Source organism: Mesoplodon densirostris, chromosome 19 (genome assembly GCF_025265405.1).
Source record: "Mesoplodon densirostris isolate mMesDen1 chromosome 19, mMesDen1 primary haplotype, whole genome shotgun sequence".
Classification (NCBI taxonomy): domain Eukaryota; kingdom Metazoa; phylum Chordata; class Mammalia; order Artiodactyla; family Ziphiidae; genus Mesoplodon; species Mesoplodon densirostris.
Genome location: NC_082679.1, coordinates 22231060 through 22351603, shown reverse-complemented (window position 1 = coordinate 22351603; position 120544 = coordinate 22231060). Strand labels below are relative to the sequence as shown.

General features: G+C 48.1%; 1 protein-coding gene and 1 pseudogene across 13 annotated transcripts; one reads left to right on the top strand and one right to left on the bottom strand.

Moving 5' to 3' along the window:
* The first annotated feature begins 8630 nt into the window (after positions 1-8630).
* On the top strand, positions 8631-11137 carry LOC132480253 (5-hydroxyisourate hydrolase-like; annotated as a pseudogene).
* On the bottom strand, positions 10139-63205 carry LOC132480251 (dynein regulatory complex subunit 4-like). 13 transcript variants are annotated; one of them, XM_060084287.1, is made up of 13 exons: positions 62951-63205; positions 41341-41461; positions 39432-39633; positions 24077-24163; positions 21884-22081; positions 21114-21320; positions 19512-19566; positions 18693-18898; positions 18038-18205; positions 17676-17762; positions 15692-15899; positions 14053-14120; positions 10139-11721 (listed from the first exon to the last, which is right to left on the bottom strand). In XM_060084287.1, exons 3-13 carry the CDS (start codon positions 39531-39533, stop codon positions 11572-11574), a joined length of 1536 nt encoding a protein of 511 aa, XP_059940270.1. In that variant the 5' UTR covers positions 39534-39633; positions 41341-41461; positions 62951-63205; the 3' UTR covers positions 10139-11571. The 13 variants fall into 13 exon arrangements, 12 of the variants coding, with proteins under 12 accessions (XP_059940270.1, XP_059940261.1, XP_059940262.1 ...); XM_060084278.1 differs by lacking the exon at positions 17676-17762 and having other exon boundaries at positions 14014-14118; positions 15750-15899; XM_060084279.1 differs by lacking the exon at positions 17676-17762 and having other exon boundaries at positions 14053-14118; positions 15750-15899; positions 62951-63204.
* Between the last annotated feature and the right edge of the window lie 57339 nt (positions 63206-120544).

Here is a 120544-nt window from a genome sequence, read left to right as displayed (position 1 = left end):
CTGCAGGGACGCGTGTGCCCAGCTGAAGTGCCTCCTGTGAGGACGCGAGCTCTCTGCCATGAGCACTGAAGCAGGACACCCTGAGGGCTCTTTCAGAGGCTGGAAGACTCCCCGGTCCTTGGGACGAGAGATAAAGCCAGAAAGTGGGTTCTCGCTGGGACAGGGCTTCTCTAGACCCAGCTTGGGGACAGCAAGAGTGGGACAAGGGGCCCCGTGGAGACTGTGCAGCCGAGTGACAAGCCCACGTTCACCTGGCGGGAGGCCTTTGAGGGGTCTGTGACGGAGAAAGCCCACCCCGTGAGACAACAGAGGGTTTCAGGGACACACGGCAGCAAAATCAGGGAAAATATGAAGACTCTGGGAAACTAAAGTACGAATATCAAAGAAACTCTTACTGCCCTGAAAGTTTCCCCTGACATGAGCAGGGGCATCTCCAGGACTGCAAAGGTTTTTGTGGTTTCAAGCAGCAGAGACCCTGCTCCACAGCAATGGGGCTGGGGAGCTCGGGGGGCCACAGGCAGAATCTCACAGAGATGGGTCGACAGGGGCCACAAAGCACGGGGGCCCTTCGGGGATCGTGGGGCTGCTGTTGTCCAGGGTCGCCCACTGTCCAGGGCTGCACCCCTGCCGTGTCCCTCCTGCTCATAGACCCTCCCCCGCGGCTGCTCTGGCCCCATTCCCTTCATGCCCCCAATTCGTGCCCCTGAAAGCAGCAACGTGACTGACTGCTCCTGATTCCGGGGCCAGCAGGACTCCCTCCGGCTCTCCCTCTCCAGGCACCAGCCTGCTCGCAGCCTCAGCAGCACCCCAGCAGCTGCTTGTCTGGAAGCTTCTGTTGGTCTCACGAGGCACCATGGGAAGCGCTGCCGTGTCCATATACCCATCGTTTCTGACTGACACCTGGGGATGGACACTGAGGTTCACGGGAGGTACCGGGCATTTCGTAGCAAAGGGAGCTGTGAGAGGATGTGCTCTGTCTCCTCCTCGCCTGCGACCTCCCCTGCCACTAACGCTTCCTCCTGGGCCTCCACGCCACTCACCAGGCAGCACAGGCTGTGTTTGGATCGCCCTCCTGAGGTGCAAAGCCATTTCGGGTCCTCTCCGTGGACCAGACACCAGAGGCTTGGTTCTAGCAACCAGGACACACTGCCCCCAACCCCTCGGCCCAGCCTCACCACTTCTCTCCCTCTGGTTTGTGTGCTCGGCCCCAGATCCCGCAGCGTGGCCAGGGTCCAGACAGAACTCCCCTGACAACGGCAGGGGAAAAGGGAGGACAGAAGGGACCCAAGAGCAGTGGGACAGATGGAAAGATGGGGTATGGAAGACCGCCCTCCCCTCACTCCCCTCAGCCACCTAACAGTTTCTCAGCCCCTGAAGTTAATGGTGCACAGCGTTCCTATAGTGACAGTCACATCAAAAGATGACGTGAAGATTTCTGAGAAAGTAAACAAATCATTTGGAAATAATTATAAGACTTTGGTGAAGTATTTGAGCTGGCACTTACATCACCTGATGCAGTTTTGTTATCTGCATAGTGAGGAGACTAAAAAGAGAAGACATTTAATTTTAGAGTTTTTTTTAAATACATTTATTTACTATTTATTTATTTATTTTTGGCTGCCCTGGGTCTTTGTTGCTGTGCGCGGCCTTTCCCTAGCTGCAGCGAGCGGGGGCTGCTCTTTGTTGCAGTGCGTGGGCTCTAGGTGCGCAAGCTTCAGTAGTTGTGGCTTGCGGGCTGTAGAGCACAGGCTCAGTAGTTGTGGCACACGGGCTTAGTTGCTCCGCGGCGTGTGGGATCTTCCCGGACCAGGGCTCGAACCCATGTCCCCTGCGCTGGCAGGCGGATTCTTAAGTACTGCACCACCAGGGAAGTCCTTAATTTTATTTTATTTATTTATTTATTTATTTATTTATTTATTTATTTATTGGCGGTATGCGGGCCTCTCACTGTTGTGGCCTCTCCCGTTGCGGAGCGCAGGCTCAGTGGCCATGGCTCACGGGCCCAGCCGCTCCGCGGCATGTGGGATCTTCCCGGACTGGGGCACGAACTCATGTCCCCTGCATCGGCAGGCAGACTCTCAACCACTGCGCCACCAGGGAAGCCCAAGTCCTTAATTTTAGATTTTATATTAATTTGTTTGGTCGTTCTGCTTGTTAGCTGTTGACACCATCAACTCTTCTCCCCTTTGTCCCCACAGGAACCTCTGCAGATGGCGATAAGGATACGAACAACATGGCCACTGCCTACACCCTCAGGCAAAGCCCTTCAGGGCCGCATCACAACACGTTCACCATCAACCAGCACAGGGGAACCATCGGTATGCCCACTGCTGGGCTGGAGTGACAGGTCAGGGGTCAGGAGGGGGGCCACCCAGTGATGCAATCAAATCTACATTTGTCCCAGCTGGTGAGGCACAGACACCACCCAATCATAACAGGCACCAGCGGTAAAGACGTAAACATAAGACATAACACCATAAAACTCCTAGAAGAGAACGTAGGCAAAACATTCTCTGACATAAATCGTACCAATGTTTTCTTAGGTCAGTCTCCCAAGGCAAAAGAAACACACATACAAAAAACCCAAATAGGACCTAATCAAACTCACAAGCTTTTGCACAGCAAAGGAAACCATAAACAAAATGAAAAGACAACCTACACAATGGGAGAAAATATTTGCAAACGATGCTACCTACAAGGGCTCAACTTCCAAAATATACCAACAGCTCATACAACTCAGCAACAAAAAAACAAAACAAATAACCCAATCAAAAAATGGGCAGAAGACCTAAACAGACATTCCTCCAAAGAAGACATACAGGGCACTTCCCTGGTGGTCCAATGGTTAAGACTCTGAGCTCCCAATGCATGGGGTCGGGGTTTGATCCCTGGTCAGGGAGCTAGATCTTGCATACCGTAACGTAAGATCCTGCACGCTGCAACAAAGATCCCACACGTGGCAACAAGGATCCCGCATGTGGCCAAATAAATAAATAAATATTTTTAAAAAAGAAAAGGAAGAAGAATAGATGAAAAGATGCTCAACATTGCTAATTATTAGAGAAATGCATATCAAAATTGCAATGAGGTACCACCTCACACCAGTCAGAATGGCCGTCCTTAAAAACTCTACAAATAATAAATGCTGGAGAGGGTGTGGAGAGAAGGGAACCCTCCTAAACTGTTGGTGGGAATGTAAATTGATGCAGCCCCTATGGAGAACAGTATGGAGGTTCCTCAGAAAACTAAAATAGAACTACCACATGATCCAGCAATCCCACTCCTGGGCATATGTCCAGACAAAACTATAATTCAAAAAGATACATGCAGCCCTATGTTCATAGCAGCACTACACACAATAGCCAACACATGGAAGCAACCTAAATGTCCACCAACAGATGAAGGGATAAAGAAGATGTGGTACTTATATACAATGGAATATTACTCAGCCATAAAAAAGAATGAAATAACACCATCTGCGGCAACATGGATGGACCTGGAGATGATCATACTAAGTGAAGTAAGTCATACAGAGAAACACAAATACTGCATGGCATCATTTATATGTGGAATCTATACATGACACAAATGAACCTATCTATGAAACAGAAACAGACTCACAGACATAGAGAACAGACTGGTGTTTGCCAAGGGGATGGGGGCTGGGGGAGGGATGGAGTGGGAGGTTGGGGTGAGCAGATGTAAGCTTTTATATACAGAACGGATAAACAACGTGGTCCTACTGTACAGCACAGAGAACTACATTCAATATCCTATGGTAAAACATAATGGAAAAGATTATTTTTTAAAAAGAATGTATACATATGTATAATTGAATCACTTTGCTGCGCAGCAGAAATTAACACAACATTGTAAATCAACTATATGTCAATAAAAAAAAAATATCGATTAAGTAAAGAAGACACCAGGGGCCTCCCTGGTGGCGCAGTGGTTAAGAGTCCGCCTGCCGATGCAGGGGATACGGGTTCGTGCCCCGGTCTGGGAGGATCCCATATGCCGCGGAGCGGCTGGGCCCGTGAGCCATGGCCGCTGGGCCTGCGCATCCGGAGCCTGTGCTCCGCAACGGGAGAGGCCACAACAGTGAGAGGCCCGCATACCGCAAAAAGAAAAAAAAAAAAAAAAAAAGAAGACACCAGCCACTCAGAACAGACACTCAACCCATGAGAACAGATCCCAGACCAACTGGCACATGGACCAACCAGTCAGAAGAGGTGGCTACTGCAGGCGGGGTCCTGCTGGCGCACACAGGCTGATGGTGAGCCCCGGGCACAGTGAGCCCTGAGGGATCCCTGGAGGAAATCAGAACTGTACCCCCAAGACCCCTCCTCTAACTGGCAAAACAAAGTGGCTCTGCCTGACACAAAATTAGACCACATCCCCTGGTGAAACCGGAAAACATTCCTGGCATCCTGACCCCGTAAGTGTTGACCACATAACTGAAGGGGTCCCAGGACCCCCCAGTTTAGTGCTGGGACTAGGAATACGTTGATCAGGTCTCAATCCAGGAGAAGTCTCCTCCTGGGTCAGTTTTGGAAGGGGGTGGTCTGAATTTATCCAAGTCTGCTTCTCTGCTGAGTGGTGGGCCAAGCTGAGTCCTGAGGTGTGCCTGCCAAGACAGCGCCCAGGAAGCCAGTCACTTAGTGGAGGGAAGACCCCCCACGTTTGGTGCATCTGCTCTCTGGCGGCACCTCTGGTCCCTGCGCTGACCACCACGTACCTGTGTGCCGGCAACCCCCAAGGTGAAGGCTTGTGACCGCAGCCGCATCACAGGCACCAGCAGCACCACCCCTCCCATCCTCGGCCCGACCTCGAAGTCCAGCTGAGGCCAGCGGATGTCTCGTGAACTATGTTCTACGGTGGCCCATGTGTCACTGCTGAGCAGCAGTGTCATGATGCAGGCCAGGGGTCCTCAGCCTGGTGGAACATTAGAACCCCCTGGGACACACTGACCCACAAATGCTCCCTGTCCCAGGGCAAGGGCAGCCAATCCTGGACCAGGCAGTGACCCGAATGGGCACACAGGTGCTGAAAGCAGAGTCCACGACACAGAGAAGGTGCTGTTATCCCAGGGCAGGGAAGGGGCCTCACCTCTGGCCAGAGCTCTCTGATGCCCCGGCTTAAGACTAAGGAGGCTTCGGGCACAGGTGGTGTGGTGGGAACAGACTCGGAGCTGCTCCAGAGACGTGCAGCGCAGGACACATGGGTGAGTGAAGGCCAGAGGGAGCTTCCCGTAAAGAAACAGAGTGCAGACAGGCTTGGGGTGCAGGAGAGCCCGATGTGGGCTGGGAAGCAGGGCCTGGAAACCATGCCTCTCTCTCTCCCACACTCTCTTCTTTCATCTCTGCCTTCTTCATCTACTTAACTCCTGCTCTGCAGCCTGACGTCTCTGCCCTTGCGTATCTGCACACTCACTGTCCCTCTGTGCACATCTGCACACTCCTTCTGTCCATTCATTCAAGGGATATTGATGTAGCACCTACCTCTGGCCAGGTCCTATCCAGGCATGGGAACAGCCTTGACGAAACAGACAATAACCCAGGTCCTTGGGGAGCTGAAATGCTACCGGGGGCCAAATGCGCCCCTCCTGTGACCCCCACCCCTGGCTTTGCCTTTCTCAGCCTGCCGGCAGGCCACCTAACCTCCAGCGCCTGTCACCCTCTGGCACTGCCCATCGTGTGGCCTTCTCAGCTCATAGCACCATGTGAAATGGCCTTCCCCTTGTCACCTGTCACCTCAGTGTACCTGGCGATGTTCAATATTTCCTCAGTGCAGGAAGGTCCCAGCTGCCCTCATGTCCCTTCCGTTGAGTTCTGACCACAAATTCCCACCACAGCGGCCTGGAAGGACTCCCGGGGTGGGGCGTGGAGTAGGGCCAGGGGCTCGGGCACCCTTGGTGTCATAGAGCAGCTGCAGTGCCTCAGGGGGGCCCCAGAGGCTGGTCCCACGTGGGCCTCTCCAGGGGCTCAGGGTAAGGCGGGGACCTCCCAGCGCCAGCACGGACCCAGACGGCAGCCCGACCAGCTGCCTTCTCACTGGGACAGGAGGACGGGCGACCCTCATCGCTGCTCAGCGACTCAGCCACCTGGGAAGAACGGTCAGTTCCAAGGTACTGAGCACCCTGTGTGTAGTTATACGTTTTACCTGCGTGATCTCAACTCCCTGAAGCAGAAACGCTTTGGGCTAACCACCTGGAAAAATCAACTGCGAGTGGTTTAAAATCACTGCACTTAACACAATCCAGACACGAAAGGCCCCACCCACCTGCCAGGAAGCCCAGCGGCAACACCAGGGATGCAGCTTCTTTCCTCCTCAGCGTGTGTCTTCCTTAGGGCCTGTGTCTGTCCTCCTGGTGCCGGGGAGGGGGCGGGGCGGGGGGTGTGGAACGCTGCAACTCCAGCATCACACTCACCTTGTCAGAAAGGAGTGGGGAGGAGGGAGGATTCAAGGCCTGTGTCTGGTCTCTTTTTACAAGAGGCCCAGCAGGTAGACGCGCACTTTGCTCCCCCGAGTGTGGTGTGTGGCCGCTCCTGGCTGGAGTGTGTAAGGCAACAGGGTCACAGCTCAGGGGTCACGCGGCGAGCACGGCATGGCTGGCACTGGGCCTATTAGGCTGGACCCCCATTCCTACTCTTAATCAACCCACTGCCCTCCCAGAGGCACAGGGAAGGTTCCAGGTGAACCTGCAGGCTGGGGAGGGGGCCCTAGCGAGGCCCCAGAAGGAGCTGTGACAACGCCCTGCCCTGCCCCGCACTCTCCCAGAACTAGGTTTTCTCTCAGGGCAGAGAAGGATGGAGGGGGTGAAAGGGCACCCTCCACAAAAGGTTTGATTGTTGTTTTTGTCAGCTTGCTTACGACATTTGAGACTTTAACTGTACAAAGAAAGGTTACAGAATGAAAATAATTAACGCTTGTCGACACTGCTTGTCCCAGAGGTGGACCTGGTATCATCAGTCTTTTGTGTACCACACTAGAAAATATTCCAGTATATGGCCCCTCTGTGCCTCAGTTTCCTCCTCTGTAAAAAGGGGATTCTAATAGCTGCACCCTGAGCTTGTGATGGTGATAAGTGAGCTTGCCCTTGTAACGTGCTGAAAGCTACTGTGGATTTAAAACCACGAAGCTATACACGCCTCCCGCCCCAAGACCATCCACCTTACACACAAATGGGCCTCGCTCTTTTCACTGGGCTGCACAGTTGCTGTGTGTGGCAGAGTTCATGTATTTAACTGTCCCCCGTGGGGACAGCCTGGTTGTTTCTGGTCCTGTCCCCATGGGCGTTTACCAAAACAGCTGTGTGTCTCTTTGGGGCCACCTCCTAAAAACGTGAGCCCTGCCAAATGTCACATGCATTTAACTCTCAGATAGACATTTCCTGATTGCCTGCAAAGCACTGTAACCAACACCCAAGTGTCGCTAGAAAGGTCCCCTTCCCCACCTCAGAGGGGTCTGATCCTTAACGTACAAATTGGCCACACTCACTATCCAAATAATTAGAAAAGCCTCTTTAGCGACAAGAAAAATGACTCCACATCCAGAGCAATCCAACCCGCCAGGCAACGTCACCCAGATTTTAAACACAGAATGCCCTTATCTTTATTTTTTATTTATTTATTTATTTTTCTTTTTGCGGTATGTGGGCCTCTCACTGTTGTGGCCTCTCCCGTTGCAGAGCACAGGCTCCGGATGCGCAGGCCCAGCGGCCATGGCTCACGGGCCCAGCCGCTCCGCGGCATATGGGATCCTCCCAGACCGGGGCACGAACCCGTATCCCCTGCATCGGCAGGCGGACTCTCAACCACTGCGCCACCAGGGAGGCCCCCTTATCTTTATTTATACATTAGATATACAGTCTGTTCCGTGTGTACATCACGGACTACTGCGAAACAATCATGGACTCGTGCCCGTCGGCTCAGCCTTGTCTCTTGTTTCCTCATTTCTGAATAGCCCAGACACTGCCCTGTCAGTGTGCAGGGCCCCTGCTCCTTGGGGGTCGAGGGCCAGAGGGGGTAGGAGGAGGGGCGGGCAGTGTGACCACACGAGCCATCGGTCCCGCCTGAGGCACCACCACGTGGCCTGTCGGGGGCTTCCATCAAATCCCGACCTTCCCAGGGAAGAAAACAAGCTACACCGGTTCAGGGACTTCCGGGGGTCGTCAGACTTGCCCTGCGCCGCCCAGCTGCCGAAGTGGACCTTGGCTGGACACACCCGCCCCGCCAGAGCCCCACCCCCTCCCCGCGCCCCTCCCCACGCCCCTCCCCGTGCGGTCCCGCCTAGCACTCCACCCCAACGCCCCCGAGCCCTGCCCCTCGGGCCCCCCCACCCCAACCCCTAGGGCCGCTCCACTTCCGGGCCAGGAGGAGCCTCCACGGCCCCGCAGGTCTGTGCACCGTGATCGCCCACCCCTCCCGACCCCCCCCATGAACCCCCCTGGGCTCCTCCAGGTGGGCACCGAGGTGAAGCCGCTGCGAATCAGACCAGCCTCACCCCTCCCTGTGGCTCGGCCCCGAGTTTGGTCAGACACGTGGCCCCGGGGCCTGGGAGGGGCCCGGGGAGGTTCTGGGGGTGGCGGCGTGGTGTCACCACCTCGCCAGCCCCCAGGCCGGCCTGGCATGAGCTCCGGGGTCGCCCTGCGGCTGCGGACACTCCAGCGACACCTGGGCTCCCCGGAGGTAGGGGGACAGGCCCGGACTCGGAACCCCTGAACTCTCCTTCACCTGGGGCTAAGGGGACAGAGCTGGGTGCCGGGAGAAGAACCCCGTGTGGCCACCCACAGCCGGCACTGACTGAGGGAGAGGCCCCTGGGTGTGGAGACCCCTTCAGTGCTGGGGCAGGGGGCTGCTGGGGGAGGAGGGGGACAGGTCAGCGACCTGCATGGCAGTGTGTCACCGCAGCCTGCTCGGGCTGCTCGGCAACTCCACCACCCAGGGCCCAGGGGCAGTTTGGGACTTTGTCCCCCGGGGCTGTTTACACCAACTCCGCTGCCTCATACCGGTGGGTGTGGACACAAGGCAGCTTCCCTGCCCCTCTCGTGGCCCAGGGCAGAGGCATGGAGCCGGGCAGCAGCCCGCTGACCACACACGTACTGGACACTGTCTCAGGGCTTCCGGCCGAGGTCCTCTGCCTCCATCTGTCCAGGCTCGAGGACCATGGCCAGCAGTGGACCGAGCTGAGGAAAAGGTAGGAGGGCGGTCTGGGGCAGGATTCGAGTCCAGACCACCTCCCCGCCCCACACCAGGGCAAGGGGTGCATGCCTGGAGGGCAGGGACCAGGGCTCACCACAGCCAGACGGTCCCCTGCAGACTCTCAGGGCCGCTCTTTCAACAGGCTGTGTAGGCCTGGTCAGGGCCACAGAACGTGCTGGGACAGCTCCCAGCCCAAGTGCCCGCTGCAGGGGGAAGAGGGGTCTGTCTCTTCCTGCAGGCTGGACCGGCCGAGGCCTGAGGTGGGACCTGAAAGCCCTGGTTGTCACTGCCGGACGGGTGGCCTGTGCAGGGCAGCAGACGAGCACTGGACGTTCTCTACATTCTCACTACACCTTTTGTGCAGACACCACAGGCACCCCTTTCCTAGGCTGGGGGGCGAGGGGGGACGGCTGGGACAGCAGGAGGTGTCCACTGCCTGGCAGCACTACCCCTGCCCCAGGCCCAGGCTCTGCTGGGGGACGCCCAGCCCAGACTGGCAGGTGTCATGGGTCAGCCTGTGAGCAGTTTCCCCCGACCCTCCCACTGGTGTGGGCTGGTAGGCTGGACCCCAAAGGTTCCAGGCCTGAGGGTATGGAGCCCTTCAGAAAACCGGGGGTCCAGGTCCCGTCTGAGCTTGGAGGAACACACAGAGTCCAGGGCGGGGGGCCGTACAGACCCACTCCCAACCACACCCCCTAAACTGCACTGGTAAATGCCACCCTTTCTGATCACAGCACAGACGCTTGCGAGCACGGCTGCAGGTGATGGGGGCGCCTAGCGAGCAGAGGCCCTCAGAGCCTCCACTGGTGAAGCTGCAAACAGGCCACCACGCGGACAACGATTTGGGTACAGTTACTGAACCAGAAAGCCACGTGCAGTATATTAAAAAGTACACGTTATAAAACAGTGTGACTAGTACAACCCATTTCTAAAGTTTGTAAATGAGCATATTTATGCATAGAGAAAATCTGAAAATTATACATGCCAGATATAAAGCGATGATTGCTCATGGGATAGATTGTGGGAATTTTCTGCCTTCTGCTTCTCTGTGATTTCTTAAACAGTGCGCAGTGTCCCTGGGCTGCCCCAGAGCCCCAGGTCCTGGAGGCTGTCCTGCTCCACAGCCGCCCAGGCCCGCTCACCCGAGTCCCAGTCAGGCTGCGGGGACATCGGAGGCCGGTGGGCATGCAGCCCCGGGAGGCCGAGGCTGGGGGCCCCTCAGCCCCCTCTGCAGTGCCCCCACTTCCTCTCCCCAGCTACACGGACCCTGACGGCCGCTGCCCTGGGCTCCTCTGCCAGGCCAGATGAAGGCGGGCACCTACAAGCTGGCCTTCGACACTGAGGGCTACTGGCAGAAGCGGGGCCAGGAGAGCTTCTACCCGTACGTGGAGGTGAGGGCCAGACAGGTGGAGGCCCATGACTCACTGTGACTGGCAGGCTGGCCCTGCGCCTCCACCACCTCACACCTGCTTTGGGCTCCCAGAAGAAAGGGGTGCCGGACTTGACCACATCACACCTGTCCCTGCCCTGCTCCGGGGTCAGGCTGACTCAGCCCCTGCAGACAGAGGCTCACCCGAGCCCCATCCAGCTCACTGTCTCCCTTCAGTTGACCTGTTCGGGCGGGACACCTTGGGAATCTGCAGACCCAGGGCCCCTCAGATCGAGTGCTTTCTTTGGGGAGGACCCAGCCACACCCACCGCCCCCCAGCTGGCCCTGGGGCTCCTGACCCCAACTGCAGCCCCAGGCCAGCCGTCTGGGCTGCTGAGTCCACGGCAGCACTGGGGCCAGGCTGAGTGCACTCCGTGCTGGCCCCTGGCTCTCCCGGTGTCCCCTCTGCCCACAGGTCGTTTTCACCATCACAAATGAGACCCACAAGTTGCATGTGCTGCTGCTGCTGAGCCCGTGGTCTTATACCATGTACCGAGGGAGCTAGCGGCTGACCGGCAGCCGGCCTGCGAGCCCGGACCCATCACCACGGCAGGCTGAGCCGCCCCCAACCAGCAGGGCAGGCTTGTTGCTCACGGGCACCAGGGTCACACTTCCCGGGGACGTTCTGGCCCCGATTTCCCAGTGGCAGCTGTCACTCGGGCTTCAGTAAAGCTGCTGGCATCTGCGAGGCGGCTGTGGTCACTAGGCACACTCGGCTGGAGCTGTCCAGCCCCAGGTGGGATGGGGGTGGATGTGCGCACAGAGCTGGTGGGCTTGGGGAAGGGGCCGGACGGCACCGTGGGCCCTGGGGGCCTCTCCACACAGCCACGCAACAGGACAGGCAGCACTTGTGAAAACCTTCATTTGCTGATGACGCACGTCTTCAGAACAAATACCTGCTGTCCTCGGTGTGTGAGGGGGTTGTCGTCCGGGCAGGGGCTACGTTGGGGTGCTCACGAGTCCTGCGGGGCCCTGGCCCAGCGTCTGCCCGATCACGGCCGTCTCCAGGGGCTTGAAGCCCACGTTGTCCAGGGGGACCCCAAAGGCCAGGAGCTTCGCCTCATAGGTACGCAGCAAGTCATTGTGGGTCTGTGGGGACACAGAGGCCTCAGGGTAGAGGCAGCCGGGGCTGACCCTCGCTCAGGCACACCCAGCCCCGTGGAGAGCTAGCCTTTACCAGGTGCTCACTACACCAGACCCAGACCCTCACACACTTATTTAAATTTGAGAATCTAATTGGCTTTACTCATGGCAGCATCCCATCTAGTAAGCGGAAGGGTGCTCCAAGGAGCTGTATAAAATGGAGGCTTTTATGGGCACAGGAGGGTGGAACAAGGAGGTTAAAAGGGTGGGCACCTTCCCTTAGGGGAGGCAGGGGGTCTTAGGCAGATCACCTCCCACTGCTGATGGGTTTAAATTTCCACTATAGGGAGAGGCTAAAACTTCAATTAGATTAGGTATTAAGTCTTGGTAGGGCTCACATAAGTGACTCCGTTTAGGGCCTGTTGTTTCTATTTAACAGTGTCCCCTTTTGATCAAACTCTTAGCCTGAGAGATATGATCAAAATTTTAAGGCATTAGTGCCGCTCACAGCTACCACCTGTATTATTTCAGCTTTTGCTGATTCTGTTTGGGTTTTTGTTTTTGTTTTCCTGAATCTCTGGGTGGGATTCACAGGTCAAGGCTTCGGGTTCACATTTTTTAAGTCCGTCATTCCCTACGTCTTTTTCAATATTCCAGTCTTAAGGAGATCATTTGCTTGGTGGTTAGTGGCTGCGAACATGCATTTAAAGCTTTTGGGAAAACATAATCCACCAGGGGTATGATTATGATTATTATAAGCAGGACAAACCCCAGTGTTTGGAGTCCTCAAGACCAAACCAAACAAAGGCCCCATGGAAGGGGCCACCCTTTTAAGCCAAGTGACTTGCCCAGGGATCTTATGTAGCTGAGTTTCCACCTCCCCAGAAGAGTGGTCCAGATGAGCAGGTGTTGATGGCCACGCACAGACACCTCCCGGCTCAGCTAGAAGACAACCAGAGGCTTTCCTTCTGTTGAGAACAACTCTGGCCCGAGCCTGAGGACTTTTATTGGGCACTACCCAACCACTTCATGTGTGGGACCTCGGGTAACCCACAATGGAAGATGCCCCCACCGTCCCCGTTTCACGGCTGGGGAGACTGAAGAGGGCGTGCACTCAGAGCAGGACTGTGGTTTGAGTTCCTGGTTCCCTGCAAGCATTTCTCACTCAGGCTCAGCATCCCTGCCTTCTCAGGGATGACCCTCCCTGCCTTGTCTACTGGCATCTATTCCCTTCCCTCATCCCAGAAATGCCGAGATCTGGGCAACAGCGCTGGCAGGGCCAATGCAGACAGGGTTTCCGTTCCCCCATCCTTTAAAAGCAGATGTTTTTAAAAGGGCACATTTCACCAGACGGTTGTAAGCGTTTGAAGAGCTGACGCGTGTTAAATGCTTAGAGCCTGGCCTGACGCAGAGCAAAAGCTCAAAGGGGCTCCTTGCCCTCAGCATCGCCAAGACAAGGTGCTGGGAGCTGAGAGTAAAGGGTGAGCCAGGGCCGGGCTCCAGGACAACTCAGGGGCTGGGCCCTGGCCCTCACCCATCTCTGGGGTTCAGCCCTCCCCACAATCAGATGTGGGTTACAGAAATTCCCCCAAGAATGCATATAAGTATCAGGGGTTCCCAGAGCACCTGGGGAGGGCCCTATGGGCAGGGAAGGCCCAGGGCATTTGGTCACCACGGAGCCCAGTGCCCGTGATGGGCACTGCCTTCATCCTGGGGCTCCACAGCCCAGGGCTCACATCTGAGTCATGCTCGCGGGGTGCTCGCTCTCGAGAAGCGCGTCTGCAGGCAGCACTGTGTCTGCGTCCCCACAGGCCAAGCACTGACAGAGCCGTGGGCTCAGCCACGGAGCTGGGGACGCTGGGTGCAGGGCACAGACGGCACCAGGGTCAGGGCACTGCACTCCCCAGCTGCAGGAGGCCTCTGTGTGTGGCTTCTGCCAGACTCATAAAGGCCTTGGAAGACGTGCTTGGAAGACGTGGAGGTTACTCTGAGGGTGCAGACACCCCCCGGCCCCAAACCGCCCCAAAGGCCAGGCTAGCGCCATGGCGCCAGAGCAAGGGCTGGACAGGGACACAGGGACAGCCTGCTGGACAGGACGCCACACATGCACTGGCCAGGCCCCATCAGGGACACCAGGACAGCGTCGGAGCCATGCGGATGTACTCCAGGCCACCTGCAGGTCAAGTGACCCTGGGCAGGCGCAGACGGCCTCAGACTGTGTCAGCACCCAAAGGTAAAGATCAGGTGGGGTCCTGGGTGAGGAAGGGGCCTGAGGGAGGGGTGTGGAGCCCCGGGCACCTGGCAGAACATGGGGGAGGGTTGGGGGTCTCCTCGCACCTTGCAGACCCGGGCCAGCTCGTACTGCAGGTCCTTGATGGTGCTGTTCTTCGATTCCAGAAAATCCTGAGGAAAGGAAGGTGTCAGGACGTCCACACGGGGAGCGGCTGGTGTGGAAAGGTCTCCAAGGGAGACAGATCTGCATCTCCATAAGGAAACTGCCCAGATGGTGAGAAGGGCCACCCCGGCTGCCAACGCCATCCCAGGGAAAACCTCCTCGATCCCCCACCTGCCCTGCCCTGGCCCCCAGGCGCAGCCATGGTGGCTGCCATGGATGGGCCGAGTTTTTATCCCCTCACCCTGGTCGCTGGCAGCACTGGGTTGCTGGCCCAGCTGCAAGACCGGCTGTCCTTCCCAAGAGGAGAGCAGGAAAGCCCTCCTCCCCTCTGTGATTCACACACAAAAAGGACAAGAACAGAGACGAGCCCCCAGACTCAGGACCATGGTGATGCCGGCCCAGACGAGGCCCCACCATGAGGCTGCACTACCCAAGCCCCGAGAGCCGAGCCTGGGTAACTTGGGTCCTCCAGGCAGTGCCACCCACTGAGCCAGGGCCATCGCTTCCCTCTGAGCAAACACCTGGTCTCAGCCAGAACCATGGGCACGACATCACCTCAGAACCCAGCCCCCTCCTCCACTGGTGACGAGTCATCCTCTGTCAGCCCTGCCCACCCTCTCCTGCCCTCCTGTTGCCATCTGAGGCCTGGAATCCAGAAGATCTGCTCCTGTGTGAATGAAGAGCAGGGACAGACAGGGCCCTCCAGCATGGAAGGACCTTCCCTGGAGTCATGGAGGCCAGCTGTGGTCTGTGTCCATCTCCTAGACCCCCAGGGAAACCATACCTGGGGCCACCTCAGGCCTGGCGGCTACAGGTCACCCAACTGGCCAGGATCCCAGAGCCAGGCCACGCTTCCCTAGCAACACCAAAGTCCCCTTGTCTGTCCTCACACGTTTTCTTCTGTGGCACGTCCCACCCAGGTCAGGGAGCAGAGGGACAAGGCCAGTTCCAGGTAAGGTCACCGCCAGGGGCATCAGGGCTTCTGCCTGCTGAGCCAGCGGCAGTGGCAACTGCCGTCCGAGTCCTCAGCTCTCCCTGCTGGCTTGTGGGCACTGAGGCCTCGTCTGTCTTTTTACTGCTGTGCCCCATGCCCGGGACAGTCCCAGCCCAGAGGAAAGCCACACACAACTGCAGATCCACGATTGAACAGATGCTCCAGCCTCTGCTCAGATGTGACTCCCTCTGGGAAGCCTTCCCAGTAGCCATCACAAAGGCCACCCACGGCCCTGCATTCCCCCTGCCACGGCCTCAACCAGCACACCTCAGTGTCCCAGGCGGACGGCGGCCGTGGCCTTGGCTGAGAGGCTAAGCTGGAGTGGGCAGTGGACTCGGGCTCGAAGGTGCCGGGAGGCTAAGGAGGGGCTGGGGAAGACCTCAGAGACACCAGGGCAGAGCCCGGGAACCTGGGGAGCCCGACGGCACACACAGGCCTGGGCGCTCGGGCCAGGAAACCACAACAGCCCCTCCCCGAGGTGAACTGAGACTCTCCACTGAGGGACGGAGGCTGGAGCACAAGACAGGAGCCCCAACCCGAGCCCAGGCCGCCAGAAGCCCCTCCCCGGGCACCCCCGGGACCGATCTCCAGCTTGCGGGACACGAGGGTCAGGGCCGCAGGGTCCAGGTTGGAGGCCGCCAGCACCTCGTTGAACTGCACCTCCTTCTTCTCCACAGCGGCGGCCAGTGCCTGTACCTTGCGCTCCAAGGCGAGGTTCTTGAGGCCCACCTTCTGCTGCACCTCCAGGATGGCTGCGGTTAACTTCTGGTACAGCTCGTCCCGCTCCTGCTGCACCTGCGGGATGGGCCCGGGCTTCTCACTGGCAAGAAGCCCCTCCCGGCTCTGCCCCGGGGCCACGGCACAGCGCCTTCACCAGCGCCCGGCCACGGGCAGGTGGGTCTGCATCGTCTACACTGCCTGAGCCCCACTCTGTGACCGAACTAGAGGTGTGCGGCTGTCCACACCATGGGCGGCAGGAGGAAACATCTCTGGGAAGGTGTCTCAGGAAGCCACAGGGACCCTAGTACGAGCTGCACAGACCCCCAGAGGGGCTGGGGCCAGCCCTGCCCTGGGTCTGGGCAGCAGGCTCAGGACATGATCATCCCCATGAGGTCCAGGGCCTCAGACTCAGCAGTGTTGGGGTGGGGGCCCCTTGGAGGTCCACTCCCTCTGCCAGCCCCAGACCCTGGAACACAGGTCTAGAGCGAGCACTGGAGCCACCCGCCTGTCCACCAAGGACAGTGTCCTTTTCATCTCCTTTAACTTTTAACTGTGCACCATTAAACAATCAAGACTGAGTCGGGGTGTAAAAAGGAAAAAGTAAACACTCCTCAACCCCACTTCCCAGAGGCCACCATCTGAGTATTTGCTGGGACTCCTTCCAGAATGTTCTGCACTGCCGTAGAAACACACATCACTGCTAGGAAGAGGAGAGGGCTGTGCTGAAACCCTGTAGCACTGTGTCTTTCTAACTACAGGATCGTATTCTCAAGATGTGCTTCAATCCAGTCCCCATCCCTCTGCTCTTTAAAACGTGAAGAGTCTGGTTTCTTAGGGGCGCTGCCTGCCTCCCCTGCCGCAGACGAAATGCAGACGGAAGAGAAGGTGGTAGAGTCTCCTCCCCACTCATGCCACCTTGCAGCGGGGAGCCGCGTCTCCCTGGTTGCCTACGGACCCTCCCCTCAGCTGCCCTCAGCCTCCGGGACCCTCGGAGGCTTCTTGACGGTGACTAGCTCTGACCGCTTACGGGATGCCCTTTCCACTGTCACAGTCTGCGGCGGTAGCTGTGCTAACGGCTCACACAGAGTGGGCGGCTCTGCCCTCGGCCAGGCCCGGGGCCAGACCCCGGGACCTGCAGGCAGGGAGGGCCAACTCTGCAGAAAAGCACGTGCAGTGAGATACCTGCCACCCAATCACATCAGTGAAGACCTGGTGCCGGCAGGTGGGGTCACAACTCTGAACATCCCTCCCGGCAGACTATCTGCACCCTGAACGTGAACCTTCTCGCCCAGCATTTCCCCTGCTAGGAATCAACTTCCCTGAAAGGGATACAGAGTTGCACAAAGACAACTTAAAAGGATGCTTGTAACAGCAAAGGACTGAAACAGATTTCAAGTGTGACCCGATCGGAGAGACGGCACACAGGCTGAGAAGAGAACACGGGCACTCCAGACGCCCTCACTTCTGGGAAGCAGTGTCCCTACGCCGGGACACACAAGAGTCTGGGAGGAGAGTCAGGAAGCTCTGACCACTTGTGAGGACCAGCGCACGGCCCCAAGGCCCTCATTTTGCACCCACAGGCTTCCTTACAACGCACACATGAAGGTTTGGGACTTAGAAACACACACACAGATGAAAAAAGCCCTTCCTTCAAGGGGCCAGGCCACCTCCACGCTTCAGAGGAGAGCCCCAGGGGACAGCCGTGGGCACCACCCACTCCCCACCAGGGACCGCCCTCTGAGACCCGGGCCGGCCACCCACTGAGAGCCGCGCGGCACGAGGAGGGCCATGGGACCTCCAGCGGCCGGAGCTGGGCGCGCAGCCCAGAACCCAGGCGTCCCGGGAGCTCGCCTGCATGAAGCGCTGCTCCAAAACCTCGTGCTCCCACTGCAGGCTCTTCAGCTCCTCCTCGGCGACTTTCAGACGGGCTTTCGTGCGCTGGAGAGAAAATGGGGGTGGGGGAGAAAGCCCTCCCGACTCGGGCACCCACACGATGCAGCTCCCAGACCTGAAGGGCTGAGCCACCCATCTCCCAGAACAGGTGCCAGCCTCACGTGCCCAAGGACCACCAGGCCCAGGAAGGAGGGGCTCAGCGCCCCTGCCCTTTCTGCCCCGAGGGCCAGGCTCCGCTCTGGTCCTCAGGAGACGCCTCCCTGCCCTTCCACGCCCAGGAGGAGGTGCCAGGGAGGGCCAGGAATCGGGCAGAAACCCACCAGCAGGATCTGCTTGTCCCTCTTGTAGCCCCTGAGCTGCTTCTGCATCTCGCTCATCTCATCCCGAGCCTTCTGTAGGGGGTCTGCCAGGCGCCTGTTCTGCGCGGACACCTCCATCATCTCCTTCTCCAGGTGCTTCTCCTTCTTCCGCGCGTCCTCCACCTGCTCCTGTGGGCATGAGGGGCGGGGGATTGGCAGGCAGGACCAGGGGCTGCGGTCTGCAGGACGAGGGCCGTGAGCCCTCCTGCCCGCAGACAATGGTCCTGCCGGCACGGTGAGGACCTACATCTGTTTTGTGTGTAAACACACAGTATTTTTTCACAGTTTTAACTTATTCTGAATTTTTTAGTACTTCAGTCTCTGTGCAAATTGAGATTACACTTTGCTCATGACCCCCAGAGGACATCCTCCACGGCTGCCAGCACTTGGGTGACGATGACGCCCCTGTGGTTCCACCTGACCTTCGACATATCCCAGTGCACACAGGTGTATCACTTCCCTGCCACGTGAGGGTCAGGGCAACAGCCGGACCGCAGCCACAGCTGTAGCGGGCAACACAACTTGTGAGCTTCGATCAAGGGCAGCTGAAGGGCAGGGTCAAATGTTTCTACAAGCAGGGGGGTCGGCCCAAGGGGGCTGGGCACCCCGGCCGCACCTTGAGGGAGTTGATGAGAGCCAGGTTGTTGCGGGTGATTCCGTCGTAATAGTTCCTGATGTCCGTGAAGGCCTTCTTGTGGCGCTGCACAAGCACGCTGATCTGGCTGTTCTTCCTCTCCTCCACCTCGTGGATCTCTGTCTTCCTGCGCAGGTCAAGCTCTTCCCCGAGCATCCTGACCTTCTTTTCGTACTTGGCCTCGATTTCTGAAAGGCAGCAGCACACAGAGCAGCTGAGCAGAATGCTGGCCCTGTGGCTACGAGAAGGGATGGCAGCCCAGGGCCGAGAACACCCACCAGGACGAAGGCCTCACCAACAAGCTCTGCGGACAGCAGGACGGGGTGGGGAGTTTCCCCTGCTCTGTGGCACCAGCACACACACCAGCCTGCCCTCCTTGCCCGTCGCAGGCATTGCTAATCTATCCCTGCCTCAGGGATCCCAACAGCCGAACGTCACCCAGTCCCAGTGGGCTCTAACCACGGCCAGCCAGCCAGACTACGGGCTCTATTAGTAAACCAAACATACTTCTGAGGTTGGAGCCTCCGCAGGCCAGGAGACCTGGGCGCTGCCCACGAGGCTGGATGATTACTGCCTGCTTCTAGGTGCCGCTTCGTGCCTGAGGGTGTGGGCGGTCCTCACAGCCTCCCATCTCTCATGGAATAGGGTGTTCTGGGATCCTGAATAGTCCACCAGCCTCGCTTTGCACGTCTGAGCTGTTTTAACTGGTTTATGTGCTCGGTTAGCAAGAGCTGTTGGACAGTCCCTTCCTGACGGGAGGGGCTCTGGGGCCGTCTTACACGGAGCGTGGGAGATGCTGACCTCGCACCTGCCGCTCAAAGTCCTTGCGTATCTTGGTGATCTCCTCGGCGTGTTTCTGCAGAGGGGGAAGTGGTCAGTCACTGGAGGTCAGAGGGGACGGGACAGACGCCGGCCCCTCAGCCCGGCCCCTCGCCTCACTGGCAAGGAAAGCCCGGCTCAGTAAACCTGTGCTGCTTCTGCTGGGCCCCTCACCTCCGAGCTCATGGACCCAACCCGGACTAATAAGGTTTGGTAAATTCCACATTTGATAATGGACGTCCCTCAGCGCAGGTCACCTCGGAGCTGCAGAGAATGCTGACAGACATCCCGGCCCCTGGCCGTGCCCAGCCCTTCCCGCCCTACCCAGAGGCTGGACAGCAGGGGCCAGACCCACACAGAGCTCCCGGCTCCCCGCTCTCGGCTAACCTGCTTTGGCTTAGAATACTGTTACAAATTATTTTAATAGACAGTTATAAATTCTGAATAAAAAGTTTAAATTAGACTCCAGAGCAGTGTTTTCACTCAGAGCAGCATTCTGACCGTGTACCTACTCCACGCCCAAGGCCTCGCGTAAGCAGAGAGCCCGCCCGCTGTACTTGTTGGAAGGCAGCCCACTCTGTGCTTCTGTCAGAAAGGCCAGACCGCCCTCAAGCGTCCAAGACTTCAGCACCCTCAAGCTTCACGGCAAAGTCTGCAGTGTTACTGATTTATTTCTAGATTCAGTTGAGGCTGGGCTGCCTCCAGACATACACAGAAGCAAGTGCACTGACAAAGTCTTTCAACCCACAGCCAGGAACAACCTTTGAAAACCAAAGTTGGACACATCCTCCCTTTGCCCACGCCCTCCAGAGGTCCCCGACTCAGTCCTATCCCCCAGACCCCTCATTCCTCACTCCTGGGGGCCGTGGCACTGGTCCATCCCCAGCCCTTCTCAAGGCCTGGTCTCCCCCAGCCCTGCCTTCCCCCGGCCCTTGCCCAGGTATCACCTTCTCAATGAATTCCCAGAATGCGTAGAAAAATGCAACCACCCTTGTTCCCAGGACCTTCCTGTAGCACTAATGCCCACAGACCTGCGACACAGGTTTGACAGTTTATTTTGTCTTCTGTCTCAGGGGCAGCCTCTCCATTCTAGACCATCAGCCGTGCGTGGGCAGGCATTTTGTCAGCCCCATCCTCTGTGTCCCCAGAGATCAGAACCGGGCCCGGCACTTAAGAAGGAATTCCAACCTCCAACTGGAACCCCGCTGCCTCCCTCAGAAAGGACCAAAGAGTCTCAAAGGTCAGCGAGGCACTTGAGAGCACAGCTCACAGGACAAACTGCTGTGGCTGCCAAAGGGCTGGAGGGCTGGTCACTTCAGGGGCCACGTGCACGTCTCTGGGGTCAGGGGTCAGCAGTATGCGGAGAGGGACCCTGAGCTGGCTTTCTCTCTTGGGAAGCCAACCTGTTGCTCAAGCCTGAGACAGAATTCTGTGCCTGGACCCCAAACAGGGCTTGTTTGGCTGCATAATGCTGCTGCTGCTGTTGTTTAATATTTAATTGCCAAAATGCAGGAGTTAATATACAGAAATATGAATTCCCAGTTGGAGTGCATCCCGAGGTGCTCATGGCACGCTGGCACCTACCAGCCTCAGCTTCTTCTCCACCAGCTCACTGGCCAGCTCCTGTTCCTTCAGCTCCACCTGCAGCGCCCGCGTCTTCCTGCACAGGGCACTCTCCTGCGCGCTGCGCTCCTCCTGCGCCAGCTTCATGACCACGGTGCCCTCCGCCTTCATCTCCATCAAGCTGTTCTGATGCTCGTATAGCAAGTGCCTCACCTTCTGCTTATAGACCTGTGGGCGGGGGGAGTACCGCCGCTCACCTGCTCTGCCCGCTCACCTGCATGCACATGCCCACCTGCACACACCTCACCTGCACAGGCTCACCTGCACGCACATGCTCACCTGCACACACATGCCCACCTGCACACACCTCACCTGCACAGGCTCACCTGTACACACCTGCCCACCTGCACACACATGCCCACCTGCACAGGCTCACCTTCACACACCTGCCCACCTACATACACGTGCCCACCTGCACACACATGCCCACCTGCACACACCTTACCTGCACAGGCTCACCTGCACGCACATGCTCACCTGCACACACATGCCCACCTGCACACACATGCCCACGTGCACACACCTTACCTGCACAGGCTCACCTGCGTGCACATGCTCACCTACACACACATGCCCACCTGCACACACATAAAAAATACCCTCAGGTTCCCCACGTCAAGGACACAAAGGGCTGTGACTCCCAGAAGCAAGGCGAGACAACGCCCCTGGCCCCCGGTCCGGCTCCTCTGCCCACATGGCAGCTCCTGTGGGGACAGGCCAGCCCCACTCACCTTGATCTCCACCTGGTGCCTCTCCGCAGCCTCCTCCATCTCCCGGTCTTTGTTCCTCAGCTCAGCCTTCTTCTCCTCCAGCTGCCTCCGCGTGATCTCCCAGAAAGTGTGCATCTTGTCCCGCTCCAGCTGGAAGAAGTTGCGCTCGGCCCGCTCGCGGTCCAGCTCCTCCCGGATGCGGCCAATGTGTTCCTCCACCTGGTGGGCAGAACAGGGCCCGTGAGGCAGCCCAGTCGGGCGTGGGGCGGGGCGGGCCACCTGCCGCCAGGGGAGGGTGGATGGAGAAAGGCCAGGAAGGAAGAGGGAGGGGCTGCTCTCACCTCAGAGTAAGTCAGAGCTAAAAGTGAGAAGTTAAAGCAGGGAGCTGGGAAGGCTCGGGGACAGGGAACGTGCAACAAACAGCAGAAATCTCTTGTATTTGGCCAAGAGTCATAAAATGATTATATGCTTTTATTCCTTCCTGGGGATTTACACTAAAGAAATTTCTCAAAAGAACACAGGAGCTTTCCGCTTAAAGATATTAGCTACACCATTATTACAACAGCAAAAGAATTAAAAAGGAAATGATCTAAGATGCTTTTCAGTAGGAGGATGGTTGGGAACTCCCTGGCGGTCCCGTGATGAGGACTCCACGCTCTCACTGCTGGGGCCCGGGTTCAATCCCCGGTCGGGGAACTAAGATCCCGCTAGCCACACAGCGCGGCCAATAAATAAATAAATAAATAGGAGAATGGTTGAGAAATTAGAGTATATCAGCTAGAGGGTTATATGGCCCAACAACACAAAGATATGAGAATGATGTAAATATGTTCACAAAACAATGCAAAATGTAAAAAAACCTTTCACCTTTAAAGATATAGGTTAAACAAAAAATATACAAAACCAGTAGACCCGAAACAGTCAAGATGGTTTGGTCCAGAGCCAAATGCAAATCTGCAAATAGGTTAAAGGAAGAAAAACCAAAAAACATACAGGGCCACCAGGCCGGGGCGGGGCTGGGCTCCCCAGGAGGGAGGTCTACAGTGGGGTCTACTGTGTCAATCAGACAAAGGATCTAAGCCAGACTTCTCCCAACTCTGACTGGCTCACGCTGGACGTTCCACCACTCGATATCTAGATCTCTTATAAATATCTAGATTTCAAGCTTCTCTTCAAACCTCAGCAAACAGACAGCTCTGAAGCCCAGGGCCCACAGGTTAATATGCAGCGAACTGGCCACAGCTGCCCTGAGTCTCTCACTCCTGCCTGGGCCCTGGAAGCTTCCCAGGTGTCCACGCCTGGAACACCGGACAGCAAGGCTCTGCTCTGCAAGACTGGCCACTGCCATGTCACAGTTCTGTCCCCACCGGACAGGAGGAAATGGGGAGCCAAGGAACAGCCTGACGGCTGGGGCAGCGCGGTGGGTAAGCCGTTCACGTGGCAGCCTGGGGACCTTTCCAAAGTGCAACCTGACCCACCACCCTTTGCGAACATTGCCGACAGGCTCCCTGCCTGTGACACAAAGCCTCTCCACTGCTGTTCAAGGGCCTCGGCCCAGCTCTCCAGCTTCAGGTCTTATGCCTGTTTCAGTCACCTTTCATTTCCTTATCTTAAAACCACCAAAAGTAAGTAAGGGTCATTAAGGCTCACAGGAGTGCATGTCAGACGCTCCCAGGCCACACTTGCTCCCACAGTTTGCACATGTTACAGGTCTCAGGAGCCTTGTAATTGAAATTGTAATTATATAACCATGTTCTCTAGCCCTTAAGTTCATCAAAATGAACAAGTGGCCAAAAATAATTCACAGTGTTTAATGGTAAATGAAACAAATGAGAATGCTCTAGGTGTATGTACTATGATAACAGCTCTGTAAACATCTGGTGCCTACAAAAGACAAGAATGAAAGAAAACTCAGAAAACTTAAAACAGCTTTTATATCAGACAGACATTTCCTTCCAAACTCCTACTACCCTATAAAAAAGTTCACCCATGTGCCTGTACCGCGTTGTTTTACAACACGTGCTGTGCTTGGGTGTGCAGGCGTGGAAGGGGCATATCCTCGTGTGGGCAGGGCAGCAGGAGCCAGGCTGAGGAGAGGTGCACGTGGAAGCGGGGGCAGCGGTCTGAAAGAGGCTCCTAGGAGAAGCCCGGAGTAGCAAACCCATCCCACACCCCGACCCAGCGCTGGTCTGAGGCTCAGGCCAGCCCACTCACCTGTTCCTTGCTCATGTCCTCTGGAGCAAGACCATCAACAATCGGGATACCTTTGGCTTTCCCTTTCTTCCCTTTCTTTTTGGGCACCTTTGGTTGAAGAATAGATGGTTGGGTTAGAGTTCACCTTCTGGCTGGCTGATTCCCTCCTGGGGCCGCTTGGGAGAGGAATTCCTGTTCTGGAACGTCCAACTGACTGCCCGCTGTCTCCTGCTTCCACCCAGACCACATCACTCTGCCCTAAGGTTCCCCACCATTAACCACAGACACATTCTGTTGATACCTTTGGAGCAGCAAGGAGAAATCTGCCTTCTCAGCAGAGAATATTGTTTTCCCTCAGAAAGGAAAGGAGGGAAACTTGTTCCTTAGTATATAGCAGAGACCTCCTTGGTGTGGATGCAAAATCTACTCGGCCTCAAAAAGGAAGATTCCCCAGTACCACACTGTCAAATGTTATCCCACTGGCTATAATGCTTGGCAAGCACCATAAAGAAACCTGCAATCAGCTGTTCAGTGAGTGTAGGAAGAAGTGCCTCACAGCAACAACCAAAGCTGGCAAGATGAGGGTTCCTTCCTTCAAAACACAAAACCTCAGAGAACCCTGGTGGAGGGAGCCGGAGCAGATTGTGGTGCTCACTGCGGGCTCTTTCAATGGGGCAAGGCCGCTTTTAACAACTTCAACAAGGTGCCAGACGAGACCTTCCACCCTCACTCCCGGGCTTACTTACAAGCAGCAACGTCTGTCTAACCCTGTCTGTGCTCACGGTCTGGAGGGCTGCAGGGGAGTGGCTAACCAGCCTCCAGGTTCCTCTCGGGTCCCTTCTAAACTCAGCTCCCCACTCGGGCCAAAGAGGTCCATTTGATTTGAGGTCACGTGGTTTCCCCTTCCCAGGACTCTCCACTGCCCCACTCAACAAAACAGTGCTGGGGAGACAGCGGCAAGGACAACAGACATCCCTACTCTTCCTGGTGACGTTCTAGGGCAGGAGTCAGATGACAGAGAACAGAGACATGGTGCTGAGAGGAGGAAAGCAAGAAGGCGGGAGAAAGGTGCTGTGGGGAGGGGGCGGGGAGGGCTGCGGGTGCATTTTTAGTGAAAGTGGTTGGGGTGGCCTCATAGAGAAAGGGGAGTCTGAGTTGATGTGCAGGAGGTAAGGGAAGGAGTGATTCAGACACCCAGGGAAGGGTGGTCCAGGAAGAAGGAACAGCAGATGCAAAGGTCCTGTGGCAGAAACATGCTGGGGTTGCTTGAGCAACAGCAAGGAGGTGAAGCGGGGTTGAGGAGACGATCGGGGTCAGCCACAGAGGGCCTGGTGGGCCGTGGTGAGGACTCGGGCTTTTATTCTGGGTGAGTCCAGGGACGTGACCTGACTTGGGTTTTCACAGGATCCCTCCGGCTGCTGAGTGGAGAAAGAATTGCACGAGGCAGGGATGGGAGCAGGGAGCCCAGAGAGGTGGCAATGGTGGCAGGGGAAGAGGCGAAAAGTGGTTGGAGTCTGGGTTTGATGGCCAAGCAACAGGGTCTGCAGACGGACTGGCCAGGAGGCAGGAGGTGCAGGGGAAAGAGCAGAGTCAAGGGCCCGCTGGAATGTGAGCCGGACAGCAGGGCAGAGCAGCTAAAAGTGGGCAGCCAGGCAGGGTGTGAAGTGCACACGCACCCTTACACCAGCTCTCCTGGTTGATCAAGCAGCTGCTCCAGCTAAGGCCATTTCTCGCTAAGGTATTCTGATGGTCCCAAAGCTGCTAATTATGTCATTAGGAGAGGGGTTGGCCTCCCACCCAGGACAAAGCAGGGAGGGCTGCTGCTCAGAGCCTCAGAGACAGCGAAAAATAGCTGAGATATGCAAGGCCTTCAAATCTGCCTCACCCAGCAGCTCTTTGTGTGTCTTGTTTCAGAATCTGGCCTTTCCCCAAAGTCTAAACTGAGATTGGCAGTTTACATCTGACTTTGAATCCTTAAACCATCTGGGGCTATATGGTGTAAGGTAGGGATCCCATTTCATCTCTTTCCAAATGAATGACTGGTTTTTGGTCCCCAGCTTGGTTTATTAAGTCTCTCCCTTCCCCATCAATGTGACCACTGGCCACTTTGGCCTCAGACCACATGTCCATATCTTGCCTGGCTCTCATCCTGGGCCCTCTGTTCTTTTCCATTGGTAAAATGTCAAATTCTATTCATTCCCTAATCTCGGAGATAAAACATATTCAGCTGGACGGGTAATCAATACATGGATTGATCCTGGGCAGAAGGTGATGGATAGTCCAGGCATCAAGGTGCCTCAGAAGGGTACAAGGTCCCCAAAGCAGAGACTGTGATGTCCCGTTGCTTGACAATACATTCTCGAGTAACTTGACTTATATATCACGTTATCAACTTTTAATGAAACTATCCTCACAAGAAGAGACAGAAGGCATAAGAAAGTACTCACAAAGAAACCAAAAGGTTACAAATCATAATCTACAGACACAAAAGGTCACATATCGTATGATGCCATTTCTAAGAAATGTCCAGAAAAGGTAAATCCATAGAGACAGAAAGCAAATTAGTGGTTGCCAGGGGCTGGGGGGAGGAGAAACAAAGAGAAACTGCTTAATGGGTATAGGGTTTCCTTTTGGGCAAACGAAATTATCCTAGATAGGTGGGTTGGCAGAAAACTAGATAGAGGTGATGGTTGCATAACATTATTAGCGTACTAAAAGCCACTGAACTGTGCACTTTAAAATGGCTAACTTTTTAAAATTGAAGTATAGTTGATTTACAATGTTGTGTTAGTTTCAGGTGTACAGCAAATTAATTCAGATATATATATATATATATATATAGATAGATAGATAGATAATTTTTCAGTTGCTTTTTCCCTTATAGGTTATTACAAAATATTGAGTATAGTTCCCTGTGCTACAAAGTAGGTCCTTGTTGTTTATCTCTTTTATATATAGTAGTGTGTATCTGTTAATCCCAAACTCCTAATTTATCCCTTCCCCCTCAAAATGGTTAATTTTTATGCTATGTGAATGTTATCTCAAAAAAAGAAAACACAGTTAACGCAAGCAGAAAATAAAGACAATGGTCCCGTTCCTATTGTAAGCTGTTCCTATTGTAAGCTCTTTTTAAGCCACATTAAAAAGTAAAGTCAGGGACTTCCCTGGTGGCGCAGTGGTTAAGAATCTGCCTGCCAATGCAGGGGACTCGGGTTTGAGCCCTGGTGTGGGAAGATCCCACATGCCACGAAGCAAATAAGCCTGCGTGCCACAACTACTGAGCCTGCGCTCTACAGCCTGCGAGCCACAACTACTGAGCCCACGTGCCACAACCACTGAAGCCCGTGTGCCTAGAGCCCATGCTCTGCAGCAAGAGAAGCCACTGCAATGAGAAGCCCGTGCACCGCAAGGAAGAGTAGCCCCCGCTCGCCGCAACTAGAGAAAGCCTGCGCAGCAACGAAGACCCAACGCAGCCAAAAATAAAGAAAAAAGAAAAAAAAAAAAGTAAAATCAGTGATGTTTTCAGCAGAACTGGCAAAAAGCTGACTGAAACTTTAATTATCAAGAACATCATTCAAAATAGAGCCTTTAGGTTTTATCATTAGTAATGACTATTGATAAATATAATGCTATGTAAAATGTTTGATTTTTTAAAATCTTCCTCACCTGTTTTTAATCTACTTTTTATGTATTTTTTTATAATGTACCAAACTGGAGTCATGTACTTATACAGTTTATAAAAAACAGGTGACGGTTAAGGCCTGGACTTTGGAACCAGACCTTCTGGGTTCAAATGCCACTTAATTGATGTGTGACCTCAGGTGAGTCACTTCAGTCTCCCTTTCCCTATAGTTTCTTTCTCTATAAAATGGGATTAAAAGTAGTGCCCACCTCAGAGGGTTGTGAGGATTAAAACGAATGGATGCATGTAAATAGATATGCATTAGGCACATGCTTACCATTTTTACTGCCACGAGTGTAGAATCACAAGTATTGTGGCCTCCACCAGGCGATCAAGGTCAACATCAGCCATGATAAGTCAAGTGCATACTATGTACCTTTGATGTGATAAGATGGGAAGGGCACTTTATCTCTGTGGTCTTCCTCCCAAACCCCTAACCCCTTATCTAATCACAAGAAAGACATCAGACTAATCCCGAGAGTGGCACATTCTCCAAAATCCCTGGCCAGTTGTGCCCCAAAATGTCGAGGTCATCAGCAGTAAGGAAAGTCTGAGAAACTGTCACAGCCAAGAGAGGTCTAAGGAGACATGACGACGCAGTGTAATGTGGTGTGCTGGGTGGAGTCCTGGAACAGAAAAAGGACATTAGGGGGAAACTAAGGAAATCTGAATCAATTCTGGAGTTGGGTTCATAGTGATGTTGGTTTTTCGCTGTGACAAACATCAACCAGGTTCTGTCCCCTCTGTCCCCGATTCTGCCCTGGTTCTCCTACAATCTCATCCCCACATGGTGACCAAAGGGATCATGTTAGAATGCAAGTCTGCGCACACGTCCCTCCTCTGCTCGGAGCTCTCCCATGGCTCCTGCCTCACTCTGAATCAAAGTCCAAGTTCTTACTGTGACCATCTGCCCCCATCCCACCTCTGCCCTCACCTCTCACCCTCTCTCCCTCCTTCACTCCCCTCCACCCACACCAGCCTGCTCCATATTCCTCCAATGCACCAGGCACACACCTGCCTCAGGACCTTGGCACCAGATCGGTGAGGCTCAACCTGATTCTGTTGGCAGTAGTGATCCCCAGCCCCTCACCTAGCACTTCCACCTCCCTCTCCTGCTTTGCTTTACTTCAGAGCTCCGATTACTATCTCACGTGTGACTCTGATTTGTCTTATCTATTGCCTGGCTCAGTGAGGAGGGTGTGAGCCCAGTTTTTAGTCTGTTTTGTTCCCTCTGTGTAAACATGGACTGAATGACAGAGGGGGACCGTTCTCCGTGGTCACAGCTGATTCTGAACAGAGTAGGTGTGTGACCAGGTTTGGGGGTGGGCGTGGTGGGCAGGGGGGGCACATCACAGGCTGACCAGGGACCCATCGGGCAGGGCTCACAATGGGGGACTGGCCACTGGGATGAGAGCAAGGCCCAGGGGCCCAGAGGGAACCTGTCAGGGAGATGGGAGACGAGGTGAAAGGTCATAGGTGGGGGAGGGGTGGAATTGGGCCCCACCACAGAAAGCTGCTCAGAGAAGGGAGAACTGAGCAGAGGTGCTGATGGGGCCGATGCCATAGAGAACATCTCAGAGACAGACACGGAGAGAGAGAGGAGGTGGGCGCATCTTCCCAGGACAGTGGGGGAATGCTCCACAGGACTTACCCACCCGCCCCACCCTGCACACCAACCCAGGAGGCAAATTAAGCCAATCAGTCTACACCAGTGGCTCCTGCCCCAAATGCCAGGAGCCACCCCAATATGGAAGACAATAAAAACTCCAGGCAAGTGTGCAGAATGTGTACAGACACCACCTGGATGAACCCTGTCAAGCTGGTTAGGAACCCTCCACAGGGACAGGACGCCCAGACAACGCCCGCATCCCCACCGACATCTTGGACGGCTCGTTCACAGGTGCTGTGGAAGAGGACATCTCTCAAGTCCACAGAGCAAGAGTTAAAGAACCAACACCAGCAGCAGGGACTGCCATGATGGCTTTCAACCCTCACTCAGAAAGGAGGGTTCTAGAACATGCGATGGGGGGGCACACATCCATCAAGAAGGGAGGGGAGTCTACAGATAATTTCTACCTGGCATCACACAGAGCCTGGGGCTACTCTAATTCCACCCTTATGAATAATGGGGCAGATGTAGAACATTCAAGAATGTTCACAGCACCCTTGAACCAACCCAGATGTCAATCAACGGAAGAATGCATGAATACGCTGCAGTCCATCACATAATGGAATACTACACAGCAACGAAAAAGGAACAAACTACTGGTATATAAAACATGGAATCATCTCACCAACATCGTGTTGAGTGAAAGAAAACACCACTGTACAGTTTCATGTGTAAAGTACGCACCCACTTTTAACTATGGAGTTAGAATCAGGATGGTGGTTCCCTGGGGGTCGGAGGGGTGGGGGGCAGATGGAGGGGCCAGAAAGGGTTGGGGCATCTTTTGGGAGGAGGTCATGTTCTGGGGGTTTTTTGTGTGTTTTGTTTTTAAATCTGGGAGCCAGTTACATGGGTGTGGCCAATGTGCAAAAAATTCATCCAACTGGACATTTATGATGGGTGCTCTTTTCTTCATGTTGTAATTCAAAAAAAAGTTCCCCCAAAGGGGGAGAAGACAGAAGAATACAAAATAACTGCCTTCCTCATCTACTACTGGTAGAATGTAACATGGTGTGATTGCGTGGGAAACAGTCTGGCAGCTCCTCGAAGGGTTAAACAGAGTTACCCTATGACCCAGCATTTCCACTCCTGGGTACATTACCCAGGAAACATGAAAATATGTATGCACTGAAAAACATGTACACAAATGTTCACAGCAGCATTATTCATAATGGCCAAAAGGTAAAAGCAATCCAAATGCCCACTAACTGATGGATGGAGAAACAAAATGTGGTCCATCCACACAACGGAATATTACTCAGCCACGAAAAGGAATGAAGCACTGACACATGCTACAGCATGGATGAACAGAGAAACCATCATGCCAAGTGAAAGAAGCCAGGCACAAAAGACCACATGTTATATGATTCTCTTCATATGAAATGTCCAGAATAGACAAATCCATAGAGACAGAAAGTACATCAGTGGTTGCCAGGCCTGGGATGGATGGGAGTGGCGGGGGAGGGTGATGGCTCAGGGGCACAGTGTTTATTTTGGGGGTGATGAAAATGTTTTAAATTGAAATGGTGATGGTTACACATCTCTGCGAATGTACCATAAACCAGAGTCGTACATTTTAATTTTTTTTTTTTTTTTTTTTTGCGGTATGCGGGCCTCTCACTGTTGTGGCCTCCCCCGTCGCGGAGCACAGGCTCCAGACGCGCAGGCTCCGGACGCGCAGGCTCAGCGGCCATGGCTCACGGGCCCAGCCGCTCCGCGGCATATGGGATCCTCCCAGACCGGGGCACGAACCCGTATCCCCTGCATCGGCAGGCGGACTCTCAACCACTTGCGCCACCAGGGAGGCCCCAGAGTCGTACATTTTAAATGGGTGAATTGTATGATACGTGAACTGAAGCTCAATAAAGCTGTTTAAAAACAAAGTAACTGTGAGAGTGTTAGTTGATCATTGCTAGGCGGAAGACACGTTTTCTACTCTTCTGTATGAACCCTCTATTTCAAAATTAAAAAAAAAAAAGAAAACTAGCAAACATGTACTGACCACACCCAGGCACTTGATTATTCCCATTTTACAGAATGAAAATTGAGGCAACACCCCCCTGAGCATGCCCCAGGTCACAGAGTAGGTCTGCCTGGAAGCCGGGCTTTTGGTTGTTAAGTGGCTGGGTCCTCCCGATACCCTGCTGGTTCTAGGGGGCAGAAGCATGAGAGACTGCTTTTGGGGTGTGGCTGGGACAGACCTTCCAGCCCTCTCCCCTGCGCATTTGCTTCAGCAAATGCCTCCTACTGCTTTGCTGAAATCATTCCTTCCTTCAATTAAAAAATCAATAAATATTTCCCAAACCCACATTATGCCTGAATTTCTTCAGAAGCCTCCTCAACAGTCTCCCCACCCCCACTCCCAGTCTAGGGATCTGGTTTGATCCTGAGTCACCTCCTGTCCCTCCTCTGCCCTGAATCCGAGCAGAGTTCTTGTTTCACTCGGAGTCAAAGCAAACTCCTCACTGAGGTCCACCAGGCCACATAGGAACTGGCCCTGCTCCCACTGCCCCCATTCCCTGCCCTCCCTCCTTTTCCCACTCAGCTCCAGCGACATGGGCCTCCTCAACTTTCTTCTCCCTTGCCTGTCTGTCCAGGGCCACCTGGCAGGGGACTGTTCCCAGTTTCTTTTGGGGGGGGAATGAAAATGTTCAAAAATTGATTGTGGTGATGGTTGTACAACTCTGTGAATATACGAAGAGCCACTGGTGAATTGGAGGGTATGCGAATTACATCCCATAAAGTCATTTAAAGAGAAGCACCAGAGGAGGCATAAGGTGGGAACAGGGATGCCTGGGTGCTTGCAGAAGAGACAGGGTGGTCTTGAGAGGTATCTGGATTGGGATGTAGGCTGGTGGGGGGAATCACCACAGTGGCACATCAGCTGGGGGGCTTCAGTTAGCTGCCCGCCACTTGGAAAGCCAGCAGGATCTCTGAAAAGACCCCAATGTGGTGACTTTGTCAACTTTACAGAACACGCCAACTGCAAATAACAAGAATGGACTCACATGTTGTGAGAAAATGTTCACAACACATATATCAGACCAGGACATATATTCAGAAATACTACAACACAATAAGAAGACCAACAACCCAATTTAAAAATGAGCGAAAGGAGCCCTACAAATGGCGCATAAGCCAATGAGATATTCGACATCTTTAGTCATGAGGGAAATTTCAATTAAGACCATAATGACACCACTACATACCCATTTGAAAATTTATAAGATTGATAACAGCAAGTGGTGGTGAGGATGTGGAGCAACTGGAACTCTTATGCATGGCTGGGGGTGATGTTAAATGTTCTGGCCACTCTGGAAAATGGCTTGACAGTTTCTAATAAAGTTAAACATATCCTCATCCAACCCAGCCATTCCACGCCTAGGTATTTACCCAAGAGAAAGGATGGCATATGTCACACAATGATTAGTACCCGAATGTTCAAAGCAGCTTCATGTGTAATGGCCAAACACTGGCAACAGCCCAAAGGTGCACCCACAACCAAAGGGATAAACAGATTGCAATGTATTATACCTGCACAATGGAATTACTGCACAGCAACAAAAAGGAACGAACCACTAAGGATGCGCAACATAGATGAACCTCAAAATCACTGTGCTGGGTGGCAGGAGCCAGACACCAAAGAATACAGGCTGTATGATTCTACTTACATCAAACGCTAGAAAATGTTCTGTGCCTTGACTGGGAAGGCGGTTACACAATAGTACTGATTTGTCAAAATGCATCCAATAAGTACCCTTAAAATGGATGTATCACTTGGGGGGAGGGATAAATTAGGAATTTGGGATTAACAGATATACACTACTCTATATAAAATAGATACACAAGAAGGACCTACTGTATAGCCCAGGGAACTACACTCAATACCTTGTAATAATCTATAATGGAAAAGAATCTGAAAAAGAATATATATATGGGGCTTCCCTGGTGGCGCAGTGGTTAAGAATCCGCCTGCCAACGCAGGGGACACAGGTCGAGCCCTGGTCTGGGAAGATCCCACATGCCACAAAGCAACTAAGCCTGTGTGGCACAACTTCTGAACCTGTGGTCTAGAGCCCGCGAGGCACAACTACTGAAGCCAGTAGGCCACAACTATTGAAGCCCACGCGCCTGGAGCCTGTGCTCCACAACAAGAGAAGTCACCACAATGAGAAGCCCGCGCGTAGCAACGAAGACCCAATGCAGCCAAAAATGAATGAATGAATGAATGAATGAATGAATGAATAAAAGAATATATATATGTATAACTGAATCACTTTGCTGTACACCTGAAACATGGTAAATCAACTACACTTCAATTTGAAAAATTAAATTAAAAACATTTTTAAATGGATGTATCATATTAAATATAAATTATATCTTAATGAAGTTCATTACAAAACAAAAACAAAAACAAACTCTGACTCCAGACTGCCTGGTTCAAACTGTGGCTCCACAAGTTACCAGCTGTGAATTGGGGCAAGTATCTTCACTTCCCTGCCTCAGGACCTTTGTACCTGCTGTTCTCTGTCAGAAACACCCTTCCTGCAGATAGCTATGGGGCTTCCAGCTCACCTTCTTCAGGTCTTTGCTCAAATGTCAAATTTTCAGCGAGGGCAGGTTAAAATGACCACTCGCACCACCAGCCCTCTCCACCCACATTCCCTTTTGCTCCACTGCATTCAGTACCTTCTGATGAGTCCTATAATGGGTCTCCCCCACCAGCCAGCCAGTCCCCAGACAGCAGGGATTTTTGTCTTGTTCATGCTATATCCCCCCTCCTAGAATAGTGCCTGGCACACAATAGGCACTTAGTAAATAACTGCTGAATAAGTGAGCTAAGGGATACATGTTACTCCCATTTGGGGATGTGAATTGCAAAATGCTCAATAAGTATCTAGTCAAGGAAAGAAGGAGAAAGCACAAGGGAAGATGGAAAGAAATGGGCTTCACCACTAACTTCAAGGATCTGAAGCTCAGAGAGGCGAAGGCACTGGCCCCAAGTCACACAGCAAGGAAGGGGTGGAGCTTGGGTCCCCACTGGGCAGGCTGACACCACCAACTACCTACACTGCACACTGCATGCTGCCCCAGAGAAGGGCATGAGCCCAGACCACCATGAAGCCGAGATTCCCTCCCGTGAATGACAGGCAGCAAGAAGGATTGGTGGTCTCTGTACACAAAGACTACTCAGTCAAGACAGAGAAAGCAGGGGCAGAGAAAACAGGCAGGGAAGAGGGAAGGAGAGTGTTTCGGGGAAAATTAAAGACAAGCCAGTGAAAACCAGTGGTCCCATCTGCCAAGTGGAAACAGAGATGAGAATTTAGATGCACACCCCCACCCCATTTAAAGATGTTCAACATCATTAGCCATTAGAGAAATGCAAGTCAAAACCATAATGGGGGGTTTCCCTGGTGGTGCAGTGGTTAAGAATCCACCTGCCAATGCAGGGGACACGGGTTCGAGCCCTGGTCCAGGAAGATCCCACATACCACGGAGCTACTGAGCCCGTGCGCCACAACTACTGAGTTTGCACTCTAGAGCCCACGTGCCACAACTACTGAAGCCCAAGGACCTAGAGCCCGTGCTCCACAACAAGAGAAGCCACCGCAATGAGAAGCCTGCGCACCGTGACGAAGAGTAGCCCCTGCTCACCGCAACTAGAGAAAGCCCATGCGCAGCGACAAAGACCCAATGCAGCCAAAAATAAACAAAAAAATTAAAAAAAAAAAAAAAACATAATGGGATACCACCTCACACCCAGTAGGATGGTTGTGTTAGAAAAGAGAAATTGGAATCCTCATGCATTACTGGTGGGAAAGTAAACTGGTGCAGCCGCTGGGGGAAAAAGTCTGGCAGTACCTCAATAACTGAACACAGAGTTGTCATTTAACCCAGGAATTCCACTCCTAGGTATAGACCCAAGAGAATTAACATACATCCACACAAAGACTTGTGCACAAATGCCCATACCAGCATATTCACAAGACACAAAAAAGTGGCAACAACCCAAATGTCTATCAATGGATAAATAAAACCTGGTATATTCATATAATAGAACATTAATCAGCCAGAAAAAAGAATGAAGCACCGATCCATGCTACAACATGGACGAACCTTGAAAACATTATACTCAGTGAAAGATGCCAAGTACAAAAGGCCACACACATACTGGATGATTCCATTCATGTGAAATGTCCAGACAGGCAAATCTATGGAAACAGAAAGTAGATTAATGGTGATCACGGGCTTGTAGTGGGGAAGGAGGGCTGGGGGAAATGAGGAGATTTCTCATGGAAATGGGATTTCTTTTGAGGGTGATGAAAATATTCTAGAATCAGATAACAGTGACGGTTGTACAACCTTGTAAATATACTAAAAACCACTGAACTGTATACTTTCAAACAGTGAATTTTATGGTATGAGAATTACATCTCCATAAAAAAAAGTAATTAAAAAAAGCACATCCCTTGATGATACCAAATGACCGTAATTTTTACTAGGTTTGACAATGTCATTGTGGCTATGTAAGAAAATGCTTAGTTTTGCTTTTTAAATACACACTTGAGTTTGTAGAATTAAAATGACAGGAGATCTGGGATTTGCTTTAAAATATTGATACTTCAACAGCAACAAAAAGATATCGATACAAGCAAGTGTGGCCAGATCTCGATCTATGGAACCTGGGGATAAGTAAGGAGGGTTCATTATGCAGTTCTCTCTAATTTTGTATACAGTTGGAATTTTTCATTAATAAATTTTATTTTCTTCTGCACACCCTTTGCCCCAGCAATTCCACCCATGGGCTTTTAACTTACACGGTACTCACATTGCTTGCATTCATGCAAATCAACAGTGGTACACATGGTACCTCACTGTAGTCTTGTTTGTGATAGCCTAGAACTAACCTAAGTGTCCAGCAGATGGGGACTGCTTCAGCAAGCTAGGGCCCTCCAATGGAATAAATACCATGCAGCTGAGAAAGACACAGAACTTGACAAGTTAGAACCTCCAGGATATACCATTAAAAGCTAAAGGCAAAGGGCAGAACAGTGTTAGAATAACTTGTCATTAGTGCCTTAAAAAATGGGGGGAGGTGGGGCATGAAGAGAGACGGAGGGAGGGAAGGAGGGGGAAGGAGAGAGAGAGAGAGAGAGGGAGAGATGCTTACACATGCACAGAATGTCTGTTTGAAAAGAGGCCCCCAAACAATAACCATTTACCTCTGGGAAGAGGATATGGGTACAGATAGCTGGGAGGTGGGAGAGGGAGGGAGACTTTTGACTAGAAATCTCTGATATTATTTGAGTTTTCTACTTGGGTGCGTTGTTCCTATTTAAAAAAAAAAAGAAAAAAAATTTTTAAGCCCCAAAGAAAAGCTGTATCCTACATGTGGCCCTGTCCCCATACATCTCCCCTGGGGCTGGATTAGAAGGATCAGGTTGTCCCCTCTGTTCCCTCCCAGGGGTGGGAGGCCAGGCAGGGCTGAGGCGTTCCTGCTGGGAGAGCAGAACCGCCCTGTGGGACTGCCCAGGGCTCCCTGGAAAAGATTTCCAGACTCCTAAGCCCTGGGCTGAGGCTGGGGGAGGAGGAGATACAACACAAGAAGAACAGGAAGACTAGGAAGAGAAAGGAAAAGAGGAAGGGGAGGCGGGGAGGGAGAGAGGGAAAGGGAAGCCTGTGTACCTGTAAGCACACAAAGGAAGAACAGTCCTGGGCAGGGGGTGGCTGGAAATGCCATCTTCCACCTCAACTGAAGAAACAGCCACCAAGTAGCTTTATTCATAGTTGACAAAAAGTGGAAACAACCCAAATGTCCACCAATTGACAAACGGATAAACCAGATGTGGTACATATATACAACAGAATATTATTCAACCATAAAAAGGAATGAAGCACTGATCCATGCTACAACATGGATGAACCTTGGAAACAATACATGAAATGAAAGCAGCCAGACGCAAAAGACCACATCTTGCACGATTCCATTTGTACGAATGTTCAGAAAAGGCAAATCCCCAAAGACAAAGTAAATTAATGGTTGCCAGGGATTAGAGGAAAATATACAGGGTTTCCTTTTGAGTGAAATTGTTCTAGAACTAGATTGTGAGGATGGTTGCACAACTCTGTAAATGTACTAAAACCCACTGAATTGTATGCTTAAAGGGGAGAAATTAATGGTATGCAAATATCTCAATGTTTAAAAAGAAAAAAAAAAAAGGAATGAAGCTCTGACACATGCTACAACATGGATGAACCTTGAAAACACACTGCACGAAAGCCAGACCCAAAAGGCCGCACAGTGTAGGGTTCTATTTATAGAAAATGTCCACAACAGGCAAATTCATGAGACAGAAAGCAGGTTAGGGGTTGCCAGGGGCTGGATGGAAGGGGGAATGGGGAGCAACTGTTAAGGAGACGGGGTTTCCATTTGGGGGGATGAAAATGTCCTGGAACTAGATTGTGGGGATGGCTGCACAACTCTGCGAATGTACCAGAAAACCACTGAACTGTATGCTTTAAATGGGGGAATTTTATGGTATGTGAATTATATCTCAATAAAGCTGCTCAAAATTTTAAGCAAGCAAAAACGGAAGGAAGGGAGGAAGGGAGGGAGGGAGAGAGGGAGGGAGGAAGGGAGGAAAGAACTGGTCACATGGCCCATCCCCACCCCCACCCCCACCACCACCTGGACCATGACTCCCAACCTGCACTTACCAGGCTGCACATCCTCCCAGAACATGTTCCCTCAGCACGGCCCCCGCCCCTCAAACGCATGGGGCAGCGCCGGGACCCCCGCCTCCAGCCCTGGCTGAATTTCCTGGGTGCCCTCCATGACCCAGGTGGGACACCCCCAGCACGTCCCTGGGTCACCTTCCTCTGTACCCACTACTGGCCCTGGGATGGGGGCGCCACGTGTGAGAGGTGAGTATGAAGCTTTAGCCTCTCATTCCATCCACCACACCCCGCCCCCCAACCCCACCAAAGCCAAAAATGGGCAAGAAAACACAGAAACCACAGAGGCATGTGAAATGTGCTGGGTTTGTAGAATTTTCTAAGTGTGTCAAGTGCTGATTTCGGAGGCAGAAATACCTTTCTACTTCAAAACACAAAACCAAGCAAACATAGAAACCTTTAGACTTCAACAAAAAGTGAAAACACAAACACACATAGCAAATCAGGCCAGAGGGACCTGAGGGAACCCCCCCTCTGCCCTGCCACGCTCTGCGGTGCCTTGGGAGATTAAGTTGGTTAGGAGGTGAGATTGAGCACTGTTATTTCAGCAGGGGGGACAGAAAAACCCACACAGTTCCTAAGCGATTCTTTTATGAAATAATGATCTATAGACATATGTTCTCACATCAAGCAACCAAGCTATTGATTCCACAGAATTCCTGGGAACAGCTTTCCCAGCTCAGTTCTCTCCCTCCCACCCGACTCCCACCCAGACCCTCTCTTACAACACCCGGTGGACAATTCACCTTCCCAAAATGCTGATGAGCGGAAGCTGCTTTCCCACTGGGCAGGGAGAAAAAACCACAAAACCAAAACATGTGCATTCATTCACTCAACAAATATTCAGTGAACACCCACTATGCCCCAGGCCCTGGGAGACCCCTCATAGAGCTAAATTCTCCTGGAAGAAGCAAACCATAAATTGGTAAACAAAGTCATCTACGACGTGATATTGGCTAGTGGCAAGTGGCCAGAAGGAGCTCAAAAAGCAGGATAAGGGAATGATGGGGAAGGGGAGGCTTTAGTTTTAAAACAGGGTGGTCAATACATGTGACACTGAAGCAGAGACTGAAATGAAGGGAGCCGTGCAAATAGATGCGGGAAAAGCATCCCAGGCCGAGGGAACAGTGAGTGCAAAGGCCCTAAGGCAGGAATGTGCCTGACAGGCACCAAGAACAACTAGATCACTGTGAGGTGGGGGGAGGGCGCTGGGAAGGACATCAGAGAAGTAGCTGGGAGGGGGGGGGCAGTAAGCACGGGAAGCCAGTAGATTTTGTCCTAAGTGTTCTAACCTTCCAGAGTTGCCCCAATGCCTCCAACGCGCTTCTGGAACTGGGCTTGGGACACATGGGGAACTGAGGTGGTACTCTCTCAGGAGCGTAGAAGTTGCCCATAGGGTTCCTCACATTTCTACTTTCATTTTCAGCGCTTTTCAAATTGTGAGTTGGAAAATTTGAGCAGTGATGAAATCAGTATAGTGAGTCTCAACCATCACTGAAACAAATGAAGGAAAAAGAACAGAGGAAAATTGAAAAAACAGATTGAATGACTCAAAGGTGGTTTAGCTAAGTATTCCACAAAACTTTGTTTCAGGTGTGTGTGTGTGTGTATCCCTCCTGGATCATGGTGTGAAATATATATGTCTTATCAGAGACTGCAGGTCCAAGGGTCAGGAAAACAGCTAATCCAGATGCCTCCTCCCATAGATCTGAGACCTTCCCACTCATTCCACTGGCCACCCGGGCATCTACAAATACACACCCACTATGGTGAAGACTGCTGTATGTGTCTCCCAACCATTTTCTTTCCCTGGACTACATTTCCCAGCACCCCTTGTAGCTGGGTGTGGTCACATGACTGAATTCTGGCCAACAGAATGTACTTGGAAGTGACATTCACATTCCTACTTTCCAGGCCTGGCACAAAAGACATCCCTCCACACTTCTTCATCTAAAGTGGACTCCACAGACTTAGGGAGGGCAAAGACACTCTAGGGAAGGAGTCTGGTTCTCTCAATGAGTTCACATGAGGCTGCCCCACCAGAAACACCCTCACTGGTCTATAACATGTGTGAGAAAAATGCTTTGAAGCCATTTAGTACACTGAAGCCACTCAGAAGAAAGGGCTTATTTGTTACAGCAGCTAGCATGACCTGTGCTAACTTACACACCCCCCAAACGAAGGTTGGTTAACTCAGCAGCCTGCTGAACGAAGAATCTTTTGCTGAAGTGCCAGAGAGGAGAGGAGAGGAAACTGAGTCTCTGGACGCCTCACAGTACAACAGGTGTACCCAACTCAGAAAAGCCTAGTGAAGCATCAGGGTCACGTCCAAGGCCAGAGATTTAGCATCCACAAAATGCGTTCTAAGCCACGCCAAGTTCATATTTTGAAAAGAAACATAAGCTCCATGGGAATTCCCTGGCAGTCCAGTGGTTAGGACTCAGCGCTTTCACTGCCTGGGGGGGCCCAGGTTCAATCCCTGGTCGGGGAACTAAAATCCCGCAAGGTGCGTGGCGTGGTCCAGAAAAAAAAAGAAAAGAAACATAAGCTCAATGATGAAGGATCCAAGTTGCATCTCGAGCCCAAGACCACACCAATAACAAAGCCCTCATTTAGAAATCGCCATTACCATACACGGGGTACCGGGCTTCCATGACAACCACGCACGGTGGGTACCTCTATCCCTACCTTACCGATGAGGAAAGCTGAAGCCTACAGCTAACCTGACGACAGGAACTGCGGTTCACCACAGGCCACCACAGTGCTTAATTCTACATGACCCTGGAGGTGGGGGCCTGGAATAGATCAATGAGGGTGAGGACGCTGCCTGCCTCATCTACCACAGTGCCCGGCACATGGCAGGAATGCAGGAAATATGTATGTTCATGTTGCATTCATGAACGAACAGCTGCTCTTCTCCCTTTTTACAGATGAGGCAATGAGGCCCAGAGAGGACAAGTCACTGACTCAAGGTTACCCAGCAAATGAGTCACTGACTCAAGGTTACCCAGCAAATGAGGGAACCACATTTCAGGCAAAGCTCAGACCTCCACCACCCCCAAAGCACGCACTGTGTCTCTTCTGCCAGCCTGTTCCCTAGTGTCCCTCACACTCACCCAGGGCCTGATCACACCAGCTTTTAAGCCTCGGGGCCCTTTTTCTGCTCTTCCCAACTTCCTCCCCTCTCCCCGATTAACACACTTTCTTTTGGCTCCTTCACATCTTCCCGGGTTCCTCATTCACGAAATATCCAGCCATTCAGCAATTAAGGCTTGGGATATGTGCTGCGTGCCAGGCTCTGTTCTAGAAGCTGGAGGGATGCCTGTGAACAAAACAAAGATCCCTGTTCACGTGGAGCTTACATTTTTGAGGAGAGTAAGGAGGGAAACAAAGAAAGAACAATATAACAGATTATACTAAGTACTTACAAATATTTAACTTACATGTATTTAGCTTTTATTTATTGAATAAATATTTAATAGATATTAGAATATATGTCATGTATAGAATTATTTATCATATTTAAAATACAAATGTTATAAAAGATTATGACATGTAAGATCAATATAAATGTAAAATAAATATTATGTCAGAAGTTGCTAAGTGCTGTGGAGGAAAAGCAATGAAAAAGAAGGACAAGGTATTTGTAATTTTAACTAGAGTAATAAAGGCAGGCTTGATTGAGGAGGGGAGGGAGGGAATCATGGAGCAGAGGAATAGCAAGCGCAAAGGCCCTGAGGTGGATACGTGTCTGAGTCAAGGAAGGAGGCCAGTGAGGCTGAAGCGGAGTGAGTAAGGGGGAGAGTAGTTAGTGGGAGATGAGGTTAGATAGATAGATAGAAAGCCAGGGGTCAGATCATGAACTAAAAATAATATCAGTTAAAAGGCAGAAACGACCCACGTGCCCATCACCTGAGGGGTGTAGAAACAAACTGCAGTACAGCCACACACTGGATGTATTATTCAGTCTTGGAAAGGAATGAAATTCTAATACATGCTACATTAGCAATGAACCTTGGCAACATTATGCTAAGTGAAATAACTCAGACTCAAAAGGACAAATATGGTATGATTCCATTTAAATGAGACCATACGGGACCTCCCTGGCGGTCCAGTGGATAAGACTCTGTGCTTCCACTGCAGGGGGCACGGGTTCCATCCCTGGCCGGGGAGCTTAGATCCCACATGCCGCAGGGTACAGCCAAAAGATTTAAAAAAATTTTTTAATTTTTAAATGAGGTGCATAAAATAGGCAAATTCATGGAAACAGAAAGTAGATGAGAGGTTACGAGGGGCTGGTGGGAGGGGAGAACAGGGAGTTATTGTTTCATGGGTACTGAGTTTCTGTTTGGAATGACGAAAAAGTTCTGGAAATGGATACAGATGATGGCTGCACAACACCATAAACGTACTTAGTGCCACTGAACTGGACACTTAAAAATGGTGAAAATGGTCAATGTTATGGTATGCACATTTTCCCACAATTAAAAAGCAATAACAGGACTTCCCTGGTGGTGCAGTGGTTAAGAATCCGCCTGCCAATGCAGGAGACACGGGTTTGAGCCCTGGTCCAGCAAGATCCCACATGCCGCGGAGCAACTAAGCCCGTGTGCCACAACTACTGAGCCTGTGCTCTAGAGCCCGTAAGCCACAACTACTGAGCCCGCGTGCCGCAACTACTGAAGCCCGTGCGCCTAGAGCCCGTGCTCCACAACAAGAGAAGCCACCGCCATGAGAAACCTGTGCACCGCAACAAAGAGTAGCCCCCGCTCGCTGCAACTAGAGAAAGCCCACACGCAGCAACAAAGACCCAACACAGCCAAAAATAAATGAATAAAATTAAAAATAATTTTAAAAAATATCCTAGCATTTAACTATCTAAAAAAAAAAAAGCAATAACAGCTAACATGTTGCATTAGACGTATCAGGCACTGTCCTCAAAGCTTTACGTACGTTCATTCATTCACCCCTCCGACAGCCCAATAGGGGAGGTGCCTTCTAAACCAGTGCTGCCCCCCAGAAAGGCAATGCAAGCCACATATGTCATTCTAAATTTTCTAGTGGAAAGAAGAGGTGAATTTAACGTATGTTAATTTCAAGAATACATTGTATGTAATATGATATATACAAACACGATCATTTCAACTGTCATCAACATAAAAATAGTATTAATGGGGAACTGACTTTTTCCCCCTTCCTTCGAAGTCTTTGAAATCCAGTGTGTTTTTTTTTTTTTTTAACACTGACACTCACCCAGTGGTTAGTGCATTGGTGAGCGGAGTTCTTGGGCGAGCATGGGAGGGCTCTGAGCAGAGAAGGGCCATAAGCTGACTCAGGTTACAACAGGGTCCGGTTGGCTGAGTGAGGGAAATAGCCGGTGGGGGACAGGGGATGGAGGGAGCCCCAGGAGGAGGAGACTGAGATGGTCCAGGCGGGAGGTGATGGTGGCTGGACCGGGGTGGGCGCAGCGGGGGTGGGGAGACAGGCCAGACGGTGGAGATCTTCCACAGGCAGAGCTCACAGGCTACACTGCTGGACTGACGGGGTGCAGAAGACAGAAGGATAAGGGGCATCCACACAGCAATGTGACTAAAAAGGGCTTAAGATGGTACGTTTTATGCCATGCGTTGTTTATCACAATAAGAAAAATTAAAATTGGGAGTTCCCTGGTGGTCCAGTGGTTAGGACTCAGCGTTTTCACTGCTGCAGCCTGGGTCTGATCCCAGGTTGGGGAACTAAGATCCCGCAAGCTGAGCAGCAGCCATAAATAAATGAATAAATAAATAAATAAATAAATAAAATTTAAAAAGAGAGAGAAAAAAAAAGAGTCAAGGATGACGCCAAAGTACCTGACCCAGGCCACTGGGAGAATGGACCGAGATGGTGACAAACTGGAGGGGGCAGGCTTTACTTTTGCTTGTTTGCTTGGGGGGTGGGGGTGAGGGGTCCGATGTGTTAAGTTTGAGGTGCCTCTGAGACAACCCAGTGGAGGAGGGCTCGGTAGAGCGGGACAGGCTGGAGACAAAAGTGAATAAAATCTGCCATTAATTCCTCTCCTGCCCATTTCCAGGGCCTGGCTTCTCTCTTGGTTCCCTTGACACAGTGTCCAGCTGCGCAGGAGCATCCTGTCACAGGGCAGGCCCCAGTCTGGCCCATCATCACGTTCCCCCTTCCTCCCTCATCACCAGTCACAGCGCAACACAGCCTCCAGGCTCCCAGCTTTCAGGGAACAGGCTTCCAGAAGCCTCCCTGCCCACTCCTACCACCCACCCGGCTTCCTCGCCTTTGGAGCCCATGAAGGCCCGATGCGGCTGCTCGTTCTGCATCGTCTAGCAAGGAGCGCGGAATCTGAATAGTAAACACCATCCAACGTCGCCAAACAGTACAGGCAACATGCACCCTGGGGTGTGGGCAAGTGCGAGACAGAATATATATTCTAAGGGGTCCAAGAGCCTTTATCCGAAACCTTTGAGGGGAGATGCTTTCCGAAAAGCAGATTCTTTTCCAGACTTTGCCAGGTGCTGGGATGCGCACCTGTCTATGGCGGAACACCCACAACCAGCTCTGAGACGCCACCCAGTAATCAAACACTAATATTTCTGCAGCCAAATGTATGAATATTCACATGGAGAGCAAAGACAGACTACGAATAGCTTGGCTTCGGGTCAGGTCCTGCTGCCTGTTGAGTCACAGCGGGCGAGCTGCCCTTAGCATCACTGATGGAGGTGGTGTCACTGTGATAGCACGCCTTGCTCCCTGGTTGATCTAAGAAGGGAAGAGTCTTTGTGCTAAGCCCAAGGCTCCCCCAAGGCCTGGAAGCGGGGAGCCCCTGAGCTCAGGTCAGACACACCTGGCTTCAAATCCCTGCTCTGCAATTTCCTGACCCTGAGCAACTTACCTCATTTCTCCAGGGGTCTCAGTCCTGGGGGGGCAGGTCTGGAAGGATCTGGCTGTTGCCTGTAAGCCTTAAATCAACAACAATGACAACAGCAGCAGCAGCAATAATAATAATAGTGGCTAACCTTCATGGAACCCTACTCTGGTCCAGGAGGCCCCTGCGCTCCATGTGGTGACCGTCTCATTGCCTGACCCTCATCACTCTCCTGAGAAGCAGCTTCTACTGTTATGTATCCTCTTCTAACAGAGGCCTGGCGCAGCTGGCCTGAAGAAGGAGACAGCTGGGGCTCCAAGTCCAAGTCTACCTGCCACAGGGCCTAAACATGTCCAAAGCCTGGATCATGCCTGTCCCTAGGTCAGGCCGCCCCGTCCCTGATACTGATCCCCTCCCAGGGGGGATAAGTTAGCCAAACAACAACCGTGTGCTGTCTGCTTCCTGCTGAACCCTCCCAGACAAGCCCCAAGGGGGAGGTGCTATTATTTTACTCCTTAGCTGTACCTCGATATGTCCCACATGGATGGGGGGCCCACACACGCAGTCTCCAGGCCAATACACTCCACTTCTTGGTCCAGCCAGAGCTCACACCAGGGCTGTGCCAGGCCTCCTTCTGCCACCTAGAATAGCCTCTGGCCTCTCCTTTTTTGGTTCCTCCGAAAGCTTCACCTTCCTTTGAGCTCAGAGGCCACTCCAGAGACTGCCCTGCATTTCCAGGACCAAGAGTTATTTAAGTAGCAGGACTTGGGCTGATTCTCGCCAGCATCTCTAGGGCCTGGCACCAAGCAGTCACTCGGTAAATTCTGGCTGCTCTTTGCAAGGGATGAGAACAGTGAGGCCTTTCTGGAATGCCATTTGCCAGGGCCTCCTCAAACCTCAGCACACGCTTCCCTTTGCCTTAGCAAGTCCTCTTCCAGGAATCTGGCCAGTAGAAACGCTCCTGCACAAGCAACTGCAGGTGTGGATACAAAACTGCCAGGTCGGGTCACTCCCCTGCTCAAAAGCCTGCCATGGCTCCCAGCTCACTCAGGATCAGAGCCCAGGTCCTGGTCAAAGATGCAGAATGGAAACTCTAGGGTAATAAAGAGGTAGCATGAATCAGCTCCTAATGGAGATAAGATGGAAGGCCAAATTACTCAATTAATCTAAAGGAGGCAGGAAACGAGAGAATAAGGAACAAAGAACACCAGAGATAAACCAAAAATGAATAGTAAGACAGAAGATTTCAATGCAGCCACAACAGTAATGAGGGCAAATACAAACGGTCTAACCCTGCACCGTCCACTCAGAGAGGCCTCATGTGACTTCCCAGCCCTGGGAACAGAGCTAGTCCAATAAGATGTTCTGAGTGGAAAATACACACTGGATTTCAAAAACTCAATGCAGGGTGGAAGGCGGGAAACATGTTTTGGCGAGGATGTGGAGAAATCGGAACCCTTGTGCATTACTGGTGGGAATGTGAAATGGTGCAGCCACCGTGGACAACAGTGATTCCTCAAAAAGTTAAAAAGAGAATTACCAGATGACCAAGAGACTCCATTCCTAGGTGTATATCCAAAAGCACTGAAGGCAGACTCAGATTCTTGTATGCCAATGTTTATAGCAGCGCTATTCACAATATCCAAAAGGTGGAAATAACCCAAGTGTCTGTCTATTATTGGATGGATAAACACAGTGTGGTCTATTCAGACAATGGAATAGTATTCGGCCTTGAAAAGGAAGGAAATTCTGATAGATGCTACGAATGTGATGACTATCATTGAAGACATTACGGTAAGTGAAATAAGCCAGACACAGAAGGATAAATACTGTATGATTCCACTTATATGAGGAAGAAGTGGTCAAATTCATAGAGAAAGAAAGTAGAATGGAGGTTACCAGTAGGTGGTGGGAGAGGGGGATGGGGAATTATTGTTTAAGGGGCACAGAGTTTCTGTCTGGAAGGATGAACAAGTTCTGGAAATCGAGAGCGGTGACGGTACACAACATTGCAAATATACATAATGCCACTGAATTGTGCACTTAAGAATGGTGAAAATGGGAAATTTTAGGTCATGTGCATTTTACCACAATAAAAAAGACTGTAAAATATCTCATTAGTGACTTCTAGACTGATTACGTGTTGAAATAATAGTATTCTGTATATAACAGGTTGCATAAAATATATTCACATTAATTTTCCCTATTTCTTTCTCCTGTGGCTACTAGAAAATTTTAAGTAACGTATAAGTGGCTAGGATTTTCTTACTGGACAGCACTGGTCTCGACATTCCAATCATCAAAAGGACATAGACTATTTGCTGTCTGCAAGAGACACACTTTAAATGTAAGCACACTTTAAATATAAAGACATATATAGGCTCACAGTAAAAATTGGAACCAAAAAAAAAAAAAAATCCATAGAGTAGAGGTTAAATAAATTATGGAATACTACTCCTCCTTTAGTTTGCTAAAAGAATGGGTTCTGGAGGGAGGGGTGGGGACGGACGAATTGGGAGTTTGGGATTAGCAGATGCAAACTATTATATACAGAATGGATAAACAACAAGGTCCTGGGACTTCCCCGGCACTCCAGTGGTTAAGACTCTGTGCTTCCAGTGCAGGGGATGTGGGTTTGATCCCGGGTTGGGGAATTAAGATCCCACGTGCGGCACAGTGCAGCTAAAAAAAAAAAAACCTTAAAAAACAAAAGAACAAACAAACAAAAACAATAACAACAACAACAAAAACAAGCTCTTGGGGACTTCCCTAGTGGTCCAGTGGTTAAGAATCTGCTGTCCAGTGCAGAGGACGTGGGTTCAATCCCTGGTCAGGGAGCTAGGATCCCACATGCCTTGGGGCAACTAAGCCCGCACACCACACCTAAGCCCGCGTGCGCCGCAACTACTGAGCCCACGTGCTCTGGAGCCCGCGTGCCACAACTGGAGAGAGAAGCCCATGCACCACAGTGAAGATCTCATGTGCCACAACTAAGACCCGACAAAGCCAAAAATAAATAAATTAATTAATTAATTAAATATTTAAAAAAAAACAAGGTCCTACTGTATAGCACAGGGCACTATATTCAATATTCTGTAATAAACCGCAATGGAAAAGACTATGAAAAAGAATGTAAATATATATGTATAACTGAATCACTTTGCTGTACAGCAGAAATTAACACAACATTGTAAATCAACTATACTTCAATTAAAAAAAAAAGAGTGGAGCTCTAGATTGCTGCCATGGAAATAATTCTAAGACATTTGTTCAAGTTAAAAAGCAAGCTGTAGAATAATTCATATGGTACGTGTGAGCAAGAGGAAAAAAATGTATGCACAGAATAGAGGGGTAGAAAGAATGCACCCAAACTCCTCACATAGGGCTCCTCTGGAGAGGGCAGGACAAGGGGACAGTGAAAAGATTTTCATAGTGTTATATATGACTTTTTTCCATGTCTAATTAATTCATACAGATCTGCCCTCAAATTGGCAAACCCCAAAGAGTTAAGGAATCTGATCTTAGCCTCGGCATCCAGTGCAGGGCCCTTGAAGCAACTCGGAAATCGTCCGGAAACCACTCTACCCCTTGCTACTCAAAGGAGCAGCCTCAGTGTCCCCTGGGAGCCTGCTAGAAATGCAGAGTCTCAGGCCTGCCACAGACCCGCTGAATCAGACCCCGCATTTCAACAGGCTCCCCAAGGGATTCGTGTGCACGTTCAAGTTTGAGAAACTGTTGCTCTGCAACACAGCCCAATCTGTCTGCACAGACTCTGTAGGTACAGACTAAAGGCTGGTCAGTGATAATAATAGCAGCCAGCACTTACAACGGGTTTATTAAGTGCCAGGCGGTACCTTATCTCAATGAAACGCAACAGACATCCCACCATGTCCCAGATCATCTCGATCTACAACCCTATATCTACAATTCCAACCTCCAAAAATCTCTAAAAACCATCCCTTTGTTTTCCCCTTTACTCATTGTGGGGCATAAGCTAACCTGCAATGACTATCCTTATGTATCCTTCTTAGTGTAGAACAGCCACAGATATATTAGCAACAGGAATAGTATTTGCTGCAGAAATCTTTAGCCTATTTGGGGAAGGGGAGCTGCCCTGCCTGGCTGAGGGCTGTTACACCTCATTGCAGCCTGCGCTGTGGTCTGAAATATTCTGAATGTTGACACACCTGGGAAGCTGGTTACTGCCATAAATTTGCAGCACATCTGTTGATATGTGACGTCATCTATGAAACCTCCGTGAGGAAGGCATCAGGCACCCCCCACCCCGCTGATGGGGAAACTAAGGCTGCGAGAGGTGGTGGGCCCCTGCTCCAAGTCCCGCAGCTGCCTCCAGGCCAGATCTCCCTCCGGGGTCCTGACCCCTTCCTTGCAGGTCTCCCTGTCAGTCACCCACCGGGGTTCCCTCACAAACTCACAAACACATCCGAGGAAGCTGGGGGCGCCACAGTTATGTTAATGAAGACACCACGGAGGGTAAAAAGGGAAAGAGGAGGGTGGGACGGCACCCTGCTGAGCCGGGGCCTCCACTGGCTAAGCTGAGACCCAAGCTGGATCCCAGGGCAAAAAGCAGAGTGGAGGGGGGCGGGGCAAAGGCAACTTCCTGACTGTGGGCTTTCAGTCCTGGTCCCTGTAACAAGCGAACAGTGAGGCTTTATGGCTAAAAGCCTGGGCTTTGAGGCCAGACTGCAACCCCCAGGGTGGGGTGGGGGATCCCCAGTATACCCTTTAGCAGATGTGTGACTCTAGGCAAGTCACTTAACCGTCCAGTGCCTCAGTTTCCTCATCTGTAAAATGGGGATGCTCACTGCACCTACCTCCTAAGGTCCTAATGTGAGTAACTGAGTCAGGACTTGTGAGGGCCCTAGACTGGTACCCATGGCCGTGTGGGCTGTTATAATTATTGTTGCTACGGTCATGAGTTGTGGAAAGCTCCTAACTGGATTCACAACACCCCTGAAATCCTCCGCCAAAGGTTGCGATGTAGAGTCAAGCATGCGTTTCTCTGGGGGAAAGGTCGGAGGCCTCCGAGCAGGTTCCCCAAAGGACCTCAGCCCTCCTTCCCCCACACTAAGGACCACCTCGTGCTCTTAAGACCTTGTCCTGGAAAAGATAAAAGGCGGCTGCCTCTCCCAGCTGGGGCAGGACGGCCAAAGCTCTCGCCATCCCAACAGCTGGCAATACCACTGGCCTCCCCCCTCCCGCCCCCACCTCCTGCCACCCCCTCCTGTCTCCAAGCAGCTTTGCACTGGCCTCCTGAACTCCTTCCCAACTGCACAAACATCTTTCTTCTAGCTTCACACCCCTCTCTTCCTCACCTCCTGACCTGTAAGGAAGCTTCACTCTTGAGCCCAACCCACCACCCCACCTCCTCCCTCTTCTTCTAGAATCTTCCTTCGCTCCTTTCCTTTTCTCTAAGCCTGCTCAGATCCTAAAACTCTCTAAGCCTGGTCCCTCACTCATGCAGTGAATACTGAGTCTGGACGCATTCCCAGTCAGGTCCGGAGGATGAATCCTCACACAGAAGCAAACCGCGTGACATGGAGAAAGTTGGACAGGGTCGTCAAGGAAGGCTTCCCAGAGGAGGCTGTATTTAAGCAGAGGCCTGCAGGACAGGACGAGGAGCCCAGAGACAGGAAGGAATGGGAGAAGATCACGGCAAGTAGAGGCAAGGGCAAAGGTGGGGAGGCAGGAAGAAGCTGGGTGTGGGAAGAAAGCAAGGTGAAAGGGCAGGAGATGAGGTCAGGGAGATAAGCCCAGGCCAGGCTAATGAGGCTCTGTGGGGGGAGGTGAGATTAGACTTTCAGCTGAGGGCACTAGGGAGCCATAAAGGGTAGCAAGATTTTTTTTTCAATCTCTGGCTGCCAAGAACTCCTTCTGCCTGCCTTCCGTCCGTCCATCTGTCCATCCATCCATCCATCCATCCATCCATCCATCCATCCACAAAGCCATCCTTCTCTCATGACTCCTCACCATATTCCAGTCTGGCTTCCGCCCCTACATACCCATCAAACCCAGGAAACCTTTGCTTCCACAACAGCCTCATCCAACCCAGGAAGCCTGTCCTCAGGTCCATGGAAGTTAAACCTTTCTAAAAACTCTCCCCCTTTGTTCCTGAGACGCTGATCCTGCCTTATCCTGCTCCTCCTCCCTTTCTCTGTTTTGGCCAAAGAAGCTCCCACCCCTCACTACACGTGGGTGGCCACCTAAGTTGATTCTCCACCCTCTCCTGTCCTCTCCCTGGGGAATCATCCCCATCCCTGGGACTTCAGTGATCACTCCATGTCACCGTCTCTCACTCATGATGCCTCCAGTTCATTCATTCATTCCGTCTGCACCTCACCACCAGCCGAGAGGGTGCTGGAGCTTTACTCTCTGGGGTTTGTGTTCCCCAAACTATAGACACCACTACAGCATCTCAAGAAAGGGCACCTGCATCCACTCAGTTGCTCAGGCCAGTGACTTTGGATCATCCTGGACTTCCTCCTTCCCTTACCTCCCATCAACAAAACCAAAGCATCCCAGATCTCAGCCCCAGTGTCCTGGGTCCTCTTTCCCCGTGAAGCTTCAACTGGCCTTTGTGCAAAGCATCCCAGGTTTCTCTCTGCTAGAAATGGCATGGAGCCCAAAGCCTGCCCCCAGAAGCCCTCTCCTCCAGGAAGCCTGCCCTGATGCACCAACATACCCCAGAAGCAATGCCTCCTCCTGGCCTCCACCAGCCCAGCTGACACTCCTGAGACACTGATCTCACCTTGCAGGGAGGATGGTGTGTTTTGGGTTTACCCCCCTCCCCTGTCCTGAGTGCAGAGCTCTGAGGCCCGGCACAAGGGAGGCCTGCTATGTGGGTCTGAATTAACCAGTACGATGCGCCTGGATTCAAATCCCTGCTCTGCCAGCAGCTAGCTGTGTAACCTTGGACAAGGCACTTCACCTCTCACTGTAACTGGGAAAGGAAGGCAACCCGGGGGTCTGGCCCTGGGGAAAATTCTAAGCAAACCATGAAAACTGCACCGCACAGAGTCCCACAGCCAGGAGAAGCAACAGACAAGATGCACAAGTAGCAACACAGGAGGCCTTAGAGTGGGTGTTCGGCGAAAAAGACTCAGAAGGAGAAATACAGCAGGATCCTCTGTAGAAAGCAAAAATCCACCACACAAAGCAAACAATTTGCCAGGGCACAGAACAATTTGCCAGGGCACTGGGCCAGGGAAGGGAATGGGAATACAAGGGAATCTTATACAGATATATATATATATATATATATGCATTTGCATATATGTGTATATAATATATACATTTACTATATGCCTATTATACTGCTAAGTTTAAATTTACCACTAAATTATTACATAAAGTATAATAATATGTAACATATATTAATGTATGTGTGTGGGTATATATATTTTACTGTTCATTTGCTTAAAGCAGACTTCTGTTAGGAACTCCCTTAAATAAATCTCCCTATTCTGCTACAGAGTCTGGCCGGGGGCTCTTCAGGCCCAGAAGTTGGCTCAGTGTCCCCGTGACCAATGCAGACACGACTCCCTGCCCCTTAAAGGTCGCAAAGAAAAAAGAGGACTGTGGAAGGGGGACGGGCTCGGGGACGGGCAAGGGCTGGGCAGATGTCAGGGAATTCTGCTGGTCCAGCTAAGGAGACAGAAATCTGACAAAGGAAAACAGCTCCTCACGGAACAGCTTTGAGACTTTAGGTGGCAAAGCACAGGCAGCCCGGAAGGGCCACAGAAACCAGAGGCAAAGACGGAGCAGAAGTTTCCCAGACATTTTTATCAACTTCGAGACCTGAGTCTTTGCCCATTTTAGCATCTCTGTAAAAGGAGGCGTAACTTACAGCAAATGGCTTGTGTGAACACAGCATGTGTGGCTTCCAGTCCTGGCTGAACTGAGGAGGGCAGCAGCTGAGCGCCCCCCTCCAGCCTCAGTCTCCCTGCTGAGCAGTGGGCAGTCCTGACCTGTCCCATGGGCCCTGATTCACTCCGTCTCTGAAGACACTGAGGGAGCGAGTACTGGGCAGTGGGGAGGTGGCTAGGGCAGGATGGGCAATGTCCATGGACCAAGTGTCAAGTGCAGGTGGGAGACCCATGGCTGCCTGTCCTGGGTGAGGGGCCTGCCGGAGGAGCTTTGCCACTGCAGGCAGAGCCCTGCAGCTTTGAGGGCTGGGCTTCCTGAGCCAAGGAACCACTCAGGGGTCGGGCTTGATAAAAGTGGTGGGGGGATGGGCCCGGGGGGGCGGGCAATGAAGGCAGCTGAGCCTGGCTGGGGGCCTCTCGGGCCCTACCCACCAGGACTCCCAGGAGATGCGTGGCACCCCGAGATTGGCATTTTTGGTGCTTTGGAAGCAGGTGGGTCACACTTTTTAAGAAACAGAATAGCGACCGCAAGCACAGGCTCTCTGCTCCCTTTCTCCATGCCTGTGACATGTCCATCCTTCAGTCAGTCAGTGAGTCAGGCAACAAACATTACAGGATTCCTACTGCACACCAGGAGCTGAGAACACGGGGCACATCATTTCCCTCCTATGTAGTTTATAGAATCTAGTGAGAAAGCCAGGCCTGAAGAAAAGCTCACGGGATACCTACATCCCAATGGGGCTACGAGGGGTGGAGCAGTGAAATGGGAGAGCGTCCCTAGGCCCGAGGCTGAGGCTGGGAAGGGCACCCAGGGGAGGGGCAAATGGGATGATGAGACTTCAAGGTGGGGGGGGCAGATTTCTCTCTCCCGAGAGAAAGGAGGTAAAGCCTTCCCAAGGACTCCTGCTCAGTGATAGAAAGGCTAAATCTCAAAACAGTGATGCTGAGCTGAGGTGCTCAACCCAAGACCACACACGTCTGCGAGATTCAAGAAGAGGCAAGGCAGATCCACAACAGGATAAACGAGCAGCGGGCCAGTGACCCGCTGCTCTGGGAGGGGGTGTTGACGGTGAAGGGGCACAAAGGAACTTTTTGGCTGCGATGCGAATGCTCTGGATCTCGATGGGGTGTGGATTACACACGCTGCTATGGTTTGGCAAGACTCATGGAGAAGCACCCTTAATCTGTGTATTTCATTGTATGCCAATTATACTCAATGAGAGGATGGGGGAGAAATACATACACACATACACACACACACACAAAACTTTCTGTGAAAGGGTATGCATGGGGGCTTCCCTGGTGGCGCAGTGGTTAAGAGTCCGCCTGCCGATGCAGGGGATACGGGTTCGTGCCTCGGTCCGGGAGGATCCCATGTGCCACGGAGCGGCTGGGCCTGTGAGCCATGGCCGCTGGGCCTGCGCGTCCGGAGCCTGTGCTCCACAACGGGAGAGGCCACAGCAGTGAGAGGCCCATGTACCGCCAAAAAAAAAAAAAAGCGGGGGGCGATGCATGTCCACAAAAGCGGGAGGGCACTGGGCATGTTCTGGGGAGAGAAGTGAGGCCACTGTGGCCAGAGCCTGCTAGGCCGAGGGGAGCCTGGCCTGAGAGGGTAAAGAGCTGAGAACTCTTCCGGGGGGCCCCCCGTCACCTAGCCTGGAGGGCTTGGTGTTCGAAGATGGGTGAGGTGCCTTGAAGGACAGGAGGGACCTTGAAGGACAGGAGGGAGGTTACAATCTAGCCAACTGCCACAATCATCCCATGAGCATCTGTGAGCAACAGCCTGCCCAGTACCACATAGTGGACGAGAGGCAGGGCAGCATCCATCCTCTGGAAAGGGGGCTCCAGGCACCTTCGATCTGCAGGTGTCCTGGAGAAATGGACCGCCCTTCACCTCCAAGCTGCGGAGGCCACCGGGGCTCCCTCCAGGGCCCCAGGGGTCATTAACGAGGGTCCCACAGCCATAGAGATGGTCCTCCCTCACTCCGCACACAAGGCTGCCAGGATGGGACATAGGGGACACAGGAGGCTGGCGGGGGGGTTACCTAGAAGTCAACAGCCCCCTCCAGCCCCTCGAAGGACAAGAAACACTTTGAAGGAGAATTATAGAGGATGGAGTGAGCAAAAGCGGGGGATTAAGGCAGCCAGGCCTGGTCAGGGGCTCCAGGGATATAACCCTTCCTCTGACCCTCTTACCCCTGGAAGGAGCGTTTGGTTACAGCCTCCACGGAAGTGATAACTAACTACAGTGACAATGGTGACTGCTACCTTCTGCAGAGCGCTTACTCTGAGCCAGGCACTTGCAAAACACTTTTCCACTCAGGACCTGATTTAACTGATGCAAAAGCTCTTGAAAGAAGCATCGATTTATTATTCCTGTACTTCTGGTTCTCTAATCTGGAATTAGAGAAAGGAAGTAACTTGCCCCCAAGTCACAAGGTTAGAAGCGGCAGAAAGAGGACTCGAACCTGGGCGGCTGACCCAGTAACCCCTCACTGCCGGGGTCATCTGTCCATCCCCCTGCCACTGGCCCACATTCTCTGACTGTGATTTCTGCACAGAATATCAGAACCCACATCCAGGCATAAATCCCCAAGCCTGTGTGATCAGAAACAGCCACCAAGGTGCAAAGCCTGGGCTGGCCAAGACAGGATGGGAACACAGATCAAGGACAACCTGACCAAAGTTTACTGCCTGCAGCCTCGATTTCCCCAATCTATGAAATGGGCCTAATGTCTCTTCCAGCACAGAACAGGATAGAACCCGGAGGTGATTAAACAGATTCTGGATACCAAAAATATTAACACCATTAGTAATGATAATGATACAATTGAACTGATAGGATATCTGGAATTTGCTTAGATGTACTCCAGCTGAAAAGGGAAAAGAAAGTGCAGGGTGGCGCGGGGGGTGGGGGGGTGGGAGGAGGGGTCAGCAGAAAATTGGTGAAGCTGGCGATGGGTACACAGGGGTTGATTATTTTATTCGCTCAACTCTTGGTAGGTACTTTAAAATTTCCATGATAAAAAATTTAAATAATAACAAGCAAAGTGAATTTTCACCGCACTCCTGCAAGCCGGGGCCTGTCTTAAAAGCTTTCTACATCTTCACTCATTTAAGCTTCACAAAGACCCCATGAGTTCTGTTACAGATGAGGAAACTGAGGCCCAAAGGTATTTGATTGCCTTGGAACCTTCCCTCTGATTAAAATGCCAACATTGACTGCCCGGGGTTTTAGGGGAAGGAGGCAAGGACGCAGGTATCTAATTCCACAGGAGATTTCTCTCCATCATCATCATCATCATCATCATCACCATCATGACCATCATGACCAACATCACCACCAACACCATCACCACCACCACCACCACCACCACCATCACAGCCACTGACATTTTCTGAGCACTTGTGATATGTCAGGCACTGTGTTAAGCACTGAACATCCGTGAGCACACAGGTAGGTCTCCCATCACAGCCGTTCTTCCAGATGAGGAAAGCGAGACCCAGAGCAGGACAGCCCTGTCTGTCCCCAGGGCCACGCCACCGCAGCAGCCTGCCCTGTGCCCTCCGCTGCTGTGCGGTTTAGAATGCCAACAATGTTCCCTATGTGCCTTTCAGGAAGACAATGGAGAGCTTTCAGAGTGGCGAAGTCAGCGTGGGGCCCACAGCAGAACAGTAACCATAGTGAAAATAACAGCAACATCAGATGCTCCTTCCTGAACAGCTACTGCATGCCCGGCTGGGGAGGGCAGTGCCTCCTTTGGCCCTCACAGCCCACCTGCCAGGGAGCCATCATGGGCCCAGTTTACAGACAAGGAAATCGAGACCCAGAAAAGGATCACTTGCCCAAGGTCACGCTGCAGGTAAGTGCAAAAGCCAGCATTCCCTCCCCTGCCTGCCAGTAAGGGGGCTCACAGCCCAGAATTAAGGGGTTCCTCACCCCAGGAGACAGAACTGCCATAGAATGACAGATGACACCTCCACTGAATGACTCAGCTAGGCTACCCATGCACCTTGATGGGTATTATTTAATCCTCACGACAACCTTTCCAAAAGTAGGTGCTGAGGTGAACCCATTTAACAGAGGGGACAACTGAGGCCCAGAGCCAGCAAGCCCCCTGCCTGCATCCATTCAGCCAGCAAGCGGCAGAGCCGGGATTCGAATCAACAGCGCCCCCACCCTTGACCTCTACACCAAGTGGCAAGCACAGGGTGCAGGCCACAGGCAGGAAGGAAGGGGCAAGGAGGTCACAAGAGGCAAAGACAATGGATGGATGGGTGGGATGACTTGAACAGGAGGGGAAACGATTTCTTTCAAGATACAGCTCCACAGGTGCCTCCCAAGAGTGACCGAATGACAAACCGCAGGCTCTTGACCCAGCAATCCCGCCTCCAGGAGTTTACCCCGCTGGCATACCCACTTCCCAGTAAGACAAATGGATGCATGCCCTCTGGCTCTGCACGCTGAAACTTTAGGAAACACCTCCATATCCGTGTTGAGTCAAGGAGGATTTGCCCACACTGAGGAATACAATGCAGCTGAGAAAAAGCCAAAGAAACGCCTCCATGTATTGTGCACATCTCCCAGGGAGATGAAGTGAAAAAAGCAACGTGCACAACGACGGGAAGAGGGGGCTACCATCTGTGCAAAATAAATATTTTTTAAGACATACACAGGTATATAAATGTGTGCGCACAGAACATCAGGATTGAGGCAGTGCTCTGGGGAGGCGAGTTGGGGGACCAGGGATGCCCCGGAGGGTAAAGGGGGAGACTTACTATGTTTGAGGTTTTGAATTTGTCCCATGTGGATGTATCACTTAGAAAAAAAGAGAAAGAGAGAAAGAAGCTGCTTCCCCCTTGGAGCCTTTGCAAACCACCCAGACAGAAGGCATCAAAGTCCCCCAGCAGCCTTGAAGACAACACTTCTCTCGAGCCTTCTCCCGGATCGGGTCCCAGTATCATAACTGGGCCCCAGGTCCGTGGCACACAGTAGGCCCTCAGGAAGTTTAATCGGGAACAATTACAGACAGACAGGCCCTCTCTCCAGCTTCTCCTGCCAACAGATCCCCCGCCACCATGAATACCTGCAAACTCAGGACACAAAACTGTCGCCAAACGAGAAATGTCTTAGAAAACCTTCTCTTTTCCCGTTGGGGGATCTTGCATGCCACTGAGACACAAAGGCTTCAGTCAATGGGGATAAAACTCTATTGGTGGTACCCCAGGCAGGCGAGAAGTCTAGGGAAGGAAGGAGGAGGGAATCCTTGGGGACCAGTCAACCAAACATTTCCCATGTGTCTCTAGTGTGACACAGCCTACGCTGGGGAGCCAACTGAGACAGGCCCTCCGCCCTCAGAGAGCGGGGACAAACTTGGATATGACCTGGTGAAAAAGGGGGGCAAGTCATTCTGATTGGTGGGAGAGTATTTTACATCATGGACGTAAAACAGGCAACTTGCTGTTTCCACTAAGAGTCAGGGATCCTGGTGGGGGAAAGACCCCGAAGAGACAGAGGTGAGAGAACCATGCTCCCCCCCCACCTCTCCCCTGCAGGGCGGGAGAGGGAGAAAGGCAGCCCCTCACTGCTTTCCAGGCCCAGGCCAGCTAGAAAGGAATGCCATGTTTTCCTGTTTCCAATGAACTTCCCCCCACCAGCAGCCCTCCGCATTCTTGAGACCAGGAATCAAGACAGCCACGGGGGAGAGCTGGGAGAGCGGGCAGGAACTCTGATGGTGGCTGGACCTGGGGCTCAAAGGTGACCCCCCCAGGACCCCGGGGTACCCACACCACACCCCAGGATCCTCCTGCCAGGCCCCCTGGGCTTGGTGCTGACCCCTGGACCCTTTCACAGCCTCTCAGAAGGGAGAGGGGGAAGACCCCACATCCCCAGGGAAGGTTGGGGAAGGCCCCTGAGGCCTCTGGGAAGGAAGCGGGCAAAAAAGGGGGGCGGGGCATAGGCCTGTCACTCTTGGGCCTCACACTTCCCCCCTTTTCCACTGCCACCCTGCCCCCCCAAAATCAGTTCCAACTTTCAGGAAGCACTCACCCTAGAGAGACCTACAGCCCCTCCCCTCCTGCCCCCACCCCACAGGAATTATGATTACTTATGATGCCTGTCACCTCAGGAAGGTATTTGCAGGGTGTCCCTCAAAGTGTTAGCCCCTCTCCAATCACACCCCCGTCCCTGAAGTCTGGGCTGGAGTCCCCTCTCAGCCATGGAACAGGTTTCTGCTGGACTCAGTTTCCTCATCTGTAAAATGGAAGATTGCCCGTATTGCCCCCCTCACTGGGTAAGCTGGGCCCTCCCCAGCCCTTCCTCCTCCTCCCCCCCCCCCCCCCCCGCCACCAAATGTGTATTCGGCACCAGTAAGTGCTGAAGGGGCGGGGTCCCAGAGAGCTGGAGGCTGCTGAAGGGGTGGGGTCCCAGAGAGCTGGAGATGGAGGGTCACCAAAGCGGAACTCCTTACTTACTGCCTGCCCTCAACCACCACCACAGGGAATTCCTCCAAGGTAGATGCCTTTTGCCATTCACCCTAAAATACCCAGCACCCAACTTTCCTCCCCACCCCTACAGGCCTGCCATATCCCCGTATGCTGAAGGAGAAATAAAAATAACACGCTTGGATAAAACTTTCAGTCACCGCAAGGTCAGTTAAGGAAGCTCTACTGATCCCCACCTGCAGATGAGGAAACTGAGGACTAGTGAGTTGAATCTAGTGCCTGAGGTTACAGAGTGGGACAGGGAGTCTGCCACCCAGGCCGAGGGGAGAACGGACAGGGGAGTTCTCTGCCAGCTACATCACGGCGCCACGGAGGGTCACAGGGCAGAGCGACGACGAAGGTCCCTGGCAGCTCAGATTCCCTCCCAGCGGGGCTGAGTCCCAGCTCAGATGGAAGAGGAAGAGGATGACAGAGGGACCACCGACCAAGTGCCCCCCAAACCCCAGCCAGCGAGGCCTGGGGCCCCCCTTCTCCTGACTCCACACCTCCAGTCCTCAGCTCCTGCAGGCAAACGCTCTGCTCCAGCCACAGGTGAAAGCATCCTGCCCTCAGCCCAGCTTCCAGATGCTCCTTACTCCTTCCCCAAACGATCACTCGGGGGGCTGGGGAGTGGGGGGGATTCGGCGGCTCCTTCCTGGTATTATCTACATTTGAGACTCAACTGAAGTCAAAGGGACAAATTGCCAAAGAGGGGTACAGGAGAACCTAAGAGTTTTGAGCTGAGTTGGAAAAACTTGAGACGGTTACAGATTGGGGCTGTGTGACCCCGGGCAAGTCACTTAGCTTCTCTGAGCCTCCATTAGCTTGTCTGCAAAATGGGAATCACATAACTGACCCAACTTCCTCCTCGGGTGGTGGCCAGTGGGTAGCGCACCTAACAGTAGCCAATCCCTAATGCTCTCTGGGTAGGAGATGTTATTTCCACCTTCCAGGAGTGGGGGAGCTCTGGGGGAGGGGGGGTGTAGCTAAGCACACCCCTTAAGTCTCACTGGACGCTGGTACATGGGAAGGGGGTGGCTCCTCAGCTGTCCTCCTCCCCTGTTCTCCCACCACCCTAGCAGGTCGGCGTTGACTGAGGCCCCCATCCCCACCCCAGGTGAGGGGAGAGGTGTGAAAGCACAGAGCACTTCTCAGAAATCTCAGGCCGTGAAGTCTGGGGGTGTTTCTAAAAACTGTTTCCCTGACAAGCGCCCTGGGAAAGGAGGTGTGAGGGAAAAGCAAACCCTCAATACATCCCCAGATCTAGACTATCGGAGGGCTGTGTGACAAAAGGGGCTGCCTGTCCGGGCAGAAGGCCGAGCACGGGCAGGAGCCCCAGTCCGGGTACACCAGAGGGCTGGGACCTGTCACCCTGACCTCCGGGGAGAGCTGACACAGCGGCCTCTGACCCCACCTCCCGGGAAGTTCAGCTGCTCAGAACGACAAAGCAAAACAAAGGCGTGCGGAGAGGAAGGAGCCGCCGTGCCTTCCAATCACCGCTGCCTCCCGAGCCCGCCCGCGGCTGCTCGCCCCGCTCGCCGCTGGCCGCGGACCAAGGCCTGGGCAGACCGCGTTCCCTGGTCTCCCCGCGGCCGCCCGTGACAGGAGCCGGAGAAGCAGCCGAGGGGCAGCGAGGGATGGGAAAACCAGATGGCTCCATCCCTCCGCCCTCCTGCTCCATCCCTCCCTCCGGGTGCCCGCGGTCCGGCCGCCCTCCGCAGGGGCCCGGGGAGGCCTCGGGCCCGGCTCGTCCGGGCTCACCACAGGGAAAGGGCTGCCTTCGTCTAAAGGTCACCACCCGAGCGCGGTGCCCGGGCTGGGCCTGGTGCCTCCCATTGCTAGGCCGAGGGGGTGGAGATAGGGGCCGCCCCAAATCTCGCAGGTGACAAGGGTAAGGCTCACCTCCCTCTCCCCCCACCCCCCGTAGCGGCCCCCTCCGGGAACAACCAGCTAGCGGGGGCGGGGGTCAACTTCTTTCATTGCTGGGGGGTGGGGGACCAAGTCAACTCCTTTCATTGTTTCGGGCCGGTGGGGAGGAGGAGACCCAGTGGCTTCCTTCCGCATCCATCCCTCCCCAGCAGGCCGGAGGCCCCGTTTCTCTCCGGCACCCCCGGAGGGATCTGAGAAGGGAGCGCAGGGGACGGGCGAGAGGGGGAGAGGAAGGCTCGCCAGCTCCGGCCGGGAAACCACCATCCGCTGCCCCATTGCCCTCTTCTTCCCCAAAAGGCAGGGAGCAGGGCGAGGGGAGGGGAGGGGTGGGGAGAGGAGGGGGTCTCCCCACCCCTCCCCCCGTGGGACGTTAGGTCTCGTTTTTCCGCCGCTCCATTGTATCCCCGGCAGCCGGCGGGAGGGCCGGGGAGGCACCGGGCGCCGGGTTTGGGCAGGGGAGCCCGGGGTGGGTGGGTGGGGGGGTCCCTGCAGAATCGGGGCGGCGGTGATGGAGAGACGCGGGGGGTGAGGGGGGGCTGCCGGGGGTGGTGGGCGCCGAACAGAAAAAGAGGCAGCGGGCGATGCGCCCCGGTTGGGGGGCTAAGTGCGTGAGTGTCGGGGGAGTGGGTTCGGCCCCGGCTCCGGCTCCCCCCACACACACCCTCGCCGCCAACCCCCACTGCCCCTCGCTTTTGCGCCCTGTCACAGCCCCGACTCGCAGGTAGAGAGAGTTAAGAGATTTAAAGAGAAATTGCTACATTGTGAGAAACTCATCCTGATGTTTGAGCAGCCTTCGGCGCGGGGTCTCCGAGACGGCCCCGCACGGGCTGCAAAGGGAGGACCCCGAAGGGGCCGACAGGCCGGGCCGATCAGCGCACTGCCTGATCGCATGGCGGCCGCCCGGCAGCCTCCGCCAGGCCCCTGCCGCCGCCCCTCGTCGCGGCGCGGGCGCCCCGGACCCGCTCCCGCTCCGGGCGGGACCCCTCGGGTTTGCAAAAAAAAAAAAAAAAAAAAAAATTTTTTAATTACATGCAAAACAAAACAAAAAAAACCTTGCAGGTTTTGTGTCCCGCCCCCCCTTTCCTCCTCCTCCTCCTCCTCCCTCCGCCCTCGCCGAGGGACGGGCTTGGGGGAGGCCCCGCCCCGCGACTCAGCAAACCAGCTTCGGCTCTGGGCGCCGAGCTGCGGGCCCGCGAACGAATGGGAGGCTGCGAACGCCCCGGGAGGGTGACCTCCGCACCGGCACCGCCCCCTCCCCAGCCCTAGTCCCGGGGGTTCAGGGGCGCTCCTTCCCAGGCTACGGGGGAGTCTGCCGACTGCATCGAGCGATGCTCCGGATTAGGGGGGAAGGCTAAAGGGATTCGCCCTCCATTATCCCGGGCGCCCAGCCCGTCTGGGGAGCGGGCGCAGTGCGCCCTGGGCGCGCCCCGACGCGGGGCATGGTCGCCGGGCGGGAGGACGCGACCAGGGGGAGCGCCGAAGGTTCGAAAAGGTAGCGAGAGTCGCGGCTGGAGGAGAGGGGAGGCCCCGCAGGTGGAATCGCGAAGGAGCCGGGAGTCGGAGCCAAAAGGGTGGAAGGCGCGGGGGCGAGAGGTGCTTTGGGGCTACTGGCCGGGACTCCGAACGCGGCTCGCTCACTCACCTCAATCGGTCTTTTGAGCTGCTACGCCCCGGGGAGGGCGCCGGGGACGTGGGTCCGACCTGTCTTAGAGCCTCCTCGAGGCCTCTCGGGCCGCGCAGATGGGACTCCCAGAAGCCCCGGGACGCCTCGGTGGTGTTGGGTCTGTTTCCGCCCCGCGGGGCCGTGTACGCCTTGCGGGCGTGACACTTCGATTAGCGCGTTCGTTCAGGGAACGCTTGCTGAGCGCCTGCTGTGTGCCCTGCGCCTTGCTCGGGGCCCATCGAGCACCCAGACAGCTCGGAGCTACCCTGCCGGGGCGCACAGGCCTACGGGACTTATATTCTGGTCTCTTCTTACCTTCTGTTTCCCCGGTGCCCTGGAAAAGCCATGTGTATACCGAAGCAGCTCAATAAATGTGTGTTGAATAAATGAGTGATTGAGATCTATGTGTTTTAAGCTTTAGAATTGATCCTGGCATCTTGGTGGCACTACGCATGTTCTTTAAGAGACCACGGAGGTTAAGCGTGCTGACTCAAACCAGTGAGCCTGTGCTTCACATCCTGCCACTTTCTTTGCTGTGTGACCTTGGACAAATTACTTCACCTCTCCGTGCCTCCATTTCCAAGAGGAAATAATTAATAGGCCTCATTTCATAAGATCATTAGGAGAAAATGTCCTCATGGAGAGCAGCATCTGACAGGAAGTGCCGGATAAGTGCTGTTATTATTGACTATTATAGAAAAAGGAAACTTTTATCAATTCCAGAAATGAACACGTGTTGCCCCAAACGTAAGACAGTGGTCAGTCTATAACTCATATAGTTATAGTAGTCATCCATGGCCTACTGAGGTATGTGACCCTTCCAGGAACAGCAACATACAAGGACATTATTTTTGTGCAGCTTGCCCTTCCATTTGCTAAGATTGAGCCACTGGGCTACACCTTGGGTATTCATTTACCTGGATGCCATTTTTCCAGTCTTCACCAAGAAGAGACCTCCAGGAACTCCCATCTAGAGACCTTTGGTTATTCCCACCTTGCAGTGTAGAAAACTAAATTGGCTCAGAGAGGGGGAGCGTTTTGCCCAAGGTCACACAACTGGGAAGTGGGACCTGATCTGAGCTGGGTGGCACTGATGTCTCTTTGTTATAGCTGCCAACCCTGGGGGACTCGGAACGAGGGAACTGACTGGGGTTCAAAGGTAGCAGACCTGAGGCATTGCTGGGGGGTGACTGTCCAAGTTTATTCATTCATACAGGAAGTATTATTTATGGGTATCTAGTGTGTGCCAGGAATATAGCAGTGACCAAGAACACCCTGGTTCCTGCCCCATCACTACCCCCCACCCCCATTCCGCAGCTCACAGTCTATTAGGGGACACAGACAATGAGCAAGTAAGCAAATCAGTTTCCCCTGCCCTCTGTAGCAGGTTCCAGGCTTCTTAGGTGCATTATGGTATCTACCCCCCCAACCCCCCCAACACACACCCCAGAACAGTGCTTGGCACTTAATAAGGGCTCAAGAAAGATCTGCTGAGCAATGAGATAACACCCACCTTTCCACAGGCATACCTGACCTCTTAGGAGATGGTCTTGAGGCCAGGCAGCCTGGAATAGGCATGGGTGTGAAAGAAGCCCCCAATCTAGCCATGGCTGGCAAAGGCCTGGGAGGTCAAATGTCCAAGGCCAGAGGAGGGGTCTATATGGGCCCAAATGGGAAGAGACCTGCTATTCTTTAGGGGGTGACACACCCCTGCCCTTTGAAAATCAGATGTAAGTTGTAAGTTCCAGGTTCAGAATCGGGTTGGCAGTGAGACCCAGATAGGTTCAGCAACTTGCCCCAGGGATACCCAGCCAGGGGAGGGACTAATCCCAGATGTTCTGTAACGAGTCACCACATGAACCTGGGGCAAGTCACTTCTCCAGCTCCTCCATTTTCTCATCTGTAAAATGGGACCGTATAGTCAGACACCAAAATCCATCGCTCCCCAATATTTTATTCTGAACATTTTCAAATATGGAAAACTGGAAGAAATAGGATAAATACCCACTACCTAGATTCAACCATCAACATCCTACTCTACTAGCTTAATCACACATCTGTGCATCTATCCATCCATCAAATCCATCTCAGTTTTTGATGCATTGCAGACATCTGTTTATCTCCCCCGAACACATCATTAAGCTGGTAATCCTAACTAACTCTTCACTTTGATAAACACTCTAACGACTGCTAATACCAACCCCTGGGCCAGCCGCTGACTCTCATTTAAACCTCAATTCTAACTTTTTTTGTGTGGAGAAACCAATACGGGGAGGGTAAGAAACCGGATCAATGTCACACAGCCGGGGAGTCAAACCCAGCTCTATTTGTCCCGAGTCCAGACGTTATGAAGGCCATGGAAAGGATGAAATGGGACGAGGCACATAGAAGCTCTTATGGGACAGGGACAGAGCAGCATCCAGATGTAAGAAATTAGGACAGGAGAAGATGCACCCACCTTTTCTCATCTACCAAATACGCTACACCTCTGTGCTCAGCTGGGCTCTGGACACAGGGTCCTTGCCTGCCAATATGGAACTTAATCCCATATAGGTCATGATATTTTCTCTCTCCTAACATAGGTCTGGGCAGGAGACAGACACCTCACAAATATTTGCTGAATGAGCTTGGATTTCTGGGCCCCTCATCTCAACGATTAATGGACTGTTTTAATTATAACCGTGCAGCTGAAAAGGAACAGCAGGAAACCCATTTGCTGTGGAAAGTCCAGGACACTGGAGAATTAACCTGCCCTCTCCCAGGGGCTGTGATGCCTTGTTCCACTTTTAGCCCACCGGCTCCAAGTCCCCCTGGTCCTCCCAACACTCCAGGCCAGAAACCTCCCCTCTCCCACCCCCAGTACCAGCGCATTTTCTAACTCCTCAAATTTCTAGTCCCCTCCAATTTCTAGTCCTTCCCCACCCCACCCTCAGCTCTCCCAACCAGATCCTAATACCCTTTATCTCTGACTCCTACACCTCCTACCCGTCCAACAGCCCAGTTCCTACCCTGAGGGAGCCTGACCAGAGCCTGGCCTGATTCCCGGTTCTATACAGAGGCGTGGTTTTCCTTTTGCTCCCTCCCTCCCTCCCTCCCTCCCTTTCTTTCTTAACAAGTCGTTTGTGCCTCTGAAAGTCAAAAGAACGGCCTTCGCGGCTCCTCCCTCGCACCCGCAACTGCAAAGTCTAAAACTTGGCCAACCCAAGTTCTGTTTCTTGATCTGGCAAGATGTTTCCACGGGTGTTTTTCGTTTTCAGTTGAGCAGCACGCTTAGGATCCGTGCACTTTTCTGGAGGCATGTAACACTTCAATAACAAGAAGGAACAAAGCAAGAAAAAGCCTTGCCCAAAACACCCCTGCTGGTCCCTCCACTTCTCGTTCAATCCGACTTCAGGGGAAAGTTTTCATCAAAGACCTCTCCAGGATCCGAATTCTAGCCGCCAGGAGGGGAAAAATAGGAGGACTAGGAGAGCACTGCCTCCGGAGGGAACTGCGCCCTCTGACAGCGCCCTTTAAATATGGCTCGTACAGCGGGACAGTGCTACTCCAGCACGCAGCTACGCTGGCTCGCCTGGAGCGCCAAGACCGCGAGCGGCGGCAAATCAGGCAGCTACAAGCCCACCCCGACCTTGGGTCCTTAGAGCGGCAAGTGTGGGGGGCGGGGCCTAGTCGCCCTTTAGCCCACGCCGGGGGGAGGGGCCACATCTCCGTCCCGCCCCCATCCCCCGCCAAGTTAAATAGGCTTCGCGCCGGCCCGGGGAATTATTCATCGTGGGGCGGGCCTGGGTTTGTTTACACGCTGCCATTGGCTGGATTTGAATCGGCCCGACTGCGGGCCGGCCGCGGGGCGGGGCGCCAGAGGGCCCCGGCCTGCGCCTGACAGCTTCAGCTAGGCAACCCACATAAGACGCGCCGCCAAAGCACTGGAACCCTGGAGATGGGGATACTCTAAGTGGAGGCTGGCAGTGGGGGCGGGCAGGTTGAGGCTTCCGCAGGTTTCATGATAAATGCTAACCAAGGGGGTAAGGAACATTGTTTCTGTTTTCATAAAAAAGTGGTAAGGATAAACAAACCCGAAAACAACCTAGCTGTCCATGGATAGGGGACTCATTAAATAAGCTGTGGTCTGGCCCACAGGGGGACATGAAGTAACCGTAAAATGAGGAAGTAATACATGAACCGACGCGGAATAAGCTATGAATTCAGTTAAGGGGAAAAGGCAATGAAGGAAGGAGAGTGTATAATAATTTAAGGGGGAGGTGAGAAAATCTAAGCTGCTGCTTGTTAAATGCACAGAATATCTTCGAAAGCAGAAACAAACTGGTAACTGCAGCGCCTGTGGGGAGGGAGACCGGGGTGCGTGGAGGGTAGATCTATTTGGACCTTTGTAAAGTTAGAAACTTGTAAACAAATAGTAAGTTCTGAGAACTCTCCCTTTTCATCCACGTACCTCGAAGCAACGGCCCCTAGGAAAATTCTTGACTTGGCTATAGAGGCCATGGACCCCCGACCTGCGCCCCCTACAACCCACAATGGTATTTGGGGAATTGAGCTGCTTCACGTACTCAGGACCAACAGAAATCCAGATTCAATGAAGAGTGGCTTTATTTATTAGTAATCACTTCAGGATTTAACATCCCATCGGAGAGGGAGGGGCCACTTCCTGAGAGATGCTAAGTGGGGGATGAGGAGGAGAAACCAGCCAGGCCCTCTTAGGAGAGAGAAGAGAAAGTCAAAACTAGGAGAGGCCCCTTTAAGAAGGGAAGCCTGCCTCCTCCGGACAACGACGCTGGTGGAATTGACCTGCAGAAGGGAGAGTTGTCCGGGTTTTGACTTTTATTATTCCTCTCTGTTCCGAGAGATCTAGAGCAGAGAATGAGAACGACTTCCTGCAGCTGAGATTTGACCTGTTATGGATCTTACTTGTTAAGACTTCCTTTGTATAAGTTCGCTACAGGGTTTGTGAAACATTGTTTTTAGATGGCTGGGAAAGTCACCCAGGCCTGGAGTGAAAACTTGACCGGCTACGAGATGTTCTAAGTTAACGCCTACCAGAGCTGGAGCTGCCGGCCCAGGTACATAGATAAACTCGGTGAATGCCCAGAAAGATCCTAGCAGTTTCTGCCAGCCTCCCGTTTTACGCCTGTGGAAACTGAGGCACAGAGAGTTATAGAATTGCCCACATCAGGCGTCACAGGGATTCGGACCCAGGCAGCCCTTCTCCAAAGTTCATCCTTTTTTTTTTTTTTTGGCGGTACGCGGGCCTCTCACTGTTGTGGCCTCTCCCGCCGCGGAGCACAGGCTCTGGACGCACAGGCTCAGCTGCCATGGCTCACGGGCCTAACCGCTCCGAGGCATGTGGGATCTTCCGAGACCGGGGCACGAACCCGTGTCCCCTGCATCGGGCAGGCAGACTCTCAACCACTGCGCCACCAGGGAAGCCCCAAAGTTCATACTTTTAACCACCATATGACACTTGCCCCTAAAAACGTTTTTGTCTTTTGATGCATTGTTTTAAAAGCTATAAGAAGCTTAATGCAGATTTTTTTTGAATCTTTGAATTTTATTTATTTTTTTATACAGCAGGTTCTTATTAGTTATCTATTTTATATATAGTAGTGTGTATATGTTAATCCCAGACTACTGATTTATCCCTACCCCCCTCCCCTTTCTCCTTTGGTAACCATAAGTTTGTTTTCTATGTCCGTGAATCTCTTTCTGTTTTGTAAATAAGTTCATTTGTATTTCTTTTTTTCTTTTTAGATTCCACATATAAGCGATATCATATGATATTTGTCTTTGTCTGACTTACTTCACTTAGTATGATAATCTCCTGGTCCATCCATGTTGCTGCAAATGGCATTATTTCATTCTTTTTTATGGCTGAGTAATATTCTTGTGGGGTTTTTTTTTTAATAAAAGAATTTCTGATGGTGTTTCCTAAAATTCTGTATCACAGCAAGCTTTTAAATTTTATTTTATTTTTTCACCCTCAAGCATTTTAATTTTTTTAAGTACCTTTCACGAGGAAATGTTCTGCCCTCAGCCCTCCTACTCCTCTCAGCATTAAATAATTCCCTGATCGTTACTAGGTAATCATCAGGCACACTTCTAAGCTCATTGAATTGTTACAACAACCAAGAAGTCGAAATAGTTAGCGGTCTCATTTCACAGATGAAAAAACCGAGGCACAGAGAAGTTAAATAACTGGCCCAAGGTCCCACATCTCTCTCCAGAAAAAGAAGAGGAAGACCAAGAATGGGTAGGTCATGGTGGGAGAGAGAGGAAGGCCTCCAGAGTTGCTGAGAGACAGGAAAAAATGGGAATTAAGATAAGCCAGTGGGGCCTCCCTGGTGGCGCAGTGGTTGGGAGTCCGCCTGCCGATGCGGGGGACACGGGTTCGTGCCCCGGTCCCGGAGGATCCCACATGCCGCGGAGCGGCTGGGCCCGCGAGCCATGGCCGCGGGGCCTGTGTGTCCGGAGCCTGTGCTCCGCAACGGGAGGGGCCACAGCAGTGAGAGGCCCGCGTACAGCAGAAAGGAAAAAAAAAAAAAAAAAAAAGATAAGCCAGTGGATAAACAACAAGGTCCTACTGTATAGCCGAAGGAACTATATTCAATATTGTGTAATAAGCCATAACGGAAACAAGTATGAAAAAGAGTATATATATATATATATATATATATATATATATATATATGAATCACTTTATCACTTTGCTGTACAGCAGAAATTAATACAACATTGTAAATCAACTATTCTTCAATAAAATAAATTAAAAAAATTTTTTTAAAAGGGAAGCCAGTGGACTGATGAATATGGGGAAAATGGCTTTAGCAAGGTGGTAGGAGCTGAGGTCAGTTTGCAAAAGGTAGTGAGAAAATGACCAAGAAGCACATAAAAAGATGTTCAAGGTTATTAGTTATTCGGGAAATGCAAGTCAAAACCATGAGAGGCCACTTCGCCCTTGCTAGAATGGCCATAATCCAAAAAAGGGACAATACCAAGTGTTAGGAAGGATGTGGGGAAATCAGAATCCTCACACACTGCTGGTGGGTAAAGGGGCCACCAATATGGACAACAGTTTGCTGTTTCCTCCATAAGTTGCACCTGGCATTACTACATGGCCACACCTATGTGTATACCCAGAATAGTTGAAAACAGGTGTTCAAACAATAACTTGTACATGAATGTTCCCAGCAGCATTATTCACAATAGCCAGAAGGTGGAAACAACCCAGATGTCCACCAGCAGATGAATGAATCAACAAAATGTGGTCTATCCACACAATGGAATATTATTCAGCCACAAAAAGGAACGGATCCATGCTATGCCATGGAACCTTGAAAACATGATGCTAAGTGTAAGAAACTAGATCCAAAAGGCCACATATCGGGTGAGTCCATTATATGAACTGTCCAGAAGAGGCAAATCCATAGAGACAGAAAGCAGAGGTGTCCAGGGCCTGGGGGGAGGGGGGAGTGGCTAGTAACTGCTACATGGGCATAGGGTTTCCTTTGGGGGTGATGGGAAATTTCGAGAATTAGATAGTGGTGATGGTGGTACAACACTGTGAATGTGCTTAATGCCACTGAATTGTACATTTTAAATGGTGACAACAGTCAATTTCAGGACACAAAAATTGTTTTTAAATTTTAAATGGTGAGAAAGCAGTGGTGTTAAGCACACGATTTTAAAAATAATACACATGGCAGTGTATACGAGGAGAGGATCCAAATACAGCTAGGGAGGGACTGGTGGAGGAAAATAATGGAGGGAGATCTGGGGACATGGCAGTGGAGAGGGGTCCAGTCAATGCACCTGCTCTGTAGTGGTTCCTGAGAGCCTAGGGCAGAACTTGTGGAGATTCACAAGTCTCTGGAGGATACAGACCCACCCCCAGGGTAGACAGGGCTGTGATGGGGGAAGGTGGGGGATTGTGGAAGCCCAGAGCAGGCACCTGACCCAGCCTGCAGTTCAGGAAGGCTTCCTGGAGGAGGAGAAGGGTAAAGAGGAGTCTGATAGGAAAGGTCAGACGGGGAGGAATGTGGATTTTCCGGGTGCAAAGTAGAAAGGGGGCCTGGAATTTGTAAAGCACAGATCAACCTTGACACTCCCCTGATTGAAACCCTCCTAAGGCTCCCTAGTGCCCTTGGGGGTAGTCCACAGTCCGGAACAGCTTGGCCTCAGTTTATTCAGCACACCCTGTCTGAGCACCTGCTCCATGCCCCACCCTGCACGGGCAGTGCTAGGGAAACAGCGGGGAAGAGCCAGGCCCAGCCCTGCCTTCATGGGACTCACACCCCAGTGCGGGAGACAGACATAAAACAAATCATTTCGCAGTGTGACAGATATCAGCCTGACGGCTGCTATGGGAGGTCAGGTGGAGTTAACTCAGCCACCCGGGGTTTCCCCACTTCTATTATTCCTAAAGGTCTATTTCACAACTTTTGCCGAGTACTGCCTCTATTGTCTGTACCTTGAAAATGTGTTCTCTCATAAACAACAAGGTCCTCCTGTATAGCACAGGGAACTATATTCAGTATCCTGTGATAAACCATAATGGAAAAGAATATGAAAAAATATATATGTATCACCAAATCACTTTGCTGTACAGTAGAAAGCAACACAACATTGTAAATCAACTATACTTCAATAAAATAAAATAAAATTTGTTCCTTCAACCAACTTTTTTTCTTCCTTTGATGGGTTCCCCTGGGGCTACCTTAGGCTGATCCCAGGGAACAATAGTCATGAAGTCACAGGTGTGAAGGGCCAGTTCCTTTTTTTCCCAACGTGCTTTAAAATAAATGCATAACAATTAAAATGTCACCTGGAGGGCTTCCCTGGTGGCACAGTGGTTGAGAGTCCGCCTGCCGATGCAGGGGACATGGGTTCGTGCCCCGGTCTGGGAAGATCCCACATGCCACGGAGCGGCTGGGCCCATGAGCCATGGCCGCTGAGCCTGCACGTCCGGAGCCTGTGCTCCGCAACGGGTGAGACCACAACAGTGAGAGGCCCGTGTTCAGCAAAAAAAAAAAAAAAGTCACCTGGAAATCATCCCAAATGCTACTTTGGGAACCCGGTGACTTAGACTCTGGGGATTAAGGGACAACATTGTGAAGGAAGTCAGTTGTAAGCTAAGACTTGCAAGATAAATAGAGTTAGTCAGACAAGGTTGGAGGGGAAGGGCAGGTGCAAAGCCCCAGAGGTGGCAGCGGCAGGGAAAGAAGGCAGGTTGGGCTGCTGGAGTCTTGAGAGCTTGGCTGAGAGAGGCTTAGGGACTGGGTGACCTTACACCGGGGATTTGGAGTTTGATCCCAAAAGCCATACACAGTCACTGAAGGGTTTGTTGTCACTGTCGTTATTACTTTTAACTGCTATGCAATTCACATACCATAAAACTTATTCATGTAAAGTGGACCATTCCATGGTTTATTGTATATTCACAAGGCTGTGCAACCATCACCACTATCTAGTTCCAGAATATTTTCATCACCCCAAGAAGAAATCCTGTAACATTAGCAGTCCTTCCTATGTCCCCCTCCCCACCAACCCTAGGCAACCACGAATCTGCTTTCTATCTCTATGGATTTGTCTATTCCAGACGTTTCATATAAATGGAATCCTACAATATATGGCCTCTGTGTCTGGCTTCTTTCACTTAGCATGATGTTTTCTTTTTGGCCACCCCTCATGGCTTGTGGGATCTTAGTTCCCCAACCAGGGATTGATCCCAGGCCCTTGGCAGTGAAAGCGCAGAGTCCTAACTATTGGACTGCCAGGGAATTCCCAGCACAATGTTTTCAAAGTTCACCCATGCTGTAGCATGAATCAGAACTTCATTCCTTTTTATGGCTGAATAATATTCCCCTGTTGGGTCTCCCAAGGCAATAGAGCTAAAAGCAAAAATAAACAAATGGAACCTAATCAAACTTATGAGCTTTTGCACAGCAAAGGAAACAATAAACAAAACAAAAAGACAACCTCTTGATTGGGAGAAAATATTTGTAAATGATGCAACTGACAAGGGCTTAATTTCCAAAATATACAAATAGCTCATACAACCTGATAACAAAAAAAACAAACAGCCCAATCAAAAAATGGACAGAAGGCCTAAATAGACATTTCTCCAAAGAAGACATACATATGGCCAATAGGCACATGAAATGATGCTCAATATTGCTCATTATTAGTGAAATACAAATCAAAACTACAGTGAGGTACGGGACTTTCCTGGCAGTCCAGTGGTTAAGACTCCACACTTCCAATGCAGGGGCGTAGCTTCGACCCCTGGTTGGGGAACTAAGATCCCACATGCTACATGGTGCAGCCAAAAAAAAAAAAAAAAAAAAAGAACAACTACGATGAGGTATCACTTCACACTGGTCAGAATGGCCGACATTAAAAAGTCTACAAATAATAAGTGTTGGAGAGGGTGTGGAGAAAAAGGAATCCTTCTACACTCTTGCTGGAAATGTAAATTGGTACAAGCACTATGGAGAACAGTATGGCAGTTCCATAAAAAACTAAAAATAGAGCTACCATATGATCCAGCAATCCCACTCCTGGGCATATATCCAGAGAAAACTGTAATTCAAAAAGATACATACACCCCAATGTTCATTGCAGTGCTGTTTACAATAGCCAGGACATGGAAGCAACCTAAATGTCCATTGACAGAGGAATGAATAAAGAAGATGTGGTACATATATACAATGGAATATTACTCAGCCATAAAAAAGAATGAAATAATGCCATTTGCAGCAACGTGGATGGACCTAGAGATTGTCATACTGAGTGAAGTAAGTCAGACAGAGAAGGACAAATATCGTATGATATTGCTTATACGTGGAATCTAAGAAAATGGTACAAATGAACTTATTTACAAAACACAAATAGGGTCGCAGATGTAGAAAACAATCTTATGGTTACAAGGGGGGAGGTATAAAATGGGAGATTGGGATTGATATATACACACTACTATATATAAAATAGATAACTAATAAAGGCCTACTGTATAGCACAGGGAACTCTACACAATACTCTGTAATGACCTATATGGGAAAAGAATCTTAAAAAGAGTGGTATATGTCTATGTATAACTGGTTCACTTTGCAGTACAGCAGAAAGTAACATAACATTGTAAATCAACTATACGGCAATAAAAAATTTTTAAACATAATATAGATAAACAGCAAGGTCCTACTGTATAGCACAGGGAACTATATTCAATATCTTGTAATAACCTATGATGGAAAAGGATATATATATATATATATATATATATATATATAACTGAATCAATTTGCTGTGCATCTGGAATTGACACAACATTGTAAATCAACTATACTTCAATAAAACAATATTTCTACTGTTGGGATACACCACATTTGGTTTATCCAGTCATCAGTTGATAGACATTTGGGTTGTTTCTGCTTTTTGGTTGCTGTGAATAATGCTGCTTTGAACCTTCGTGTGTCTGTGTGGACATAGATTTTCCTTTCTCATGGGTACCTACTGAGGAGCAGAATGAAGAGTGTGTTTTTGCTGATTTGTTTTTCACCTGAAATAAGATCAAACTACAGAACTCTTTTACAGTTTACTCTTCTCAAACAAGAAGAGTAAAAAGAACCCCATCCTCCTAGGTTCATCAGTCAATAATACTTAACCACATGTGTTTTATCTCACTCTTTTCTGAATATTTGAGAGGCAGCGGCAGACATCCTGTCCCTTGATCCCTATAAATACTTCAGCATGGAGCTACAGAACAAAGACATTCTCTTCAAAAACCCCAGGACAGTTATCAAAATCAGGAACTGTACCACTGATACAGTAATACTGTTGTTTAATCCACAAATTCAAATCTCTCGCTTCCCTTCAGTAATGTCCTTTATAGCCATGTTTTCGCCAGTATAGGATCCAATCTTGGATCATGCATTGGACTGAGTCATGTTGCTGAAAAATCTTAGGAAGGGGGAGATTTGATTAGCTTGACCCCTTCTTTGCCTCCGTTTGGCGGACTGGGGAGCAGAGACGGGGAGTCAGAGGGGAAGCGGGGAGACAAGGGAGAAGCCGGTGCTCACAGTCAGAAAGAGAAACTTAGGAATCAGATGGATCTCAGTTCAACTCGTGGCCCAGTTATTCAGTAACCGTGACCTTGGGCAACCGTGACCTTGAGGCTCTCTGCGCCTCAGTTGTCTCATCGGGAAAATGGAACTGACCCCTAGGCTCACTGGGAGGACCAGTGACATACTGAGCACAGACCTAGTACATCGGATGGAATCAATTCCCCCACCCCTATCCTATCATTGCCATTTATCCCTGTCAATTTCCAGGACCAGAACAGTCCCAAGTGCTTCAGATCTTCAGATGAGGTTGCTTTTCGGATCGTTACAGCAAACAACCTTATAAGCAGATACTATTATCATCACTAATCTGTAGAAGTGAGGTGTCTTATAGAAGAGGTATTTTAGTCTGTTCAGGCAGCTGGAACACAATACCATAGACTGGGTGGCTTGTAAACAACAGAAATTTATTTCTTACTGTTCTAGAGGCTGGGAAGTCCAAGATCAAGGTGCTTCCTGGTTCACAGACAGCCATCTTCTTGCACGTCCTCGCGTGGCAGAAAGGGTGAGGGAGCTCTCTGGGGTCTCTTTTCTAAGGGAACTAATCTCATACATGAGAATGCCACCCTCATGACCTAATCACCTCCTAAAGGCCCCATCTACAAATACCATCACATTGGGGATTAGGTTTCAACATATAGAGTTTGAGGGCTGGGGGGGAAATAAACATTCAGTCTCCAGCAGGAGGAAACTGAAGCACAGAGAGGCAAAGTCAGGTCCCTGAGGTCACCCAGCAGATCAACAGCAGAACCAGGATTAAAACCCAGACACCGGGCTTCCCTGGTGGCGCAGTGGTTGCGAGTCCGCCTGCCGATGCAGGGGACACGGGTTCGTGCCCGGGTCCGGGAAGATGCCACGTGCCGCAGAGCGGCTGGGCCCTTGAGCCATGGCCGCTGAGCCTGCGCATCCGGAGCCTGTGCTCCGCAACGGGAGAGGCCTCAACAGTGATGTTAGTCTAGGGCAAGAGATAATGGTGGGGCCTGGACCGGGATGGAAACGTGGGGATGGAAACAAGAGGACTGACCCACAGGGAGGTAGAAGGGTGACTAACTTGGGGCTGTGTGTGTGGGGGATCTGAGAAAGTGGGAGGAGTCCAGTTTGAACCCCTCCCTCATGAGCATTCAAGAACAAACACCTCCCACAGGAGATGGAAGAAATAAACAAAAGGCAGGGAAGCTGGAATCGGCCTTATCCTGAAGTAGGAGGGGGATTCATCAGCCTCCAATGATGGGTGGAGGTGGGGTTGGGGGCTTGGAGAGTAAGGAATGGGATAGAGCTGCCCCAAAAGAGACCTAAGGGACTCACAGGAAGAAGTGAAGGTTAAAGTCAGATAACAGGACTGTGGGGCAGATGAGGCAACTGTGGACAATGGGAATCAGACTTTCATTGGCTCATGGGAGAAGCAGAAATAAGAAGGACCACTCTTCCCTGCCTTGAGGCTGCCCTTCTCCACCCCTCCCTTTATCCGAGCGCTTTGCGGTGTGCTTTCGCAGCTCCTCCCATCAAGACATGGAGTCTCTTGGGACTCCCCTTGTGGTCCAGTGGGCAGGACTTCACGCTCCCAATGCAGGGAGCCCAGGTCCGATCCCTGATGGGGGAACTAGATCCCAAATGGATGCCGCAACTAAAGATCCCGCATGCTGCAGCAAAGATCCTGCATGCCGCAATTAAGACCCAGCAGGGCCAAAATAAATAAATAAATATTTTTTAAAAATTAAAAAAAAGAGAGATGGAGTCTCTTTTCCCATCCCCTGAACTGAAATTTACAACTTGCTTTAGCCGGTAGAATACAGCAGGAGTGCACAAATTCCAAGGCTAAGCCTTAAGAGGCTCAGGGTATTTCTCTTTTCTCTCTTCTTCTCCACCTTTGCCATGAGAACATGCCTGGGCTAGCTTGCTGGAGGGATGTGGGGGAGAGGTAAAGAAGAATTGAGTCATCCCAGCTGAAGTAATTTGAAACCAGCCAGCCTCTAGTTAACCTGCCAGCGGATGATGGCAGATTCACGAGTGAAACCAGCCAAGGTCAGCCAAGCCTGGCCCAGATTAGCAGAACTGTCTAGACGACCCAAATACACGTGAGAGAAAAAGAAAAAGTTGTTGTGTTAAGCTACTAAATTTCAAGATGGTTTCTTACACAGCTGTAGCTAACTGATACAAAGGAGAGGCTAAGCACTAGGATGAACGTGTGGGCATCCCCAACACCCAGTATTTTAGTATTTATTGAATGACAAAAGAAATCCAAAATTATCTCTCACCCTTCCTTCAGCAACTTCCTCTTGAAACTCTTATTCTGATATTCAGCTTGTAGCTTGCTGCTAATACTACAAAATATGTCCCTTCCAGGGATGCTGAATTAACATTTCAAGAGAGAATGGCAGGGACAAAGAATAACAGCTTTGAAACTTGGACCATGTTTTGGTGAGAGCTATTATTATCATTGCAATCAAGGAACAATGGTCTTGATTTCAGAGCAGTTGATGATCTTGCTGAATCTCAGGAAATAAGGTGAGAGGTACTAGTGGAAAGGAGAGAAGCACACTTCCTCCTCAGCCACCCATGTCACCTGCGCAAAGATGGCTTTGGCCAAATTGCCTTTGTTACACCCTTTCCTCTTTTCTGGACCCCACACAGGGAAACTTCAACGACTTTGGTAAGGAAGGGACAGTATCTGTGAATCTGGAGTTTTCTGTTAGGAAAATGAATATCCTGGGTGGCCTCAGACATAGGACACACTTGAATTTTTTTCTTCATGGAAGGAGCTGCACTTTGGAATCTTGGAGCCTTGTGCCCTAAAGGACCTGGCATGGCAGAGCAGGGACCCATCTGCCAGGCTGGCCCAGTGCTACTCGTGCTCAGAAAACGCATTCTGTGAAGGCTGGAGGTTTCTCATCATTGAAAAAAACCCAGCAAACGAGACAAAAGTCCCCCTTTAAAGGATTTGAAGTAGAGGGAGCTGAAATGACCTGGAACACATTTCCCAAACTCCCCACCCCCCATCCTCTCCACACCCTGCAGCGTTAACTCATTCAATAAATTTTTACTGCACTTTCTTCTGTTATTTGCTTTATTTTGTTTAAGGAGAATATCTTTATTATTATAGTCTCAAAGGATTTCTTTTTTTTATTGAAGTATAGTTGATTTACAATGTTGTGTTAATTTCTGCTGTACAGCAAAGCGATTCAGTCATATATACATTCTTTTTCACATTCTTTTGTGATAAAGTCTCATGGTTTATCACAGGGTATTGACTATAGCTCCCTGTGCTCTACAGTAGGGCCTTGTTGTTTATCCATCCCCTATATAATAGTTTGCATCTGCTAATTCCAAACTCCCAATCCTTCCGTCCCCCACTCCCCCTCCCCTTTGGTGACCACAAGTCTGTTCTCTATGTCTGTGCATCTGTTTCTGTTTTGTTGATAGGTTCATTTGTGTCATATTTTAGATTCCACATATAAATGATATCTTATGGTATTTGCCTTTCTCTGTCTGACTTCATTTGGTATGATCACTTTTAGGTCCATCCATGTTGCTGCAAATGGCATTATTTCATTCTTTTTATGGCTGAGTAGTATTCCATCGTGTATATGTATTGATACCAACTCTTCTTTATCCATTCATCTGTCGATGGACATTTAGGTTGCTTCCATGTCTTGGCTATTATAAATAGTGCTGCTATGAACATTGGGGTGCATGTATCTTCTCGATTATGGTTTTCTCCAAATATATGCCCAGGAAAGAGATTGCAGGAACATATGGCAATTCTACTTTTAGTTTTCTGAGGAACCTCCATACTGTTTTCCATAGTGGCACTGCAGCTTCTTTCTTTCTTTCTTTTTGAATTTATTTCTTTTATTTATATTTTTTTGGTTGCATTGGGTCTTTGCTGCTGTGCGCGGGCTTTCTCTAGTTGCAGCGAGCAGGGGCTACTCCTCGTTGTGGTGAACAGGCTTCTCCCTGTGGTGGCTTCTCTTGTTGCAGAGCACGGGCTCTAAGCACGTGGTCTTCAGTAGTTGTGGCTCATGGGCTCTAGAGCGCAGGCCCCGCAGTTGTGGCGCACGGGCTTAGTTGCCCTGTGGTATGTGGGATCTTCCCAGACCAGGGCTCGAACCCGTGTCCTCTGCATTGGCAGGCAGATTCTTAACCACTGTGCCACCAGGGAAGCCCTGCAGCTTCATTCTGAAGCCAGAGAGTATGATATCGAAGAGTGCAGGCTCTGGAATGAAGCTTCCAGGTTCATATCCCAGCTCTGCCACCTACTGGCTCTGTGCCTTGAGTTAGTCTCCTCTCTGTGCCTCAGTTTCCTCACCTGTACAATGGGCATAGTAGCAACCCTCCTTGCTCAGTGAGGGAGTGGATGTGAAGTGCTAGAACACTACCTGGTGCTTTAATATTATTGTTACTGGAAGGTCCTCTTAGGTACTGGAGACACAGTGACCAAGACCTGCATGGCCCCCATCCTCATGGAATGAGCAAAAGAGATGTGTACTTAGTCATTAGTTACACAGTGAGGGATTGATTTCATTGCAATTAAACCGAGAGTCATCATCTTTGTCCATCTCCATTCTGACTACTTGACTTCAGGCTGCTATCATCTCTGACGTGGTCAACTGCTGGGAAACGTTGTTCCAGGCGAAAGGCAGAATGACATGCCAACATCCCTGGGGAAAGGTTGGTGGGGTGCAGGATGCTCACACGGTCTCAAAGCATCACGTCTCAGATTGCTGTTCGCCAAGAAGAGATTCCTTTACTACGGAGGGAGCTAACAGTCACCACTTAAACACATTTAGACAAGACAGTGGCAGCTAAATCTGTCCGCAGTACTGTGACCCTTCTTCCCGCCAAGAGGTGGAGGGTCCCCATCTGCCTTTTAGAAAGGATTGCAGCAGCTGGCATGGGGCCAGATTGTACAGGAAGCGGGGAGGAGGAGGAGAGTTAGAAGGAGGAGAAGTAGAAGCAGCAGCAGAAGAGGAAATGGGGAAGGAAGGAAAGAAGGGAAAGAAGAAAGGAAATAACCTCAGTCCTTGAGAAACAGGATGGAACCCAAGGGTTGCGGGACTGGTAACCAACGGGAAAATGAGGGGGCTTGGGCTCTCGGGCTAGGCAATGAGGGAGTTCCCTACTGTCGGGTTCAGTTTGCACAGAGAAGCACGGGACATGGCCATCAGCTGGATGGCAGCGGTGGGTGGGTGGGAGGCCTGGAAGGAAACAGTCCTATTGTGATGGAGTGAAAGCAAGCTCACCAGAGACACAGAGAGAGTGCCCTGTGCCCCCTTGAGGTCTGTGATTTCTGTGATTCAGGTAAAACATGCCAGGCTGGCTGGGTGGTTTCCTTTCGCTGTGTTCAGCTGGCTTGGGGGGCAGATGGCGGAGTTTGGCAACGTGCCTACTGCAGATTGTGAGGGGCATGGGCTTTGAGGATGCTTGAAGGAAGTGACTCAAGGGATGAATGTGAGGAAAGGAAAGCAGGGTGGAGAGCAGAAACCGCTGGCCAGGGTGGACCCCTCATTCCTTCTGGAGAGCATCTTTTTCCTTCGCTTCACCAGGGCTTAATTTTTCATGGTTTTCCTTCCACTTCTCTGGTTCTTCTTTTTCAGTGTCCTCACTGATTGTCTTCTCCTCAAATGCCTGCACTTATCCGAGTGCAAATCCGGGCACCCCACCCTCATCCCCCCCCCCCCCCGACCCCTTGACTCTCCTTTTCTGCCTGGGCTTCCTAAGCATTCTCACGCCTTCCAAAGTTTCGGTGACCAGATGACCTTCCTGATCCCAGTATCAGAAGCACTGTCATGACCTGTTGAAAAAAGCAGGTGGTCTGCATGCAGGTCAGGCAGTGGTGGGAGGCGGAGAGGACCCCAGGGGCAGCTTTATCCACCAACATGCCAGGGAGAGCATGGTGAGGATTTGACTTCTGAGACAGGCAGGTTTTCCTGCAGCCACAGCAGTGATTCCCAAACCAGGATGCACGCTGGGACCACCTGGGGAAGCTTTCAAACCAAACCATGCCCTTGTCATGGGCTTGTCAATTCATTCACAATCTCCAGGCATGAGATGTGCATTTCCCATCACACCATTCCGTTTAGGGCTGGTTGTGTAAAATTTGGCCACTCCAAGGTGAGAAACCATTGGAAAATGCTGTTTGCCACCCCTAACAATTTTTTTTTTGCAATTATGTATGATCAACCTTAGGACAGCTCTAATTGTCACGTGGAATATTATTCATCTTAATTTTATTAAGGTGAGATATTTGGACGATGATTGGGAAATCTGAACATGGATTAACATTAGATAAAAGTCACTGAATGAGGGGCTTCCCTGGTGGCGCAGTAGTTGAGAGTCCACCTGCCGATGCAGGGGACACGGGTTCGTGCCCCGGTCCGGGAAGATCCCACATGCCGCGGAGCAGCTGGGCCCATGAGCCATGGCTGTTGAGCCTGCGCATCCGGAGCCTGTGCTCCGCAACGGGAGAGGCCACAACAGTGAGAGGCCCGCGTACCGAAAAAAAATAAAAATAAAAAATCACTGAATGAATCTTAATGTTGTGTGGATTTCTCCTCTGGCCAAGCCTAACCCAGACCATATATGGAAGGGAATTCTGAGAAATGTGGTTCCAGCTTAGCTAAGTTGTCACAGTATGAAGTCCCTCAGGCCCAGAGGGACATTTTTGTAAATGCCCATCAGATTGTGTCTCTCTTCGCGTATAGCTCTTCAGTGGATTCTGTTGATTTCACATGCTATCCAAACTCCTTCCCAGGGCCCACCAGGCTCTGGTTGGCCCTCAGCCACTTCTTTAACCACATCAGTATCCTCAACTTGCTTGCCATAGCCACACGGGTCCTCTTTGAGCTCCTCAGACCTCTACTTGGTATAATGACCTTTGTACTTGAAGTTCCCTTTGCCTGGAATTCTTGCTCCAGACCTCTGCTTGACAGCCTGACTCTTAACCTTCAGGTCTCCATTCAAATGCCACCTCCTCTGAAAAGTCTTCGTGGATCATGCGTCTAAGGCAGTTCTTTTCAAAATTCAAGGTACACATGAATCCCATGGGAATGTTGCTAAAATGCAACAATTCCTGCCTTAGGAGGTCTGGGATAGGGCCTGAGCTTCTGCATTTCTAACAAGCTGTTGATGCTGCTGGTCTGGGTACCGTGCTCTGAACAGCCAGGTTCTAAAGCACCCAGACCCTCTCTATCACACTGTCGTGTTCATTTCTTTCATAGCTCTCACCTCATTTTGGAGTTAGCTTGTTATCTCTTTCCTTGTTTATTGCTTGTCTTCTGCACAAGAACATAAATTCCATGAGACCAGGGAGATTTTCTGATTGTTTACTGCGGTATTCTGGCACAGAGCAGGTGTTCAATATTTGGTAAATGTTTGACTGCAGGAGACTCAAAGATAAAAAGAGATGGTGTCCATCTAGAAGCTACTGAAGGGCAAATGCACTTATAAGATGATGGAGGTGTGGCAGAGTACAGCAAAGACTTGCCTAGTGTTATTTTTAATCATGGCAAATCCTAACCTTGATAATTGTTCTTTATTATTTTATGTGGCTCTTTTTACTTCTCCAACCTTATCTGACAACAATTGTGAAGCTGGAAAGGGTGTGTCTTAGTCCATTCGGGCTGCTATAGCAAATATACTACAAACTGGTGGCTTATAAACAATAAACATGTATTTCTCATAGTTCTAGAGGCTGGAAAGTCCAAGATCATGATGCCAGCAGATTCAATGTCTGGTGATATTGCTTCCTCATGGACAGCTGGGTTTTTTTTTTTTTTTTTTTTTTTTTTTGCTATAACATCGCATGGCAGAAGGGGTGAGGGAGCTCTCTAGGGTCTCTTTTAAAACGGTACTAATCCCATTCATGAGGGCTCCACCCCCATGATCTAATCGCGTCCAAACATGGATGAGCCTAGACATTATCATACTAAGTGAAGTAAGCCAGACAGAGAAAGACAAATATACGATACTGCTTATATGTGGAGTCAATAAAAAGATACAAATGAACTTACATACAAAACAGAAAGAGACCCACAGACGTAGAAAACAAACTTATGGTTACCAAAGGGGAAAGGAGAGGGATAAATCAGGAGTTTGGGATTAACATGTACACACTACTATATATAAAATAGATAATGAACAAGGACCTACTGTATAGCACAGGGAGCTATACTCAATATTTTGTAATAACCTACAAGGGAAAAGAATCTGAAGAAGAACATTATATATATATATATATATATCTGAATCATTTTGTTGTACACCTGAAACTAACACAACATTGTAAATCAACTATACTTCAATAAAAAAATTTTAATAAAAAATAAATTAAAAGGGCACTAATCCCATTCATGAGGGCTCTACCCCCATGATCTAATCATATCTCAAAGGCCCACCTCCTAATACCATCACATTGGGAGTTAGGTTTCAGCATATGAATTTAGGGGGGGACAAAAACATTAAGACCTAACAAGGTGGGACAATTTCTTGGGTCTTTGTCTATAATCTCCTTTGGTGCTTAACTTACTGGAGATATAGTAGAGACTTAGGAAATACTTGGTTGAATCATTTATTCAGTAAAATGGCTGAATGTCAAACTTAAAAATAATTTAATAGCATGGCGGTTGTTGTTTACTGTCAAGGCAAGCACCACCCAATTCTCCTTTAGTGCAATATGGCTGGCAGCTCCCCTCCCCTGCTCCCATCTGTTCAATTCATGTGAATACCCAGATACTCCCATACACAAACCTGGGGGAGAGGAAAAAGCACAGGTCCAGGAGTCAAGATAGCTGCATCGGGCCCTGTTTCTGCCACTGACTCGCTGTGTAACTTTAGGCAAGTCCCTTGCCCTCTCTGGGCCTCAGTCTCCTGATCTGCGTATATTGAAAGGGTTGGACCAGATGACATCTCTGGTCCTTTCCAGTTCTACAACCTATTTCGCTTTCCTAAATTGAGGTGAGTTTTCTCTGGGGGTTTGGGGGGAATTCTGAGACTCCACCGGAGATAATGGGACATGTCTTCAGGGTGGGAGGCCCTGACCCAAGGAGCTGACCCCCCTCAGAGTCACACTGCCCCCACCCATGGGAACCAGCATTACCAGAAGAGTGCCCTGCTCTGTGGCCACCAAGTGGCACACTCACTAAGCACCAGAAGGAAAAAGGCTGCTCCAGGAGGCATCCAGGATTCAGGCACAAACACACCTCACTCCCCATCTCCTGTAGCAACTTCCACACAGCCATACTGGCCCGGCCTTCAAGGTGAGGCCTCAGTACCTTTGCTCCTGCCTTCTTCCCTGCCAGGACTGCCAGCCTCCCTCCTGGCTCTTTAATCATTCACATATGTTCAGCATATGTTAGGATTCAGTGAGGGCTTTCTTCCAAGTATTCCCATTTTCTCTTTGTGACCTCCAACACAGTGGGTCGCTGTCCTCAATCTGTGGGGCAGAAACTGAGGTTCGACTGAGGCCATATAGCTTGTGGGTTAGGCTGGGTTCAAATCCAGGTCTTTGGATCCTGACTCCTCCATTGATTCGATGAGTGTCTCTGTGCCTCAGTTTACTCATCTGGAAAACGGGGATAAGAATACTATCTGCCTCATAGGGTGCTTATAAGGATTCAAGTGAGTTAATATATGTAAAGGGCTTCAAACAGTGCCTGGCACATGGCAGGGATGCTGCTGCTTCTGATAAATAGTTGATTCAGAGCTCATGCTCCTTCCACCATGGCGTGTGGTCTCTGGCAAGAGGTTAGCATCCCCAGCTTCTAAGCCTGAGCTCACGTCCTACCTCGAAACTCACCCATCAGAGCATCTCCCATGCACCAGTGTGTGGTACCTCCACACACATGTTGCATGAATTCCTTTCATTGTAGAATTAAAATTGTAGAACATCATCTGCAGAAAATGTAATTTTATAATTTAAAATTTAATTTTAATTCACTGTTTACTTTTATTTACTACATTTTAATCAAAATTTAGTAAAAAAGTATAATCTAATCACTAACATTTAAGTTTAATGTGACTACCGAATTTTAGTTTAACTTTCATCAATGATTTAATTTTTTTTTCTTGTTTGCCTGCGTTGAGTCTTCGTCGCTGCACGCGGACTTTTCTCTAGCTGTAGCGAGCGGGGGCTACTCTTGGTTGCGGCGCGCAGGCTTCTCATTGCGGTGGCTTCTCTTGTTGCAGAGCACAGTCTCTAGGTGCGTGGGCTTCAGTAGTTGTGGCACGTGGGCTCAGTAGTTGTGGCTCGCGGGCTCTAGAGCATAGGCTCAGTAGTTGTGGCACACGGGCTTAGTTGCTCCGCGGCATGTGGGATCCTCCCAGACCAGGGCTCAAACCCGTGTCCCCTGCATTGAATTTCAGTCTTTAAGTTTTCACTAGTTTTTCCACTAATGTCCTTTTTCTGTTCCAGAATCATCCAATCCAAGTTGGTTTTTTTGTTTGTTTTTTATTACAAACCTTGCTGCTTATGACTATTCTTGTGCACATCTCCTAGTGCATATGAGCAAGTTTCTCTACCGTCAATCCCTGGATTGCTGGGGCATAGGACACATCACATCTTTTATTTTATTCAATATCTTCAATTTGTACTCCACTGTGATTGTACCAAGTTTACCCATGACCAGTACTGTGAGTTCCCCTTGCTCTGCGTGATAGAAAAAATGTAAAAATGTGCCAAACTGGTGGGTGTGACCTAATATCTGTGGTTTTAATTTGCATTAAAATCTTGCTACAATTAGGCCCCTTTTCCTATGTTTCCTCTTGTATGAAGTGCCTCTTCATATCTTTTATTTGTTCATTGGGCTGTCGCATTAACTTGTAGTCTTCTAAAATAATTTCTGAATGCTAGTTTGTGTTATGTGTTGCAAGGATCTTGTCTCTGTCCATAAAGTGATCAATGTTTGTCAAAGTACAGGAAAATGTCAGTTTCCTTCAGGAGCTTAAGTCCTGTTCTTTAAACTCTCATCTACCCATTGGCCAGGGTCCTCATTTCTTCCACCAAGAGATCACACTGCTGAAACTCAGTATTTTTTAGTGTTTGCTATATAAATGAAGAATCCCTCCTAAAACGAAGGCAGGTTTTTAATCCCTGTCTTTGCATAACCTACAAGGCCCTACATAATATGCCCCTAGTTTACGCTTTCCTTTACTCACATCGTTCTAACCACACTGGTCACTGCTGTTCAAATGGATCCCACATCTTCCTGCCTCAGGGCCTTTGCACTTGCTCCTCCCCCAGATATTTTTATAGCTCCCTTCCTCATGGCTTTCCAGTCTCTGCTCAGTGTAACTTTGCCAGAGAGGCTTTTATTGACCTATATAAAATAGAATCCTCGGACAGTCTCTACCTTCTTTCCTTACATTTTTCAAAAAGGATAAGCACATTGCATTCTAAATGTATTTGCCTGTCCCCCACTAAAGGTATGCTTGCTCTTCAGTACCAAAGCCGTTAGCTGCATTGGGCTATGGAGCCTTTGAAATGTGGCTGGTCTGAACTGACATGTCCTGTAAATGTAAAATATACACCAGACTGTAAAGTCTCCCCCAAAGTAAATTATCTCATTAAAAATTTTTGTATTGATTACCTGTTGAAATAACATTTAGGGTTAAATTGTATTATTAAAGTTAATTTCACTTTTTTTTTAACCTTTAAAAAATATGCCTACCAGGAAATGTAAAACTTTGTGACTGGCACTTGGGGTTTGTATTCTATTTCTACCAGACAGCGTTGCTCTAGAACATAAACCAGAGCAGGGATGTTTGACTCGTATACTGCGGTATTTCAGAACAAAACGGAAACTCCATAAACAATATTTGTTGAATGAAGGAATCCAAAAGTGGAATGCCAGTCCTTTTCCTCTCCTCTCTGCTCTACCTACCCCAGGGATCAATTTTTTAAAACATCAAAACTTTATTGGGATAGAAGTTACATGAAAGTCACCCATTTGAAGTGTAAAATACAAGGATTTTTAGTAAAGTCACCACGTTGTGCGGCCATTGCTACAACCCACTTTCAGAATATGTCCATCACCCCAATCAGATCCCCTCGAGTTTGTTTACTAGTCGATACCCATTCCCGCCCCCAGGCAACCACAAATCTGCTGTCTCCATAGGTTTTCAGTGCGCAATTTCTAAGGAATGAATTCCCTCCCCTTCTAAGTCGTTCCACGGTTCAGACTTCTTGGCCCATCAGCACGCCCCCCACCTTCCACCCCGGGCCATTGCTCTTCCCGGTTTCCTTCTGTCCGGCGGCACAGCTCAGGACATAGCCGGACCCACAGGTGGTTCAGGGTTTGCTTAAAGAAAGGCGGAGCAGATCGCGTCCCGCTTTGTGCTTCTGCAGCCCCACATCTTCCCAACCCACGGCCAGGAAGGCCTCGGTGGCCCCTCGGGAGCACGGGGGACTGCCTCGCTAGGCCCCACGACAATGCGAGGGCGGCCCCTACTCTCAACCACCTCCCCTGCATCGCGGGAGGCTCCCCATGCTGCGTCCGAACGACGCTCTCAAGGAACAATGGCCGGAGCTGCCCGACTCTCGGCCTCGGTGTGTGGGTCGTGGGGGGCCGGCCCCTCCCCCCGCATCTCCTTTCCCGCTGCCCCTTCACACTCTCCGGCCTTCAACCGCCCTCCTTCCAAAATGGCGACCAACCGCCTCCTTTCCCGCCGGCCACTGGGCACCTGACCACGCCAAGACCCGCCCCCCGCAGGGCCCCGCCCCTCGGCGGCGGCCTAATAGGCTCAGAGCATGCGCGGCCGGGCGGCACGCGCCGGAAGCCCGGGCGGCGCGAGGCGCGCGCCCGAGGCCTCTCTGGCGGTGCGAGGCGGCCAGCGGCCACGCACGCGCGCCTGTGCTGCGGGTGAGCGGACAGCCCCAGGAGCGGGCCCGGCTGCGCGTGCGCCTCCGGCCGGCCGGTGGGCGGCGAAGAGGAGGCGGCGGCTGCCGGCAGGCCCGCAAGGCACGAGGCCCGGCGCACGAGACCCCAGGGTCGGGTAAAACCCGGTTGCTGCTGCCCCTGCTCCCCTCCCCTTCCTCCCTACCCCGTCCTTTCCCGCCCCTTCCTCATTCTTCAACCCCTCCCCCCTTTTAAAATCGAATTCGTTTATATTTCTTCTTCAGGGGGGCCCAATCTCCCTTTCGCGGGGCGCAGCAGGCGCGGCGGGTGCCCCTCGCACCGCGTCACGCACCTTCTGCATCCCCGCAGCCCCTTCCCCCTTGGAGAAGACTCTCCTTTGAGGCCCGGGCCGACTTTTCTTTCCTATCCCACCCCCCCGAGGCCCCAACTGCCCCCTCACAGCTCCCCAGCTCGCGCCGCGGGCCCTACCCGACCTCCGCACTTTCTGCATGTCGGCCTTGCATTCGCCCTCTGCTTTCTAGGCCCCTGGTGCTAAAATCTCCTTTCCTTCTGAAGAGACCCCCTCCCTTTAGGGGACCCAGATTTGTTTCCTTTTAGGATCTTCCAGCAAAACCAAAAAGCCCTCCCAGACTCCTTGATTACGCCCCTCCCGCTCCTTTTAGGAGCTTCCTCTAGCAAAGAAATTATTTTTTCTTTCCCAGATTTCTCCTGCATTGAGGATCACTTTCCAGCAAAAATTCTTTCTTCCCACCAAGAGTCCCCCTGTTTGGAAGATCTTTCCACTGATAACCAACCAGCTCAGTCCTTCCATTTTCTCTCTCGTCTAATATTTATTTTTCCAACCGCCTTCCCCAACTCTCCATCGAAAACCCCTTTTCCTCACCAGTTCCACGCCTATTATAGGCTTCTCCCAGCAAAGCTCTCCAAGTTCCTTCCCAAGGGAGGAAAAATACGGAAAGAAAGAAGATAACTCCTCTAACAACAAAATCCCTTTTCCTACCTAGATCTCCCCAGTTCAGTATTGCTTTCTTCTTTCTTCCCAAAATTGCCAACCTCCCCCAGTTTTACACCTGTGCCCTTGCTTTGGCGACCCAAGTTCTGATTGCCCCTGCCTTTCCACCACCTGCTTTCAGGGCAAAAGAAGTTGGATGAGTGTCCCGAATTGATTATCCAGCATTCCAGGAGGAAATATCTAATGGTCTGTCACCTGAACCCCCTTCACTGTGCGACCTAAACTGGGCCCTCCTGTTCCCTCGAGGTTCTTTCATTCACTCGCACTTCTCCTGGTGAGTTTCCTCCCTTTGCATTTGTCTGAGGACATCCACTTTGTCAGATGGATTCCTTTCTTTCGCAGAAGGGTTTCTCATCAATGCAAGGGTCTCTGTACCAATGGTGAAACCATTAGAAGTTGCTGCTTTGGGAGGTCAGATGAGGAAAAGGGTTATTTATTGTACATGTTGACTGCTCTGTAGGAATGCAGACATTTATTAGATTGGTGTATGTTTTATCATTTATTGCAAAGAAACCCTTTTTTTCCCTCTAGCTCAGCAACTTAGATAGCTGCAGGGGATGGGCAGGTAAAGGCCCAGACTGGCAAACCTAAGATTGTGTTCCCCATCTAAGCGATGCCAGCCAGTGGAAATGGCCAAGTGGAAATGTCGGGGCAGTGTTGCCAGAAGTTTTACTTTCTTTTTTTTTTTTTCCAGAAGAAACCAGAACACTGTCTTTATGTGAAGCTTTTTGATCTTTAAATGTTGACAACCAATTTAATAAGTATTTAAAGACCTTTATTTAAATATTTAATATATTTATTAAAATTATTAAATTTTAAATTATTAAAGTATTTAAATATAAGTATTTAAAGACCTTATTAAAGACCACACCAAGGTGTGGCAGCTTGCAAAACACGTTACTGGCCACCAGTTTGGAATTTTGGGTTTAGGTTAGACACATATACACACCTATTTGGGCCCATGCGTCCGTGCTGGACTTTTTCTCTTCAGAGCAGCAGTTCTCAGACTTTTTTATCTTAGGACCGACCCCTTTACACTTAAAAATTATTGAAGACCTCAGGGTATTTTTGTGCATGTGAACTGTATCTGCTGATATTTGCTGTATTAAAAGTTTAAACATAAATTTTAAAAAATTAATTCATTTAAAAATAGCAATAGTAAACCCATTATATATTAACATAATTGACATTTTAATTAAAAAACTATATTTCAGAAGATAAAAAATTTAGCAAGAATAGTGGCATCGTTTTGGGGGGTGCTGCGTTCGGTCTTTGTTGCTGTGCGCAGGCTTTTCTCTAGTTATGGTGAGCGGGGGCTGCTCTTCATTGCAGTGAACAGGCTTCGCATTGCAGTGGCTTCTCTTGTTGCAGAGCACGGGCTCTAGGCACATGGGCTTCAGTAGTTGTGGTTCACGGGTTTAGTTGCTCTGTGGCATGTGAGATCTTCCCGTATCAGGGCTCGAACCTGTGTCCCCTGCATTGTTAGGCGGATTCTTAACCACTGTGCACCAGGGAAGTCCCGTTTTACATTTTTAGAGTCATCTGGAGTCTTATATCTGCTTCTGCATTCAGCCTTTTGAGATAAGTCCTGTAGCCCCTGGAAAGTTTCACAGAATGGGAAGGGCAGATAACATCTAAATATTGTTATGAAAATAATTTTGACCTCAGAGACTCCATGAAAGACTCCCGAGGACCCCGGGGGTCCTCTCATTGTCCTCACTACGAAAATGTCTATTCTAGATTTTAACAATTATCTGCATTTTCTGGTAGGAAGAGCTTGTGGAGTGAGAAACTTTGATGTCTCTTTTCCTCGTTTAGTTAATTGTATGTAAGAAGTCTCTCTGGCAAGTGCAATCATAGCCTTCTGATTCCTCTATGTCGTTCTGTTTTCCAGCATAAGCTTTATACCTGCTTTTTAAATGAGCGATCAGAGGAAATGAGTGAAACTTACGGTTAAAATTATATATTGGTTCCATGGCTAGAGGAGGAGTTTTCCTTGGTTGTTCAACTGAAGAATGTAAGTGCAGAGTATAGGGCAGGAATCCCAGCGTCAGGCGTGGAATCACAGCACAGTGAGTGGTTAAGGGTGAGGGCTTTGAAGTCAGACTTCCCAGGGTTGAATGCTAACCTTGATTTGGGACAAGTTACTTAACTTGTGTGGACTTTATTCACCTCATCCATAAAATAGGGTCAATAATATAGTTTATGCCTCAAAGGGATGTTGTGGGAATTAAATGAAGTGATATATAAGTGATTGCAGTGATGCTTGAAACATGATAACGCTTTGGTAAATGTTTGCTGCTATTCTTAGTCTTATGATGGTGGTTATTATGGGGGCCAGGCCGGAAGGTAAGTGGGGACTGTGGGACCTGGAGGCCATTGCCCCATCCAGAGATGGCTGTTGTCCCTCACTCTATCCTATTATTACCTATCCGGGAATATCAAATCTAATCATTTTCAAGAGAAGCCAGAAAGTCATATCTCTAGGTGTAATCTCCCCATTAAAAAAAAGTTGGTGGCTGATCCAATTTTTATTTATTTTTTATTTTTGGGGTATTCAGGCAATCTGATCCAATTTTTTTTTCTTTTCTTTTTTTTTGATCCAATTTTTGTTTTTTGTTTTTGTTTTTGTTTTTTTTTTGCTGTACACGGGCCTCTCACTGTTGTGGCCTCTCCTGTTGTGGAGCGCAGGCTCAGCAGCCATGTCTCACGGGCCCAGCCGCTCCGCGGCATGTGGGATCTTCCCAGACCGGGGCACGAACCCGTGTCCCCTGCATCGACAGGCGGACTCTCAACCACTGCGCCACCAGGGAAGCCCCCTGATCCAATTTTTAAAAACACTGTGTAGGTTAAACAAAAGAAGCCTGTAGTTTACAACAAGGTTTGGAGTGGGAAAATAAGGAAAGAATTGGCATCGGCGGGGTAAAAGCTGCAAGTCTCTCCGACCTCCCAGCTCCCAACAACCTGATGTTACTGAGACACGATCACTGTCTCCCTGGTAACACTGGTGCAGAGAGAGGAAGAGAAGGTGGCTCTTGGTGGGGAGGGGGAGGTGGCGAAGCTGACACACCAACAGGTTAGGGCTGCTCCAAGAGGAAGAGAGGTGGCCCAGTGGAATCCTGTCACTCATAAGGAAAGGGAGGCTGAGAGCCTTCTTTGATCAGAGTTCTGTGGCCAGCAAGATGCTATAAGAAGTATAGACACATAAGGTAGAGTCAGAGTCATCCTAGAGCTTATAGTCCGGGGGAAAATAGAAGAACCTGAAAGATAATTAAAATTTGAAGCCATTCAGGATGAGTGTTACATGGATTTTCAGACAAGTGCTTATCAGAGTTCAGAGGAGGGGGAAATAATCTCAGACTTCGTTATGTTGGGAGTATTCTCTGCAGTAGAGGGGGCGTTTCGGTCTTATTTGGAAGCGTTTCATTTGGTAAAGCCGAGTGAAGAGAAGGTGGTCAAGGGCAACGGCACAAATGAGTGTCATAAATTCAGATGTCTCGAGGGGCTGGGCAGGGCATATAGATGAGCGGTATGGCCAGGTGTGAGAGGTTAGGGAGTGGTGAGGACTGTGGCAAACTGGAGAGTGCATGCTGTGTCTAAAGGCAGCTGTGGCTTCTCAGCTCCAGCCAGTTGTTGCTTTGTGGACTCAGTGTTGACAGAGCATCTGATATTTTCCCCCAGGTTTTTAAATAGAATTTGGATAACCTTATTTTCAATGCAGTGTCCCAGGTGGTAGCCACAAGCCATTTGTAGCTAACTTAATTAAAATTAAATAAAATAAAGAACTTAGTTTGTCAGTTGCACTAGCTGCATTTCTAGCTGCTCATTAACTGCATGTGCTGAGTGGCTGTCATTGGACAATGCAGATTTAGAACATTTCCAGCAGCTCAGAAAGTTCTTTTGGACAGTGATACTCTGTCCAAAAAAACTCTGACAGATTTTTCAACTTGGTAACTAATTGAAAAATATTGAAATTTACTGCAGGCTGAGTAAAACATTTTTATAGAACAGGTAGATATTGAAATTGTTCTCTCCCTTCCCTCCAAACAAGGCCTCAGTAAATATTATTTACCTAATTGTGGATTTATGGCTGCGGTCTAGAATCTATGGTGGGTTACTTTCCCACGAGGTTGTAGCATTTCACAGGAGAATCTCTTTCTCCTCCTACCCCACCAGTCGTGGAATGATAGACCTTTTTATTATTTTTATTTTTATTTATTTTATTTTATTTTTTTGCAGTATGCAGGCCTCTCACCGCTGTGGCCTCTTCCGTTGCGGAGCACAGGCTCGGGACGCACAGGCTCAGCGACCATGGCTCATGTGCCCAGCCGCTCCGTGGCATGTGGGATCCTCCTGGACTGGGGCACGAACCCGTGCAGGCGGACTGTCAACCACTGTGCCACCAGGGAAGCCCCGATAGGCCTTTTTCAAAAGAAAAAAAAATAAAATTGCTTTGGATCCCCAGTGTTGACTTAAACTGTTTTTTAAACAATTAAACAAGGCCTAAATGATGCTAAAATGAGGCACAAGTTCCTAAAGCTTACAGATCTCGTGCCACCATAAAGCCAAAGTCAATTTGCCAATCAAATAGAAACAAAGCAACCAAACTAATGTAACTCAAATTACAAACATTAATTTAATGAGATGGCTGCTATTTTGCCGGAATTTAACGGCTTTCTTGAAACAAATACTTTGCAGACTGCCACACCGGGCCCTTTTGGGTTTAACAGGCCCTGTGGTATCTCAGATCTCCCATCCCTTTTTCAGTTTGAACTGCAGCAAAACCTCCACTTGTACCATGATGTCCACTGGCTTTAGTTGAGGCGAAAAGCATTATCATGAGCTCAGTCCACCTCTATCCTCTTCTCATGCAGCAATTAAAGTAGTCCTAGTCAGCGTTAGTGGCATTAGTGCAATCATAAACAAAGCCCGGGCATTGAAACCAAATGGTAGTATTACTGGGTTATAAAGTGGTAATCCAATAATGCAGATATACAGATTTTCTTGTTTAGATTGTTCTCAAAACGAAAGCACAAAATTACAAAATTCTTGTAAAGAGTAGTTGGACGCTTGGGAATGTCTCCGGGGGACCAGAAACCCTGCCCTACAGGGAGTAGCGGGGAGCTCTGTGCATAGAAGGTGCTAAAACTTGTTGAATTGAATTTCTCTGTTGACAGAACAAGAGCAAGTTCAGTACTGGTTGAGCGGGGGGGGGGGGGGGGGGGGGCGGGGGCGGCGGTCGGTGACGCTTTACTATCTGGAAAAGGATGTAAATGTCAAAGCCCAGCCTTTGGACTTCTGGCGTGCCTGCCTGAGGTTGTAAGCGGACCAGTTTGTTCTATGGACTGTAGGAGTATGTTGGAAGGAAGGCGATTTCGGCATTGGGGAAATCCCGAGACATAATCCTGTCTTCCACCCCGCCCCCATTGGCACCTTTTGTGTTTTCTAGTATAATTGGTGCAGTGCAGTCTACAGATTAATTTATAGGGAATCAGTATTGTGCAGCGGGTAAGAACACAAGCTCTAAAGTCAAGATATCTGGGTTTGGGCTTCCCTGGTGGCGCAGTGGTTGAGCGTCCGCCTGCCGATGCAGGGGACACGGGTTCGTGCCCCGGTCCGGGAAGATCCCACATGCCGCGGAGTGGCTGGGCCCGTGAGCCATGGCCGCTGAGCCTGTGCGTCCAGAGCCTGTGCTCCGCAACGGGAGAGGCCACAACAGTGAGAGGCCCGCGTACCGCAAAAAAATATATATACAAAAAAAAATAATAATCTGGGTTTAAGATCTGGTTCAACTACCTGTTAGTTGTGTGACTGTGGACAAATGATTTACCCTCTCAGAGTCCCTTTTCCTCTCTGCAAAGTGAGAGTAATGATAGAACCGACCTCGGGGTCGTTGTGAGGGGTGAGTGAATTAAGGCCCAAAGAGCACTTGGTGTGCTACCTGACAAGGAGAAAACGCTTACAGTTTTACTTTATAAGATGTTGCTTTATGTTACTTTTACGTAATGCTTTATGTTTTATATTATTTGCTTGTTTTTATAGTTGGGAGGTGAAGGAGATGGGTTCTTTTCCCCTTGGAGTGCTGGGAACACTTTAGAGCAGCACTGTAGAAGAAACTTTGGAATTGGCAGAGAAATTCACTTTGCCTTAAAATATAAACTTCTGTCATCCACATTCCCTTGTCTGCAATTTAGAATTCCCAGAAGCTCTGAAAATGCTGAGGTGGCTCAGACCTCTTTGTGGCCACACCTGAACTCACATATTGCTCTTTCCTGTCTTTATGTATTCTGTTTACTCTGAGCTGTCAGGGTTTCAATGCAGGAAGAATGATTTGGTCACCAGGTGCTGCCCTGGACCCACTGGCGGTTACTTACAGTGTGGCGTATGCATTGATTTACCTTTCTGAATCCCTCAGATTGTGAATTCTGAAACTCACTTGGGTCCCGGAGTTCTGGTACAGGATTTCAGACCTGCACTGAACTTTAATTTGAGCCCCCTCAGTAGGCTACTTAACACAGACACACAGGTGGACACATAATGTGACACTCAGACGTTACACTTGCAGCTAGTCTATTCCATTGCAACATGAAAGGTTTAAAAACAGTCGAAACCTATGGCCTAGGAAAGTAGCCCAAACTCCAGTTATTCTAGGATCCACTCGATTTATCAGTGAGTCGTCAAGCGTTTATTAAATGTCTCGCTATGGACAGAATTACGCGTGATAGCCCAGAATGGAAACAACCCGAATACTCATCAGCAGATGAATGGATGAAGAAAATGTGTTCTATCCACACAGTGGAATAGTGTTCATCCATAAAAGGGAATAAAGTGATGATATGTGCCCCAAGGGGGGGATCAAACTCGAAAATGCTATGCTTAGTGAAAGCAGCCAGACAGAAAAGGCTGCATATTGTTTGATGCCATTTATGTGAAATGGATGACCCTCTCCATACTTTGCATACGTCGTAACTTTTTGTTGAAAAACTGGACATTTTGAATATTATAATATGGTACCTCTGGGAATCAGATTCTCCCCCGCACCTCCACCCCAGGCTTTGCTGTTGTCCAGTGTGGGTTCTAATTGTTTGTTCGTTTAGTGACTTCTCTAGGCTATTTTTAGAAAGACTGTATTTTTTGTCACGCATGGTCAGTGAAGTCTCTCTTCTGAGATTTGACAGAGATTTCCTTAAGTGTCCAAAGAGACATTTGACAGAGATTTCCTTAAATGTTCAAAGCAAAACAAACAAACCCCACATCAGACAACTCACAGTCTCTGCAGTTGACATCTGGGTGAGTGTTGGGACAGGCCTTCAACATTCAGCAGGCAGCTTACAGCTTACATCGGGTCTTCATTGCTGTGCGCAGGCTTTCTCTAGTTGCGGCGAGCGGGGGCTACTCTTCATTGTGGTGCACGGGCTTCTCATTGCGGTGGCTTCTCTTGTTGCGGAGCGTGGGCTCCAGGCACGCGGGCTTCAGTAGTTGTGGCACGTGGGCTCAGTAGTTGTGGCGCACGGGCTTAGTTGCTCCGCGACATGTGAGATCTTCCCGGACCAGGGATCGAACCCGTGTCCCCTGCAGCGGCAGGCGGACTCCTAACCACTGCGCCACCAGGGAAGTCCAATAGCGCTTTGCTTTTTATTGCTGGATAATATCCCATTATATGATGTACCGCAGTTCGTTTATCCATTCTTCTGTTGAGAGACATCTTGGTTGCTTCCAGTTTTTGGCAGTTATGAATAAAGCTGCTATAAACATTTGTATGGACATAAGTTTTCAGCTTATTGGGGTGGATACCTAGAAGTGCGATGGCTGGATGGTATGGTAAGGCCCTGTTTATGTTTAGCTTTGTAAGAAACTGCCAGTGTGGAGCCCTTTGAGAGCCCTTGTTCCCCAAAGCATCTCACTCTCCAGCTTTTCTCCCTGGCTTTCAGTGCTGTCTGTTGTCGGCCTCAGTTAATATCCTTTGCCCCAGGCTGCAGTGACTGGTTGACTGCCTTGAATGTTTTTGACAAATGCCTTCCCCATGGCCACTCTCTGCTCTGAGCAAATTCTGAGTTAGACACAACTCAGAAGGCAACTCCCAAAGGCAACACCTTTTCGTTAGACCTTCAGAAGCTATTTGACAGGTCAGGACAGACAGCCTCAGTTCTTTGAGAACAAGGTCCTGTCTGCTCCCTCCCACACCAGGAACCCACAAGAGAAGGGGGTGCTGTCTTCAGAATCACTGCTGAGCTGGAGAGTGGGGAAGCGGGGGTGGTTCATTCACCTTTCTCTTGATAAGTGTTTGCTTGGTTGCTGTAAACCTTACTATTTTCCACAGTTCAGACAAGGTAGATTGTTTTCACTGTTTCTATGCTGGCATGGGTGGGAAGTTTTTAAATTAGTAATTCAAGCTTTTTACCCTTATAGGTCTTTTCAGATAGTCTGTTTCCTCGAGTCAGTTTTGGTAATTTCTATCTTTCTAGAAATCTGTCCGTTTTTCTCTGAGTTGCCTAATTTGTTGGCATGCAGTTGTTTATAGTATTCCTTTACAATCCTTTTAATTTTGTAAGATCATGAGTGATGTTCCTTCTTTAATTTCTGATTTTAATATTTTGACTCTTTTCTTTCTTTTTCTTTTTAGGATCAATTCTACTAGTTTACATGTTACATAGTTTATTCCTTTTGTCTGGCGGTTACGGTTAGATTCTTTGAGTGTGAATACTTAAAGTATGAAGTTAATCTTCATCTTTCTTTTTGTTTTTACTAAATGATTCAAAACCTGTGGTAGTGTTTGAGCCAAAGTCTACAAGGTACAGTCTTATGCCTTGTCTGGAAAAGTCTGTGTAGACTCTTGAATACTGGTTTTCCTGTGCATTGAGTTCTGCGCTGACTCCTGCCTTTCCTCAGTCTGCAGGTGGTGGTAGTCCTTGTCTTCTAGCCTCGTTTCTGTTGAGAAGTTGTAAAGGATCTGCCTGGTCTTCCTGGTAGTCTTTAGGGTTTTCTCTTGGTCTTTAGGGTTCTGCAGTTCTGCTTGTGTGTCGAGGAGTGAATTCATTTTTTTTTTGTCCTGCTCTGGCCTTGCAGTGCTTGTTCATGATTAACCATATACCTTCAAGAATCATATCTTTAAGTCTGGAGCCCTGTGTTTCCACAGTTCTGGAAATCCCTCCGCCATCCTGAGGTACCATGTCTTCTCCATCCTCTCCTCTTCCCTTTCAGGACCCCTTTTAGGCATATGTTGGACTTTTGCATTTGCTTCTTCATTTGTATTTTCCATTTGTTTCTCTCTCTGCACTGAATTCTGGGGGAGAATTATCTTCAGATTGCTCTGCCTGTTCATTATTTGTCTCTTCAGCACTGTTTATCTGCTGTTTAACCCTCCCAGTGAGTTTTAAATTTAAAAGTCTTTCATTTCTAGAAGTTTCATTTGTTTCTTTTAAAAAATGTCCTTGCCCCTTGTGTCTTCTTCTTTTCTCTGCTAGGTTTTGTTGTCTCTCGTCCTGTTTTTAACTAGTTCTTGTGATGCTTTTCAAGGCTTGTGTGCGGTGTTTTTCTTTCATTTATTTAGTTTTCCTGTGGATGGCTTGGCTCTTCCAGGGTCCCAGGTCTCCCTTGCCTGTGAACTCAAGTCCCTGTTTCCTTTTCCATGTGTTTGTTACAACCTCAGGTCCCAGCCTCCAGGGTAGTGCTCTTTAAGAGAAATATAATATGAGCCATTTATATAATTTAAAATTTGCAAAAAGCCACATTAAAAAATAAAGAGGTAGATGAAATTAATTTTAATAACATATTACATTTAAGCCAGTAGATCCGAAATATTATCATTCAACATGTAATCAGTATGAAAATGAATTATTTGGGGTACTAAGTCTTCCAAATCCAGTGTATTTGACACTCAAAGCAGGTTTCAATTCGGGGCCACATTTCAAGTGTGTCATCACCACATGTGACTGGTGGACACCATATTGGATGACAGTTCCAGGCCCTGTATTGGAGTCTGACTTTCCCCTTGGGCCAACTTGTGCTCGCACCTGTGGCTTTGAGTTTCCTCATTGTTGCTGGCACTTGGGGTCTTACCTGTCTCTTGAGCTTGACTCTGTATTAAAAATGGTCTTTTCTCATATCTCTATGTGTTTATAGTTGGAGAAAGAGGTCAATTTAGTCCACCATGTTGCCAAAATCCTTTCATTTATTCCTTACAACAATCTTTTTTTTTGTTCTTTTTTTAAAAAATTTTTATAGGGGTATAGTTGATTTACAATGTTGTGTTAGTTTCAGGTGTACAGCAAAGTGAATCAGTTATACATATACATATATCAACTCTTTTTTGAGATTCGTTTCCCATATAGGCCATTACAGAGTATTGAGTAGAGTTACCTGTACTATAGAGTAGGTTCTTATTAGTTATCTGTTTTATATATAGGAGTGTGTATGTCAATCCCAGTCTCACAATTTATCCCTTCCCCCCACCATCCCCTGGTAAACATAAATTTGTTTTCTACATCCATGACTCTACTTCCGTTTTATAAATAAGTTCATTTGTATCCCCCTTTTTTTAGATTCCACATATAAGTGACATCATATGATATTTGTCTTTCTGTGTCTTACTTACTTCACTCAGTATGACAATCTCTAGGTCCATCCATGTTGCTGCAAATGGCATTAGTTTGTTCTCTTTTATTGCTGAGTAATATTGCATTGTATATATGTACCACATCTTCTTTATCCATTCGTCTGTTGATGGACATTTCGGTTGCTTTTTCCTTACAACACTCTTATGATGGAGGTACTCTTACGCTCAGTTTACAGATGAGGAAACTAGGGCTCATGGACCTTAAGTGACTTGCCCAAGGTCATGTGGCTGTTAAGTGGCCGAGAACAAACCCCCATACAGGTGTGTTTGAATTCCAAGTCCACGCTCTATCCACCATGTGTGTTGCCATCTCATAATTGTGATTCCTCCTCATTCATTCTCAGGAAATAAACACCACCAAGAGCTCTCTCCTCCCTGACTCCTTACACAGCCTTGCTTGTCTAGAGAGTAGCTGTTGGCTGAGACCTGGTAGTGGAGAGCCATGGACCAGTGCAGCCTGGGGGACAAGGGCACGCTTCCATCCGAGATGCACCTCCCTTCGTTTCCCGAGGGCCAAGCGATCAAATGCAGCGACACCCTCAACCGGGATCTGGGGCCTGGCTCACGAGACCTGCTGTACGACGGCCTGAGCCACTTGGACCTGAACCCCAGCCTCCTGATGCCTGACGCGCCCAGCGAGATGCTGGAGGACAACTTGGATGCCCTGTCCGTGTATTCAGGGAAGGACAGTGACTCCTTGAAGCCGCTGGTGGAGTATGCAGATCCGGAATCTCAGACTGCCTTACAATAATACCCACTCTGCTTTCCCCCCAGAGTGCCAGCAGGATGAAGGAAAAGAAGAAATGAAAGTAAAAGCACTTTGCAGGCTGTGAAGCACTGGACAGATGGTAGTGATTTTTACCAATACTGTTAGAATACCTTCCCACAGTGCACTGATGCAGTTCTAAGTCTTTCTGTTCCGCAGCGGAGGAGCAAAGGGAGAACTAGAGGAACACATCGGCTCAGGACTGCCCTGCTCCAAATGCTCAAGGTGTGAGCCCGGTTGCTGGAGAACAGCCCCATGTGGCTTTTTCACGGATATAACCGGCTCGCCATGGAACCGTTCACAAACTGCAGACCGTGGTGCCTGTTAGTAGTCGGCCCACCGAGAGCACTCTGAGGGAGAGGAGCTGCTGACGATTGGTAGCAAATTCCCCTATTCCGAATTGAATCCTTTCCCTGAAAGTGTGTTCCGAGAGCCTTGACGCAGTTTCTCAGTTAGCTATAATGGAGGCCATTCACTTGGCAAACTCCCCTAACGCCGTGCCCCGCTGGCAGCCAAACAGACAGGCCGGCTGCTTCAGCCAACAGGGACAGCTCATAGTAAGGATAAGAACCCTATGTGTCAAAGCGCTTGCATGACGCTCGCCAGAAGCCCAAACACTGAGCGCAGGGCACCAAGGCTCTTCCCCTCACGCTGAGCCGATTTGTTCTCATGGAGCTCCTGCCCTGAGTTTATCCAGCTAGGAAGCAAACTTCAGGAAAGGTCCTCACGGTGCTTCCAATACAAACTTATTTCACCCGGCAGCCCCAATCAAGTACACCTACGTGGATTTTAAACTCGCAGAACAAAGGGTGCCAACCGTGCGCCTCCATCTGTTGGGTGAAGTACATATTTTCTCCATGAGATACAAGCCCTTCTTTCAGTGTGAAAGGCCTCTGGGCCTCTTGGCGCCGGCAGCACAGAGGTGTCACCAGTTCTGAAAATCTTCCAAAGGCACAGTGTCACAGAACGTGTGGAGCACTAAGGAGGCGCAGCACACAACTGGGTCGTCTCTGTCGGCCTGACAACCACCAGCGGCCGGCGCTTCTTCGGTGCACACACGTGGTCGTGGTCGGTGATGAATTCTGCTCCCTGAAACCTTTTCCGGCACACGCAGAGTAAGCGCACGTAGATTAGCCCTCCGCCTCATCCCTGCTTCCTGAGTAAGTTGTACTACGACAAGGCAAAAAATCCCTGCTGGAATCTCGGTGTGGCCTAAGTATCCTCCAGGGAGCGATCGCTGCTAGAGACACTGTGCTCGTATCTAGGATAATGGTCTGTGCCTCCACCGCGCTGCTCCTCTCTCGAAGCCGTTTCCGAAAGCTTTCTGGAAGAGCTGGCTGACAGTGTCGTCTCCTTAGAGTAAGCGGCAGGCATACGAGGATACCAGTTCTGTGAAGTAAAACGCTACCGGCCTCAGCCACGTGGGCTCAGTTTCGTACAGGAAAGCACTCTCCGTTTGGAAGGTTCTTCCTTCCAGCTTGCCAGCTGCACTTGCAGTGTCTCCTAAATCTCGCAGGGTTTCCATGCCATCCTAAGATCCGTAGCTCAGGCTTAGAACGGCACAGCATCCGGCAGCTTGCAAAGAGGCCTCCAGCATTCTGGCACTTGGGCTCCCTCCATGAGGCACCAGCTCCTCAGCACCACGTGTCATTAGGGCTTGCACTTCAGAACCTCTGTGGGCAGCCTCATTCCTCCCCCACGTAAGAGACACACAGACATGTCCTTTGTGGAGGAAGGCTTGAGAGTCCAGAATGGAGGCTGTCGCTCCCACTCAGCGTTCCTGCACGGAACTGAGCCCGGGCGCATGAGACCGTGAGAGGCAGGAAGAGAGGTGTACCACCGAGCTGTTCCAAAATGTACTCTTACACATTACGCTTCAAGCTCACGTTCACTTCATGGAGAGAACACGAGGCCTTGATGCCCTCTCCTGGGGTTAGAAAACTTTGGTTGCATCCCTCGGTGGGCACATCGGCTCCGGACTGCCCTGCTCCAAATGCTCAAGGTGTGGAGCCCGATTGCTGGAGAACAGCCCCATGTGGCTCTTTCACGGATGTAACCGGCTCGCCATGGAACCGTTCACAAGCTGCAGACCGTGGTGCCTGTTAGTAGTCGACCCACCGAGAGCACTCTGAGGGAGAGGAGCTGCTGACGTTTGGTAGCAAAATCTCCTATTCCGAATTGAAACTTTTCCCTGGAAGTGTGTTCCGAAAGCCTTGACGCAGTTTTTCAGTTAGCTATAATGGAGGCCAGTCACTTGGCAGACTCCCCTAATGCCGTTCCTCCCAGGCTGCGATACAGACACGCCGACTGCTTTAGCCAACAGGGACAGCTCACAGTAAAGATAAGAACCCTATGTTTCAAAGCACTTGCATGACGCTCTCCAGAAGCACAAACACTGAGGGCAGAGCACCAAGGCTCTTTCCATCAGGCCTAGCAAATTTGTTCTCATAGAGCCCCTGAACCCGTAGCCTCTGAACACGTAGTGCGAGCACAAGTAAATTAGCCCTACATCCCATCCCAGTTTCCTGTGTAAGTTGAACAGGGAAAACTCCCTGCTTGAATCCCTGACTGGGTTAAGTAACCTCCAGGGATGCATCGTTGTTTGGGACACTGGGTTGGTATCTAGGTTAATGTTCTGTGCATCCATCTCGCAGCTGGTCTCTCTAAGCGGGTTCCGAATGTTCTTCTGAAGAGTTTCCATAGAGTGTTGGAAACTGGGAAGTAGCCGACAGGCCCACGACGATACCAATTATCTCAAGCAAAAGTCTACGAGCCTCAGACACTTGGGTTCTCTTTTGTATATTGCCAGAGTCCAGCTCCAGCGAGTCCAGGGATACCTGAGGGATGGATAGCGTCGGCGAAGGAAATAAATCTATTACACTTCTTAAAGTATCAGCATTGCATGTTTCTCTCTCTCATCCTTTCCTTTATTGTTTACAATCACAGGTTTATATATTATAGTTGATTACATTACCAGGTACATGGCCAAACAATCTTAGCACAATCAAATCTCAAAATATTCTATAAAGATTAAAAAAATATATATCCCCTAGTTTCTAGATGTCCTATTAAAATATTTCCCCAAGTTCCAATTAATCACAGGTTATTTCGTAGTAACCAAGCCAAGCAGTTATATGATTATTTTAATTGTAAATGTTGGAGCTACTTGTTCCTATTTCTCTTCTTGCATGGGCAAACTTTTACAATGGTTCCACGAAAATATTTACAATATACCCTGCACGCTCTTTCTCGTTGTTTCCTTCAACTGAGACAGTGTTTTTCTCCCTATCTTAGCAACCAATTCTGCTCTAGTCATTTGCTTTTTTATAATTAATCTTCCTTTATAATAGAACCATAAATTTCCTGTGTCATCAGGAACTCCGGCCCATGGCCATAACTCCATACTAGAGGGTGTTTTTCATAAAAACATCCCCTTAGTTCCAGGCTCTTAATTCTTTACCTATTTCCCCGTGGCTTTAGTGGGTACTTCCCATTCTATGGTAGTTTCAGGAGGGGGAGTCCTAGAGGAATTTTTCTTTCACGTGGAGCAACATCCCCCCAAAATTGCCCGTATATGTAAATTTATTATCATAAAACATAACAACAGGGGCCTCCCTGGTGGCGCAAGTGGTTAAGAGTCTGCCTGCCGATGCAGGGGATGCGGGTTCGTGCCCCGGTCTGGGAGGATCCCATATGCCGCGGAGCGGCTGGGCCCGTGAGCCATGGCCGCTGGGCCTGCGCATCCGGAGCCTGTGCTCCGCAACGGGAGAGGCCACAGCAGTGAGAGGCCCACATACCGCAAAAAGAAAACAAACAAACAAACAAACAAAAAAAACATAACAACAGAGCTGTAGTCCACCTTCCTGTCACGGTGCTGCCTTGCAGTTTCGCCTTCCGTTGCTTCATGACTTTGTCATGGTGCAATGGCTCCAGGATGGCTTCCAACATCTCCCCCTTTTTTATTTTTTAAAAGCGCAGTATGTAGCTCCATGGAAACTTGTTTGATGCTTTTAATAATTATTCTAACAAAGACTGGAATTAAAAATATCAGAATTAGTACAACTACTGCAATGATTCCTCCATTAATGAGCATTGAGAATAAGGTTTTATGTGACACAAATGACTTAATACTTTCAAAAAAATTCTGAGCAGACTGTGCCAGAGATATATCTAAATTTGTATTTCCTATGTCATGAAAACTTGATGTAATTTAGTGAGGTCTAAACTAACATCTGTTTGGTTCCAAACTCCCGTAATATGAGTCTGAATTTGATCCCAAGAATATAATGATTCATTCACTTTTAGAGGAGTAACACAAATCCATCTATATTTTTTATGACACCTCAAAGTTAATCTTACTTTGAGTGCTGTTAATTCCTGTCCTATGTGTAAAATTGCTTCTTCTAAGGCATCCACCTTTGCTTCTACCTTTCTGTCTATAACTTCCTGAGTATCCAGAGCTAAAGATACATTTTTTGAAAGCTCATTTACATGTTGAGTTGTAGGTACTTGTTGAGCTAAGGTACTTATTGAAAGAGAAAATGATGGTTTTACATCTATAAATGTAAATATTCCTAGAATCAAAGCTGCAACAAATCTCTTTGAACATAATAAAACTTCAGTTTCATGCAAAACTTGTAAGCCATAATCTTCATACCAGGCAGAGGATAATTTTACAGGCAACATAATGTATGGTGGTCATTTAAGAATCATTAAAACTTGTACATTCATAGAGGGATTTATACAACTTGTCAAAATACAATCAGAGCAATGTGTCCAAAAAGTAGAATCAGAAGTATTATGATAAATATTTAGATCCACATATTTTGGGGCTACCAAGAATACATAAGGTGCTGACACACAAGCCTGCGTAAAATAAATGCCCATATTTTTAGGTCTATGAAGAATAACTGGCGATGGTGCAGCAATAGCTTTCCAAAGCTGGGTCTGTGCATAATACATATTATCTTGAGCCATAGTTAGTATAGGAGGCACCCATCCTCCAGTGTGCCACTTATTAACATGCATAAAAGCAGGAATAAATGAATTATTCCAATCATAATGTGCATGATGTTGTAAATAAGATCTATAGTCCTTAGATGGATCAGGATTACTCCAATCATGCACATTTTTTGTGGTATCCTGTATGGGAATATCTATTCTTGAAGAATATATACAATAATTCCATGTAGGAAATCCTGTATTGGTATCTACAGCATGCCAGTTACTATCCAATTGGTCTTCCGGAGATTGTAATATAGATGATTGTATTCCTGTACGAATACCATAAGGAGGATTACAAGGAGGAAATTTTAAAGAATGAGAGGAAGGTTGATTATAAGTTGGATCTTCTCCGGGTGCTAGATAAATCAAAGACCAAAGAAGTCTCTTATTAGATTGACTCGAAGGAGAAGCAGTAAGCTGTCCTTTAAGAAAAACCGGTATACATCCATCCTTACGAGAGGCTACAGAATTATTAATTGATGGAAATATAAAACATATAGGATGGAACCCTGATTTTCCATGAAAAGTAAAATTATTACTTGTTTTAAATTTATTATATGGATAGGAGCTTATGGCTCCTCCCATTAACCTGGGCATAGTAGTACATACTGATATATCCTCATTATCCCAGGCTACAGTTTGTAAAATTGGTGGATCAGGGAAATAAGTCCAATAAGAATTACCCAAAGCATTTCCCCTAGTTACCTGGCAGGCCAATATAGCAAGCATAGCAACAAAAAGATTTCCAGGTGTTAAGGTAGCTCCCTGGTCTATTACCACTTTCTCGGCGTCGTCAGCAAGTCGTTCAATCTGACCCCAAGTTGGTGGGTTTGAAGTTCTCGTAGAGATGGCTTGTCTCTTGCGAGGTCTTGGGCGCGGACGCGGCAGACAAAGAATTGGTCTCTCTCCGATGGTGAGGTTTTGTATCTGCTTCATCAGCGGTTTCTATATGAGGAAATAGCTTAACCACATACTGTGAGTCTGAATATAAATTGAAAGTCTGGTTCTGCAGCTCAGCGAAAGCATGTATTATTGCAATTAATTCCGCTTTTTGAGCAGAAGTTTCCTGAGTTTGAATTACCTTTGGAACATAATTAATAAGTAAAGCAGCTTTTCCATTAGATGATCCATCTGTAAAAACTAAAGCTGCATCTTCTATTGGCTGATCAACATAGCATTTAGGAAATATAACTGGATGTGTAGCAAAAAATTGTAATAGCGGATGTTTTGGCAAATGAAACAGAATTTGTCCAGTATAAGAACTAAGAGCTATTTGTCAGTCTTCATCATTCTGTAATAAAATTTGTAGTTGATCTTTATTATAAGGGATAATTATATTAGTTACATCCTTTCCAAACAATTCCTTGCTTCTTTTTCTTCCTTTAGCTATTAAAGTTGCTGTTAACATAGGATAGGAACTAACTATTTTCTTGGAAGTAGCTGGTAAATGGATCCATTCCAAAGGTCCTTCCTGCCAAAGTATACCCGTAGGTGTAACTGGAGTAGGCAAGATTAGCAAACACCATTCTTTTGTGTAATCTATTCTTTGTAAGAAGCAGTTGTTTAAAGCAGATTCAATAGACTGTAAAGCCTTTTCTGCTTCAGGAGTCATATTTCTAGATGAGGTTGGATCTGAATTTCCTTGTAATATGTTAAATAAAGGCTTCAATTCTGCTGTAGTTATTTTTAAATAAGGTCTAATCCAATTAATATCTCCCAATAGTTTTTGATAGTCATTTAATGTCCGTAAATTATCTTTCCGAAGTTGTAATGGTTGATGTGTCACAGTTTGTGTATGTATTATTCTCCCTAAATAAGTCATAGGTGGTTCAGTTTGAATCTTTTCTGGAGCTATTTAGAGTCCATTTTTTTGTAATGCCTCTGTTAAATGCTGTAAGACTTCTTGTAAATATCCTCGATCTGAATGGGCCAACAATATATCATCCATATGGTGTATCATATATTCTTCCGGATTATTAATTCTTATTTCTGTTATAGCCTTATCCACAAATTTTTGACATAAGGTTGGACTATTTTTCATTCCCTGAGGTAATACCTTCCATTGATATCTTTGATAAGGTTGTTTAAAGTTAGTAGAGGGTACACTAAAAGCAAATCTTTTTCTATCTTGAGGGTCCAAAGGAACAGTAAAAAAAGCAATCTTGTAAATCTATAATAATTATGTTATAATTTATTGGAACAGCAACAGGAGAGGGCAATCCAGGCTGTAAAGCTCCCATATCTTCCATAGTATTATTAATTGCCCACCTGAGAGACAGACTCGAGCCACTTGGACCCAATCATATGGTGTCATCCATCTGTTAGCAAGAGTATCTAACAAAGTGAGTGTATAGGGAGCTAACGGCACATAATCAGCACATGCAGCCTTTAATTCTTTGAGAATCTTATAAGGCAGAGGTTCCCATGTCATCCCATCATCAAAGGCTCCTTCAAAACCTACAGGGAAACAAGCAGCAAATTCTGGATCATCAGAGACCTGCATTCTTCTGGAATGCATCTTTGGATTAATATTAAATGTATTTTTAATCATTTTGTTAGTTGGAGGAGGTGGAGGTGGTCTCAAAGGCATCTCTTGTTTATAATCTGGTAATGCAGGATAACTAATTTTTGGCAAAGGTGTTTTTGTCTCAGAATTAATAACAGGAAAATTCCAAGGATTTGGCTCTCTATGATAAGCAGCAGCAGCTTCCTCCAGGCCTTTTTGGTCTTGAGGGGACAACTCATCATCATCATCATCTATTTTACATTTTTCAAATGTAGCTGCCAATACTTTCTCAGGAGGTGGTTTTGGAGGTATTAAGGGAGTACTTTCATCTGGAGTTCCCATATAAGATATTCTCTGTCTTTCTTGTACTGGATCTAAGGTATCTCTAATGAGATTCCATAGAGCAAAAGTATCTACAGGAAATTTTTCAGGACCATGAAGTGAATAATATGTTTTTAATTGATCCCCTACCTTAGCCCATGTATCCAAATTAACTGTACCTTCCTCTGGGAACCATGGACATTGTTCTTGAATAAAGTTTAAAAAGTTAGCTAATTGACTAGTAGTTACCTTAATACCTCTTCCAGATAACATATGTTTAATAATATCAGTAAATAATTTTCTCTCTTTAGATTCCTTATGACCCATAGTCAACTTACCTTTTATATAACTTATTAGATTATCCACCCTTCACTTACCTTGCCTATTCTCTGCAAGGGGGTCTGCAGCACCCTAGGTGGAAGCCTAGCTATCCCGAACTCACTCTATTTACACTTACCCTTCAGGTCCCTGTTCGGGCGCCACTTGCTGGAGTCCAGCTCCAGCGAGACCAGGGATACCTGAGGGATGGATAGCGTCGGCAAAGGAAATAAATCTATTACACTTCTTAAAGTATCAGCATTGCATGTTTCTCTCTCTCATCCTCTCCTTTATTGTTTACAATCACAGGTTTATATATTATAGTTGATTACATTACCAGGTACGTGGCCAAACAATCTTAGCACAATCAAATCTCAAAATATTCTGTAAAGATTTTTTTTAAAAAATATCCCCTAGTTTCTAGATGTCCTATTAAAATATTTCCCCAAGTTCCCATTAATCACAGGTTATTTCGTAGTAACCAAGCCAAGCAGTTATATGATTATTTTAATTGTAAAAGTTGGAGCTACTTGTTCCTATTTCTCTTCTTGCATGGGCAAACTTTTACAATGGTTCCACGAAAATATTTACAATATACCCTGCATGCTCTTTCTCGTTGTTTCCTTCAACTGAGACAGTGTTTTTCTCCCTATCCTAGCAACCAATTCTGCTCTAGTCATTTGCTTTTTTATAATTGATCTTCCTTTATAATAGAACCACAAATTTCCTGTGTCATCAGGAACTCCGGCCCATGGCCATAACTCCATACTAGAGGGTGTTTTTCATAAAAACATCCCCTTAGTTCCAGGCTCTTAATTCTTTACCTATTTCCCCGGGGCTTTAGTGGGTGCTTCCCATTCTGTGGTAGTTTCAGGAGGGGGAGTCCTAGAGGAATTTTTCTTTCACGTGGAGCAACATTCCCCCACAATTGCCCCTGTGTGTAAATTTATTATCATAAAACATAACAACGGAGCTGTAGTCCACCTTCTTGGCATGGCGCTGCCTTGCAGTTTCGCCTTCCATTGCTCATGACTTTGTCACGGTGCAATGGCTTCCGACATCTTTGGAGAAATGGCTGATTCTAGAACCACTACAGGGAAAATATAAGATGACCCTAGAACATATTATTGTTTCAAGAAGTAAGGGATCAGCCATAAAAAGAAATGAAATTGAGTTATTTGTAGTGAGGTGGATGGACCTAGAGTCTGTCATACAGAGTGAAGTAAGTCAGAAAGAGAAAGACAAATACCGTATGCTAACACATATATATGGAATCTAAAAAAAAAATGTCAAGAATAACCTAGGGGTAAGACAGGAATAAAGACACAGACCTACTAGAGAATGGACTTAAGGATATGGGGAGGGGGAAGGATAAGCTGTGACAAAGTGAGAGAGTGGCATGGACATATATACACTAGCAAATGTAAGATAGATAGCTAGTGGGAAGCAGCCGCATAGCACAGGGAGATCAGTTCGGTGCTTTGTGACCTAGAGTGGTGGGATTGGGAGGGTTGGAAGGAGAGCGATGCAAGAGGGAAGAGATATGAGGATACATGTATAACTGATTCACCTTGTTATAAAGCAGAAACTAACACACCATTGTAAAGCAATTATACTCCAATAAAGATGTTTAAAAAAAAAGAAGGGAGATATCAAAGAATAATTGGGAAACATCAAAGGATATAGAAGCCAAACTGAAGGGGTTTCCACTGGACAAATCTTGAACTATCTAAGCCTCAAAATAAGTAATGGCAGAAACGTATTATAGTCAGTTGAATAAAATAGGAGTCTATGAGTTCATACTGATTTACATAATTAAATTGAGTAAATTATGTTTGATGAGGAACAGGATATTTACATAATTACAAAGTACCTTACCACAAAAATTATTAATAATGAAGGAGAAAAAAATAACTTTACAATGGAGAAGACTGGGTGATACACCTTAATCAAATGAGTAACATGATATTCCAGTAAGTACAAGTTAAAAGTTTGACAAAATTGTTTGATAGGAAGCAGTGAGAAGAACAGAGCTTCACCACTGTGTTATTCCTGCCAACTATACATATCCTGAATAATCATGAGACAAATACAAACAGCTAAATCCTACAAAATAACTGATCCATATTCTTTAAAACTTTCTAGTTCATGAGATTCAAGGGAAGCCTGCGAAAATTTTCCAGATTAAAAAACTAAAGAGACAGGACAGCTAAATGCAACATTTGACACTGGGCTGATCTTTTATGAAGGACATGATGGGGATAATTGACAAAACTTGAAAGGGGTCTGAGGATTAGTAGCTCTGTAGTCATGTGTCAGTGTTTATTTCCTGATTTTCATGATTATATTTGGATATATGTTTGTAGGAAATACTAGAGAATTGGGGGGAGACATTGCATTGTGTTGGCAACTACTCTCAAATGGTTTGGGAAATAAATTATTTTTATTGTCATTTCAATCTTTCTTTAATTTTCGAGATTGTTAAAAGAAGGCAAAGAAAGAGAAGACCCCTGAGTCAGGTAACCCTTTTTTTCCTGGCAACTGCCATAGTTAAAAGCTCAGTTTACAATGGTGGTCAGTTTTTCAGTCTATTTGTGCTAATTTCTGTTACTAACAACATAGCATCTTATTTTCTATTTGAGATTTTTGGATTTTTCCTAATTATGCTTTTGGTTTTTATTCTATCAAATGTCTATGAATTTGATAAAGTCCTCGGTATTAAAACAAAATCAGTAAGATTCATAAAAGTAAAAATAAGTTCTTGGAGAAATTTATAAATTTCTACCTGCATTCAAATTGGAGTAAGTTGGCAAGAAATTTATAAGGGGAAAATACTATAAGGAGCACTCCCATTCAGAAACTCAAAATGGTTGCACGTGTTTATCTTGTAAGAGATCTGTGATGAAACAGCAGGATGAAGGCTATATGTCCAAACTTAAATGCAATCTTTTAAATCACCTTTCATGTCAGGCCATGTAAGAACTGGGCAATTCAAGAAGTAAATTAGAACAATTCTTATTTTCAATAATTTCTTAGGTCAACACTTAGAATAATGAAAAACTTATCTTTAACTCCAAGAAATCTGGACAGTTATTAAAGCAAATGTGTTGTCCTACTGACCTACACCTGGTTATAAACAGCAGTATGACTTCAGAAAACCCTGGATACTGAGTGGACTTTCTAACTATAGCTTTTTCTTTCTATAAAGGTGCTTTACAAGAATGCTATCTTTTGTGAAAATGTGGCCTTTATAAAGGGTACACTAAGGTCTGTGACTTTTAGACCTAGAAAAGATTTGAAATATTTTCTTAGCCTGGGAATCCACATTTTAGAGGCATAGAAAGAGAAACCCAATGAAATTAAATATTTTGCCCACCATCAAATGGCAAACAAGTAATAACGACAGCACTCAAGCCTCTCTTCTAAATCCATTGAATGCAGCATAAATAGATTGCAATAACTGCTGATTTTCATTGTCCTCAACACTACATTTCTTCTGTGCCTTATCCCTCTTCTTTTAAGAGGGATGACAACATTATCTGCAAACTTTATCTATAACTATTTTTTTTTAAATTTTGCTGTTTTGTAACTTTTTTGTTTCTATGTTGAAAATGTGGAAGGACATTTACCTTCTTTCTTGAAACACCTTTGCCTGCATTTATCACATTTTATTGTTGAACTATTGTGTAGCAATAAGTACAAAAGCGCCTCTAGTAGAGGAGATAATATCAGAGGCAACAAGGTGTGTGTATGGGGGGGGCGGGGTTAGAGTTGACATACCTTAAGGGAGATGAGGAGAGAGGGAAGAGAATAGAAAGTTTATTTATTTGAAAAAATATGGCAAGTTAGAGAATTTTGGCTAAACTTAATACAATATAGCTTTCCTTAACTTAAATTCCAGGTTAACTTCCACTGTTTACATTGCCACAGACTAGGGAATAAACAAAGCAAAAAGATTTTTGGTACCACCATCTTGTGTTAATTTCATAAAGATTTCTACAAGACTTTTTAAAAATACATTGAAAAATGAAAGTCTTGTCTTTAGCTTATTTTCCCTGCATGCTTGCACTTTAATAAGTTGATAAATGGCATTTAAACTCAATAGTTATGATTAATTCTGTCCCACAATTTTTGAAAGCCCTGGGGATTGTGTGCGCGTGCATGTGCCCACCTTTACAACCAGTAAAATAAGTTCCTGATCAAAAAATTATTATCACTTAGACTATTGAATAAAATCAGATACGATAGAGGGGCCAGCTGCTGGTGGGTTTAAAAGTCACCCTAGGTGATTAATTCATGCAGCAGAGTTGCACGTCTCTCTTTAGATGAAGCACTTAGAAGTATAACCAAGCATGGCTCTAATTTCATATCTGAGACGTATTTTATTTAGAGTTCTTTGGCAAGTGCTAGCTCTATGTGTTTTTATAGTCTTTGTGCTATAAAAATGTCAAAATTATGAATTAACAGATATGCAAAAGTGAAATCCTAGAAGATAGGATAAACATGAAGTCCTCTAATTATCACTCAAATAAGTTTGGTTGACACAGAACTGGGAATCAGATAAAGACATTAATAATTCATAATGCTGAAGTTAAAATCTTCTAGTTACAGTACAAAAGAAATCCTAATTTGTACCACAAGGTAATGAATTCAGTACTTTTCATTTGGTAAATATTTGTTTATTACCCTGCACTGTGCATATAACACTGTTCCAAAATTTGGAGGGCAAACAGGAAAAACAGACACTCTCTACCCTCAAGTTGTTTATACTGCAGTCAGTGAAATTTCTCTACTATGAGATCTTTTAATTCCTCAGTTCATTGTAACATCTTCTTCAGATGAATTGTTTTTTATTTGTTAAAACCAATGTTTAGCACTTTAAATAGTTTCTTCAATGTTCCTGATAGTGAAATAGAGTCATCATGCTAATTTCCAATACTAATTATAGAGTTGATAGGAGAAATGCTCAAGATTGATAGTAAAGTGATTTCGATAATCTACGAAATGTCTTGAGGTTTCCCAGATAACAACTTGTCTCCCAGACAAAAATGCACTTATTATTTATATTCCAAGCTTATAAAAAATTTTGTACTTTAATCATATAGAGATTTTACAACATCTTTTCATTCACATTTTAAGATATTTTGTTCAGTAGATTATCTCATATTGAAACTATTGATTTATATATACATACTATGTAAATATTAGTATATATTTCTCAATGACTAGATTAGTGCTTTCTTAACTACTTAAATTTGTTTAATTCATATTGTTGTTCTTCAGCATTTCTTTTACTCACTGGAGCCTATCCTACTGACTTCAAAAAGCCTGAAAAATCTGAAAATCCCATTTAAAGTAACTGTATGGAAAATCTTTAAAATAACATATAATAATGGTAGAGAAGAAGAGTATTTAACATTGTGCTGAGATTATGCCATTAAAAAAGAGATTAATCAATAATTCTAACATTCAGACATATAATAAAAATTAAAAACAATCATAATACTGAGCAATGACATTTTCAATAAAGGGAGATATTAAATATTTTATAGGAAACTAGAATCTGCAAAGCAGACAAGTTAGCAATGATTATACGTATATTTAAAATATGTTGAAACAGTCATAGACAGTTTTTCTTTTTGGCTGAAAAGAGGCATATTGAAGTGTTTAAGCACTACTTCAACTGGAATAGATATTTAGACACTATACAGAAAACACATGATTGCAGAAGAGCAGATATTAGCAGGTGTGTGAATGTGTATGTCTTTAATTAATGCATTTTCATTCATTCAAAAAGGAGAAGAATGCCAAATTTACTTTAAAGGTGGCAGTGTGATATGTTAAAGTTCCATTCTTAGACTTTTGCTGCTGTTGCTGTTCCTTTAGTATTCACCAAAGAGTACCGTCCTGTCATTTATCCAAGTTAGAAATCTAGGAGCAATCCTAGGATTCTCATTATAGGGTCCACTACCGTCATGCCCCCCACTCAATAAGTAACAAATTCTTGGCTCTCCTATATGGGAAAGCTCTCTCCAATGTACGCCTGCTCTGTCACTCTCCGGGTCCAGCATCTCTGCCTCAGCCTCCCATTGAAGTCACTTTCTAGTTCATTCTGTGCAGGGCCATTTTTAAACCTTCCTCAGTCCTAGGCAATTGCCCTTTTAGAAGCTTTACCCTAAAATGTTATCAAATGCATTAAAATGTGCCCAAGTCACATATCCAATATAATTTATAGATAACTATATGAAAGCTGAGTAACATTGCTGTTGTAGTAATATTAGTTGAAAATATTAATTACACAAGTTTTGATCTCAATTTTGCAGATTTGTTTTCATATTCTGGAGCCATTTTTTTCAGGTGTCAAACAATTTTCTAAGTCCTTCTCAAACTCCTAGTCCCTAGTGAGTGTGCTTTTACTGTCACAGGGTTAAACAGCCCAGAGAGCAAGATGTCTGAAGATGAAGACCATCACATGGACGAGTAAATCAGATATGTGGAAGTTGGAATGCAAACTGTTTGTAGAAAAAAATATACAAATCAAGGAAGAAATTGCAGTGTCAATTAATATGATGTATATCAGATGATAGTATTAAAAAGCCAGGTGAAAATAAAATAACTTAATAATGTACATATTTGTCTGATTGTTTACTAGTGATATACTGCTCAGTGTAAGGTGAGAACCACAGATATTATCTTCTGGAAAAAAAACCCTTTAAGCCCTAACAGTTCCAGTTTATAAATTTCCTCTCTAATAAATGAGGAATAAAATAATTTACAATAAATTAATTATTACCTCTTCTGAAGGTACCAATACCACAAATTCAGTCAGAAGATGGATCAAGTTTTTCATACATTTCTCTCATTTCACATTTTTTAAATAAATGAGACTATATTTTGTCTAATGACCACCAGAACAACTATCTGGAAACTGTGACTTCATTCTATGTGAGACAGTATTTTAGGAGATATAGATGTATATTTTGATGGAGATACAAATACATAGCATATATACACAATATTTAATCAGACACAGGAATTGTGGGATAGCTCCAGAGTGGTACACCCTATGTTCTGAGCTGCTCCGAAATGCAGTTCCTTTTTTTTTTTTTTAACATCTTTATTGGAGTATACTTGCTTCACAATGGTGTGTTAGTTTCTGCTTTATAACAAAGTGAATCAGTTATACATATACACATGTTCCCATATCACTTCCCTCTTGCGTCTCCCTCCCTCCCACCCTCCCTATCCCACCCCTCTAGGTGGTCACAAAGCACCCAGCTGATCTCCCTGTGTTATGTGGCTGCTTCCCACCAGCTCTCTGTTCTAATGGGAGTTCTCTGGGCACAAAGGGCACTATTTTCTGTAATGAGATTAGAAGAAAGGATTTGCTAACAATTGCTTCTATAGCAACTAAAAATCTTGGAATCCCACCTTTCAGCATTTTGAAAATCTTAAAGGGGATGTTGTCAGTAACAAAAAAATTGAAGACTGATTATGTATTTAAATTAATGATTCTTTAAATTCATCTGCCCTTTAGCCTTTTAAATTGATTCATGCTTCTCAGAAAATAAAATATGCTAATCCGTATATCATTTTTCCACTGCGTAGGGCAACTATATCTAAAAACAAAAATGCTATCATTTTACTTTCCTTTACTATATTCCTCCACAACTTGTGTTGTACTTTCATATTTTCTTTTCATTCTGCTAGTGAGATATATATACATATATGTATATATACATATATGTATATATACACATAATATTTAGATTTTAGATATTTGCATTATGCAGGGCAATCCATAAAATGGATAGATGCTTAATTTTAATACCATTGAATATAATTTTCATAATTTTATACTTTAATTATTTTTGGAAGCACAAACCAGAAGGGGTAAAGCAAATTTGAAATGGAAAAAGATGACCAAGCTGGCATTGTTCATTTCAGACTTTATATTTGGACTACTCAGTGGGACAGATTATAATAACAAAATTTTGCTTTTGCAGGGAGGTCAATCTTTGCTTCTGCATTGCCTCATCTCTTTTAATCCCATCCAGTTTATTTTTCATTTCAGAAACTATATTTTTCATCTCTAGGAACTCAATTTGGGTTATTTTTATATCCTCTATATGTCTATTTAAGATGTTGATGCTTTCCTTTAACCTTTTTGAACCTATGAAAATTAGTTATAATAACTGTTTGAATGTCTTTGTTTACTGATTGTACCATTTTTCACTCTGTTTTCATTAATTAATTTTTCTCCTTGTTATGGGTTATATTTTCCTTCGTCTTTGCATCCCTAGTAATTCTAGATTTCATGTCAGATATTGTGAATTTTACTTTACTGGTTGCAGGGCGTTTTTGTATTTTTTTAAATATTTGTAACTTTGCTCAAAGAGGTAGTTAAGAAATAGTTTGATCATTTTGAGGCTTCCTTGTAAGCCTTATTAGGCTGCAACTGAAACAAGTTAGTCTAGGGCTAATTTGGTCCCACTACTAAGCTTATACCCATTGAATACTCTGTGTATTGAATACTCTAGTTGATGCTGCATGTATTAAATTATATCAAAACATATTTGTATAATCTTAAAGCAATAAATGCAACACATATAAATATAAAAAATTTTAAAAATTAACTTTTATTAAATAAAACAAAAATGTTTTCTTCTAGTAATTGTAGTATTTTAACATACTTAAATACTGCATCCCTATGAAATTCATTTTGTTAATAAATATGAAAAGAGAATCCACCTTTATTTTTTACAGGTGACCAGGGACTTGTTCAAACACCAACATTTAACTGTATTACACAAAACATTATGCCACTGATTTTTATGGGTTATCATTATAATTAACAGCTTTATACAACCATTGTCTTGTGCTGTTTGTTGTTCAATGTCTAAAACTATTGTTTAATATATATATATTTTTTACTTTTAGCAGTTTAAGCCAGGAGAGTAAATCCAGTTCCTATTACTCCATCCTGTCCAGAAGCACAGGTCTTAAGTGAAATTTAATACCAAAGAAACAGTTCCAAATTTTACAACGGATCTATCACTGGTTGTTAGCATATCTTCCCACACCCAAGACACCAAGATACCTTCTACTCACTGTTAAAGCGGTTATATATATTCTCTAATTATCCATTATTTTGTCCTTCTTTTTGATTAGATATTGATATCCACATTTTTTTTTCTAATAGCTCACAGAAATTTCTCTCATTAACAACACCAATAGAAATAACAATAAAAATCGCCTTGGGGGACCAAATTTATATCACATTACCAAGTTTTTATTTTGCTCCCATAAAACTTCTGCAAAATACAACCACTGTCTATCATCAGTATCATTAGAACAAAAACAAGGCATTCTAATCTCAAAAGCACAATATTTTATTTAACTTAATAAATTTCACATTATAAAAATTTTCTCATAGCATCATCCTTAATTCCTCTGTATTCACTAATATTGGGGGATCTTTCTTTCAGTTATTTGAGACTAAGGATGATTTTATTCATCTCTACAACCTGGTATATATATGTACAATGTTTGTCAAAAGGTGGATATTCAAAAAAATTCTTGACTAAATTATGGTAATTCATGTGATCAGTTCTGCAGTTCTTAAAACTTTAAATTACTTCTTAATTCTAAGAGAAAGTCAGATAATTTTTAGAAGGATTTCCAAACCATGCTAAAGTGTCAGCCTTCATTTCCTTGTCTGAGGGAAACAGGAGAGAAATAGATGGTTTTAAAGTTCTCCAAGCTTCTGTGTCCTTTATACATCCACAATTTTAATCCTTATCATTTTCAAGATTTGCTAAATTATTTGAGGTGATCCATTCTCTTATTAAAGTTACATATTTTATGTCACATACTGAGCATATTAACAAATAACTTACTGATAAATGACAATGCCCATAACATCAGGTTAATCTGATTTCCATGAAATGAGCTATAACTTCAAGAATATTAATTCATCTAATAAGGGTGATGATTTACATAATGTTGCCTAAAATATTTCTCTTGATTATTTAAGAGAGTTTTCCTAGGGGAAAATAGCTGGGAAGTCTATAGAAAAAAAAAATACAACCATGATTAATTTAATTCCAGTCTAAAGGACTCCATATATAATGTATTTGAGAAAACCAAGTCACTATTATAGATTCAGATAAATGGTTGTATATATTAGATATTTTTAATGTAACCCAAATTATAAGAAATAGTTTTTTGATATAGAAGCAACCACTCTTTTACCTAAAGGAAAATATAAAATCTGAGTTCATTGAAAATTTGCCTCATTGCCCTCTGTTAGTTTGTGCCTGCCCCATCCTTAGGGGCCCAGTTAAGGACTATTCTATCATCCATACATCAGAAGAGAATGTCTGTGTTCTATGTTGATAGCCAGTCTAAACAAATATTTATACAGTTGAGATCAGAGATATAAAATGTCAGTTCCAAATCCACCCATGATAGCACATATACCAGACAGATGACAAAGGTTATAAAGGCCTGTGACATACTTGAATCATATTTTGCAACCCTTGAAAGAATTCAAGTTGGAGATTAGCAGAAACCAGGCTCAGTTCTGTCCATAATCCCCTTTATCTGTCTTCTAGCCAACAAAATGAAAACCTGAAGCCAAGCTGACAAATAGGGTGTGAAGGGTCTTCTACTGCATTTAAGAAAAAACTGAGACCTGCTATAGGTAGAAATTATCTTTTCTATTACTATTATTGTTGATGTTGTTGTTATTCATAGAAATAATGAAAAAAAAACCTAAATAACATTATTCTGCTGGATTCTTTACAATATGCAACACAATAAATTAACTCGCTTCATATTACACTGGGCATATAACATGAAAACATGTGCAGAGAACAGAAATCAGTATCTGTAAAGACAAATGCCCCTGTGATACAAAAATCTATTATTTTAAGTCCAGACAATTAGATCTATTAAGGTGTAAGAGTGTTTCAGTACAGTCCTGTTAAAAGTAAACCTTAAAAGTAAATCGAAAAAAAAAGGAAAACTGATGCCAGTTAGATACAAAATATAAGATTATGCTATGTATATGGGACAGGATAGAACTCTGAATGCACTCACATGTAGGGAAAGCAATATTAGTGACAAATCAACTAATGTCCTTATTGAGCATAGACATTCCAAGAAGGGTGAAGAGTACTGTATATTAGATGTAAGACTCATAATATTCAAGTTAGTTGTAAAAGAAAGAAGGTAAATGCTTTCAGTCAATAGGATAGGCTGAACTGATATTGAGAATCCTTTCTTCCAATCTGAACACACAGTTTGTTATACTTGTGTTTTCTTTTATATGTTGCTTTTACATGTAGCAACACATAAAAAGAAAATGAACAAGCTTACAAAAAAGGGGGGATCCCCATTCTCAGGATTTAAGGGAAAAAAACAAATTCAACATTAGAATAGTGAGGAGGAGTTGAAACCAAGAAATTCAAGGGGGCCCTGGAAATAATAAGCCTTGTTTTTGAGGGCTGGCTTTAAATATCCGTTGTCTTATCAGAAAACAGGTAGATGCTGTTGTCTTATCAGAAAACAGGTAGATGCTGGAAAACAATAGAATAATATCTTCAAAGTACTGAGGACATATAGCTGTCCAAATTAAAATTCTACACCTCATTTTAAAAAACTACTCAAGAACAAGAAGTAAAGAAATTTTCATTCATAGACAAAGAGGAATTACCACCCACAAACTGTAACAACAACAACAACAAATGACTAAAGCAGTAGCAGCAGCTATTGGAATTGTCTGAAGGCATTAAAAAATATTCTGATGCCCGAAGCCAATACTTGGAGATTTTTTTTTTTTTAACCAAAGTGATCTAGGTGGTGTTTCAATAATGGGAGCTTTAAAAAGTTCTCACATAATTCTCATGTGTTTTAGGCAGGATTGGAGACCATTGTACAAAGAATGTTCTTCAGTAAGAAAGAAAATAAGCATAAAAAGAAGTAGGAAGGTGCACTGAACAGTGACCAGCAAAGAAATTTGTAATGTTGGAATGAACCTGAATAACGG

Excerpts from the sequence above, each read along its gene's own strand:
- LOC132480251 (XM_060084287.1), bottom strand. The coding sequence starts at position 39,533 with ATGGGCAACTTCTACGCTCCTGAGAGAGTACCACCTCAGTTCCCCATG. Across the intron at positions 24,164-39,431 it reads CATTGGGGCAACTCTGGAAG|GTGCCCAAAAAGAAAGGGAA; the intron begins GTTAGAACACTT and ends CTTCAACCAAAG. Across the intron at positions 15,900-17,675 it reads TGGAGCAGCGCTTCATGCAG|GTGCAGCAGGAGCGGGACGA; the intron begins GCGAGCTCCCGG and ends CCCATCCCGCAG.